This window comes from Impatiens glandulifera, chromosome 8, assembly GCF_907164915.1.
Source record: "Impatiens glandulifera chromosome 8, dImpGla2.1, whole genome shotgun sequence".
Lineage (NCBI taxonomy): Eukaryota > Viridiplantae > Streptophyta > Magnoliopsida > Ericales > Balsaminaceae > Impatiens > Impatiens glandulifera.
The window spans coordinates 4,566,469-4,700,935 of NC_061869.1; the positions used below are offsets into that span (position 1 = coordinate 4,566,469).

General features: G+C 31.3%; 22 protein-coding genes and 4 non-coding genes across 29 annotated transcripts; 10 read left to right on the plus strand and 16 right to left on the minus strand.

Moving 5' to 3' along the window:
• The first annotated feature begins 2,067 nt into the window (after window positions 1-2,067).
• LOC124912731 (agamous-like MADS-box protein AGL62) lies at window positions 2,068-2,613 on the plus strand. Its single transcript, XM_047453381.1, has one exon. The coding sequence runs from the start codon at window positions 2,068-2,070 to the stop codon at window positions 2,611-2,613; it is 546 nt and encodes a 181-aa protein (XP_047309337.1).
• Window positions 2,614-7,390: 4,777 nt separating this feature from the next.
• On the plus strand, window positions 7,391-7,936 carry LOC124912732 (agamous-like MADS-box protein AGL62). The gene has a single exon (XM_047453382.1). It carries the CDS (start codon window positions 7,391-7,393, stop codon window positions 7,934-7,936), a length of 546 nt encoding a protein of 181 aa, XP_047309338.1.
• A 4,458-nt stretch (window positions 7,937-12,394) lies between these two features.
• LOC124912619 (casein kinase 1-like protein HD16) lies at window positions 12,395-16,837 on the plus strand. Its single transcript, XM_047453261.1, has 16 exons — window positions 12,395-12,890; window positions 13,196-13,306; window positions 13,467-13,540; window positions 13,635-13,704; window positions 13,776-13,831; window positions 14,130-14,201; window positions 14,339-14,433; window positions 14,528-14,594; window positions 14,681-14,810; window positions 14,889-15,107; window positions 15,194-15,330; window positions 15,404-15,578; window positions 15,694-15,784; window positions 15,989-16,146; window positions 16,223-16,411; window positions 16,494-16,837. Exons 1-16 carry the CDS (start codon window positions 12,516-12,518, stop codon window positions 16,551-16,553), a joined length of 2,079 nt encoding a protein of 692 aa, XP_047309217.1. The 5' UTR covers window positions 12,395-12,515; the 3' UTR covers window positions 16,554-16,837.
• Window positions 16,727-18,793, minus strand: LOC124912620 (putative E3 ubiquitin-protein ligase SINAT1). Its single transcript, XM_047453262.1, has 4 exons — window positions 18,512-18,793; window positions 17,916-18,172; window positions 17,463-17,852; window positions 16,727-17,129 (listed from the first exon to the last, which is right to left on the minus strand). Exons 2-4 carry the CDS (start codon window positions 18,132-18,134, stop codon window positions 16,806-16,808), a joined length of 933 nt encoding a protein of 310 aa, XP_047309218.1. The 5' UTR covers window positions 18,135-18,172; window positions 18,512-18,793; the 3' UTR covers window positions 16,727-16,805.
• Window positions 18,794-20,694: 1,901 nt separating this feature from the next.
• LOC124912231 (non-structural maintenance of chromosomes element 1 homolog) lies at window positions 20,695-22,652 on the minus strand. The gene is made up of 6 exons (XM_047452797.1): window positions 22,487-22,652; window positions 22,095-22,291; window positions 21,597-21,677; window positions 21,315-21,524; window positions 21,109-21,186; window positions 20,695-21,005 (listed from the first exon to the last, which is right to left on the minus strand). Exons 1-6 carry the CDS (start codon window positions 22,596-22,598, stop codon window positions 20,757-20,759), a joined length of 927 nt encoding a protein of 308 aa, XP_047308753.1. The 5' UTR covers window positions 22,599-22,652; the 3' UTR covers window positions 20,695-20,756.
• Window positions 22,653-22,775: 123 nt separating this feature from the next.
• On the plus strand, window positions 22,776-22,848 carry TRNAA-AGC. The gene has a single exon. It is a non-coding gene; the product is annotated as a tRNA-Ala (tRNA).
• Window positions 22,849-24,729: 1,881 nt separating this feature from the next.
• Window positions 24,730-24,801, minus strand: TRNAD-GUC. Its single transcript has one exon. It is a non-coding gene; the product is annotated as a tRNA-Asp (tRNA).
• An 851-nt stretch (window positions 24,802-25,652) lies between these two features.
• On the plus strand, window positions 25,653-25,725 carry TRNAA-AGC. Its single transcript has one exon. It is a non-coding gene; the product is annotated as a tRNA-Ala (tRNA).
• A 154-nt stretch (window positions 25,726-25,879) lies between these two features.
• LOC124912368 (peroxidase 15-like) lies at window positions 25,880-27,285 on the minus strand. The gene is made up of 4 exons (XM_047452979.1): window positions 27,052-27,285; window positions 26,756-26,944; window positions 26,505-26,667; window positions 25,880-26,385 (listed from the first exon to the last, which is right to left on the minus strand). Exons 1-4 carry the CDS (start codon window positions 27,259-27,261, stop codon window positions 25,976-25,978), a joined length of 972 nt encoding a protein of 323 aa, XP_047308935.1. The 5' UTR covers window positions 27,262-27,285; the 3' UTR covers window positions 25,880-25,975.
• A 7,308-nt stretch (window positions 27,286-34,593) lies between these two features.
• Window positions 34,594-35,771, minus strand: LOC124912733 (peroxidase 15-like). Its single transcript, XM_047453383.1, has 3 exons — window positions 35,349-35,771; window positions 35,109-35,271; window positions 34,594-35,006 (listed from the first exon to the last, which is right to left on the minus strand). Exons 1-3 carry the CDS (start codon window positions 35,769-35,771, stop codon window positions 34,594-34,596), a joined length of 999 nt encoding a protein of 332 aa, XP_047309339.1.
• A 2,681-nt stretch (window positions 35,772-38,452) lies between these two features.
• Window positions 38,453-40,100, minus strand: LOC124912735 (peroxidase 59-like). The gene is made up of 4 exons (XM_047453384.1): window positions 39,873-40,100; window positions 39,602-39,784; window positions 39,084-39,249; window positions 38,453-38,992 (listed from the first exon to the last, which is right to left on the minus strand). Exons 1-4 carry the CDS (start codon window positions 40,098-40,100, stop codon window positions 38,571-38,573), a joined length of 999 nt encoding a protein of 332 aa, XP_047309340.1. The 3' UTR covers window positions 38,453-38,570.
• A 3,807-nt stretch (window positions 40,101-43,907) lies between these two features.
• LOC124911557 lies at window positions 43,908-45,735 on the minus strand. 2 transcript variants are annotated; one of them, XM_047452059.1, is made up of 3 exons: window positions 45,593-45,735; window positions 45,345-45,445; window positions 43,908-45,270 (listed from the first exon to the last, which is right to left on the minus strand). In XM_047452059.1, the coding sequence occupies exons 2-3, from the start codon at window positions 45,420-45,422 to the stop codon at window positions 44,107-44,109; spliced, it is 1,242 nt and encodes a 413-aa protein (XP_047308015.1). In that variant the 5' UTR covers window positions 45,423-45,445; window positions 45,593-45,735; the 3' UTR covers window positions 43,908-44,106. The 2 variants fall into 2 exon arrangements, with proteins under 2 accessions (XP_047308015.1, XP_047308016.1); XM_047452060.1 differs by having other exon boundaries at window positions 45,656-45,682.
• A 4,210-nt stretch (window positions 45,736-49,945) lies between these two features.
• TRNAA-UGC lies at window positions 49,946-50,017 on the minus strand. Its single transcript has one exon. It is a non-coding gene; the product is annotated as a tRNA-Ala (tRNA).
• A 205-nt stretch (window positions 50,018-50,222) lies between these two features.
• On the minus strand, window positions 50,223-50,921 carry LOC124912402 (histone H3.2). The gene has a single exon (XM_047453016.1). The coding sequence runs from the start codon at window positions 50,859-50,861 to the stop codon at window positions 50,451-50,453; it is 411 nt and encodes a 136-aa protein (XP_047308972.1). The 5' UTR covers window positions 50,862-50,921; the 3' UTR covers window positions 50,223-50,450.
• A 1,084-nt stretch (window positions 50,922-52,005) lies between these two features.
• LOC124911952 (60S ribosomal protein L31) lies at window positions 52,006-53,740 on the minus strand. Its single transcript, XM_047452496.1, has 2 exons — window positions 53,596-53,740; window positions 52,006-52,403 (listed from the first exon to the last, which is right to left on the minus strand). The coding sequence occupies exons 1-2, from the start codon at window positions 53,679-53,681 to the stop codon at window positions 52,121-52,123; spliced, it is 369 nt and encodes a 122-aa protein (XP_047308452.1). The 5' UTR covers window positions 53,682-53,740; the 3' UTR covers window positions 52,006-52,120.
• A 3,907-nt stretch (window positions 53,741-57,647) lies between these two features.
• On the plus strand, window positions 57,648-66,354 carry LOC124912138 (E3 ubiquitin-protein ligase BIG BROTHER-like). Of its 2 annotated transcripts, none has more exons than XM_047452702.1 (10): window positions 57,648-57,868; window positions 58,002-58,047; window positions 58,611-58,695; window positions 58,788-58,960; window positions 59,262-59,496; window positions 60,785-60,819; window positions 61,456-61,500; window positions 64,888-65,015; window positions 65,730-65,838; window positions 65,924-66,354. In XM_047452702.1, exons 4-10 carry the CDS (start codon window positions 58,820-58,822, stop codon window positions 65,972-65,974), a joined length of 744 nt encoding a protein of 247 aa, XP_047308658.1. In that variant the 5' UTR covers window positions 57,648-57,868; window positions 58,002-58,047; window positions 58,611-58,695; window positions 58,788-58,819; the 3' UTR covers window positions 65,975-66,354. The 2 variants fall into 2 exon arrangements, with proteins under 2 accessions (XP_047308658.1, XP_047308656.1); XM_047452700.1 differs by having other exon boundaries at window positions 57,648-57,864.
• Window positions 66,355-66,715: 361 nt separating this feature from the next.
• LOC124912217 (extensin-2-like) lies at window positions 66,716-68,988 on the minus strand. The gene has a single exon (XM_047452784.1). It carries the CDS (start codon window positions 68,661-68,663, stop codon window positions 66,846-66,848), a length of 1,818 nt encoding a protein of 605 aa, XP_047308740.1. The 5' UTR covers window positions 68,664-68,988; the 3' UTR covers window positions 66,716-66,845.
• Window positions 68,989-71,560: 2,572 nt separating this feature from the next.
• LOC124912216 (extensin-2-like) lies at window positions 71,561-73,516 on the minus strand. Its single transcript, XM_047452783.1, has one exon. The coding sequence runs from the start codon at window positions 73,447-73,449 to the stop codon at window positions 71,569-71,571; it is 1,881 nt and encodes a 626-aa protein (XP_047308739.1). The 5' UTR covers window positions 73,450-73,516; the 3' UTR covers window positions 71,561-71,568.
• A 4,139-nt stretch (window positions 73,517-77,655) lies between these two features.
• On the plus strand, window positions 77,656-78,169 carry LOC124912736. Its single transcript, XM_047453385.1, has 2 exons — window positions 77,656-77,800; window positions 77,922-78,169. Exons 1-2 carry the CDS (start codon window positions 77,656-77,658, stop codon window positions 78,167-78,169), a joined length of 393 nt encoding a protein of 130 aa, XP_047309341.1.
• Window positions 78,170-99,514: 21,345 nt separating this feature from the next.
• LOC124911492 (tubulin-folding cofactor C) lies at window positions 99,515-100,877 on the plus strand. Its single transcript, XM_047451988.1, has one exon. It carries the CDS (start codon window positions 99,533-99,535, stop codon window positions 100,541-100,543), a length of 1,011 nt encoding a protein of 336 aa, XP_047307944.1. The 5' UTR covers window positions 99,515-99,532; the 3' UTR covers window positions 100,544-100,877.
• Window positions 100,878-103,351: 2,474 nt separating this feature from the next.
• On the plus strand, window positions 103,352-106,327 carry LOC124911899 (protein DETOXIFICATION 42-like). Of its 2 annotated transcripts, XM_047452429.1 has the most exons (13): window positions 103,352-103,782; window positions 103,872-103,993; window positions 104,086-104,280; window positions 104,355-104,512; window positions 104,612-104,747; window positions 104,822-104,918; window positions 104,994-105,094; window positions 105,175-105,338; window positions 105,427-105,498; window positions 105,561-105,677; window positions 105,746-105,841; window positions 105,918-106,039; window positions 106,129-106,327. In XM_047452429.1, the coding sequence occupies exons 1-13, from the start codon at window positions 103,691-103,693 to the stop codon at window positions 106,169-106,171; spliced, it is 1,515 nt and encodes a 504-aa protein (XP_047308385.1). In that variant the 5' UTR covers window positions 103,352-103,690; the 3' UTR covers window positions 106,172-106,327. The 2 variants fall into 2 exon arrangements, 1 of the variants encoding a protein (XP_047308385.1); XR_007096627.1 differs by lacking the exons at window positions 105,918-106,039; window positions 106,129-106,327 and having other exon boundaries at window positions 105,565-105,677.
• On the minus strand, window positions 106,217-107,588 carry LOC124911900 (chaperonin-like RbcX protein 2, chloroplastic). Its single transcript, XM_047452431.1, has 5 exons — window positions 107,166-107,588; window positions 106,878-106,969; window positions 106,744-106,801; window positions 106,607-106,672; window positions 106,217-106,526 (listed from the first exon to the last, which is right to left on the minus strand). Exons 1-5 carry the CDS (start codon window positions 107,442-107,444, stop codon window positions 106,404-106,406), a joined length of 618 nt encoding a protein of 205 aa, XP_047308387.1. The 5' UTR covers window positions 107,445-107,588; the 3' UTR covers window positions 106,217-106,403.
• A 1,322-nt stretch (window positions 107,589-108,910) lies between these two features.
• On the plus strand, window positions 108,911-112,977 carry LOC124912651 (nuclear transcription factor Y subunit A-1). Its single transcript, XM_047453298.1, has 6 exons — window positions 108,911-109,058; window positions 109,421-109,694; window positions 111,221-111,327; window positions 111,845-111,928; window positions 112,038-112,208; window positions 112,469-112,977. Exons 2-6 carry the CDS (start codon window positions 109,448-109,450, stop codon window positions 112,688-112,690), a joined length of 831 nt encoding a protein of 276 aa, XP_047309254.1. The 5' UTR covers window positions 108,911-109,058; window positions 109,421-109,447; the 3' UTR covers window positions 112,691-112,977.
• Window positions 112,978-114,791: 1,814 nt separating this feature from the next.
• LOC124912737 (putative expansin-B2) lies at window positions 114,792-116,029 on the minus strand. Its single transcript, XM_047453386.1, has 4 exons — window positions 115,855-116,029; window positions 115,655-115,767; window positions 115,326-115,513; window positions 114,792-115,119 (listed from the first exon to the last, which is right to left on the minus strand). The coding sequence occupies exons 1-4, from the start codon at window positions 116,027-116,029 to the stop codon at window positions 114,792-114,794; spliced, it is 804 nt and encodes a 267-aa protein (XP_047309342.1).
• A 3,391-nt stretch (window positions 116,030-119,420) lies between these two features.
• LOC124912738 (expansin-B18-like) lies at window positions 119,421-120,703 on the minus strand. Its single transcript, XM_047453387.1, has 4 exons — window positions 120,559-120,703; window positions 120,350-120,462; window positions 119,986-120,173; window positions 119,421-119,748 (listed from the first exon to the last, which is right to left on the minus strand). Exons 1-4 carry the CDS (start codon window positions 120,701-120,703, stop codon window positions 119,421-119,423), a joined length of 774 nt encoding a protein of 257 aa, XP_047309343.1.
• Window positions 120,704-124,300: 3,597 nt separating this feature from the next.
• LOC124912739 (putative expansin-B2) lies at window positions 124,301-125,431 on the minus strand. Its single transcript, XM_047453388.1, has 4 exons — window positions 125,293-125,431; window positions 125,087-125,199; window positions 124,818-125,005; window positions 124,301-124,628 (listed from the first exon to the last, which is right to left on the minus strand). Exons 1-4 carry the CDS (start codon window positions 125,429-125,431, stop codon window positions 124,301-124,303), a joined length of 768 nt encoding a protein of 255 aa, XP_047309344.1.
• Between the last annotated feature and the right edge of the window lie 9,036 nt (window positions 125,432-134,467).

A 134,467-nucleotide genomic window follows, 5' to 3' on the forward strand; every position in this document is an offset into this window, starting at 1 on the left:
CATGATTGTCCATGATTGTAAATTCTTTTCAGGCATATGATGGAAAACTTTCAGAGCATTCTTAATGTTTCCACTCTTTGCATATATCTCGAAAATTACAGTACCAAGGGAAACGTATATCTTGATATCATTAACGATTATGTAAGAATGAATTGATTTTCCATTTAAACACCTCAAAAATCTTTGTCAAAGTTTCCTTCCTAGCCGACTAAGAAACAGCAACAAAGCTTCTTAGTGGTAGATTCGTAAATAAAATGATTTATTTTATCGGTAAGAATATTGGACTAAAACAGAGGTCGTGACATTATCTATTTTACATATAAATAATCAATATAATATATTGAAAATATAATATAAAGATAATATATCTATAAGATATAATATCGATATTATATTATATTAGTTTCCTTATAAGTTTAATTTAATGTATATATAAGAGACATGCACTGTAATTGAAAGATCTTATTGAATGATCTTTTAATTACATATTAAATGTCTCTTATGTAGACAATAAATTAAACTTACAAGGAAACTAATATAATATAATATCGATATTATATCTTACAGATATATTATCTTTATATTATATTTTCAATATATTATATTGATTATATTTATTATACCCCCGCAATCGAAATAGGTAAACGATGTATGCTGAGATTGGATCGAAACTTTTCAAAAAGAACCCGAAGAAACTCCAAACAATGATGGTGTAGCAGCCAAAGGCGAAGAAGATGTTCTAATCAAAGTAGCAGCAGGTGAAGATCCAAACGCCACTGAGGTCACAAATGATCCGAAAGTAGATGCACCAAAAGGAGACTACGATGCACTAGTTGCCATCCCAAATGGAGGATATGGCAAAGAACTAGCGACGGTTGATCCAAATCCTAATGAAGAAGTGGAGGCTGTGGAAGTCGTTGTTTTGGTTAATCTAGATCTGAAGGAGCAGAAGCTCCAGTTGCGCCAAATCCAAAGGAATGTGTGGAAGCGGCTGAAGCCGAGACACTAGATGTTCCAAAGGAAGGTGTGGAAACGGCTAAAGCCGATGCACCAGTTATTCCGAATCTGGAGGCAGGGGCACCACTTGCTCAAAACCAAAGGAACTAGGGGAAGCGAATAAAACTAAAAAAAATAAAATAAAAAAAACATAATGAGGTAATAGAGTTTTATTTGAACCCTCCATCAATGACTTAAAATAGCCATTAATGGAGGCAGCGGAAGACTATATTTTGTGCTCGAGGACAAAATTTTTGCTCTGATACGATGTAAGAATATAGAAAGAGATTTTATTGAATTATCTTTCAATTACATAGTGCATGTAGTCTCTTATATAGACATTAAATTAAACTTATAAGGAAATTAATATAATATCGATATTATATCTTACAATTTTATTATCTTTATATTATATTTTCAATATATTATATTGATTATAGAAATTAATATAATATAATATAATATAATATAATATAATATAATATAATATAATATAATATAATATCGATATTATATCTTTATATTATATTTTCAATATATTATATTGATTATATTTATTAATAAATAATATTATATAATTTTTGTTTAATTAAGTAGAATTAGATAAATAATATAAAGAAAGAACATTGTTGTGATGTTTATGTTGGATGTGTGAGTAAATGAAAATATTATATGTAATTCATATCTATATTACAACAATAACATAGTAATATTGAAAATATATATATATTAGTCAAAGTAAAACTAATACAAATAATTTATGTGGTCAATATACTCACAAAAGGAAAACATTGAATATTAAGCAAAGATGGTGAAAAAGTTTAATATTGACCGGATAATAAATTATTTTGAATCGGTCAATTTGGTTGAAATCATACAATAGAGTGTTACCAAATTTTTAATTTTCTATATTTGAAGATTGCCTAATCAAATCAAATTAGATTGCGATTGATAACTATCATATTTTTGTGCAATTTTTTTTCCAATTTTAGTGCACTTTTATCTATAAATAAAATTCTTATTGAGTGAAGTGGAGACACATAGCAAACTTCTTCGAATTTTGAGAGTGTAATGGAAAACGTCCCTAACAACTCTAGAGCAAACAAGCGTTCAAAAGGCCGTCAGAGAATTCCCATGGACCGACGTCGGGAGAAGGAAGAAGATCGACAAGTCACTTTTTCCAAACGTCGTAGTGGATTGTACAAAAAGATCAGTGAATTGAGTATCGTTTGTGCTATTGATTTTATTATCATGATCTTATGTCCATCAGGGAAGCTCTTCTCTTTTGCTTCTCCCAACATGGAATTGATTGCAATGAAACTACTCAATAACAAGAAACTAGAGAATAACATGGTAACCAATTGTCCTATTGAGGCGTCATTAAGAGAAAATGTGGCTAGACTAACAAGCCAACTTGTTGAGGTAGAGAATCTTTTAGATCGGGAGAAAAAAAGAGAACAAGAAATAGATAAAATGGTTAGATCACGTAAAATGAAATTAATTATTGATACTCCTGTTTCAGATCTTAACGAGGGTGATGCTCAAATATTAGAAGATTGGCTTAAGAAAATTCAAAGTGTTTTGCATGCAAGGATGAACCAACTTAACAGAAACTAAGTTAACGTTGTCCGGAAGATGTTTAGTTTTTTTTTAGAAAGAAAGAGATATCCGAATGAAATGAATGTCACATATATTTAATTGACATCTAGTTATATTTTCTTGGTACTAGTACTTATAATGCATTTTTCTATAAATTGTTTTATTGCAAATAACCTATCTTGAAATGTTAATATTAATTAGTGTTTAAATAACATTATTTTTTTTTCATGCTTAAATTGACATTTTTACTAGTATAAAAATTAATATATCATAAGTTCATATTTATATTTAACAATAATATACATAAAAACTATTTTCAATATATAATTTACTAGGTTAGTTTAATTGTCAAAATTATAACTATAAACTTTAAGTTAAAGCAGAGGCAATGGCTAATAAATGTGTGTGCCGTGTTAACTTTCAAAAATACAAAATTAAAAAAAAAAATATTTTTAATATAATATTATTATTAAATTTTTGACACTAAACTTGCAATTTTTCACTTTTAATTAAATATATTTTATTTAAATATTTAATGGAGTTTGATAAGTTGTAAGTAAATAATAAATCATAACTTTTATTTTTCTTATATGAATTTAGAAATATAGTAATATATAGGAGGGCTTAAAAAAGATAAGTCCAAAATATGCTTAAAAAAAATACTATTATTAATGCACAGTATATGCGGCTAATAAAGAATTTAAATTTCAATAAATTAAATTATTTGAACTTGGAAAATAAATTGTTCAGCTTAAATAATTATTTGAGTATATCTCAATAAATATAATTAAATTCTAATTATTTGAATATTTTTTTATTTTTTATTTATTATTTATTTTTAAATGATTAATGTATATTAAAAATAATGAGAATTATTTTTTAAGTCTAATAACAAATAATAACATGAGAAAATATGTGATATAAAAACAAATGTTATATAACAATAAAAAAAAAATCTTTATTTCTTAGACTAAGTAAGAGTTATCTATCTAGTGGGATAATATTTGATAACTTATGTACTCTAAATTAAGTAATTATAATGAGTGATATAAAAATTAAAACAATAAACAAAATTGAAAAGTTAAATTCTAACAGAGAGGATTTAATTTGAGAACAGAACATAAAATGTATTTGATTTTTCATTTAACGAAACATGAGGATAAATAAATAGAGTTAGAGGACATTGCACCACATGAGATTTTATTTAACATAACAGAAACAATTAAATAGGGTTAAGGGATTGTGCGCTTAAGGATGGGCCGAAAAAAAGCTAATGCGCACATTTAGAAGGAAACGCTAACCCTCTCGATCAATAAATATATATTTAAATTAAAAAGTATCATCATAAAATTATAGAAAAAAAAAGTTAACTTAGACGTATGAACTAATAAAAAATCATTTAAACATATGTAATATCAAAAATTGATTCATTTATTCTCTTTTTAGTAATTATAGTTAATTTTTATTTTTAAATTTATATATTTATTAATTAAATATTAATATATTTTTTCACTCATTCTTTTTCATTAATTAAATCAAGTAATTTATTTTATTATTAAATTTATTTATTATTTTTATATTAGTTTCTCTTTATTATTCCATCTTCTTTTATCTATTCGTTTTTATTTCTCATAATTTTTAAATTCTCATTTTTGAAAAAAATTTAACAATTTATCTTTGAATTTTATATTTTAGTATAATATTTTTTGAAGAATTTCTTTCTTATTTATTTTAATATGAACAAAAATGAAATTAATGACTTTTAATTAATTTTTATTCATTACTTAGTAGTAAGAATATTGTTTTGTATAATTTACTCTTTTGGTGTTTGATGAATGACTTGCTAGTATTATTCAATTCTTGATTATTAATTTATTTATTTTTGTGTTGAAGGATTTTTATTGTTGAAATGATAAGTCATTGTTATATTCCATCATTGAGATCAAACAATTTTAAAATAATTAATAATCAATTTTAATATAAGAAAAAATATAAAAAAAAAGAAATATAAAATTAAAATAATTAATAATAAATGCTCATATATATAAAATAAAATTAAAATAATCAATAATAAATACTCATATATAAATAATAAAAAATTTAAGAAAAAAAAATATAGAGTTCATTTATTAATGAAAAAAAATGAGAGAAAAAATATATTAATATTTAATTAATAAATATATAAATTAAAAATAAAAGTTAACTATAGTTTATTAAAAGAGACTAAATGAGCCAAATTTTGATAATACGTATGTTTAAATCATCTTTTATTAGTATATACGTTTAAATGAGTTAATTGTACAAGTACATACGTCTAAATAAATTTTTTTCCTAAAATTATTATTAAGAATAATCTATCATGATTCAATAAATCATCCATACACTCAAATATTGAATTGATGTAGATTAGTACACAAAAATTTACCCAACAATATACCGGAACAAATCTATAAGAAAACAAATTTAACAATCCAGTAGGTACAAAATAAATATTTCATTCCATATTAAATTGAATTACATTTGATCCAGAACAAAAATTTCATGTTAATGATAAATTAAGAAAAAAAAATTGTAAGAGCGTGAGTAATTCACAAATTTTATATAAAAATAAATATTTTTTCTTTGAAAACATATAAAATAATCAAACATTTAGTTTGGACTAAGTACAAGTTATATACCAATTTGTGGTATTAATTATGTATTCTAACAAGTAGTCAATGGACTATATAAAAATTAAAACAATAACAGGATGGAAATTCATAAGTTGAATTATAATAAGGAGACGATAACCGTTTACCTAACATAAAACGTATTAGATTTTCGTTTAAAAAACATGAAGATAAATGAATAAGGTTTAAAAGATCTTGCATCGCATTCTATTTTGTTAAACAAAAAGGAAGACAAAGAAATAAGGTAAATGCGATTGTGCGCCTAAGGTTGGGCCAACAAGGCCCATGCGCATACTCCGAAGGAAACCCTAACACTCTCAATCTATAAATATATGTTTAACCAGCTTATGCTAAACACAATTAAACATCTCTATCCGCATTCCTTTCAAGATGCTTCATCTTCTTTATCTAAAAACACTCATTCTCTAGATTGCATTTTATGTCATTTCCTTTTTTTGCTTTTATTTTCTTTTCTCTCACCTACACAAGTAGCAAGCCACGTAAAATTCGTGGTCTTACTTTCGTTAGAATTTTGTTGCCCCTATCATTTCTCTTTTTTAAATTACCTAACAATGTTGCATCATTTGTATCAAGAATTCGATCTGAATTTTGGGCACATTATATATTTCATCGGAGGTTGATTCATTCTTATTTATATTATATTTGGTTGGACCATCACTCATTTATTCTAGGGGTTAAAGTTGGTGCCACCAACTTCGCATGGATAGGTTTTGGTACTTGATTTAAGTCGTGCTCTGTTAGTCAACTATCCAGATCTATATTATTTTCTTGAGAAGACATTGAAATCTAGGAGTTCATATTTGAGACTACATAAAAAAAAGTTATTGCACATTTGTATCATATGAATAAATGTTTAAATGATGAAACAAAAAAAAGTTTAAATGGCTAGGGAATTTCAAGTCTTAGTTTATACATTATTTTTCAATTTAACTTCATTGGTTGGATTCAAAATCACAACAGGTTAATACTTACCGAAGTGAAAATATGGAGTGTAATCGATATAGTATTGAGTCGGCTCAAGAAAGATGTATACGCTTGAGATAACATTGAAAGATCAACAAATGTACGACGAGTCATGGACATGAGAATAAAAAAGATTGGTGAGTTGGATGATGCCTATTTTTAGTAAGTTCTCTCATTAGCATGCATAGATTGTTTTGTGCGGGATCTTTAATTTTTTCTAAATGAGAACTTAACAAACCAAAAACATTCCTGTGTAATTTAAGTTAAAATAAAGATGTGACAACTTATATTTTTTATATTATATAAATATATTTTGTTTTTCTTTAATTTCTATATACGAGAAGTTTCCAATCTTCATATCTATGGTGTTCTTTAATACAACAAACATCAGATGTGGTGCTAACATTTTTTAAGATTACATTTTAAATTCAATTGTGGGAAGGCGTCCTAAAACAAATTTCTATCGCATTATTTTTTAGACCAAGTTTTTTTGTTAGAAGAGGTTAACGGAACATTATTCTATCATGGTAGCTCAAATTAAGAGAATCATACTTTCGAAAATAAAAGTCACATATATCTTTCCCTCGTAAATATGTCCCAAATGGCTACAAGCACTCAGACAGCAAATGACTGGCTATCCATTTTTCGCCATTCGGTTAAACAGAGAAATAGAACTAGATAAATAATGCAAATAAAGAAAATTGTTATGATGTTTATATTGGATGTGTGAGTAAATGAAAATGTTATATGTAAGTCATATCTATATTACAACAATAACATAGTAAGATTGAAAAACAAATATATTAGTCAAAGTAAAACCAATGCAAATAATTTATGTGGTCAATATACTCACAAGGAATAATGAAACATTAAATATCAAGCAAAAATTGTGAAAAATATGACCGAATAATAAATTATTTTGAATTGGTCAATTTAGTTGAAATTGTTACAATAGAGTGTTACCAAATTTCTAATTTTCTATATTTGAAGATTGCCTAATCAAATCAAATTTGATTGCAATTGATGACTATGATATTTCTGTGCAAATTTTTATCCAATTTAGTGCACTCTTATCTATAAATACAATTCTTATTTAGTGAAGTGGAGACAAATAGAAAAATTCTTTGAATTTTGAGAGTGTAATGGAAAACGTCCCTAGCAACTCTAGAGCAAACAAGCGTTCAAAAGGCCGTCAAAGAATTCCCACGGACCGACGTCGGGAAAGGGAAGAAGATCGACAAGTCACTTTTTCCAAACGCCGTAGTGGATTGTACAAAAAGATCAGTGAATTGAGTATCGTTTGTGCTATCGATTTTATTGTCATGATCTTATCTCCATCCGGGAAGCTTTTCTCTTTTTCTTCTCCGAACATGGAATTGATTGCAATGAAACTACTCAATAACAAGAAACTCAATAGTAACATGGATACCAATTGTCTTATGGAGGCGTCCTTTAGAGAAAATTTGGCTAGACTAACAAGCCAACTTGTTGAGGTAGAGAATCTTTTGGATCAGGAGAAAGAAAGAGAGAAAAAAATAGAAAAAATGGTTAAAGCACGTAAAATGAAATCGATTATTGATACTCCTGTTTCGGATCTCAGCGAGGGTGATGCTCAAATGTTAGAGGATTGGCTTAAGAAAATTCAAAATGATTTGCATGCAAGGATGAACCAACTTAATGGAAACTAAGTTGATGTTGTCATGGAAGGTGTTTGATTTTGTTTAGAGAGAAAGAGATTCGATTAAAACGTGTTAAGAATGAAATTGCGTCAGAATGAAACATATATTTGATGACATTTAGTTTTTTTTTTTTTACTGGTACTTATAATTGGTACTTATAATACATTTTTCTATGAATTTTTTATTACAAACAACTTATCTTGAAATGTTAATATTAATTAGCGTTCAAGTAAAAAGTTTATTTGTTTTTTTTCGTGCTTAAATTGACGTTTTTACAAGTATGAAAATTAATATATCACAAATTTATATTCATATTTAACATTAATATAAATAAAAACTATTTTCAATATATAACTTATTAGGTTAGTTTGGTAATGACTAATAACTGTGTGCGGTCTTGTTAACTTTTAAATATAAAAAAAAAAAAAAAATTATTTTTAATATAATATTATTATTATTTGTTTTTTCACTAAATTACTTACTATTTTTTACTTTTAATTCAATATATTTTCTTTAAATATTGAATGTCTTTTATTCTATTTTAAAGGAATTTTGTAAGCTTAAAACTTTATAACTTTATAAATAGTAACTAAATAATAAATCCTAATTATTATTTTTTTTGGTATGAATTTACTCAATTCTGACTTGTTAGAAAATATAGTAATACATGGTGAGCTTTAAGATGATAGGTTCAAAACATGCTTAAAAAATATTATTAATGGATCATATACTAGCCAAAAAGTAGCAAAATAAGATGGGTAAACAAATTATTTATTGATTTTTTAAAGAATTCAAATTTCAATAAATGTAATTATTTGAATTTGGAAAATAAATTATTCAGCTTAAATAATTATTTGAACTTATCCCAATAAATATAATTAAATTCTAATTATTTGAACATTTTCTTTGTACAAGAGTTAATTTGACTACCCTAACTATGTTATTTATACCAAACTTCTAACCTAAGCACACAATCAATAGTAAAATTAAAATGACAAGGAAAAATAATTGAACCCTAACATAGATCCGCTCTTAGAACCGACATAACCATAAATTAACCCTACCAACAAATTTTTATAAAGTTTTACACGATTCCTCAAAGTTGGAATATGCAAAAATTGGTTTATATTAAAGTTGTTAGTATGTTTTTACTATATTTCTTCTGAATAAAAAAAAAAAAAAAAAAAAAAAAAAAAAAAAAAAAAAAAAAAAAAAGGAAGAAAAGGGTAATAATTATACAAAAAGTGAAAATTTATTTATTTATTTATTTAACTCGAGAAATGAGGAAGAAAAGGAAAATGAGCAAGACGGCAACGCCCCATGGGGATGTTCCGGCCCGGTGAAAAGAATCGGGTTCGGATCCGGGTAAAGGAATATGAAAATCTGCAGAGGAATAATTAGATAGTAATGGAATAAGTATGAGAAATAGTAAAGGGAAAACCATTAACATCCTTTGAAGAAGATCAGCCGCCGCCATCATGAATGATTCAAAGAGAATATAGGCGGAGATTGCTCCGATGATTGTTAACGCCGCCGTCACGAACCACCGTTCTGTTAGTATGCTCGCCGGCGCCGCCCCTGTTAGTGTCTCCGACTCCATAGAAAGCTAGTTAGAAAGAGAAACTGTATTATTAATGGAAGATTTTTGTATGAAGATGATGATGTATCAACGGATATATATTAACTTGTTTTAAGACCTTGTTTGATTTTTAATAAATTGTTCTTAAGACAATATTATGTTCCAGAGCCTTTCTTACATTAAAACAAAAAATGATTAGAGAGGGAATGACGTGGTGCAATCTAATTTTTTTGTTTGAAAAAATAAAAAAATATATATTTTGTCTCTCCTCACCCTTTTAAGTTTTATCTTTTATCCTTTAATGATGTGGTGACACGTCATTCCTTCCCTCATTCCCTATCCCAAATTTCTTCTCCCTATCACTAATCTTACTAATCTTAGATGATATTTTATTCGGTCTAAAAATATGAAATTACCTGATACAGAGTTTGTTTTTCATATTTTCAATATAACGAGTTATATAGAGGTTACTTATATGTATCATCACGTGAATCATACGGGTTTTTCATTATTAATTATATATTATTTGACAAAATATTTTACTTCGGTTTAGTATAGTTTAACTACCGTTCAAAATATTTGGTAGAGATTTTTTCGATACCATTTTTTAATCCGTTTAGTTTGCTCTACTTTATTATTCATCGTTTATGAATTTAAATGTGTTCGTCGTTTGAGTGACCTTCAATAAATTGAATGATTGTTAGATCTTTTCTATTGAAATTTTTAATTTTATAAATTATTCATACATTGTTTGAATTAATTTTATAAGTATTATTTTATTTTATATTATTTATTAATTAATTGTATTAAATGAAAAATCATTTTTATTTTAAAAAATAGAGTCCACAATTTAGTTAACTTTTTCAAACAAATATGTATATAACTTAATTTAAAATAAAGTTTGAAATTAAAATTGTACTTATAATTTATATAATCATTTTATTGAGCATATATATTGTTGTTATTTTATAAATATCAAAATATTAACCATTCATTGAACTAGTAGAACACTTGTATTTTCTAATATCAAACAAAGCTATACATGCTTTTATCAAAAAAAAAATAATAATAATAATAAAATTTAATTTAGTCATAAAAATCAAATATGATTCCTTCAATGAGAATTAAACTTTTTAATTTTCCTCTTAATCATGTTAATAGTATTTACTGTCATAATATTTCACTATTTTTTTTTATTAGGGTATATTCTGAGTAATAACACCATTTCACAATTATAACTCTTTTTAATAATAACTTTCTGAGTGAACTATAAAAATGTAGAGTAATTATGAATAGATATGTGAATTATTGACTATATATGAGTCTTCATTTTCAGACTTTCAAAATTTTATAAACCATTCATAAGTAACTTCTAATTCAATTTTAAATAATTCTATGAATGAAACATTAAACACACACTATATGTTTCACAATTTCAACCAAAAGCAAATGATGAATTCACGATTTTATAAGTGTTTGCTCGCGAAAAGCGATGATCAAATATTCTCGTCTATTACATTGCGTGAATGAGATCGATCTATGGATTGCTATATTTTTGGCAAACAAACACACCATAAGCAATTAGAGTTGCACAGTAATATTGGGCAAGAAGTTTCATGGGAAATTTCCAATGGGTTCATACACAAGTACTATTTTATCAACAATTTTGGTCTTTATTTCATTAGCATGTGATGGATTGTGACAGCATGAAATCTGGAATAAATTATTCAAGACCTTATTATATGGTTTTAGAGATTTTGGTAATCCCTATTTGATAAATATTTAAGTGAGATTTTTTATATAAATTAATTCTGGTATATTTTAAATTCTTTGGGTCATAAATCAGAATACAAATTGTTCAAATAAAAAATAAGAATTGGGCTTTTTAATGGCTGGGCCTCTGGACATACTACAAAGGAGGCCAATTCAACAACCACATCTTAGAGAAGTTACTTGATATTCAAGTTTTTAACTTTTTATATTTGGAATATTATAAATAAAATTATTATATTTCCTAAAAAAATATAAAAAAATATATATTTAATAAGCAAGTATTAGAATTTGGCTCCCTCTCATTCAATAAAAGTGAGAAATATACTAATATCATGTACAACATGTCAATATAATTATATTTAAGTAATAATTAATTTATTAAAGGAGGGTATTAAGATAAATACTTTCAAAATTTTATTATGGTTATATTCTATATTTTATGATTCTTAAGTTTTTTTTAACGTCAACTCATCTTTTTGACATGTTTAGATCAAATAACAAAATTAAACACTTTGTTTATAATTATAATAATAGTATTTCACGCAAAACATTGTTAGAATAGTTTTGAAACTTCTGAGATTGGTGTAGGGAGTTATGGCTCCGGATATATTCGTTCTTTTATTTGTGCATCTTTCTCCCATGTTTTTCGTTAACTTTCAACCACTAACTTTTTATATTTTTTTACAACTCGTATTGGAGGAGGGAGTTCATACTACCCTCGGTATCTTATAACACCGTATCTAATCATTAATGAAAAATCTTATAAAACTTTAAAATAAAATAAAAAATACTTAAAAATGAATAAAAGATTTGGTTCCCAACATGGTATAAAAAACTAAGAAAAAATAGAAAAAATTAAGAGGTTAAGATGTCTTTTAATTAAAAATGTAATATTAAACATAGAGATGCTAGGATTAAACATGAAAATTTCTTAATTAATTAAAAAAAAGGGTTAGTTTATGATATATTATACTTATAATATTTAAATAAATGAAAACAATTTTTATTTGAAAATTTTGAGTTAAAATATTTTAAATTTATTTGGTTATAAAAAAATCTAAAAAAAAAGAAAAAAAGTGAAAGGGGTAGTATGCAGTTGTAGTATTTTGGTTAAGGAAGATTGTTGCCGTCGGTTCATAATGTCTAGGGTTTCAGAAATTTGGTGAAGGGGGAAAGAAATATAATGGTTCATTCACAAATAGATTATTATTATTCAATATATTTTATGGCAAAACAATGCTCCCTGACCGTGCTTCCTTAGATCCGCGACGTCGCAAGAAATCGGAGCCCTTGGTTGTTGGCAATTACGTCAAGACTCGGGCGGCGGTAGCTAGGGCGGCTGCCGAAGCTAAGGCCGAGGCGGATGCGGTTGCGGTTGCGGTTGTGCACGGAGTGAAGCGACGTCAAGTTGGGAGGTTACCTGCGACTAAGAAGCCCAAGGAGCCAGAGGTGATCGTGATCTCGGAAAATAATCGATTCGAACAGGGAGGAGCAAAAGAAGAAGATAAAGCGGTAAAGCCCGAGACCATGGGAGACGAGAGTGGTGGTTTGAGTGCTAATAAGGCAACTGGGAAGGAAGAAGAGGGCAATACCACGCCTTTCCCTGATCGGGTAAGAATCTTTGTTTTTCAGGTTTGCTTTTTAGGCGATTAAGGATTTAAGATATTCAATGGGTTGTTGTTTATTCTTGCATCCAATTTTACTTAAAGACTCGTTCTTTGATCATATGGATGGTTCATGATTACATGCTAAGTATATATTTTATAGGGTTTCTGTAGTAATCCCACCTAGGATCCACAGGCTTTATAAGAATTTATGTTCCTTCTATATAATGAATTCCTTGCATTGCTCAATTTTGTTTATGTTCCCCCAGAAATAATTTTTGTATACTTATTCTGCAATGGGTTATTTTGCAGGTTCAAGTAGGAGGTTCACCGATATATAAGGTTGAGAGGAAATTGGGGAAAGGTGGTTTCGGTCAGGTATTTGTTGGTCGTCGTATGTCTGCAGGTTCAGGACCGGTTGAGGTAATATTCATTTGAATTAATGTCTTATATCTTTTTGTTTTGTTTAAAATCGTGCAAGTTTAATGATTGTTGTTTAGTTTTCCTTGTCGTATCTACTTACTGATGTTCCACCGTAATAATGGAAGTACGCCTGATGTCATTTTGAGCTGTGTTATCTTAGGTGGCATTGAAATTTGAGCATAGAAATAGCAAGGGCTGTAGTTATGGCCCTCCATACGAGTGGCAAGTGTACAAGTAAGGGTCTAAGTTTAATTTTTTATTTATTAATTACCTATGTGGTTATTATTTGTAACGTGTTTCATTGTTTTCACTTTTTTTTTGTGTTCAGCACTCTTGGAGGTAGTCATGGAGTTCCTAGAGTACATTTTAAAGGGAAGCAAGGGGACTATTATGTGATGGTATGCTAATGTGTTTATGTTTCTTTTCATGATTATTGTTATAGATTAGACCACTAAACGCATACCTGTAGGTTATGGACATTCTCGGCCCTAGCTTGTGGGATGTATGGAATACTTCAGGACAAGCGTGAGTATCTCATCCGTTCATTTTTGTTCATGTTTTGAAGGATAGAATGTAGCAGTTTTTTTGTTTGAATCTCCTGCACACATGTGGAGGTTCCAAAAGATAGCCAGTTGATCACCAATTGTTTTTGGTTAAATTCCTCAGAATAAGTTTGTTTGGATGGTTTTGGAATGTTTCATTGCTGGGATAAGTTTTATGATTTCCAGTTATTCAGACATACAAATTGTTCTTGACGTGGCTTTGGTTGTCAATTTTGTACCCTTTCGATTGGCTGAGTTGAGATATCTCTTTTGAATGGCAGGATGTCAACAGAAATGGTTGCATGTATTGCAGTTGAGTCATTATCCATCCTAGAGAAGATACATGCAAAAGGGTAGGTTTCTATCACTTATTGAATTCTTACATCTGGGATTTACTTCTGTTTATGTATCTTGCATAAAGAACAGTATGAAATTATCTTAATGCTTTATTATTAACATGACTTGTTTAATTTATCCGTCTTCACATTAGTTATGTGCACGGAGATGTAAAGCCAGAGAATTTCTTGCTTGGCCAGCCATCAACCGCCCAAGAGAAGAAGTTGTTTCTTGTTGATCTTGGATTAGGTGCTAGTTTCCACACACTTGCATATTAGCTCCATTTTATTTGTTTTTTTTTTTATAAATTTCTAAGTTTCCTATCCAACTTCTGATTTTTCAGCAACTAAGTGGAGAGACAGCACTAGTGGGAATCATGTTAGCTACGACCAACGTCCTGATCTGTTTAGGTGCATTATATATTTTTATTATAGCCTTAATTTACAAAATTTCACTTCCCATGTATTATGCTTGAAATACGTCGTTAATGGTTCAGGGGAACTGTTCGGTATGCTAGTGCACATGCTCATTTGGGAAGAACAGCCAGCAGGCGAGATGACCTAGAATCACTTGCATATACACTTATTTTTCTTCACAGAGGCAGGTTGCCATGGCAAGGATTTCAGGTAATACTGACATAAACATCATGGCAAGGGTGAAAACTCAGAAACTTACTTGGGAAAATCGTTTTGGTTTTACTATAGGGTGATAACAAGTCATTTCTAGTGTGCAAGAAAAAGATGGCCACATCTCCTGAAATGATGTGCTGCTTCTGCCCTGCGCCAATTAGGCATCTTCTTGAGTATGTGGTGAACATGAAATTCGACGAAGAGCCCAACTACTCTGTGATGATCGGAATGTTTCATTCTCTAATTGCACCAAATCCTGCTGTACGACCTATCAACACTGATGGTGCACAAAAGGTGTGTTAGCCTAGCCTAGCCTAGCCATCCATTGTTTAGTTTTTGTGATTATGGTTTTTACATCCTCAAAAACCATCTCTATATAGGTTATCGCTCATGTTGGTCAAAAACGAAGTAGAATCATTGAACCAGAAGATGATTCTGCTAGGAAGAGGGTTCGCTTGGGGGTACCTGCTACCCAGTGGATATCAGTTTATAATGCCAGACCACCTATGAAACAGAGGTGACAATCAATCTTCTCTTCTTTTTTTCTTCAAATTTTCTATATATAATTATTTTCTCGTTGTAATAAGTAGGTATCACTACAATGTGGCTGATGAAAGATTAGCCCAGCATGTGGAAAAAGGAAACACAGATGGTCTACTCATTAGCTGTGTGGCATCTTGTTCCAGTCTGTGGGCTCTTATTATGGACGCTGGAACTGGTTTTAGGTCCCAGGTGTATCAGCTCTCACGTTTCTTTTTGCAGAAGGTGTCTTATGTCTTTTTCTTCTTCTTCTTCTTCTTCTTCTTCTTTATAATCATATATATATATATATATATTGAATTTTCCAAGTAGTAACTTTTGTTGTCTTACATGTCTTTAGGAATGGATCATGGAACAATGGGAGAAGAATTTTTACATTAGTTCCATTGCAGGTTCCACTAGTGGAGGCTCCCTTGTGGTTATGTCTAAAGGTAGACTTTTCATGCTCTCTTAGGCCTTGTTTGATTGAACCCTTATTTTATATTTTTCTAATAACTCTTCCTATATTAATTACAATGAATATTGTTTTTGATAATAGTCTGTCTGAGGTTAGATTGATACACTTGGCTCCTAAGTCCTGATAAGTTGTATATTTGGATTCTACCCGATATAACTTCTGCAATAATTATGCTCAGGCACTCCATATTCTCAACAGTCCTACAAAGTAGGCGACTCCTTTCCATTCAAGTGGATAAGCAAGAAATGGAAAGAAGGTTTTCATGTCACCTCCATGGCAACTGCTGATAGTAAGTGGGCTGTTGTTATGTCTCGAAATGCAGGCTTCAGTAGTCAGGTTTGTCTTTCTGGTCTCTTATTTGTGTGTAGGGGGTAGATTTTTAGTCTCATACTAACACCTAATTTGATGACAGGTGGTTGAACTGGATTTTCTATATCCAAGTGAGGGCATCCACAAAAGATGGGATAACGGTTTTAGAATTACATCAGCAGCCGCCACATCTGATCAAACTGCTCTTATACTGAGTGTTCCCAGACGCAGGCCCTCCGATGAAACTCAGGAGACTCTCCGAACAACTCAGTTCCCAAGCACACATGTAAAGGTAAAAATCAAAATTGACACCATTTTAGACCTTGTTTGGTGGCGAATCATGTTTTAACATTTCATCAATAATAATTGTGCAGGAGAAATGGGAGAAGAATCTTTATCTGTCATGCATTTGCTATGGAAGGACCGTCTCTTAACTAATTGTCCTCCTATTTATCCTCTCCGAACATTTTACATGTTACCCCTTTTGTGTCGTATACATTTGCAAAAAGGAAGAATGGTTTATCTGACTTCCAGTTGCATTCTATCTTAAGTTTCTGGCAATAATGAAAGTGTAGAGGAAAATTACTATTTAAGTTTTAAAACAAACTGCCTGCCAAAACAATGTAACTTTATGTTTTCAAGATCTTCCCAAGTTTTTGGATTTTGTGAACACTTGTACTACATTATTATAAATGTTCTTTCCATATTCTTCCAGCAACTTTAAGCTTTAACTCTTGACCATCACCTCCAGAGAAGAAAAGTGCTAAACTTCTCTGTATAATCAGACCGTCTAGGCTGTCTCGAACTGTCTTGTGGCTGTCGCGAATGCTTCGTGGCACTCCTTGCCATGTTAACTTACGCCCGTTTGCTCCAACTTCCAAGCTGTAGCTGAATTTTTTAGCATCTTGATCGTCGCCCATGAATCGCAAGAATGCCATGTAAACAGGTGCCATTCCTAGGTTGAATGCTTCAAAGTGCAAGCAGAACTGATGCCCAAAACAGTTGAAAACCTAGATAATTGAAAAGGATGAGTATTAGGAGTCTTTTTTCTTCTTCTACAACCGAGGTTTATTCGAATTTGAAACTTTAGGTTGAAAGACAAGTATATTATGATATTAGTTAGAACGCCTTCACATAGTCATGACCCACTTCAATCTGGTTTAAAAAGAACAGGATTTATTTCTTGGAAGAAACTAATACAACTTCTCAAGTCATAACCCCTATTTCAATAAAGGAATTCTCAATGTAAATCAATGAAAGGAGTTCTGACATGACCTCTCTTAGGAATGACTTTTCAAATTGAGCTGATTTAATGAATTATAATATTTGATTTAAATACTTACAGTTAACATCCAGGTAGCGTTTTCAACTTCGTGTGGATTGGATTTGACATAACGGTGATTGAAGGTAGACCAGCCGTCATGCATGTCAACTTTGTGATGCTCTTTGAGATGGGAAACGAGAAAAGGGATGTCTCCATTGACCGAGCATTCAGCTCCGGCATAAGGGCAATTAAACGGTCTGAACCTGCAACTATGTTCGTGTCTCGACCTATTTTGGTACGAAAATATGTCTTGACAACCCATGAACTGATATCGGCATGGTAATTCTAGCAATTCCGCTACTTTCTCAAGAGCAACACATCTTATGTTTCCAAGCTCCTGTCTACAAATTGGACAACAGTTTTCTACTTTTGCCTTGCATTGGAAACATATGGTGTGACCATTCGGACACTGCAAATCACAATCAAAATCAAAACCAAAACAATTTTTTAGGAACTCTAAACCATAGGATACCTGATGAATTGGAGGATACATGATGTTCAAGCAAACAGGGCATTCAAGAAGCTCGTTTACTGCATTACTACTTGATTCCATCCCATGTTTCCCATTATTAATGGAAGAAAGAATGGTTTTCCGAAATGGAGAGTTTCTTATTCCTCCTGAATCTGAAGAAGGTGCTGATATACCATAATCAGCATATGTTGATGTACTGCGAGACGTCTCTGGAGCCATGATCGCAATCTTCCCAATTCAATTCAATTCAATCCGATCTATGAATGGAAAAAAAAATGAAATTTAGTATAGTTAAACAAGCTCAGGCTGCATCTTCTTCACTCAACTAAGATTAAAGATAATGAAACAGTACTTTACAATCACACAGAAACCAACTACTTTCAGCCCAACCATAAATCGAACAGACTTTGTAGTGAAGATCATTAGACAGACAGACAGACAGACAAAACAGACCATCATTTGAAACCTAAATGCAGGTGTCTAGGTTTTCTCAAACATAGAGAATATACAAGGAAATCGATTGAGGCAGTAAAACAGTGCATATTGAACCCAAAACAAAACAGCAATAAATGAAATTTCATGAAAACGAAGATTACCCAGATGGAGATTCTTCCAAAGAAGCAAAATCAAGCAAGAAGAAAGTAGACCAGAGAGTATGAATCGCACAAGAAGAAGAAAACCCAGATGAGATTCCAATCCAATTCAACCCTATATTGCTTAATCAAACCCAATTGGACGCTCCATGATTACTTTGTGATTGGGTCTGCAAATCACACTAACAAACAATAATAAGTATAATAAATAATATTGAGTAAATCACAAGAGACAGATAGAGAAAGAGAGAGTCTTTATTAAATAAAACAACAACAAAGTAAGTGCTGAGAAATCCGTGAAAGCTTCTCATTTCTTGAGATTTGGAGCGGGCGGGTAAACCCATCCAAATTCAGAAAAAAAAAAAAAAAAAAAAAAAACATATCTTTAATGTGGACTCTCACTTACCACTAGTAAATGTTACTTGCTCTTTCTATTTATATTTCCTCTTTAGTAATTTCTTATCATTTTCTTATTTAGATTTTCATGAATCATATGATAATTAAAGATTCTTTTTTGAATAGTTACAATTATTTCAAAATTAAGAGTTATGAATTTTATGAGATCAAATCTTCTCATATGGATTGTGGTATAGTGATTGGCGGTTAACCCGATAAGGAAAACAAATCTAATTTGTGGGTCCAAATGCATTTTGAAAATGAGTTCATCAAATTTGATTTCAAGATTCAATTTTTAAGTATGAAATGATAATTAATGATTTCTCAATTTTGAATTGGGAGTGGGTCCCAGTTCTTGTCTATAATGATGAATCATAGTGTTAGCTTTTATTGAGGTATCGTCCACTTGTACGTAATAACTTCCCACGAAAATGCTGGGTCCCGTTTGTTTTCCCGATAATATATGACCAAATTGACCACACACTATACCCTTCATTTGAATTTGAAAAAGACCTTTTTATGTTATATAATTTTAAAAAAAATTAAGGAATAATACCCATTACAAGTTTAAAATAATATATAGATTAATAATAACTTCTCTTTTTAATTGAATAGAGGTTATTTAAATAATTATATTCTACTTTAAATTATAAAAATATAAATTATTAGATAAAAAAAAGACATTAGTATATATTCATTAAGTAGTTCAAGTAGAGTGGATTGAATAAAAGTTATGATTAAAGGTAGGGGTGGAAACGAGTTAAGTTATTTGTGAGTAATTCCGTCAAAGTTCGACACAATCTCAATTTGACCGAGCTCGAGTCATGATTTAGTAGTACGATTTTGTAATTGAGTTTGAACTTTATATTCTAAGTAGTTCACTAACTCTTTTTTATAAATATTATAAAAATTTATATTTTTTTATAATGGTGTGATTATATAAATGAAGTTTTATGATTAATAATATTTTATTACAAAATTGTGAAACATAAAATATATTAAGTTTAGATATTTTTTAAATTACTGAAATTTATAATTTTAATTAATAAAATTTAATTTTAAAATTGTAATTTTGAATATATACAATGCAAATCAAGTGAAGCTCATTCGTTATGAGTTTTTATAAAACCCATACAAAATCAAATATTATGTCATTCTCTTTTTATCTATCACATCACTCAAATCATTAACCAAAATATTAAAATATTCTCTAATTTAAATTATTATTTTATATTTTATTTATATATATCAATACTCTTAAGTTTTTTTATCAAAAATAATCATTATCTCCTCAAAATCACCATCCATCATTCAATTTTTCTCTCTCTTGATTTTTAAAAAAAACTCATAACCAAACAAGGCCCAAGTTTAAATATTATTATACTACTAACTCAACTTATTTAAAAAATAACAATAAAAATATTTTAATTAATAATTTAATTAATGGCTATTCAAATCAAAGCTAACCTAGACTTTCAAACATTAATAAAAACAAATAAATATATAATATTATAAATATTTTAGTTATCCTTTATAAAAATTATAATTATTATTTTTTTAATAATATAAAATTTCAATATATTATACTATATAAAAAAAAAATTATCTTAATTTTTTTATTTAATATTTTTTACAATTTAAACCGTTTCCCAACTCCCATTACCTAGAAAATTAAGATAAACCTCAATCCATGTGTTTTAGTGAGAATTGCTGTAATAATGAATCTAAGCACAATATTGTTGAGAACCCAGGAAAAACTTCTACAAAAAAAGAGTTTGTTTTTAATTTCTTTTAAGGCTACCGCATAAGTTTTATACAATGAAGAGAAGAAATATGGTGAAAAAGTCTACTACTATTTCAACCTTGATGTTTTCCTTGTCACCCTCCTAACAACTTCATTACCACCTGAAATTGGTGAGGAACTTGATCCAACTTGATCTGGATCAGTAGCCCGACTCGACATTCGCCTCTTTCTTGTTAAAGGGGGTACATTATTCTGAGACGGTTCATTCAAGTGATCATCTTCCTCCGCCTTCACAGCTTCTAATGTATTGACCTCACACGGCCATGGAGTCTTGCAACTGGAACAAACTTTTTCAACCTGCAGTCAAATAGTCATAATTATTACAAGTCTGTTTTCTCGAACTAATTCATTCATGGTATGCTGGTGCATGAGAAGGTTTTGAATTATATACTGTATATACCTTTCTTTGGGAAAATTTCATACTTAGACAGTATTTGTGGATTCGAACATTGCAGCTTTCATTTGGGCAAGACTCCGCCTATTGAAGATAGGAAGAAAAATAAAACCCAAAACTCAAGGATACATATTCTTTAGAAAGGTTAAAACTTTTCAAAAAAATATAAAAAACTGTGAGATGTTTTCATTATTAATGGAGAAAGCAAGCACCTTGACTAAAGCTTCACTGCAAACTTCACAGGTAGGGATATCATTGTTATGAAACCAGCTGCGCAAGTCCAGAAATGATCGTGGACCTAATCCAATGTTACCATCAACTGTCGAGCAGAGCCATTGGTCTCGGACTAGTTCTTCAAGAGTTTTTTCCTTCTGAGAGAACGAAAAGGTTTTCACAGCAGTAGGAACTTGACTTGGTCCAGCCTGTGATTTTGGCATACATATTTAATTCTTCATCATAAGATTTATAGAATTAAATGGATTAAGTCAACTAACCTGACTCTCTAATCGGACATTGAGAGCATCAATGTTGGATATGCTACCTTGAGCTGTTGCATCCTGGATAATCGCCTCAATCTAGACATTTAAGTAAAAGAGTTATCTTCAATGTTCAGTCATTCTGTTTATGTATCCGAATCCATATCCAAATGAGAAAAAACCAATAAAATCTGAATTTGTGTCTTGCTAAGTTAATATTTAAACATAATCTCATCCAGGTATGTTTCTTGATTCAAAAGATGCAGTTTTCAACAGTAAATTCTCCCCAATTATGTCAAACTTCTCTAGTGATTGAAAGAATTTGTTATTCAGGCAATAGGAAGTTCCACTTAAAGCATCACTAAAATACATATCAACTCAACTATTAGTAGTAATTTCATATCTGTCCAACACAATGATAAAAAAAACAGTGAAAACAGTAGGAAAAGAGAACTATTTGAAAGATTTGATATATAAATCGAAACACAATCTACACTAAAAGTGATGGGTGCTTACAATTCCTTTATAGAAAGTAATCTGAGGAACTGTGTATTGGGTTCCAAGCTTGGACTGTTCATCAGCCACATTGTTAACCATTCCATAATAAACATTACCATCATATTGATTCCTGCAAGCCCGTAACTCAAACTGGGCAAAAGCAAGTTCTTTGTTTATCTTCAGAAGATAATCATTGAATAACCTTCTATTGCTACCTGTAAAATCAATATACAACTCCTGTCAAAATTCCAAGAAAATGTCCAAATGATCTACAAGTAATCCAGTTTTTCAGATCAAGGAATTGAATTCTTACAGTAAACCCTTAAGCAATTGAGAATCTCACAGGACGAGAAGATGGGTTACAAAAATGAAGTAACTTTACAGGAAGAAATGAAAAGAAAAGGAAATACTTAGTCTTTCTCCTGAAACGCCGGCAAAGATTGAACGGAACTGGTCTTCGATAAGGGGACCGCGACATAGAAGGGCCTGGATAAGTGTGTGGTGTCTCCAGGACAAGGCCATTTATATATATATATATAGAGAGAGAGAGAAAGCCCTAGCTCCGGCGAGGGAAGAAACAAAGATACAAAACCCTAGAAGAGGAAGATGAATAAGTATGGCGGGAAAGTGGGATGGTTATATATTTGCAGGTTACGTAAAGATAGTTTAGATATATATGAATTGTTAATTTAAACAAAAGGGGATGTAGCTCAGATGGTAGAGCGCTCGCTTAGCATGCGAGAGGTACGGGGATCGATACCCCGCATTTCCATTTTTATTTTATTTTTATAATTTCTTCATTTTATGCATCTGATTTGTTCATACTGCTTTTAATGTAATACTTAGAAAGATACAGTCATATTGTTTTTGTGGTGATCTATTGATGCTAATAATAATATAGTATAAATCATTTAACAAGAAGAATGAATGAGTGAAATTGAACACTTAGTTTTACTTTGATGTCTCCTTTTGTTTTACCATCCTAAGAAACTATAGTGCATAAAGAAGAAGGTTTACTAATTGCTGAAATATGTGGTGGCTTTACTTCTTTTAGGTTCAGTAAGAAAAAGAAGGTTAATCACTATATATGCAAGGGCGAATCCAGGATTTTTGTTTTCACTGGGCTGAAAATATTATTAATATCTATATATATATATACAATGATACTTAATTTTAAAGTGTCCGGATTACCGGGTCGAGAGTTGTGGTTAATTTGGATACTTGGGTCGGATTGTGGGTTGACCCGCCCATAAACTTAAAACGGTTAAAAATAAAATTAAAAATGCTAGAGGTATGTTTCGAACTTGCAACCTAACAAACACAAGTACAATCTTTTAACCAACTAGGTTATTAAGACTTTATAAGTAAATGAATACTTAGGTCGGATTGTGGGTTGACCCACCCATAAACTTAAAACAGTTAAAAATAAAATTAAAAATGTTATCCGTAATTTTTTTTTATAATTTCTTATATTATTATTCGTGCAATAAATAAAAACATTAATCAAATCGTTACATTAATATCCTTACTAAAATAAAATAAATATATAAAATCTAATCAAAGATAAGAATATTTCATTTAAAAAAGAAATTTATAAATTTAAAACTATATACTTGAAGAAAAATTAAGCTTAAAAATATAAAAAGTTAAATTAATTAAATTTTAAATAAAAAATTAACTATATAGAAAATATGAAAGTATAATAAGTGAAGCTAATTAGATGAGAAAGTAGGAAAAAATAAAATATGAAAATAATAATAAAAATATATTATTAAGTGAATAAACATTTAGAAAAAAAATTATAAATCATTAATGCATATAAATTATTTTAGAAAACTAAATAATATATTAATTTATATAATTTTTTAAATGTATAATTGTAATAATTAATAAAAAAAAATGAGGGAGAGGCCAGGATTTGATCACCTGACCTCCCCATTATAATTTCAATTCAATGCCAAGTGAACTACAGATCATATTTGTTAATTAAATACATATACATATATTTTGTTTTATAATTCTACCCTGGGCTAGAGCCCACCGCAGCCCGCCACTTCGCTCCGCCCTTGTATATATGGCTTTACCTTATGCCTTATGGCAAGATTTTCCTGATTGAATAGATTTTGTTGGTACGAGGAAGTAAGTTTGGGCTTCATTCATGAAAATGGGACACAAATGGTGGTTGCTGCCTCTGATTCTTAGACATATATGCTTTTGCATTGCCTTGTGTTGGGAGCTGTAAATTTATTTGATCATAGTACCTTCCTGGTCACACTCAAGAACAATGGGTATGTATTTTAATTAGCTAATAATGATTTTAACTATTTGTTTGACATCTTTAAGTAGGCCCAATGCAGTGATAGTTAGATGAGATTTCAGTTTGAATTTGGAGTGGTTCTTAAAATACAGAAACTGGGAATCTAGTTTGAGTCACAGAATATGGCTCTGCCTTATACTCTGTTATTCATTTTCCATCCTTAATCAATAAAGGAATGTCTTTCTTGAGTCAAAGACATTTAATATTAACTCTGAATGGATTATATACATAAACAAAATATTTTGACAAGTCTATTCTTGCTAAGTTCCTCCTATAGTAAAAAATATCAAATCACTATCTTAAGTATGGAACTTGAACCAAAGTTAAAAAATAAATCGCCGTTGCCAGGGATCGAACCCGGGTCACCCGCGTGACAGGCGGGAATACTTACCACTATACTACAACGACTTGGTGTTTTAGTTTTAAAACAGTCATTATTAATATGAAACTAACAGTTTAATTATTTTTTTTGTTTTTCTAAAACATATTATACAAGTTTCACAAGATATATATATATATATATATATATATATATATATATATATATATGACCATAAATAAGTTCTAATAATGATAAATCATGGAGAGACTAACTAGGGGCCGGTATTCATTTAGACATGAGTAACAAATGTATAGTTGAATTATAGTTGGAATTTGAAAAACAAAATGGATTAACTTTTTTTATTATTTTTAGAAAACGACTTATCGTCCTTACACTAAAAAAAATCCAAAAAAAATCTACATAAGTTCATGAATTAAAGCAAAAACAAATATTTGCTCTAATTTTAAAAGGAAAACGACATACAACACAAAATAATTAAACCACACAACAAACTTGAAGTAATCTAGCGCGCCTTAAACATTGAAACTTTTGTGTCTTCCTCATAGTTGATGGACCCATTTTGACATAACTCTTAATTTTCTGAATTCACACATATTCTCCTCCATGTATGAATAAGGACATAACTATCGATGTTAGTTTCTCTAAAAAAAAAAAACCCTTACATTTCTTTCCATCCACACTTCATACACAATATCACCAAAATAACCTCATAATATTAACAAAGAATAAGTTGCTTTTGACCTTTCTAAAGCATCACTTCTTTGATGTGAATCCAATCAATAAGAAAATTATGCAATAATTTGACAAAGTAATTAACCTATTATTCACCTAAATAAGTTAACTATTTTTATAAAAGATCAATCTAAGTTTTTTTATACTAGGAATATTTCATAAAATCTTTAAAACTTATTCAAACGGGGATGTAGCTCAGATGGTAGAGCGCTCGCTTAGCATGCGAGAGGTACGGGGATCGATACCCTGCATCTCCATTTTTTATTTTGTTTTCTTAAAGAAAGTTTATTTTGGAGCATGTATTTGTATTATATGGAAGGTGCATTTAGAGCTTGTATTTGTATTATATGGAATGTAACGTTATAATAATATCATAATTAGAGAAAACATAATCTTAAAGTTGGCTTAATTTATTCCATCTGAGGATGAACTTAAAATAGATTTGTTACACTTGGTCACAAATTTCAAAATCCACAGGCTTACTTCAATAGGATCCATGCATAAATCTTAATTAGGGTTTCTGCAATTAGTCCTAATCTCCCCGTTTGTTCCGGTTAAAGTGCTTATTGCTCCCATCTTGATCATAGACTTGCCAAACGCATCAAAGAATGCAGTTTGACTACCACCAAATCGACTTACGATGTTCACAGTGTCTCCACCAGACGTGGAGAACAAAACTTGGTCACTTGTGAGGAGCCCTTTGTTCGTTTGGAGGTTTGTGAAATAACTATTGTCAAAAGTGTCCGGTGTGTCTTGATCAAGATTCTCAATCGCATTTGCGTTCCCACCTTGAGGGCATGTCTGACGAAGTGTCTGGAGATATGTTGTGTCAATGGTCGGATCAGGGTTGCCGTTGGTGAAGTTGTAGAGCCTACCCACGAATGTGGCACACCGGGCTCGTCCAAAAGAGTGTGCCCCTAATAAATGACATAAATCATGAATATAAGGTAACATTGATAACATGTTATTCTATAGCCTACTCTAAAAAAGAACTAATTAAATAGGATACATAATGATGTTTTGATACGATATATACCAGATAATGCGACTAGGTCAGTGGAATCAAGTCCAACGTTGGTGAATTTATTCTCCAAATCGTTGAGCAATTCAAAAGGGCTTGGAATTGCACTTGTTCCAGCTTGGTTTGCTGTCCGACTATCTCGTCTTCCTAATTCGACTGCCCAAGTTGGTCCACCAGCCTATGCATTCATGTAATTCGGGTTACTTTTGTACAAAAACCTTAAATAAATAGTTATGAAAAAAATATATATGTGAATGTTGACATACCAAACCAACTCCGATCTGAGAAGCTATAGCGAGAATATCAGCACATGATACGACATTAGGGCACACATTTTCCAATGCAGTTTTAATATCATCGATTACATTAAAGCCGGTGATTGATTGATTAGGAACTGCATCTTTCTCGCTTTGTATTCCGTTACCATTGTCCAACAACAACGAGCCATCACAACCCTATACATATATTATTTTTGAAAGGACAAATATTATAAGTTGAAAGTTTATTATAATAATTAATATATAGATTAAGTTGTTTAAAATTTGAGAAAAAGATATATTACATTGACCATGCAGTCGTGGAAGTGCATGCGTATGATTTTAGCGCTGATTCGAACGTCACTACGAAAGGCGGGCTGGAGGACTCCTTGAACTACGCTCGATATGTTTGGGCACGTGGTTGAGTAGAAGGTGGAGCTCAATTGAGCCTCACATGAACCAACCATCAATATTATAGCCGACAAAAACAACGCGATTGTCATTAGTTTTGTCATCGTTAATGTTGATGGATATGTTGAAGATAGATGACTAAATAGGGATGTTGTGATGTGGGGAGAATGGGATGAAGATGTGATGTTCATATATAGTGGAAATTAAGGAGTAGAAAATAATGGACTTAGGCAATGCATAGACAGCTTTGTCTTGATTTTGATAGGAAGAAGAAATTATGAAAAGAATATTTTAATGATAGTTGTCAAAATATGAAAGCAATGTCCCCATTTTCTCCATGCAGAAAAGATAACTTGCAAAACTCCAAAGTCTAAAATGATAATAATTATAATTATTGTCTAGTGGTGTGTTTAATAATATTTTTTTTTAAAAAAAAAGGTTCAATACAGACCCAATGAATCCCACAAATATTCGAAACGAGTCGTGTTGGCAACTTCGGAAAAGAAAAGTGGTGCAGCTGATTAGTTCTTTATACGATAACAATTAGTCAAAATAACTATGGATGACAATTCAGGTTGATGAGTTCAGGTTAGCAGATTAGCATGTTCAACGATATTAACTTGAATATAACATGTTTATTAATTTGGGTCAAAAATTCTACTATGAATCAAACGTGTTTATTTGTAATTGACTCGAACCCGACCTGATTGCTTAACTCGATTAACCCGATGTAATTAATATCACATCTCTATTTCATATTAAAATAACATTAACACAAGAGAACAATAAAGTTAAATAAAAAATCTGTTTAAAAATCTCTACAAAATTATTTTTATTCCATTTATATTTAATGTCAAACTAATTAATAATTTAAAAATAAATGTTGACAAATTAAATAAAAACATCAAAAGATTTATAAAGTCAAAAATAATTTTTGTTTTACATGTTGATTTATTGTGCATACTTTTTAGTCACTACATGATTTATGTTTGAAATAAGCTTATAATTATATAGTAATTAATTTCATGTGACAATTAGTCTTGTTATTTTATAGAAGCTTTTGTCTTTTCTTTCTTTTAATTTCTTTAAAAGGTATGAAGATTCAACTAATTAACACTAAACTTGTATAGTTAAAGATAGAATAAGATATTCCATTTTGAAAAGACAATATGAACACTTATACAATAGATCATGTAAGTTAAATATGTTAATAATAATAATCTAAATTTGAAAAATCGTTAGATTTAGAAAGAGTAATGAAATGTGAAGTCAAATTAGGAGGCTTATCATAAGATATATAATTAGTAGTCCAATAATTCAACATATATGATTGGTTTGATCATGTCTATTATTGGTAGACTGAGTATTTTCTTAAATATTATTTGGACTTAAAAGTGCTAGGATGAAGCCTGATTAGACATAATGTAAATGAAACATCTAGAATCACCAATCAAAATTGGTGACTAATCCTCGTTCAATATAGATTTATTTGAAAATTAAAAAAAATAAAATGAGAACAGGATTTTTTTTTTTTTTTTTTTTATAGAATTTAGTATATAATAATAAAAATAAAAATAAAAATAAATATTTTAGTTAATGAATTAATTGATATGATTTATGAAAAATTGAATAAAATAATGTTTGATTATATATATATAATTTTTTTTTTATAAAAAGTTTGTAACTAATTAGAGTCTAAAACAACCATGTGATATTTTTTTTAGTAAGCCACACAACCCTACTCAACAATCATGTCCCAATTTTTTTTAGGACGTTTTTTTTGTTTTTTTTTATACTGAAATCGAATTCAAGAATTTTGACTTTTTAGATAAAATTCTTTATTATTAGGGCTATGGAAAAACCCAAAAATCAATAAATAAATCAGTAACTTACTAGTTTATCGGTTAACTGTTTTTAGCGGTCCTTGTAAACTCAATTTTTATTGGTTAAACGATTCGGTCTGAACTATTTTTATACCGATAATAATTTAATTATATATTCACATAGTTTAATATATAATGATAAAAAAATTAAAAAATATTTTAATATTTTGATTAATTATTTTAATTAACGAACGAAGTGATATATATATATAAATTAAATTATGTATTATATATAAATATATTTAAATTTGTAACCGATCAGAGCCTAAAATACTGGGTGTGATTTTTTTTAAGTAAACGACCACCCAACAATCATGTCTCAGTTTTAACCATATTTTAGTGGAAATCGAATCAGAGAATTTCGACTGATTAGATAAAATTTCTTACTAGAACTGTTAAAATAAACTAGAAAATTGATAACTGATAGTTTATCGGTTTATCGATTTATCGGTTAACCGGTTCTACCAGCTCTTAAACGGTTCGTTTTCGGTTAAACTATTTTTCTACCGATAATAATTTAATTATATATTTTATAATTTATATTAATTATTTTTTGTAAATATTTGATATATTATAATATTTAATAATTTATATATATTAGTAATTTTTAATTTTTAAATTATAATTTATAAAGAATTATTTAAAAAAATAAATTATAAATTATATAAAATTATAAAATAAATAAATTAAAAACAACTGAAATAAATTAATATTTAATTTAAAATTTTGAATTTCTGATTCTAATTAATAGATCAAACCTGGTAAAACTTATATAAATACTAGTAAGGATATATTATTGGTTAATCGATCGGTTGAAACTCTTCTCCTTGTACTTGAACATCCCAATAAACTATACATATATTATTTTTTTCTTTACAAATGTTACTTTATTTTATATATAAACAAAATGGTATTTATTTGTAGCGTAAAGAATATACTTTGACACATAATCCAAATTAATTAATTACACTATCTTTACCGATAGAAGTTAATGGTCCCGAAATTAATAAATCTTTCGTTATTAAAAATAAATTTCGAGAAGTGTATAAAACCTTCGGTGCTATAAGTTTTCACGGAAAGTTTTTCAAAACACTCTCGAAATCCTCCAAAAAAACTGAAAATAATTCTAAGTGTTTGAAAAGAGTAATTATGAAGGTTTTAAAAAAGGATAATTGCGAAGGTTTTCCAAAAAACCCTCGATTTTGACTCTTTCCAAAAAATTGAAAATAATTCTAAATGTTAGGAAATGGATAATTGCGAAGGTTTTTATAAAAACCCTCGGTTTGACTCTTCCTAAAAAAATTGAAAATAATTCTAAGTGTTGAGAAAGGGTAATTGCGAAGGTTTTCAAAAAACCCTCGATTTTGACTTTTCCCAAAAAAACTAAAAATAATTTTAAGTGTTAGGAAATGGGTAATTGCGAAGGTTTTTCAAAAAAACCCTCAGTTTTACTCTTTCAAAAAAACTAAAAATAATTCTATAAGTGTTGGAAATGGGTAATTGCGAAGGTTTTTTAAAAAAACCCTCGGTTTTGACTCTTCCCAAAAAAACTGAAAATAATTCTAAGTGTTGGGAAAGGGTAATTGCGAAGTTTTTTCAAAAAACTCTCGGTTTTGACTCTTCCCAAAAAAACTGAAAAGAATTCTAAATGTTGGGAAGGGGGTAATTGCGAAGGTTTTTTAAATAAACCCTCGGTTTTGACTCTTCTCAAAAAAACTGAAAATATATCTAAGTGTTGGGAAATGGGTAATTGCAAAGGTTTTTCAAAAAAACCCTCAGTTTGACTCTTCCCAAAATAATTCTAAGTATTGAGAATGGGGTAATTGCGAAAGTTTTTCAAAAAACCCACGATTTTGACTCTTCCCAAAATAATTGAAAATAATTCCAAGAGTTGGGAAGGGGGTAATTGCGAAGGTTTTTCAAAAAATCCTCGGTTTGACTCTCCCAAAAAAACTGAAAATAATTCCAAGTGTTGGGAAGAGGGTAATTGCGAAGGTTTTTCAAAAAACCATCGGTTTTGACTCTTCCCAAAAAAACTGAAAATAATTCTAAGTGTTGGGAAATGGGTAATTGCGAAGGCTTTTCAAAAAAATCCTCAGTTTGACTCTTCCCAAAAAACTAAAAATAATTCTAAGTGTTGGGAAGGGGGTAATTGCAAAGGTTTTTCAAACATTCCTTGGTTTTGACTCTTTTCAAAAACCTAAAAATAATTCTAAGTGTTAGGAAGAGGGTAATTGCAAAGGTTTTTCAAAAAACCCTCGGTTTTGACTCTTCCCAAAAAACTGAAAATAATTTTAAGTGTTGAGAATGGAGTAATTGCGAAGGCTTTTCAAAAAACTATCGGTTTTGACTCTTCCCCAAAAAAATAAAAATAATTCTAAGTGTTGGGATGGGGGTAATTGCGAAGGTTTTTCAAAAAACCCTCGGTTTTGACTCTTTTCAAAAAAACTGAAAAATAATTCTAAGTGTTGGGAATATGAAAAGGTCAAAACCGAGAGTTATACCTAAAACTCTCGGAAATATGAAAGGGTCAAAACCGAGAGTTATACCTAAAACTCTCGATAAAACCCCTTTTAATTAAAAAAACCTCTTTTCCTTTCTAGATCACCATCGACCGCTTCTTCCCTCTCCCCTTCTCCCGATCGATAGTCGCGCTCACCTGAAAGACGATCCACACCGATAACGACAAACGCCGCCCACGCCCAACGCCGCCCACGTCCACGTCATTGATTGATCCTTTCGCCGCCTGTAGCTCGTCGTGTATCTACCTGTCGCCGCATCTCTAGCTCGTCGTCGATCTGCCTGCCGCCGTGCTTTTCTCTTCAACTTCTAGGTTAGTTTAATTATGTTTATATTATATGGTTAGATTTATGTTTGATGTTGGTTAGTTTTAGGTTTGATTTAGGTTACAGTTTTTTGGATTTAAGTTTGATTTATGTTTGAATGATGTTAGTTTTATGTTTGATTTAAGTTAAATTTTGTTAGATTTAAGTTTGATTGATGTTAGTTTTATGTTTGATTTATGCTAGATTTAAGTTAGATTTAGGTTAGATTTTGTTAGATTTATAATTTATATTAGATTTAGTATTGAATGATGTTAGTTTTATGTTTGATTTGTTATATTTTATTGGATTTAAGTTTGATTTAAGTTTGTGAATGAATTGATTAATATTGATGTTAGTTTTAAGTTTGATTATTATTAATGTAAGATTTATGTTTGATTTAAGTTTGTGAATAAATTGATTATTATTGATGTTAGTTTTATGTTTGATTATTATTGATGTTAGTTTTAGGTTTGATTTAAGTTTGTGAATGAATTGATTATTATTGATATTAATTTTAGGTTTGATTATTATTGATGTTAGTTTTAGGTTTGATTTAAGTTTGTGAATGAATTGATTATCAATGATGTTACTAATTTCATAAATCATTTATTTCAAAAGGTGGGTGAAATAAGATGGACCCCCTCTATCGTTGAGTTTTCAAGAGGACCCGTACCCCAAAAACTACAAAAGAAAACCCCAACCCGATCCCGGACGAACGAGCGCAAGAGAAGATTATAAGTTAATTGACTTTAATAAAATTATATATAGCTTATTTATATAAATGAAAATTAATTTCAAATGTGCAGGCAGAGATGGAGTAAGTAAGAAGCAATGAACCAAATATCTCTGACTTCGACTTGACGAAGAAAGTGTTCAGCGCCAAATGCATGAGACAGTGATCGGTATGGGATCCGACGTCCGACCCACATAAGAGAATCATCGGAGTGACAACAATTCTCAATGATCTACTGATCGGTTGTTGGAGGAGAATGAATAGCTAAAGGCGGATGTGAGACACATGACGTTGACAATGGAAGAAATTCAAAGGAGTGATATAGAAAGAGTAGAAATGACTAGTGAAATGGAAAAAAGGGATAGAGAAAGATCGCAAAGGGAGGGTCAAATGAAATCGGAGAGGATGCAAATGACGCAAAGAATGGAGAAATATGAACAACAAATTGAATTCTTAATGACAACCCCCTCCCCCCAGCTAGTTAGTACATTATAATTTTTGAACAATTGTAAACTTTGGTTCGACTGATGATAGGTTGTTTGGATGATTGAGTTTGGTTTAGAATTTTAGAATTATAATGATCTTTTGGTTTATGAATATTATTGTATATGTATTGGTTTGGCTGAACAAGTTTTAGTTGCGCACAAAACGATCAGGCTGTTTGAGACATTTATAGAGGCAATACCGAGAATTATTTGTAAAACTCTCGGTTTTTCCCTTACAAGGAAACCCGAGAGTTATTTGAAAAACTCTCGGTTTTTCCTTAAAAGAAAATACGAGAGGTATTCGAAAAACTCTCAATTTTTCCCTTAAAATAAAACCCGAGAGTTATTTGAAATACTCTCGATTTTTCTTGCAAGGAAAAAACCGAGAGTTTTTCAAATAACTCTCGGTTTTTCTTATAAGGGAAAAATCGAGAGTTTTCTAAATAACTCTCGGGTTTTCTTGTAAGGAAAAATCGAGAGTTATTCAAATAACTCTCGGTTTTTCTTGCGAGGGAAAATTCGAGAGTTTTTCAAATAACTCTCGGGTTTTTCTTGTAAGGAAAAACCGAGAGTTTTTTTAAATAACTCTCGTTTTTTCTCTTTGGTATCTAAACCGAGAAATTTATGAAATCTCTCGGTAAATACCCAATTAGATTTACCGAAAATGGCAATACCGACGAATGTCGAGAGCTACCCAAACTCTCGGTATTATATCTATACCGACAAATATAGAGCCATTGCCGAGAGTTTATACTCTCGGTAATGACCCTTTTTTCACCGGTGATTGATTTCAGCTCTTACTATTTGTCTTAACTTTTCCTGGTATTTTTGAAATTTTGATGTTGTACTTTTCTTGTTTGATTGCATTTTTGCTTAAATAATGACAATTTATGTAATTTAGAGAATATATATATATATATATATACATCATATACTCATTCAAACTCAGATATGATTGTTTGCTTGCTTAAATTTTCTACTAGACTAAGTCTATTATTAATTTATTAGTAGGGACTATAACCAACACTAGGGGTTTTCTGTTTGGACTAAGTATGCTCTTATACATGGTTTATGATGGAATATTGAATATGAGTTTGGATTAGTTGTTGCAGTTAGGTGGTTTTGGTCAATAATTTGTTTTTCATCTGAATCGATCGAGTGTAATCCACTACAAGAAAATGGACTGATGGTCGTGCATATCTTCAACCTTTTCGTCTCCTCAAACCATTTGACTCAAACGAGATGTTCTAATTAACTTTCATCCCATGACTTCCACGAGCCCCTTAAGCTAGACATGCACCGAGCCATGTTTATATAAGATAAAATTACAAACAAATTTAAAAGATAAAAAAAAAAAACTTAATGATTTTATTCCATTGGAGAACTAAAACAAAATGGATTTCTTTCACATGGTCACAAATTAAAAAATCCACAGGTTTATTAAAGGGAAGAAAACAATGTAAATAATTAAATAGGATATCCATACATATATATATATATTTCATAAATGTTAATTAGGGACTCTGCAATTAGTCCTAATCTCCCCGTTGGTTCCAGTTAAAGGGCTTATAGCTCCCATCTTGATCATAGACTTGCCAAAAGCATCAAAGAATGCAGCCTGGCTACCGCCAAATTGATTGACGATGTCCACAGTGTCTTCATCGGGGGTGGAGAAAAGAACTTGGTCACTTGTGAGGAGCCCCTTGTTCGTTTGGAGGTTTGTGAAATATCGATTGTCAAAGGTGTTTGGTGTGTCTTGGTCGAGATTCTCGACCACATTTGCGTTTCCACCTTGTGGGCATGTCTGACGAAGTGTCGCAAGGTATGTTGTGTCTATGGTTGGATCAGGGTTACCAGTATTGTTGAAGTTGTAGAGCCTGCCAACGAATGTGGCACACCTAGCTCGACCAAAAGAGTGCGCCCCTAATCAATGACATACATAACATAACAGTCAGAAGGAAAACAAAACCTAGTATATATATAAAAAGTAAAATGAAATAGGTTTATCATGTTCTTAAAAGATACCAGATAAGGCGACTAGGTCAATGGAATCAAGTCCAACATCATCGAACTTATCCTCCAAATCATCGAGCAAGTCAAAAGGGCTTGGAATCGCACTTGTTCCGGCTTGGTTTGCAGTACGACTATCTCTTCTTCCTAACTCAACTGCCCATGTTGGTCCACCAGCCTGCCCATTCATTTTTGTGTTAATTTTGAGATAAATATATGTATAGAGAGACTAAGGATAAGTAATTGTTGACATACCAAAACAACTCCGATCTGAGAAGCTATAGCGAGAATATCTGCACACGAGACGACATTAGGGCACACACTTTCCAAGGCAGTTTTAATATCATCGATTACATTGAAGCCAGTGATTGATTGATTTGGGACTGCATCTTTCTCGCTTTGTATTCCATTACCATTGTCCAACAACAACGAGCCATCACAACCGTTGACCATGCAGTCGTGAAAGTGCATGCGAATGATTCTCGCGTTGATTCGAATGTCACTACGTAAGGCGGGCTCGAGGACTCCTCTTACTACGCTGGATATGTTAGGGCACGTGGTTGAGTAGAAGGAGGAGCTCAACTGAGCCTCACAACCACCGCCAAGCAATATTATACACACCAAAAACAACATGGATGCGATTAGTTTTGTCATCGTCGATTGATTGGTCTTAGCCATCTTATATGAATACGATATGATATTAATGAAGAGATGCCGAAATGGTGAGGTTGAGTTGTGAGGGTGAGAAAGGATTGAAGATGTGGTTTTCATATATATAGGGGAAATTAAGGAGTAGAAAATTAATAGACTTAGACAATGCAAAGACTTTGTCTTGATTTTGATAGCTTGAAGAAATGAATATATTACCTATTGTATTTTTTTTATGTTAGTTATCAAAATGAAAGCAAATTCATCACTGTCAAAATATGAACAAAGGCTTTGTGTTTGGTTGCAATTCTATTTTCAATTATTTTCTTCAAAACTCACATGGTAATTTATTTTGTTAAAATTTTGATTAATTGTTTTGAGCCAATTAGTCTTGATGATTAATTATTTTTGGGATTCATTTCCATTGATTTATTGTGTTTTTTTAGTCAATCATGTTATTTTATATAAATATTTAACATACTTAAAAAAAAAACAAAACAAATGAAGTTCCAACAATCTTTGAACTTATAGTTAAAGATGTTGTAATTCCATTTTGATAAGACTTATGAACCCTCAATTTATAAGCCTCGTTTAAAAATTCCATTTGGAGAATTTAAATATTCAAATATTTTATCAGAATATTAATTTATATAAAATAATAATTTGAAATATAATTTAATTATATATATATATTAATAAATTTAATAACGCTTTTCATTCAAACTCACTCTATTATAATTTTGATCTATTATATTAAATATCTTACATATCTAAATTTGAAGTCATTATATTTAAAAATGTCTATTAAAATGTGTTTGAAGTCAAATTAGGAGGCTCTAACATAAGATAAGAGTAAGTCTCATAAATCAACATGATTATTTTATCATATCTCTAGGTTGTATTGGTAGACAAAATATATAAAATAACTAGGAAGCTTATAAAGAAATACTAGTCATACAATTATAATTAAATAAAATATAATTAGTGATATCATTATATATAAAACACCCATTGTGATTCTTATAATATTTTTAGTAAGAAAATTTCATGTTTTCCTTTAGAATTTTTAATCATTTCGTGAGGTGTTTTAAAATTGAAAGTCACCTCTGATCAATATAACTTGTGAACGTAATTGATTTGATCAAATCTACAAACATACGTCATAGTTTCATTATAATAAACACTCTTATTCAACTAATATGTTGAGATAAATTTATTTAGTAGAGAAATTATTGATATAATACTTATTCAAACACTGAGATTACTTGCTTGCTTCAATTTTTTCACTAGACCAAGTCTATTATTAATTTATTAGTAATTAACACGTTATTTTTATCGGACTGAGTATGCTCTTAATTAGTGTTTAAAAAATAAGTAATGAATTGTTGTTTTTTATTTGAATGAATTATATCTTAAATGTGGAGTGGACGATACAGATTGAATTGAATGTTATAATGATGTGCTTTTGAACAATAAATCTATATCGATTGTGAATATAGCTAGAATCGTTGAGAGCAAGACTTGTCATACTAATTTAGTATTAATCTAATTTACTCATATATTTTTCGTAGATATTCATTTTGAATAACCGGTATCTTTTGTTATGAGAATTTATGAGTTTTCTTGATAATATATCTAGACAAATTATGTTATTATTTGTTTTGTTAATGGGTAATAATGATTTTTGCGTCTTCACTAAACAAATTGCATGTTATATTTTTATGTGGCTAGAGTCTTACTAATAAAGACATAGTATTTGATTAAAAAAAATAGAAAAGTATATATACTATTCAACTAAAATAAAATAGATGATATTGATATTGAGCCTATATAATAAAAATTATTGCTTTTTCAATTGTGATCAAAATTATAATATCTTAATTTTATTTGGTAAAAATATTAATTTTTTTATAAAAAGAGTGAATGAAATGAAAACAACAAAACAAATATAACATACACAATGTCATTAACTAAGTCAAAATAGAACAAAAAGGCTCAAGACATATAAAGATGTCAATAACCACCAAATTTAATATCTTTATCCGATATTGGTGAACCACCACCAAATTTAGCACCCTTCATGTTATTGTCGTTATTGATCAAAACAATATATGTATTTTCTTTATCTAGTCGTAAATAATGCTATTTTCTTTATTTTTCTAACATCAAATAAAAATATCTTTACATGTTCTTGAATCGAGTACTTGACTTATTAATTAGTTTGTACAAATATATATTTTTATTTGACCGCCACATTAAACAATCAAACGTGTCTTTGTTCCATGATAGACTAAATCATTTGAGAATAATTTTTCTATAATTACATAAAATAGATTGTAAAATAGAATAAATAAGTAAAATAGTAAAATTATAATTAAGTTTTATCTATTTAATTAAAAAAATTTAAGACTGAATAATATAAAATGCACTCATTTCCAATGTGTTGACAAGATCTATACTAAAGTTTTTTTTTTTATCTATTAGAGGAACATAGATTAGACTAATAACTTCATTAACAAAAAAATACATTTAATTATTCAAATAAACCAATTTGGACTTGATCAAGCAAACACCAAAAGGGAGGACCTTCATGACTTGGAATAATTATAAAACATGTATTATTAACCCATAGATCTTGGATGTCACACAAATTTGTAAAAGTTGTACCATAAATTCTTAAAACAAGCACACTATATTTTTAGGTTTTTTTTTGTCCCTATTACATAATACATATTTCACTTTCACTAATTTTATTTATTAATTAAAAGTATCCCCCATATCAAACTAGTACCCATACTAGGGACTTATTAATTAACAATGAAAATCTAATTAAGAATTAACCACCCTACAATTATTCCTTATCTCCCCATTTGATCCGGTTAAAAGGTTGATATTCCCCATCTTAATCATCCCATTAACAAAGTCACTAAAGAAAAGGTTTAAACTATTGCTATAACCTTCAACCAAGCTCTTAGTCTCTTCTAGGGCTTCACTACTCGAAAACAATATTTGATCGGATCGGAGGACTCCTTTTCCCGCAATGAGGTTATCGAAGTAATGGTTATCAAATAGATCTGTTGAGTTTTGATCGAGTTCAGTGTTAGCATTGTCATCTCCGTTTAATGGGCAAAGCGTTTGAAGGTCGGAGAGTAAGGATGACTCCAAAGTGTCATCGGGGACTCCAGTGCCGGATAAGTTGAACAATCTAAATCTAAACGTTGCACATTTCGCGAAACCGATTGTATGCCCACCTAAGAGTGATTCAAGTCGATCGGTCAGACGTGAGTTAGTACATTCAAACACTGAGTTATGAGTCTCCAACGTTAATAGTAATATATATACCTGAAAGAGAGACGACGTCGGTTAGGTTTAGGCCAACCGCAATGAACTTTGAAATGATGGCATCAAGGGTTTCAAATGGAGAAGGAAGTAAAGTATTTGCTCCTGTCTGATTAGCCACTAATCCGTCTCTTCTACCTAACAATACCTTCCAAGAGGGTCCTCCACTCTACAATAATAATTAGATATTAATTTATAATAATATATAATAGAATGGATTAGCTAAATCATTAATTAAGTATATATATGTATGTATTACTCATCTTCCATATATAAAACCCTTCAAATTATTTAATCCACCTTGTTGTTAATTAATTAATTTCTAGTTCCATTTGATTATATTGTTATATAATGTGTTATTATCTTTTTCATCATTAACATTAAACTCTTATAAATGTGAGATGATGAAAGTCTACAAATCGAACAAACAAGTAATTAGTAAGTTGGTTTAATGAGATCGAATCAAATTAATTAACTAGCTAGGTCAAAATTAGTGAAAAAATAAAAGAAACAAAAATTACCAATAGAACCGAATCTCGAGCAGCGATGGCAAGTATGTCCGCACACGAGACAACTCCCGGACATGCGTTCTCCACAGCCGTCTTGATCGAATCAACGACTTCATAACCTCGGGCTGAGTTTAAATTTGGGAGAGCAAACTTCTCACCGTCACTTCCATCTAGTAATATTGAGGCATCACAACCCTATATTGGAAAAAAAACGGAATAGTTACTAATTGAGATTGTAAAAAGAAAAAAAAAATGTTAGTTAGGTCAATTCATCGAAACTCACGTTTACAAAACAGTCGTGGAAATGAAGTCGTAGCAAAGAAGCAGCCATTCTCATCTCCGATTTTAGGGCATTTACCACCTGCCTCCGAACAATTTTAAGAAGAGTGGGACACGTGGTTGAGTAGAAACTCGTGTTCAATTGAGACTTCACTTGCAACGCGGTGCATGATATCGTGATAAACAAAGCAAAAAGCACGAAAGAAACATTAGAATTGCTCGATCTCGACATGGCTAGCTTTCGTGTTCTTTTCGACCTTAATCTTAATTAAGTTGTAATGAACACATGAATAATGCTAAGCTTCAATTTATAATCTAAGGTTGAGGATAATTAATTAAATCAGGTATACATTATAATCATTCTTAATTACTTGTGGTGCACGTTCGAATTAAGTTGTTAGTGCAATTCTACGTAGGGCGGCTGCATGCAGCCATTTTAAGACATCCATTAAAGAGATAATTAATTTACAGATGGATTAGGTTATACTTGATTATGCTTAAAGTGAAGATATTGCAATTTTGCATGTCATAAGAATAAGATAACAAGTGTGCTTAATCACTAATCAAAGATATCATTGGATGAATTCATGCTTGTCAGATCTCATTAAATAGTAATGCCGGCTACTTAAGAATTTTATGGATAAACGTGTCGAAATTACGTTTTAAATTTGTAGTCTAATGTAATAGTTTAAATTTGCGTGGCTATCGTTCCCTTTACATACCAATTCTTTAAAGTTTAAATTTGTAGCCAACGCATTTATGTCGAGAGTTAAGGTGTGATTGTCTATATTCTAATTGTCGTCACTGCGACTTTGAATCTCTTTATCGTTAAGCCGACCAAAGTTGTCATAAGAATGAGCATTCATTGAGTCACCTTAAACGATTCAATAGAATATGTCACAAGTATAGAAGGTAAGGGGAGCTTATCCAAACCGAATGAGATAGGATAATTATCTTCTATATAGTCATTTTTTTGCCAAAGTTTTTTCATATGACAAGTTTAGGTCTAATGGAGAAATATTTGAATATAAAAATTATGAATTAAAAAGCATGTGAATGAAATTATGTTTATAAACTAAATTTAAAATTATGTTAGTTTTTCATCTAAATTGTATACAAATGAAACTATTACCTATATATTAATATCCAATTTTATATAGAGCAATTACAAAATGCATGAACTTGATATCATTAATGGTGTCAGAAATAATGTGACAACACGTGATTATACTTGAAGAATGAAATTTTTCTCTCTTATTAAATTTAAGTTCAATCACGTGTTGTTACATTATTTCTAACCATTTTCGACACTCAATTCTTGTTCTATATCATTATTCTTTTATATATTATTATCCCACCAACTAATTAAAAAGAAAACAAAAATTCAATTTGGCACCGTAACTTAATTAATATACTCAAAACAGTCCTTATATATATATTGCTTAAAATATAGTTTAGGGAAACATATGGAGTCCCTTTGAAAAATTAAGGGGTCCGATTCAAATATTTGAGTGAGGCTTAGAGGTCAATTTATATTTTAGAAAAAGAAAAAGTTAGTGCATTTAGTTTGTTATATATAAATGAAGATAAGATGTATAAAAAATTACATAAATAAATGAAGATAAGATAAAATAAAATAATATATAATAGTACTTTTATAGTGAGTGTCCATTTATTTTACTATATGACCTTGTTTATTCATTCACAAATAAAATTCAGATATTATTTTTATTTCATATCTAAAGCTGGTAAGATAGTTCATCTTGAATATATTAAGTTTAGTACATAAATTCTATCTAACTTTACTTATTTTTATGTTTTTTTTGTTCAATTCTTATGAATACCTACAAAGTAATTTCCTTGTTCTAAACCTTCAATATACATCGGAAGCCTATCAAATGTTTGTCTTTCATTAGTATAGCTGGAGTAATTCAAGGGTAAGGAGAAATCTTTCTTCTCTTGTTTCTACATACTTTTAGTCATCTCGACTTAGTCACATGTATATATACTCTAACTCCTTTCCATAGGGTTATTTGAACTCTCATTCATCGAGTCATTTGAACTTACACATTTTATTAAATAATCGTTGTTTGAATTTAAACCGATGATAACTCAATATATGTACTTTTAAACTATAAAATATTAAAAGAAGGTATGAAACATATTATCTATCTTAAAAACATTATAAATACTAGTTAAAATAAAAATAGCTGGAACTAGATGTCTAAACGAGTCGAGTATCATACTACGAGTCGAGTATCATACTACTCGAACTCAATTTGCATTATATATATTCCAACGTGTACAAAAATTTGTATTCAAACTTGGTTCGTTAACAATTTAAACTACTCTAACTCAAAAATCTCGAATGACTAAGAAAAAAAAAAAACAATTATGAAGAAGAAAAAAATATATAATATATAGGACTTTTTGAGCTTATTAAAATCTATTTTTCTTTAATTGTGTTTCATTTTTTTCCGGTTCTTTTTGTTTATTTTAAATGGTTCTCGCATTCATTAACAATTTTCTCTTTTAATAAAAATTTTACCCTTACTAAGAAAAAACTAATCTAAAAGAATTACAATCAAAATAAATTACTCCTAAGAACCTAACATTTTGAAGAAAAAAAAGTTTTTATAAGTTAATGCAACAATAATAATCCAAATAGCTCACAATGAACAAAACAATATTATACCAGAAATGTGGAAGATCGATCGAAAAAAGAGGGTGGAGAATTGTAAAAAAAAGAAATTAAGAAAAGAGGGTGAAAAGGATATAAAAAGTAAAAATAAATATTGAGAAGAAGAGACATGTTGAATTTATATAAACTCGAATACAAAATCAAGATACTAAACTCAAGCAAACCAAATTCAAGTTGAACTACACACGAAATTATTATTTTTTTATTACTATTATTAAATGTAATTTTCTTTCCAATAAAACATTTATTCAAATAATAATTTAGTTATTCTAAATCCAAGATGCATAATCCACTACAAATCAGTTAATTCCAATATTTGTACTTTAAAAAAAAGGTATTAAGAATAAGTTAAAATTGTATTAAGAATTTAAAATGATTGAAGGATAAAAAAATGTAATGCTTTAGTTATTGTATGTAAGCAATAAAAATAAGATAGTAAAATATAATATAATATAAAATAAAAAAAGTATAATTAAATTCAATTAATGTATTTTAAACTGCATTTGTTTAATGTAAGACTACTAAATAAAAAAGTTACCAATATTGCTTTTGGAGTTAGTAGTAATGCTATCTAAACTAACTCGAAATCGACAAAACTTAGATTGACTTTGAGTGCGATAATACGACAAAAATAAGTTTGATTTGAATGCGATAAGATAAACGACAAAACTTAGTTTGACTTTGATTGCGGTTCAATCTATTTTGTCAAATTTGGATAATTCAGATGGAATGCACATCCTCAAACCTGGGGAATCCGGTTTGAATCAAATCTAAGTCTTATCTATTTAGGTTCTTACACCAAAAGATTGTTGATAAAACATTTTAAATACAATTGGGGTTAAGTTTCACATACTCCCCCACCCCTCTTATAGCCCGATCATTTTTCGAAAACATTTTTCGAAAACATTTTTCAAAAACATTTCCAAATAGGCTGCATAATAATAGAAAACCCAACCCGAAAGAGAAGATATTTACTATAAAATCTTTGCACAAAACAAGGCATTAAGTCATGCCCAAACCTTTTACAACACAAAGGAGGCCGATAAGGTTATCATCTTTCAATCAATCGAAATCCGCAGCTGCTATACAAAAAATGAGCTTAAATGCACAAAATCAGTAGCAGTACAGTATTGACTCTGAACTAAATAGAAAATACCTCAAATGAGTCCCAAAACTGAGATTTGGCTGGCTGGCTCCATCATTGAACTGAGAAAGGAAGTAAATCTGACTCAAGACCTAGAAATAGAATGTAGAGATAATGAAAGGCATAAAACATGATCATCAAAACCTATCTTATACAATAAAGATGAATGAAACCCATATATAAGGAAGAACTAATTCAGTCAGAATCTTCAAGATGATCATAATAGTTGGGATTGGGAAGAAAAGCATGAATGAATCAGCAAAGTAAGACATGCTAAATCAGGCATGCATATAAGTAGCAATAGTAATAATAAACAGATATATCCAAACACGATACTTAGATGATGATTAACAATATAATCGCAAACATCTTCTCCTTCTCCTTCTCCGCCTCTTAGTCTTGTTCTTCGTCCACCTTCATCATATCAGCAACATCAACTTCTTTTGAACTGTTTTCGAGCCCATCTTCTTTGTTCAAACCAATTTCTACTTCTCTACTTTCTTTTTCAGGTTCATCATTCATTTCAGTTTGTTGTTTCTCAGCTAATTCTTCAGCACGAATATCCTCGTGAAACTCAACCTCCGATTTCATTCCAATCTTGTTGTCAATTTCATCTCTATCCCTATACCTATCCTCACTTTCGTTTTCCGAAACACTATCCACAACCTCCTCATTAATCTCCTCAGCCGGAGCTGTTTGTTTCCGCTTAGAACTTTCTAGACGCAGCATTCTCCTCCTCAAATCCCCCATCTCCCTTTCCATCAAAAACAGCCTCTCCTTTAAAAGGATATTCTCTTCTTCCAACTGAGCTATATGGGTATCTTGATCATCAACACGATTCTCCAACAAATTATTATTGTAATCAACTCCATAGTTTGGATATATCATCTCAAAACGACTCAAATCATGATCCAATCTCCTTTCTACTTCAAGATGCTCCTCCACATCACTCTCACTCGACCCACCGTCATCTTCTTCATCATCTTCGTTGACTAATTCAGCCTCGTGACCTGGCGATCGAAGCCTGATTAATCCCTTCATCGATCCATAACCATCAACTCCCCATTCCTCCTTCGCCATATCGCCAAGAATCTCCCTGGATGGCGAGAAATTAGGCGTGGGAAGAACTGCGGGTGTCACTGGACACGGCGAAACAAGGTCTGCGATACCGCCTGATTTCTTAGCTCGAATGATGAATGAAGTTGTGTTTCTTGGAGCGAACGGGACGTATCTGTTGTACTTCTTCTTGGGATAAAACCTACGAGCTTTCAAACGGTTTTGATTTTGTAAATCAGCCAGCGCAGGAGGCTGATATCCGGAACTGCTTCCACCGCCTCCACCGCCGCCGCCGGACATTGGTGGCATATCTTTCCTCCTGACGTCTTTTCGCTTATCGTTATTCCCTTTCTTCCCCAGCCAATTCCGAGGTTTCATAGGGTTTTGAGAAATGAATCCTTGTGTCATTGGATTTGGAAACTTCATCATATCCATAGATGTCTGAGGAGGCGGAGGCCACATACCGTAACTCCGATTCATCATCTGTGGCTGACCTATTCCCTGAACAGATTACTTTCATTCATTATACATCAACAAAACAACACTAATCTTAACAACAACAACACTAATCTTACCTGAGGTGGATTCATCATCATCTGCGGCGGCGGATTGATCATTTGAGGCTGATTCATCATCTGAGACTGATCGTTCATTGATACAACCACCAAATCAAAACCTAATTCAATAATCAAAACCCTAAGTCAAGAACAGAACAAAACAGAGCAGAAATGAAAAAGGAAAACGTATCCGTCTTCTTAACTAGCAGATTCACAAAGAAACAATAGATTTGATGAACATAAACAAGATTTGGAAGATTGATTACAACAGTAATTGAGTCAGATTATCGATTTTCTTGTTCAAATCAAAGTTGAGAAGATCTTCGTACAAACGATCTATCTGATTTTGAATTCTTAGACCCAAGAAATTAGCGAGATTCAGAGGTTTGTCGATTTCGTCGAATTCAGAAAGCTTTGTAAATGGCGTGCATAAGGGCCGTAGGGCTCTATTTATTCTAAACGAAACCGGAATTACAGGTAGCTTAATGAAATCGACGGTGTAGAATCACCGTATCCAATACATCAACGGCTGATAATTAATAAGATTCATCTAGGTTCGGAAAATAAATAATATAATATAAATATAATTATTCTATTAAGTTGATCTAGTTTCACTTTACCAACGTTCTTATTTGAATAATTAAATATAATTATTATTTGAAATGTATATAAATAATTCAATTTTGATTTAGAATTAATTTATTTTATTTTTGTTTTTGAAAGAAACAAACCTAACTCTAATCTAATTTTAGGCATATTCTTAATAGGGGTGATGCAAACTAAGCCTAGACTCACACAACCCTATGTCAAAAAAAATATTATAAAGTTTGAATCATAGTTCTAAAACTTTTTAATAAATTAGTTAATCAACCAGAATATGCTAATGCAATTTTATAAAAAAAAATTAAAAAATAAATAAAATTCAAATATATTATAAATAATAATAATCGTTTAAGGACACGAACGATAAAACATTTCATGAAAAAAAAATTAAAAAATGTTACTTAATAAATTATTGAGCTCGTAAATTCTCGAGAAAAACGATTATCACTTTAATGGACTCTACTTGCTTTCTGGAATAAATCTAAAAAAACGTCATAATAATAACATTATTAATGATACACATCGGACGACTACGATTATTGAAAGTTTGACGATTTATGTCCAACCAAATAATTCACCAAAAAATAATTGGGATCATAACTCAAATATATATGCTTTCTATCTACTACATCAATCCAAACTTTCTATCAACTACCCAGAAAACTCGGATATCACCTAATGAATATTCCACAAAATATTTCAGATACAATGCAAAAGTAAGTGAGTTGTCGATTCAACTTTCTCGTGACACAAACGACAACGACTAATCATAATACAATATTTTTTCATTCACACATCATCAGTAAGAATTCTACATTGAATAACGCTCCATCCAAATAACGAGACCTTAAATGGAATTTTTTATTCCAAAATTTCTCCCAATAAAATTATATGGAATCATCTTAACAAATAACTTGTAGGAATGCCCCACGTAGAAACTATTCAAGATTTGTTAATACATAATGTCTTGTTCAGACGGGAACACTTATTTAGGTCATATTAAAAATAAACTCTATTATGGGACGAACTCTCACTAATTTTAATCTTCTATATCTAATTGGGCTAGCGAAATCACTAGACCAGTGATCAAAAATATCATTAACTATGGTATTTCTACATACAGCAAAAGCAAATTCATGATACGTAGTAGCTAGATTTCTAACACTACATCAAATGTCGTCCTAAAAACTTATTGAAGAATCATTACCCATAATAAATCTAGAGTGCTCACGAAATTTTTTCCACATATAATAAATTATCTTCCAAATGCTACACATCGTTAGATAATTAGATATTTTGGTGAATCAGTCAGACCAATAATGACCATATTTACATTTGATTATCGAGTCTCAAAAACTATTCAACTCTATTGCAAATCTACTACACCATTTTGATAGAAAAATCATATTAAAGAAAAAAAGATCACAAATATCCAGACTTTCTTGATGTTTAGAACATTTAACATTATCTCAACTTTATAGATGACAAAACGATGAGTTAGAATATTTTCATAGGAATTTGCACTATTCTCTTCATTTTCACTGTCACACCTTTAGGGAGGATGAATAATGACATAATATATATATACATATATGACAACACACTTTTAATGAGGATTAACTAACCTCATTTCGAGATTATTTTACTTTTTCACCTAACAATTACATTCTATTTTATTGATAATCAAGTCTTAAGAGACATTGAATCATAATTTAACATCCAATAACATACCTAGATATGTTGACGGAAGACTAGCAATTTTAAATTCAACACATTTACCAACTTTATTCTTCTCTTATTCAAAACAAAATCTAAAAAAAATATGTCTAACTTATTAAAATTAACTCGAAGACCGGACCAATCACCGAAAAAACCATAAAATATACTGAAGGTGTTTAAAATTATTGTGCGTAGCATGAATCATGTAGAGAGTGTCATTAGCTAAAAATCAAATGTGATATGGTAAAATTATATCTTTGACCCACAACTCACTCCTCGGATGAGTCCCGAGTTTTTTACAAAAACCATTATTTTTAGAGCATTTTCATAACAACGACGAACAAGAAATGAGAGAGTGAATCATCATGTTTTATTCATCGGGAGCTTTCGAAAAATATCTGAGAACTCCAATTATTAATGACAGAAACTTAATCGTCGAGATATAAAATCTAATCCAACCAATTCATTTCGCACCCATTCTCATTATATCTATTATATCAAATAAAAACTCTCAATTGACATGATCATAAGTTTTTTCTATGATTAACTTGACAAAAACACATTTATCACATTTGAATAAGCTAAGTTAATGCACTCATTGACTATTAATACGACATAATAAATTTGACGACATTTCATAAACGTCATCGCATTACTAGATATGACTATCACACTCTCCACAACCTATTGTCTAGCATTTTGCGACAATCTTATATAAAAATAAAACGAGACTGATAGCCCTAAAAGTTTTTCACATCAATAGTTTTGGAGCTTTACGAATGAGATATATCAATATAGAGTTTCGACTCTTGTCAAATGATTAGAAACGATGAAAAAAATGATCAATCGTTTCCATAACTCCAGTCCTAAAGAAAAAACATGCATTTGAAAAAAATCAAAGTAAACTTGTCGCTTTCCGACGTTTTATCACTTTTGCACCTTTTAATGACCCCATAAACCTCCTCAAACGAAAAAAGAGTCTCCAATATATCTTTTTACGTTTTATTAATTGAATTAAAAATATTACCATTAAATTTAGATATGACCTTTAGTTCATTATCACGAACATCACCTCGATCAAGATTAAATTAATGATATTCTTTCTCTTTTTTTTGGAAAAAGGTTAAAATCATTTCATTAAAATCCAAAAAAATGAGAGGGTCAAAAAAACAAAGTTAGACAAATTTTAGCTATGATTAAATGATGACAATCAAACGACCCTAAAACCTGATTAGTAGCAATCAAACATACAAGAAACAGAGATTACAAACAAAGATTACAAACTGTATCAAATCCTAATTATCCCAATCAGGATTTTTATTTCCATACCAACATAATGTTTCAACATGTTGTTTTCCTCTTCCCCTTCCCCTTCCTCTTCCCCTTCCCCTTCCTTTTGCAATGAAAGATGGACGAACTGAAGAGGTTGATGAATACTACATATATTCTTATTTTGATTTATTTCCGTATATGAACCCGTTCTAATTTGATAAAAAAAAATTATTATTCAGGATTTTCGGGCTCTTCACCTTGTTGTTCTCAACTTTAATTTCGAGATCAATGTCTTTATTTCCTTCAACTTCAGTTTTGGAATTCTCAGCAACTTTGGATTTCTTTGTATCAACTTTGAAATTCTCTTCTTCCTCTTAATTAACATGAGTATTTTCCTTTTTATTTTCATAAACAACCACTTTAACTTGATTTAATTGAGAATGCTCACTATCTCTTCAACATGATTAGGTTGAGGTTCCTAACAAAATAGCATAACATTTTAACACTATAATATTGTAAATTTCAAAAAAAAATCATAAAATTATACATTTTAAAAAATAAAAAATTAATTAGAAAAGAAAACTATTTCCATTTAAGCTACCATCATAATGAGCGGCTTAGGAAAATCCACCTTGATTTTTTTTTTTTTAAATTACCGTAAAAATGTGAGATTACACATTATTTCATAAACTTTTACTCACGTTTATGTAATCATTTTATTCATAATTTTTTCTTTATTTTTTTTAACCACTTCAATCAAATTTAAACCCACTTTACCAAATAGCTTATAGTGTTCATCAAATTAAACAGTAAACTTATGCCTATACAAACTAATAATTTCTAACATATGATGTCACTAAACAAAAATCTATTTACTAAATGAATAACATAATGTCAAATGAATAAGTATATATGACTATACATACATATGTCAATACAAAATATACTATATTTCAATTAAAATGGATCATTTCTTTGTTCATTCAATGTAATTTTAAAATAAATGTCCTAAAAAAAATGAAAAATGGAGATGCGGGGGATCGAACCCGTGCCTCTCGCATGCAAAGCGAGCGCTCTACCATTTGAGCTACATCCCCAATTGAAAAATTAAAATATTTGCAGAATGAAATTAAACAGAAACAATCATACTGTATATATTTTTTGACAATTATATATTCATAAGCTCAAATGAATCAAGAACATATCAATTGAGAACTTCTACACATTACCATAATCTCAAAAGAAGCAAATTCTACATTTTACATAATCTCAAATGAATCAAACATATTTATGTACCAATAGTATTCTGAATTCTGAAATATATAAAATTGCAATATCACATGATTCAATTCTAAATTACAACATAAGCAATTGAACATGTAAGCAAATTAAGAAGAAACAATGAACACTGATTTGAACGAAAATCAAATAGATCAAGTCAACATTAAATCATCAATATCAAATAACAACCTAAAGGAGATATCGATCTAAAGTAGACATTTGAAGTACAGATAAACTACTACAAGATCTCTAAGCTCTCTCACCACGAATACGTCTAGCAAGTTGAATATCTTTAGGCATAATAGTAACACGTTTAGCATGGATAGCGCAAAGATTAGTATCTTCAAATAAACCAACAAGATAAGCCTCAGCTGCTTCCTGAAGAGCAGCTACAGCGGAACTCTGAAATCTCAGATCTGTTTTGAAATCTTGTGCAATCTCGCGAACAAGTCTTTGAAATGGAAGTTTACGGATCAAAAGCTCTGTACTCTTCTGATACTTACGGATCTCTCTTAAAGCAACAGTTCCTGGTCTAAATCTGTGAGGCTTCTTCACACCTCCGGTAGCCGGAGCAGATTTTCTTGCAGCTTTCGTTGCTAGTTGCTTCCTCGGCGCCTTGCCTCCGGTAGATTTCCTGGCGGTTTGCTTTGTACGAGCCATGGGAGATTGATAGATCGTGATATTAGGGTTTTAGAGAGAGGGGGAAATTGATGTTGATGATGATGAATTTGGGCCGCGGGTATGAACTTAAATAGGATGAAAATAAAAGCGCGGGATTTTTTGAAAATTTTGAAAATTTAGATGCCAGCGTGGCGATCCGCGTCTTGTATCAACCAATAAAAAGATTGAATGAACGTTTTGTTTTAACTAGTAATGGTTGCCGTTGATTTATTACATCTGAACGGTGATTATATATTCTCCAAAGATAAAAAGAAAAAGAAATAGTGAGTTTTTCTTTTTCAAAATAAAAAGCAAAGTATAATATTTTTATTAATTTTTTCTTTTCTAATAAATACTTGTTTTTAAATTATTAATTTAGAATAATAATATTGTGTAAATCAAATATGACTTTCACAAATTTCATATTTATCTCTTTGATACATTTTATAATAATTTTTTACTGTTAATGTGATTTTATTTTATTTTAAAATAATTTCTTTAGATTTAAACTAGTAATGAAAAAAATTGTAGAAAATTTTGGTAGGTTCGAATTTAAAAACATGTTGACATCATTTTTTATTTATTTACATTGACAATAAATATATTTTTTTATATAAAATATTTTACAGAGTTATTTTAAATCTTTATTGATTGTACACTCATCAAAAAATAAAAATTGAAAAATTAATTTTAAAAAAATATTTGTTATATATTATTATTTTATTATATATATAATTAAATATAAAAATATTTAAGAAATAATATAATTACAAAATAATGATATGAAACTTACAATATACAGTGAAAATTATAATATAATTTATTTATTTAAAATAGTAATAACTTTTGTTTGAATTTCTAAATACAAATCTGTTTTATTTTTATAGAAACAAAGTAATTTATACACTCAAAATTTTAATATCATAAATGTAAAATAACAAAAATTTAACAAGTAACTTTTTATTAACTAAATATTAATATAATTTAAAATCTTGACTTTTAAGAACCATACATTTTTAACGAACTAAAATATTAAAAAGTAGACAAGGGTCTAAAAATGTTGTAATAATATTTTAATGATTTCCTTTAATAAATTTAAAAGAAATAATAAACCTCAACAAAAGAAGCAAAATGAGCATATGAATGTTATGAAGTGCAAATCAATAATATTAAGAACCAAAAACAAAATCTAAAATGATGGTCAGTGCCAATATTACTCACTCATAAAACATAAATTAATTGAGCTAAACAAAAATCATTCATTCATCATCATCTTCAATGATCTTAGTTCCCAATCCCTTGATTCCCTCAGCTGGTAGCTCAGCAACGGTAACAAGCGAATAAAGCTCTTCCTTAGCATCTTCCTCATCGTTCCTCTTGCGGGCAACCCTAACCCTAATTCTCCTTGGAACACTTCGAATACCACGGCTCCAAATAACCTTGTTAAGCTTAACATCCACTCTTACATCAGTGGTACCCATGGCCTTCTGAGCAAACTTCCTGATCTCCTTTATTGCTGTAGGAGCCTTCTTCTTGAAAGTGCTAAACAAAGATAACATAAACAGATCAGATATGAATATTGTCTTTTCATAACAAAAACAGCTAAAAATGTCTCTCTGATTTACAGAAACAGAAAAGGATGCAATTGATCAAATTGAAGTATAATAATAAGAATCTCTAATATTGAAGATGTAATTCAACAAAACATGGGTTGACTTATAAGTTATAGCACAAATCTATAACTAGGGTTCAAGATTATAGCAAAATCCCTTTCATAATCAAAATTGGATATCAGACGTTGGAAGTTTGAAAACTAAACTTAAGTTTTCAAATTAGGGTCAATTGATTCTTACATGAGTTTGATATGAAACATAACAAACACCATTTCTACAATGAATCTCTTCTGTAATGCATACTAACTTACCCTCATTTCAAAATTAGCAGAAAATAATCTTGAAATTCAACAAAACTAGGGTTAGCACAATGCTATAGCAACTAGGGTTCATCAAGATTATAGCAAATTCTCTTTCATAATCAAAATTGGATATCAGACATTGGAAGTTTGAAATCTAAACTTAAGTTTTCAAATTGGGGTCAATTGATTCTTACACGAGTTTGATATGAAACCTAGCAAATACCATTTCTACAATGAAAATCTTCAGTAATGCATACTCATGCTAAATTACCCTTATTTCCAAATTAGCAGACAAGAATCTTTAAATTCAACAAAATTAGGGTTACACAATGCTAAAGCAACTAGGGTTCAAGACTATAGAAAAATCTCTTCCAAAATCAAAACTGATATCAGACATTGGAAATTTGTAATCAAAACTTTTGATTTCCAATTAGGGTCAATTGATTCTTACACGGATTTGATATGAAACCTAACAAAAACCATTCGTACAATGAATCTCTTTAGCAATCATCCTAAGAAGTTCAAACCCATCATGCTAACTAACCCTCATTCCCAAATTATCAGACAATATTATTAAAATTGATTTAAAAAACAAGCAAATCAGTTTAAGATTATGTTTTTAACTATCATATTCAATCCAATTAGTCAAAGGTCGCAGCAATGAAAGCATTAAGGGAGGAAAATGATTGATCAGATCAAACGAGAAAAGCGAAACAATCTGAACATCAAAGCAAGTAAGAAAGATATCAAAGAAGAAATTCATCTTCATTTGAATGTATGAAAGTAAAGTATACTAGCAGTAAGAATGTTAATAGGTACCATCCATGGAGGCGTTTGTGGAGGTTGATGGTGTACTCCCTTGTTACTACCTCTTCCTTCCTTCCTTTGCTTCCCTTTTCCACCATTTTTGTCGCCGCTTCTCTCTCTCTCTCTCACTTTCTCTGTATAAATCTCTAAAGAAGGTGTTATTTAAACCCTAATTGATACATAAAGGATTGCCCTAGGATATAATTGGGCCGGTGGGCTTTTCATGAAGAGGAATTTAACCCTAAGCCCACTTCAATTATGGTTTTTAAAGAGTTCACATAAAATTTCATACAAAATAAATAAAATATTTTTTTTATTTCCTAACAAATTTAGAGTGAACTAATAACTTCTATTTTTATTTTTTTTAAACTATAATTTTTTAGCAGATTTTGTAATGCAAATTGCAATATGTAGAAATCAATACTTATTTATTTATTTTTAATTTGGGAGATACTAGCTTGATCTTTTAGCATAATTCTTATTAAAATTATAACTGAAGTGTAATTTTCTAATTTAAACTCGTATATAATCTGTGTTTGTGTGTGTTAATGTATAAAGATAAAAATAATTATCATAATTAATATATTTATATTAATAAAAAGGTTTCAACAATATTAGTGTATACCTTTAGATAATTATTTTGTTAAGAGAGAGTTTGGAATTTTTTTTTTGTAACTAATTATTTTATATAAAAAAAATATTATGAGTCAATTGTCCTCATTTAATTATTGATTAATATTAAAAAATTATTACTAGTGTTTACAATAATTATTTTTTTTGTATGTATTAATTTAAAAATAATATTTAAAAAGAATATTTCATAATTTAAAGTAGAGAAAACGATTAAAAAATTAAAGTGGCTTTAATATTGTGGTTTAAAAAAAAGAAAAAGTGTGAGTAGAGAGAATCATCTTCTTTCACATTTCTTTGTTCCAAAATTTCTCAAAATTATCTTTTCTTTTAAAGTATAGTTTAAATTTTATATTATTTTAAAAAAGTTGTGAGAGAGCCCGCAAAAAATTAACAAACAACTTGTTTATTCAAACAAAAGATTATGCATAGGATATGATGACCAAATTATTTGAAAAAACTGATATATATATATATATATATATATATATATATATATATATATATATATATATATATATATATATATATATATATATATATATATATATATATATATATATATATATATAATATATATATATATATATATATATATATATAATTTGAAACGATTTAATTTATTATAAACTATATTAGTGTTTGAAAAATGTGATCTACCAAACAAATCAACTAAAAAGAGAAATTTCGAAAATACTGACAAATATTCAAAAATAAATGGATGGTGGTGACGTTACTACTAAAGATCAAACCACTCGTAGGGCATTAAAATGATCCTTTATAAATAAATAAAAAAAACTATTTCTTTAAAATAATTTGAATGACCAATCAAATAAATTCAAAGTTCAAACAACACAACTATTTTGATCTCATTAAAATCCAAAATATTAAATTCACGAATGTATGGGAAATTTGACGAAATGGTCAGGATAATGGGTAAAAATGATCCACGCTTCATAAAACCTTGCAAAAATAGATTTTCGTCTTACGAAATGTCCGTCTTGCCCCTCTCGCGTTCATTTATCGCTCATTAACGCGTATTATCACATTTGCGTTTCATATAAAACGCGTAAGTTATTATACACGTATTACATGAAACGCGGATATTGTAAAATGCGTATTTTCATTATAAGATCTAATTAAAGGTGATGAGGTGAGTAATTTGTCTTCTCTTCCTCATATGAGTATTTTGATAACTTCAATCTCTTCATGTTTTCTCCTTCTCATGGACGAATCTATGTAGGGGCTCGGGTGGGCTGAAGCCCATCTCGAAAAAAAAATTAAAAAAAAATTAACGGTAAAAATATGACATTACCCTTAATTTCTTAAAAAAAATCAATATAATTCATTGTTTTTTATCTAATTATTAAAAAAATGATAAAATTTTACTTTTATATACTTGTATTTTTTCAAAATTTTCTCGTTATTATTTTAAGCCCACCCTAATTTTTTTTCAAGCCCATCCCAGTTCGAAATCCTGGGTCCGTCCCTTGCTCCTTCTAGAATCAAGTTCAAATAAATAATTATACAAATTATCTCACATAACTTCAAACTCCTCCCCACCATATAAGATCTTCTCCTATTCAGACACTTTCATCTTTTTGACAATCTTGCCTTGCAGGGCAGTGAAAAGATCAAAGTCGATGCTCTTCCTGCTGAATTTGTACATAGTGATCCTTGGGCAGACAGACTTATGTGCTAGCAGCATCCTCTGGGCAAGTTTGGGGACAAACGTTTTGATATCTCATAGATCCACACTTAAAAGGTTAGTGCGAACCCAAATACGGTATAAAAACATCGACCTTCTTGTATTTCTTCTTCTTCCCTATGGCTTCTTCTTGTCCAGATATATCGACTTGAAGTGTTTCAGGTCCCTATTCAAACCCTTCAAGTTGTTTTGAAAGACAACTTTCCCCATGGAAATTGGAGAAAGTGTCGATGTCATCGACCATGCGGATGAGTTTGATATTTATTATCCTCCTTAGGTCAAAGACGAAGAGATAATTTCAAACTAGGAATACCAGCCCCAACTTCCATGCATCTTTCTTATCAGAGCAGGACGCAAATCTTGAGTGAAGATCTCATGTTCTAACTATCATATTACTTTTAAAATTTTTACAACCAAATGTGGACATTTTTCAACTTGATTGAAAATGGTTTCCACCGCAAAGATTCTCCCAAATTTGAGGTTGTGACCAAGGCGTACTTTTTCATCCCGAATCACATCTTCTCTTCATACACGAGGAACTTCATTTGCATAGAATTTTAGCTGATATTCCTGATGAGCATTTAATGGATTATCGTTTCTAAAAACCGCAATGACGTGACTCCTTTGAATAAAAATGGGGATTGAGTTTGCTCTAGCTTTTCCATTAGATTCATTGCAACAAACTTGGTGACAATGTTTGACAGATTGGTTTGGATGAGACCTTAACAACAAACTCAGGAATTATTGTTGAACAAACTCAGGAATTATTGTTGACGTCATTTACAAAAAAGGAAGAAAAAGTAAGTAAGAAACAAACAACAGTGAAGTAAACATAACAACTCAAGTAAGCAACATCAGACAATACATGGTAATTGGATAAACCATAACAAACAATTCAAATCAAGTTGTAATACGCGGACATTTCAATATACACATACGTACAATGCTCGTGAAGTAGTAATACACGAATATTATAAACCCTAAACCATGCATGCATGCATAATAAGAACATTACAATACGCTGATGTAGATGTAATACACGGATATTGATGGAAATCGGATAAGCAACATCATATACACACCTAAATCCTAAAACTACATAAACCTTAAAAGCTAATGATTATCCATCAATATATATACACATAAACGCTAGAATAATAAGAACATTACATATAAACCCTAAATTTACCTGAATATAGGAACAAAGAGACGAACGACGAACAATGATGAGAGTTGATCGATAATGATGTTGAACTGATGTTGAAGAGTTGGATAATAGAGTCGTGGGTTAGAGAGAGAGAGTTATGAATTAAAATATTTTTTTAAAAATGAAGGCAAATTAAGTTTATATACTATGAAATACACGTTTTACCACATCCGCGTTAATGAGCTGTAAGTGGACGCGAGAAGGGTAAAACGGACATTTTGTAGGGCGCGAATTTCATTTTTGCAAAGTTTATGAAGCGTGAATAATTTTTCGAATTAGACCCGTTATTATGGTCTTTTCGTCAAATTTCCTAAATATATAACAAAATATAATAAAATCGAATTTATTAAAATTGAATATACTATATTTAAATAATTGAATTAATTAAATTTACACTTCAATTATATTTACAATATAACAACTCAAAATATTTAAGTTGTTTTTTTAATTAATATTTACTAATTAAATACACATAGATTCAAATTCTTTAGTGATGATCCTCCCATCTCACGTGGTGTGTAACGTGATGTAGCGAATAACTTCTCTTCCAACAGAAATGGCGTGTCTACGAGCCTGCAGAATCCTGCATAGGCGCCACCTCCACAGTTCACAGAGTGGGGAAAGAGAAAGGGAGAACGGACTTTGAAGAAAGAAAGAGAGATAGATAGATTCCGTCCAGTCCATAGAGTTATTCGCTTCGTCAGCTAAAGGCACTTCCGTTCAAAAAACGATCAATGTCGGTTCGTTTATCTCTTTATACATCTCAACAATCACTCTTTGTGTTTATTTTCATTTCACGCCAATGTTGATGAATCGTTTTGATTGATTTCATCTTTGTTTTTCTTCCTGTGCGATAAAATCCTTTGAAATCAGTACTAGTAGAGGATTGCGTACAGGATAACACGGGAATGTGATGCAGGTATTGAATTTGATCTCATTATATGGTTTTCGTTTCCATTTTTGATATTTAATACTTGTAAGTGCACTGATAATGCGGTTAGGAACCATAGAAAACGTCTAAATTGAACTCATCGAAAAAAATCACTAGAAATCAAGTTGAAATATGCTTGTGCTGTTGTTGATTGGTTGCAGGATTTATAATTCTATGAATTTATACAGATTCATATTAAATGAAAGAAAGTAAAATATTTTTGATTCCTTTTAATTGGATCTAGCTGTGGAAATATTTTAATACTTGTAAGTGCACTGATAATGCAATTAGGAACCATAGAAAACATCTAAAAGGAACTCATCGAAAAAAATCACTAGAAATCAAGTTGAAATTGGCTTGTGCTGTTGTTGATTGATTGCAGGATTTATAACTCTATGAATTTATACAGATTCATATTAAATGAAAGAAAGTAAAATATTTTTGATTCCTTTTAATTGGATCTAGCTGTGGAAATTTCCATTTAAAACCCTACTGTTTATGATTTTTCATTATCAAGACATTCACTCTGGTTATAATGTCGAGATGTGCAGAGCCTGTAACATATAGATGGTGACTAATTCCTTTTAAATCTTTATTGGATGGAATAAGCTGACTTTTTGGCACATCAATTATCAGGTTTGTTTATGTTTTTCCTTCAATTTGTTTTACTGTAGCTTGTTACAGCATTTTGTAACATCTAATTCTGAAATTTATACCTTGGTTTCCAGTGTTAGATTGTATGAAAGAAAACTGGTAGAAGATGAGCTGGAACCCGCAAATGGAAGTTCACTATGTAAATGGCTGCTTTCCATATAACTCAGCTGGAAGTTCGGTAAATTTGTTTGAAGGTCTAGCCTATGAGCATGTGAACTTGATTTTTGCGGATTCTGTACACTCTCAGGTACCATTACTGAATAAATGATTCTTGTGAAGTTCAACAAGCTGTAATACTTCTTGTTTCCGCTGACAATTGACATCATATCACCTATATGAGTGAAAATCTCTATATTTTGGATTCCAATAATCTCTTGCCTTGGAATAAATAAATCCATGTATTAAACTTTTTTGGGAACTTGGTATGTATGTCCTTTGCACAATGATGTGTAAAAGATCCTTTTTGCGACAAACATTTTGCATGGAAAAGAGGAGTCAATCATACCGGACCTTTGTTTCTCATGACAGATTTTCTCTGGCTATTGCAGGAGACCGTGTACCCTCCAATGCAAACTAGTTTCTACAAATTTGGCTTATCTGAACCAGGAAATTTTTCATACTATGATTGTTACAATGGCCAGATACACAATGATGATGCATCCACAGTTCATGAATACCATAGGCACTTCGAGAACTCTCAAACAATCCTCAATGAACACACAGATGCAGCGACTACACAATGGAATGAAAATGCTGGTGCAAACACGCCTGTCCATGTAGAATGTAAGTCGAATACTATTTAGATTATGAACTTCACAAATATATGTTTATTTTTCAATATTGCGCTCACTCATGATGAAATCAAACATTGAATGAAATGAGGTATCAATCTGTTTTCCAGAATAGCAAGTCCATTGGTATTTCTTTCGCACTCTTTTATTATATCATCTGGTTGGTATTCCCATGCGATACTGGACATGGATATCCAAAACGTTCATAGTTGCAGCAATTGTACTGTATTAATATGGGTTTAGGCATTACCAATGAGAAAAATACTGTCTTCCAAACAACAAGCTATACCAGCCCTTCCGATTGAGCCTATATCATCCGATAAGGTCTAGTCATAGAAATTCTTTATATCATTTCCTAAAGATGTAACTGTACTATTTTACTTAGTTTTGGGGGATGGTGAGAACATTGAATTTGAATCTCTTAACTTCATGGGATAAAATAATCGTACATGGGTTAAAACAATCGTAGCAGCTTTAGGTTTTTTACAATTTTTACTTTTCTCATGAATATGGAATAATCCCATTGTATTCACTATCAGTGGCTATCTTAATAAATATCTTTATGCTGGCCTTCTGTTTTTTACAGTTTTTTTACTTCTTTCCCATTTTGTCCAATACTGCTTCTTGCACGGGTAGTTAAGAAAGATTTTGTATGGTGAACCTGCTGCAACACCAGAAAGATGTTTGGGAGTTCTAAACCTAGTTGCAGTTATTCTTTCTCTTCCTGTTTCTTTTAGAGCTAACCAAAATAACTAGTAAATGCAACAGTCATGTTACTTATACATATATTGATAGGCTGACTTAGTTTGTTATGGTTTGCTTTTTACCATGACAGACATGACTTTTGCATTTATCATGGATTTATGGAAAAGAGACTCACATTTACAAAAAAGTACATATCTAACAACACTTTTTTTTTTTGTATGTAAATATTTAATGCATTAATGTTAGCACTTGGTTCATGTTTCCTAGTGCAAATCCAATAATGCATGTGTGTAATATCTTGCAAAGGATACTGTATCAAATTTATGATGGAATTTGCATAATGTGTGAACAGGAAAGATATTTCATGATTCATCTATGACTACTAATGTGTTTCACCTACATTTTAGATACCAATCTACATGGCAAGGGCATCCATTCTTGATAGATTTGCATTTATTATTTGCTCATGTTTTTAAGTTACTGTGCTTTTATGATACCTTTTGTTCATTTAATAACCAGTAGACTTTTGAATGTATGAGGTTTACTTTACAAATGCTTTGTTTGTGACTTTTCAGGTCCTCGGGATCAGCCAAGTTCAATTGATAGTGAGGTGAAAATGCTCTCTGTTTACTTTGTGGAAGCAAACTCACTCGAAGACTGTAACATGGCCTGAAATCATGCACTTGTGAAAAGTTGACAACTTGCTGCATATGTTTACATATATATATATATATATATATATTTAATAATATTTTTCTTTTTGTATCTTGTTGATTGATCTGCAAACAAAAGAAGTTGTTGGTGAGTGATTCATGTGTACCTGTGGACCATGGCTGGATTTTTTTTCCTTTTGACATTTCACATGGAGCTATCTTGTGCTAGTGCATGCACATCTTCTGTGTGATTCTAATACATACTATCATGTTTGGGAATATACCATGTCTCATAGTTTCTTCTTTTTTACTTTTGGCAGTGTGGCAGTACTTGTTTATTGTTCTTAAGATAAATGTAAACACCTTCCACTACATCCTTTTAAGCACACTGAGAACCCAATATTGCATGTTGATTGATTTTTTTGAAAAGTGAGAATCTTTTTTATTAATCAACGGGGTCACATTTATCGTGGGGAAGCACGTTAATTGTTTTAATTTCCTCCATTTTATCTTTTCTTCTTGAACTGATTGTGGTCAGTTTTACAAAGAGAAATGGGTTTGTATTTGATCTTTATCCTCCATGTAATTTGCAGGTCATTTGGCAAGACAATGTTGATCCTGACAATATGACTTATGAGGTTTGTCCTAAGATTTTTTTTCAAGGAATTTTATTGCTTTTATCATTCTCCACTTGTGATCTACGTAATATGTCTCACACAAATTGCTTCGATGTTCTTTTCATATGGAACAAAACCAGATAATTGTCTATCCAATCTAGCAAAATGCCTGACAAAAAAACGGACTAACCCAAAATTCTTCCAAACCGCAACCTGTTTTTTCTAGGTAGTTTATGTTTTATGGGTTCATGGGCGTCAAAGTTGGATAGTCTTGGTTTCTAAAATTTGGGTCAGAATTTAGGGTTTTCAAATAATAAAATGTCCAAGCCTGACAAAGAATATGGTTCTAAGAAGTCCACAGTGGAAGAAGTGTGTTACGAGGGATTATTAGGGTTAGGGTTCTTAACCCTAAATAAGTTGATGGGTAGATGTAACCCTTATTAACAAGGCAGTAAGACAAAATATGGAATATTAATTGATTTAGAATTAATAATTATTTATATGGAAATAAATAATTATTAATAAGGTAGTAATTAAAAATGTGAGATTGACGGGCAACTGATTATGGCAGCTGGAGAGTATATAAGGAAAATAATATAATCTACACAATATTCGGCTGAGGATTGATTATGGTAGGTGGAGGCTATATAAAGAAGAGATCGGGGGTCTATAGAAAACATATTAGACATTATTCAAGAATTCTCTCAAGATCAACTTCTCTCTATCTTCTTATTCTCCCCCATTGTATTCACCCTATTAGGGTTCTATCTCTCTTCTATCAATTCAAGTATTATCTTATATTCTCTTCGTTCTTTATTCTATTTCTATTATTTATGTCATTTCAATATATATATACCTAATTCGAGATTAAGGTGTATCATTGGTATCAGAGCAACGTTCTTGGAAATATTGTGGAAACACGCATCGACGGGTAGTTGAATGAAAGCTGTAAACATAGTCAGACGCATGAATGAATAAAGTGTGGTGAGTTGTTAAAATGAATTTTCCAAAATTCTTTGGAGAAGATGTCGAAAAATGGATTTATGAGGCAGAAAGATATTTTCGGGTTAACGACACGCTTGAAGAAGATGAGGTTAATCTTGCGGCAAGTCACATGAGGGAAAAGGCACTACGATGGCTTAGGGAACACGTGGTCATGAAAACTCTCAGCAGAGGATTGACGTGGAGAGAGCTAAAACAACTAGTGCGACGTGAGTTTGGGTCGTGTGTAAGGGACGATCCACGACATATACAAAAGAAAGTGCAGCCAGAACCGTGGAAGGTAATCGCGGAACAGTGTCAACAAATAACCGACTTGTTAAAATCATGGAGGATCGCTGATGAAATTAAAAGACAGAAACAAAAGGCCGATGAAGAAATAACAAGGCAAAAGTGGGAAAACGATCGTCAAAAATTGATAGTCGAATCCGATGAGTTACTGGAAGATGACAAGCAACCTGTAGAAGATGTTGGACAATCGACACATTCCACATTGACACATTCACAATCGATGCCTTCCCCATTGACATATTCGGCTCTAAACAAAGACGAAACCTCTTTTAATGATGTTTGTTCTAAAGTGGAAGACGCACCTCCTGTTGAAGACTTTTGTTATGGAAAAGAAATAGAGACTTCAAATACTCATGATATCAAACACGACAATCTCAGTCTCGATGAAGAAATCTTCGATAATTCAAGTTCTTCGATTATTTATTTGCAAGTCTCACAAGTGTACGATGACAAAGAGAATGCGAAGACAACCTACGTTGGAAAAGAAGATCATTATCGGGTTGACTTGGGAGAAGTAAAATTTAAAGAAATATTTGAAGATGTTTTGGGCCTTGAAGATAAGATGTTGTCGTTTGATCCCATTTCTCAAGCATACTTAGCGCCAAGTCCAAATTGCGTCCAGATTTTGTGGTTCGAGAAATCTCAAGATGTTGGATCTTGCTTTCAGAAAATTTTATGGCATAAAACATTGATGCGATGCAAATACTTATTATGGTTGGAAGAACCACCGGATGCAGAGTTTTGCAATTGTTCTTATGCCTTACAATTGGGAGATATTTTGAAGCAATTTGTGTGGTTTGAAGAGCCACCAGATACTTGGGAGTGTCAGTTAAACCTTCGTTTATTATTTACAGGGAGAATGAATCTTGGTTGGAACATGAATTTCCAAAACTTGGGTTTGTTGGAAATAAGTTGGTTTCTTTTTTTAATTGTGTTGTTCGTGGTCGAACAAATGTTGAAGGAGAGGCTAATGTTACGAGGGATTATTAGGGTTAGGGTTCTTAACCCTAAATAAGTTGATGGGTAGATGTAACCCTTATTAATAAGGCAGTAAGACAAAATATGGAATATTAATTGATTTAGAATTAATAATTATTTATATGGAAATAAATAATTATTAATAAGGTAGTAATTAAAAATGTGAGATTGACGGGCAACTGATTATGGCAGCTGGAGAGTATATAAGGAAAATAATATAATCTACACAATATTCGGCTGAGGATTGATTATGGTAGGTGGAGGCTATATAAAGAAGAGATCGGGGGTCTATAGAAAACATATTAGACATTATTCAAGAATTCTCTCAAGATCAACTTCTCTCTATCTTCTTATTCTCCCCCATTGTATTCACCCTATTAGGGTTCTATCTCTCTTCTATCAATTCAAGTATTATCTTATATTCTCTTCGTTCTTTATTCTATTTCTATTATTTATGTCATTTCAATATATATATACCTAATTCGAGATTAAGGTGTATCAAAGTGCTCTCTCCATCTATTATTTATGTTTTGTACACAGCCGACTAGATATTGTTGATTCTTTAAACTTGAGAGAGAGGAGGAGAAAGAAGAGAGAGGGTCCAGCTGTTAACCCATAAGGTTGAGATTTCCTCAGTTCTCAACTACTCCCGTTCTGTTCTCTGTGCTCTATTAATTTTTTTTCTTGTTTTTTGTGCTTAGCTATATATATTTTTCTGCTTTGTGTAATATTTTTTAAGTGCAGTGACATGGGTGATAGAGTATTGAGGGAGAGAATGAGAAGAGGGACATCTTATTAGGTAATTCATTGAGATGTCAAACGAGAGAGTACATAGAGAGAGGCTTTTTAAATATTTGTCAAAAACACATATAACTAGCTCTCTTCTGGATTTAACAGTCACATGCACGCTACTAATTCTTGAAACCTTTTATATCCCAATTTATTTGGGAAAGGTGAACTTTGTTTGGGTAATATGGACTGGGTTCAAAGGCAACCCATCTTTCATCCCCTCTTATATATGTACATGTCTCCTTTCACCATGTGGATTTGGGATGCAAATGAAAGGAAGTTGTCCTAGTGTTTGTTGTTGAATGATGTGTTCTAGTTCCAAGACACTAACTACCCAGCATTCATGTATAGGAACTTCTTGAACTAGGTGAAGTAGTTGGAACTGAGAGCCGGGGGTTAGCTCCAGATTTGATATCTTTACTTCCAGTCCGGAAATTTAAGAGAGGGTTCTTCTCCAGAAAGAACTCAAAAATTGAGAGGTAACATGCTGGCTTGGTCTATTTGTTTACTATTACAGGCTTTACAGCCATATAATGGAGTAAGAAATCTTTACTATATTTTATTTTATTTTTGAAAATCGATTTCTGTTCTTTTACATGAACCAATTGGACTTGTGATCTTCAAAATACATAGCTCTTTAATTAAACTTGGAGATCTTAACCAATCAGATTGGATACATGTACTTTTTATCTTTTATTAACATCCTAGCTTGCCATATGCATGCAATTTGTCAGATGGCTTTTGAAGTGTATCACTCTTGCTTCTGACATCAGTTTGATGTGGGGTTAGTTGGGTTTTATTCATGATCAAAATCGTGTTTAGTGAAAAAGTGGGTTTTTGGATTAAATCACTAAAATGTCCTCATCTATTTAAAATTTAAATTTTATTAAAAAAAAGTAAAGGTATTTTGGTATTTTAGTAGATGAATTAAGTAATTTGATGGTTGAAATGATAGGTGATGTGATACATGTTTTATTTATTAGAAAACCCTAATTAACCCAAGATCAAACAAGGATGTAAATGCATTCTAACTGATACCGATGACCTTAATTTCCAAGGCAATACTTCTAGAAACTCATGTAGTATATTGATCCATTCTCTGTCATGTCAAGCAAAATCAGGGCATATTCCCGGTTTCCTTGTTTTTCCTCAACCAAGAATGATCTCATCGGACATTATCTCATTGTAAACAGGTGCGTAATATGTCAGATGGAATACAAAAGAGGTGATAAACAGATTACCCTTCCCTGCAAACACGTCTACCATGTCTGTTGTGGAACTAAGTGGCTTGGCATCAACAAGGTGAGCTCCGTATCACATGTTTTCCTTAGAAATGATTTCAACTGGTTTTATTCATTGGCGAAATGTTCACCTTGTTTCTTCTCAGGCATGCCCCATATGTTACACCGAGGTGTTTGGAGATGAATCAAAACACTAGGATACTACTGGTCATTTCCTTCTCCCTATCTCTGTTCTAGAGTCAGCTTCAATTTCTTGGTTTTACCTGATATATAGGCTTATATGTTGATTTTTTCAACAACTCGAATGACATTGGATGAATGTTTTAAAACCTGGAGGATTTCCATAATTTTCTACATGAACCAACCATTTAGCTCAGTTTGTCATTTTGTTAGATATAGTGACAACCAAAAGGCAGAGGGTTTGAGCGTTTTAAACAGAAAGAGGGTATAGGGTTTGTTTGTTCTGGTGATTCAGTAGTTGTATCGGTTGAATAGTGACAATTAATGGGTTTTAGTAACACATTTTTTAATCTACAATCCACGTTACACTATTTGAATGCATATTCCTTTTCATGTTTCTACTTTGCCTTTTAATTATATTTACATGCATCAATATTTATATTAAACTGAATCATTTGTTTCTAAGCAATTACTATTAAGGCTTAGTGAAGATGTGATAAGATGGCTCCTCATAAATTTTCCACATATATTTCATCAAATTAAATATATTGAGAACATTATAAGAAGTTTAACAAAAGAATATTAGAAAGCATAACAGACATTTATTCTCTTATTGGCTGCTTTGTTTGAGTTTTGATGATGAGTATTCCTTCCCCAATGATATAAGCATCTTCATTCTTGCAGCAATTATTCTCTCTTCAAATTCAAATTATAGCCTGCAAAATAAAAGGAATTGAGTTACATTGAAAAATGCTTTAAAGATTTTAATCATATATTGGTATCTCTAATAGGATGGTAAAAGTTAAGATAGCTTATGTAGATACATCATAATACTTACATAAACCCAAGTGTAGCATCAATTTCTTAGTAAAGGATGTGAGGAATAGATCACTTGTAATAGAATGGAGGAGGTGGTGACTTATAAATGTAAGAAGGAGGCGGTGGAGACTTATAAATATATGAAGGTGGCGGTGGAGACTTATAAATGTAAGGGGGTGGTGGTGGAGATGAGTACACATAGGGAGGAGGTGGTGGAGACTTGTAAACATATGGTGGTGGTGGAGGAGATGTGTACTTATAAGGAGGCGGTGGGGGAGACTTGTATACATATGATGGAGGTGGGGGAGACTTGTATACATATGATGGAGGTGGGGGAGACTTGTATACATATGATGGAGGTGGGGGAGACTTGTATACATATGATGGAGGTGGGGGAGACTTGTATACATATGATGGAGGTGGTGGAGAAGAGTATTTGTATGGAGGAGGTGGCGGAGACTTGTAAACATAGGGAGGAGGTGGTGGAGACTTGTAAACATATGGTGGCGGTGGTGGAGACGAGTAGACATATGGTGGCGATGGTGGAGACTTGTAGACATATGGTGGTGGTGGTGGAGATGAGTACACATATGGAGGTGGTGGGGGAGATTTGTAAACATATGGTGGTGGTGGTGGTGGAGACGAGTACTTATAAGGAGGCGGTGGGGGAGACTTATAAACGTAAGGTGGTGGCGGCGGAGATGAGTAGACATATGGAGGAGGAGGTGGAGACTTGTAGACATATGGTGGTGGTGGTGGGGATGAATACACATATGGAGGAGGCGGGGGAGACGAGTACTTATAAGGAGGTGGTGGGGGAGACGAGTACTTATAAGGAGGCGGTGGGGGAGACTTGTAAACATAAGGTGGTGGTGGCGGAGATGAGTAGACATATGGAGGAGGAGGTGGAGACTTGTAGACATATGGTGGTGGTGGTGGGGATGAATACACATATGGAGGAGGTGGGGGAGATTTGTAAACGTAGGGTGGTGGTGGCGGAGATGAGTACACATATGGAGGAGGAGGTGGAGACTTGTAGACATATGGTGGTGGTGGCGGAGATGAGTACACATATGGAGGAGGAGGTGGAGACTTGTAGACATATGGTGGTGGTGGTGGAGATGAATACACATATGGAGGTGGTGGTGGAGATGAATATTTATAAGGAGGTGGGGGTGGAGATGAATATTTATAAGGAGGTGGTGGGGGAGACTTGTAAACGTATGGTGGCGGTGGTGGAGATGTATACTTATAAGGCGGCGGTGGGGGAGACTTGTAAACGTATGGCGGCGGTGGGGGAGACTTGTAAACATATGGCGGCGATGGAGGACACTTGTAAACATATGGCGGTGGTGGGGGAGATTTGTAAACGTAGGGTGGTGGCGGTGGAGATGAGTATACATATGGAGGAGGTGGCGGAGACTTGTAGATATATGGTGGTGGTGGTGGAGATGAATATTTATAAGGAGGTGGTTGGGGAGATTTGTAAACATATGGTGGCGGTGGTGGAGATGTATACTTATAAGGAGGGGGTGGGGGAGACTTGTAAACGTATGGTGGAGGCGGTGGAGATGTATACTTATAAGGTGGCGGCGGTGGAGATGTATACTTATAAGGTGGCGGAGGTGGTGATGTATACTTATAAGGTGGCGGAGGTGGTGATGTATACTTATAAGGTGGTGGAGGGGGAGATGTATATTTGTAAGGAGGCGGCGGGGGAGATGAATACTTATAAGGAGGCGGTGGTGGAGATTTGTAAATGTATGGTGGCGGAGATGAGTATACATATGGAGGCGGCGGAGATGAATACTCGTACTCCGCCGAAACACTAACTGCCATCAAACATATAGCCAAGGCACAAAGTGCCCAAGGCCGATAATTAGCCATTTAATTTTTATTATTGAATTCAATGGAAGTAGTGAAGGATGAATGCATTTACAATGGAACATGAACCCTTTATATAGTCATTTCACCACCCCTCAATCATTAATCCCCTTTTGTTTACTAAGTAATTAAACCCTTTGAAACTTCCAACTTATATTATTTTTATTATCCCTCGGTTGACAATGAATAGTGTCATATCATGGTTGTTAGATGCATCGTGACAAGTCCATCACATTACATTTATTAATTAAGCAAGATATTGTAACATATACAAATATGAAAAAAAAATGAATTAAATTAAGAAATACCGACATCCCATTTCCCAACCGGTTCTTCTTGTTTACAATTATTTTCCTTGATCAAAATCCTCTTAATTTATTATATATATATAAAAAGGATATTCTTAGAGAAAAAAACAACTTTAATTGAACTTGTATTAATGATTAAATCAATAACTTGTATCCAACAATGTATTTAGTCCACATACATACATAGTAGTTGAAGTTTACAAGGATTACACTTATAAATTGTCAACCCTATTTTCCCTTTCTAATTAATTCTGATTTTAGAAATGAATCAATATATGATATTACAATTCAATAATTGATCTCAATGAGACAATGTTTAGCAACCAAATATTTTCCATTCTTTCCAGTTTAAATATCAAACATAACTATGAAATAGAATGTAATAACTCTACTTTCTTGTAATACATATAACATCTATATATAACAGTTTATTAATACAAATAATAAAATACCTTTATATTCTGAAATATTTTAAAGTTTTAATAAAATCAAAATGAAAACATAAAAAAAAAATTGGGTTGCAATGATTATAAACTTTTGACATAAAATTATAAGAAAAATCACTATATCATGGAACCTCTAATTCTATTAAGTTATTTTTCTTTTAAATCGAGACGGCTTGTTTAGGAAACACTTGTTTACTTTGTTTGTTGCCCGATTCCAGCTCCAATTTCTATATTAATTTTAGGTTCCGTTTGATTTTGTTTTATCTAATTGATCTTATAACTTTTTAAAATTGTTATGCATTTTTTGAGATTTTTGTCAAAGTAAATTTTATTATAATATAAAAATATTATTTTAGTCATAATTTAAATATTACAATGTCATTTAATATAAATAAAAAGTATAATTATCCTAACTTATAAATATATAATTTATTTTAATATGAACTATTTATATATTTTGATAACTAAATTTTAAACTTTTTTTTACATTTTATTTGTCTTGATTTTAACTTAATTTACTCTTTTTTTTAGTTTCATACTATTTAATATAATTAATTTTAATTTTTAATTTTATTTATTAAAGATGAAATATATTTAAAATTATTTTTTGTCCTGTTTGGTAAAATAAGACGAAGATAAAATATTCATGATAATGAGAAAAATAAATAAATTTATTTAGAGAATTTTACCGTTCAAATTGTGGTGACAAAAAAAATAAAGACATAATATTATGATTCTCATACTATTAAGAGTCTCTAATATAATATAAAATTATTTAAAATAAATAAATTATTTGTATTGTATCATTTAATTATAATTAAATTAATAAACATATATTTTTAAAATATAAATAATATAATAAATATAAATATCAATCAAAATTAAATTGAAAATAAAGTTTATAAATTAAATTCAGTTTTTAATTACATTGGCTCCTACCACAATAAAATGTAACAAAAAAAATATGTATGATAATCAAACAGATCCAACTCATAAACACAAAAACGTTTTCATCGTAAAATGTTTGAAAACACCTAAAACTAGAGTATTGAAGCTGAACACAAACAAATTTTATTAAATATATTAATATATATATATATATATATATAATTAAAGTATATAATCAAGAACATTATTTTATTTAAATTAATATTTTAATAATATATTTAAAACCAATATTTTTCAAATATTTTTTTCTCAAACATACCCATCTCCGAATTTGAGTGTTTCTAAAAGTTAACTTTTTTTTTTTTTGAAAGTGATGGTCCAAAATTTAAACTCTTCATTTATTATATTAAATTGTGTACCCCGGATTGTACACTAAGAAATTGTTGTGTAATAATATCTAAATTTGAATATAATATGATATTTGGTGTTATTACCGTAGCTTCTTTTGAGTGCTTGATACGGCGGTTTATTTTTATTTTTTTTCGAATTTTCACCAATTTAAAATGTATTTTGGTAAGGATTATAACATCGTTTTTTTTTTGTCTATTTCTTTTATAGTATATACAGAATGAACAAAACTTCAACATATCAAAACAAAACCCCTTTTCAACAAAATTAATGTTAATCCATGTGAAGAACGAACCCAAATAGGGGTTTTGGTTAAGATCAGTTTGATTTAGTTAGACTATTTGAAAGCATATTTATTTTCATTTTATTTACATACATCAATATTTATAGTAAATGGATTTTTAATTTTATTATCAATATCATATGTTTCTAAACAATTTCCAATAAGGCTTAATTAATAAAGATATGAATAAGATGTCTCCTCATAAATTTCCAAATATATTTCAGCAAATTAAATATATTGATATGTATTATAAGACTTTATAAGAGAAGTTTAACAAAAGAATATTTAAAATAATAACAAGCATTTATATTGGCTGCATTGTTGAGTTAGGATGATGCATATATAGTGTCTCCTTCCCAAAGATATAAGCATCCCCGGCCCATTATAGCAGCAATTATTCTCTTTTAAATTAGAACCTGCAAAATATACATGAAGAGAATTTCATTAATTATATTTCAAATTTCAATCTTCTTGTTATCTTTAATTTATAAGAAGGTAAAAATAAGATAGAATGGGATATACATCATAATACTTACATATTGTATATAAATTTCTTAATCAAGGTAAGGAATATATCACTTGTAATAAAGTGGAGGAGGTGACTTATAGAGGTAAGAAGGTGGTGGTGGAGATGAGTAAACATAGGGATGTGGTGGTGGAGATGAGTAAAAATAGGTTGGTGGTGGCGGGGAGGAGTACTTGTAAGAAGGTGGTGGTGGAGACTTGTATATATATGGAGGGGGTGGTGGAGATGAGTATACGTAAGGAGGGGGTGGCGGAGACTTGTAAATGTAAGTTGGTGGTGGCGGAGAGGAGTACTTGTAAGGAGGTGGTGGTGGAGACTTGTATACATATGGTGAAGGTGGTGGAGATGAGTATTTATATGGAGGAGGTGGTGGAGACTTGTAAACATATGATGGTGGTGGTGGAGAAGAGTACACATAGGAAGGAGGTGGTGGAGACTTGTAAACATATGATGGTGGTGGTGGAGATGAATACTTATAAGAAGGAGGTGGTGGAGACTTATAAACATATGGTGGTGGTGGGGGAGATGAGTACACATATGGAGGAGGCGGGGGAGATGAGTACACATATGGCGGTGGTGGTGGAGACTTATAAATATATGGTGGTGGTGGGGGAGATGAGTACACATATGGAGGAGGCGGGGGAGACTTGTAAACATATGGCGGTGGTGGTGGAGATGAGTACACATATGGAGGAGGTGGGGGAGACTTATAAATGTAGGGTGGTGGTGGCAGAGATGAGTACACATATGGAGGAGGTGGGGGAGACTTGTAAACATATGGCGGTGGTGGTGGAGATGAGTACACATATGGAGGAGGTGGGGGAGACTTATAGATGTAGGGTGGTGGTGGCGGAGATGAGTACACATATGGAGGAGGTGGGGGAGACTTGTAAACATATGGTGGTGGTGGTGGAGATGAGTAGACATATGGAGGAGGTGGGGGAGACTTATAATTGTAGGGTGGTGGTGGCGGAGACGAGTACACATATGGAGGTGGTGGTGGAGACTTGTAGACATATGGAGGAGGTGGTGGAGACTTGTAAACATATGGTGGTGGTGGTGGAGATGAGTACACATATGGAGGAGATGGGGGAGACTTATAAATGTAGGGTGGTGGTGGGGGAGATGAGTACACATATGGAGGAGGTGGGGGAGACTTGTAAACATATGGTGGTGGTGGTGGAGATGAGTACACATATGGAGGAGGTGGTGGAGACTTGTAAACATATGAAAGTGGTGGTGGAGATGAATATTTATAAGGAGGTGGTGGGGGAGACTTGTAAACGTATGATGGTGGTGGTGGAGACTTATAAATATATGCCGACGGTGGTGGAGATGAGTACACATATGATGGTGGTGGTGGAGAAGTATATTTATAAGAAGGCGGTGGGGGAGATTTGTAAATGTATGACGGCGGGGGTGGAGATGTATACTTATAAGGAGGCGGTGGGGGAGATTTGTAAATGTATGGCGGTGGAGGTGGAGATGTATACTTATAAGGAGGTGGTGGGGGAGACTTGTAAACGTATGGCGGCGGTGGTGGAGATGTGTACTTATATGGCGGCGGTGGTGGAGATGTATACTTATAAGGTGGCGGTGGTGGAGATGTATATTTATAAGGTGGCGGTGGTGGAGAAGTATATTTATAAGTTGGCGGTGGTGGAGAAGTATACTTATAAGGAGGCGGTGGTGGAGAAGTATACTTATAAGGAGGCGGTGGTGGAGATGTATACTTATAAGGATGCGGTGAGGGAGATTTGTAAATATATAATGGCGGCGGCGGAGATGTATACTTATAAGGAGGTGGTGGAGACGAGTACACATATGGAGGTGGCGGAGACGAGTATACATATTTCTTTTCGGCTGCAACACTAGCCGCCATCAAACATACAGCCAAGGCACAAAGTGCCCAAGGCCTATAAGTAACCATTTTTTTTATATTTTTTTTTGGGTGAATTCAATGGAAATAGTGAAGGATGAATGCATTTACAATGGAATGTGAAGCCTTTTATATAGTCATGTTAGCACTCTCAACCATTTTATCCCAATAATAAATGAACCCTTTGAAGCATCCCAACTTATTATTTTTATTAACCCCTCCGTTGACAATGAAGTGGGTCATGTCAGGTTGTTAGATACAACGTGACAAGTTAGTCATATTACATTATATTTATTAATTAACCATATATATTATCTCAATGTTCTTAATATCTTACTATTTTTAACATAAAAAAAATAATAAATTAATAATTATATGAATGTGGTGCATATACCCTAAAGAGAGCAACACTTATAACTTATCTTTGTGTAAAAACAAATTGAAAAAATATTAATAAACAAGAGCAATCTGATAATTGGTATTTAATCTACTATAAAATAATAATTTATGTGGTAGGAGTGATTCTTAATATAACACAAATATTTGTTAATGCCATATACCAATAATTAAATAACTTAAATTGTAAAATTTTCACTAACTTCTCAAACTAGCTCTCCTCTTATTTGTTCTTATTTAATTAGTTATTTACAAATTATGTACAACTAATTGCAACTTACATGTGATTTTATAAATATTTCAAAATATATTGCGTTAAAGATAAATTTAGTTGTAATATTAATTTAAAATGGAGTTTATATTATATTTTGGGTGATTTTTTTTTAGTTAAGGAGACTAGTATAACACATTATAACAATGACTAGTATTCAAATCGTTTTATGTAGAAATCGAACCGTAATCTTTTGATCTCTTAGATCCCAATTATTTTCATTCCGATAAAGTTTATAATTTGGGTAATTCTAAAAACCTAGACTTTTGATTGTGAATTTCTGCGCTAAATTCATTAAAAGTATTGTTTCCAAGTGTTTTTCATACAATTTTACACCATACATGAGCATGTTCAAATCTTTGTTGCAATATTAGAATACTTATGAAAAAAAGTTGCAGATTAAGTCAAAATTTGTAATTATTTGTTATTTGTTTAGTTATACTATAAACTAATTTGAAATGAATTTGAAACTTAGTGATCTTAGTATGTGTTTTATTTTTATTTTTTCAAAATTCAAAATAAATTTTATTTGACAAAAAAATCTAATTAGTTTGTGTGTGTATGTGACATGATCTAAAGATTTATGGAAAATCACCTTTTCATCCACTTTTCACTTAAAATAATTTTATTTAATTCAATCAAATCTTTTATATTAAATAAAAATAAAATCAATTTCACTTTTACAATTTTTAATATATATATATATATATATATATATATATATATATATATATATATATATATATATATATAATTTCACTTTTTACTTTTGACAATTTTAAAGTAATTGTGATAGAGATGGTTAAAAGACTATTCTAAAACATGCTCAAGATATCAAACTAATAGAGGTTCAAATTATATATATATATATATATATATATATATATTCTTTTTGCCAAATGACAGTTTTTAGTGATATTTTAACATGAGTTCTCTTGTGATGAAGGATATATATCTTTGGTAAAATAAATACTATTTTTTTAATAAATTGATTTTGATTTTTATATTAATTTTAATAAAAAGTTTACAACTTCTTAAAGATTAAATTTACAAAGTTAATCAATATTGAACTCTTAATTTAAAAAATATTATATTAAACTCACTAAGATTAAATAGTTAAAAATATTTTTTAAGAAATCGAAAATGAGTTCGATTCTACCTTAAACTTTTTAAGTTGAAATAGAGATCGTGTAAACTTTCAACCATACAAAAAAAATGGTAGAAAGTGTTTTATACCTATTAAATATAGAATGAAATAAATATTTTATTTCTTATCCCAAGAAAAATTAATTACTTAATTAGAGTTTTGCTTCACAATATTTATATAAAAATAATTATTTAGGAAATAATCAAACATTTCATAAATTAAGAATTTAAGTGCAATATATATAGATAGATAATTAAGTAGTTAAAATTAGTGATATAAAATTCACACACTAAATAGAATTAAAACTAAAGAGTTTAACTCTATCAGAGAAATTTTTTTCAACCATAAAAAAAAAACATGATAATAAGTGTTTACAAAATGACAAAACCTATTGAACATAAAACACTACGAAGTGTAAGAATAAAGGATTAGGGTTAAGGGGATCTTGCGCCGCATAAGGTTGGGCCGACAAGGCCCATGAGTATACTCGGAAGGAAACCCTAATCCTATATATATATATATGTTTAGGTAGCTAACACATTCAAGCATCTCTAGCCGCACTCCTTTCAAGGTGTTACATCTCTTTATCTAAAAACATCACTTCTCTATATTGCATTAACGATTGTTGTTTAACCACACACGAGGCTGACTTGTTTCCATCGTAAAGGGCACTGTATTTCATTCAAGGTTATTCCTTCTTTTTCATAGTACATTCGATTTATCATCGCTCGTTTATTCAAGGTGTTAAATTGGTATTGCAGGGTTTCGCATGGATATCGTTAGAGAAATCATGATTTCAGTCCTTGATCTAAGACGTGGTCTATCTGTGAGTTATCCAGATTATGAGTACTTATCGAGACTAAATCAAATGATAGAGGTATTACAATTCTTGGATTCTCCTCAATTAATGTTTAATTGATGATTCAACAAAGGTTGAAATGACTATGTAATTTGAAGTTTAAATTTCAATATTATTTTTTAATTTCATTTCATTTGTTGGATTCAAATTGATGACAGGATAACAGCGGCTCAAAGAGGAAGATCCTAATATGTTGGTCAGATAATGTCCCCGTGCATCAATCTCATACAATATACTAAGTTCTCTTCATAAACTTGTATGAAATTATTTTTGTGCGACCTTTTAATTTAAAAAAAATGAGAACATACTAAATAAAAATCAATTAAGAAATGCATGGTAATTTAAGATAAATAAAAATGTGGCAACTTATGTTATTTTCGTATTGTATAAATATATATATATATATATATATATATATATATATATATATATATATATATATTTTTGTAACTCCTTCACTATTAATATTAATGATGATCCGGTTCTGATTGATGGACAAAACTCGCCCCAATGAATTAAAAACATGTTTGTTGTCTATTTTATGTTATTCAAACTTTGTTAAAAAAAATTATTTAATAAAAATATCATCAATTATAAATTTAGTCACCAAAATTATTTGTAACATGAGATTACACATTATCTATTTTACATGTATTTTGTCTTTCAAAGACCTTAAATACCACTACAATTAATTGTTATTTGAATATAAACTAAATTTACTCATCATGGGTAACTTTGACTATAATAGGCTTAGCTTAGATTAAAAGTTTTAACATCATCTGATTTTGATTAAAAACAAATTATATTTAATTTAACTAAATTTAGTTTAGATAATCATTTCAAAAGATAATTTTATGGCTCTTTAATCTGGCCCAAAATGAAAAACGGTTATTGTGCAAAATATGAACACATCTTATTTTATCAAAACATATATGAATAAAATGAGATTTTTTCTTCTTCTTTTAAAACATAGAAATTGAAGAATGTTATAAGGAAATCATTAAATTTTGTTTCCACAAATACATCTATAACACATTATTTTCTAAATTAATACATTAGATTTTATATTATTTATATTAGCTTTTATTAATTTTACTTTTTCAAGTAATAAAATAAAATATATATATAGATATATAGATATTTAATTAAATTTGAATTAATTAAAGAAAAAGTAAAAACAAATAAAGGGATACATTTAGTTATCTTTATCTATAGGGTCATACATTAGTTACATTTAATAATGATTTCTTTGGATTTCAACTTTAAAATTATTCAATAGTCAAAACTTTCTTTAAAACCCCTTTTTTTTTTAATTTGTGGCATGGGTAGAGGAAAATCTTTTGACCTACTAATTTACTTATTTATAACCCATCTATCTTGCTCATGTGAAGAGATAAAGATAGAGAAGGTTTTTTCATTTTTACCAAAGATAAAATCTCAAAATTTATTTACTCCTTGTTTCAAATTTGTAATTTTCGATCTCATTCCTTATATTTTAATTTTACATGAAAATTTTAATTTACGTGTTTTCGAGATCTTGACAAATTGATAAACTCATGAACATACGAATACCTAGGTGAAAAGATGACGAATAATACCCCTGAGCTCACCATTGAAGGCCCTACAAACTTAGGACCACCCATTGGCTTTGGAATGTATAATGTTGGGCAAACTAGTGAGGTCTATTTGCTCCAAGTTGCTCTACCAGGGATCGGGCTCGTCGAATCTAGTAAGCTTTATTCATAAACTTGCTTAAAATCTATTTTGTGGGGACTTTTAATTTTGTCGAATCTATAGAAACTATAAATGAATTCATTTTCATAAGTAGATTTCCCCGATTTATTTTTCAGGCGAGCTCTCGGTCACCATTTATAAATATGGAGGGGTTGTGATAGAAGGAAAGATCCCGGAAGCGAGGATCTTTAGGGAAGCACCCACTCCCCTTCGGATGTTACACCAAACATTTCCGAGGTCAAGGACATTCCGTCTTGAGTGCTTCCTGCCCGGGCCAGTCGACCCTCGGGTGTCTATACTCAAATTTGGAGATGATGGGCTTCTCAATATTGGGGTGAAGAAAGACTTGTATGGTGAATTTTAATAATCATAGTAAGAATTAAAGACATGTCTATTTTTCAGTTGTTTTAAACTTTAGAATGAATTGATGAAGGATTGTGATTGTGACATGTTTTAAATACATTATGTTTGATAATAATAATTTATTTTGTAAGTTTAAATTTGTATCGTTTGAGTATTTATGCGCTCTTTTCATGTTTATATTTATGATTTACGGTTGATTTTAATTTTACTTACTAGTGTTTTTTCATATACATTACATTTTTTTTGTAAATGATTCAACTTGTACATAACAAATTAAAAATAAAGATATTTGGCAGTAGATTCACTTTTATTAATTATTTTTGGATGACTTATCATTTGGTCGGTCTGTTCTAGATTATGAGCTCGCTGAACTTACTCTAGCCTTGCCCTCATTTCTATAATGTAAAACATGGGATGTCGTGGCTAATTGAGTTTTCGGGATTTTTTTTATATTATTGTATGTATTGTTTTTGTTGCGACTAATTTTTGTACTTGTAATCGACAACCAAATATTAAACTAAGAAACATGACATCAAATCAGTTATTCTTCATATTTTTCTTATATAATCCTTTCTTTTTTATGGAGATGATTTTCTTCTAATAAATTTTTAAATAAATAAATCATTGAATCAAACAAAAACATATATTAAACTTGACCACTTTTCATTTTGATGAGACTCTTTCAATATATAATCATCTTATAGTAAAGTTTATGAATTTAGTGAAATATTTTTTTTTCCTTTTTTTTTTTTTTTTGTGTACTTTTAAAAATAATTGTATAACTAATATATATATATATAAAATGATGCTTAATAAATAAAATGTAAGGTGATATTCACGCTCTCACCTAGAGATGACAACGGGTACCCTACTCGACGGGTAGATAAGTACTCATTCCCGAATCCGATTTTTATTTCACTACCCAACTTCGACCTCGAACCCGACGGGTATCTCTATTTTTATCCCCATCTCCGATTTGTCGGGTACCTCATTACCCGATTAAAGATTATAAATATAGGAGAGAAAGAAACAAAATTTTAATAAATAATTTTAAAATTAGTAATATAGAAATGTTAAAAGTACAAATAAAAATATTACTTACTAATATACTTATTTTTGTAGATCTTCAAAAAGATATGGAGAGAAATGAGAATGAAAATTGAAAAAAAATTAGAGAGTGAACATGAAGAGCATGAGAGAGAAGTAATATTTTGTTATTAAAACAAAAGTTGAAGACTAATATAAAGAAATATTTTATTTTTGAGAATATAAGAAATTTAAAGTTGGAGTTTAAAAATGTGGATAAGATCAAATTAAATGATATATTTATGATATAATTGTAATGATGAAGCATTTAAAAAGTCACACATAATTAAATTTTAATAAAAAAATAATTTTAATATTAATATAATTGGGTATCAGGTTTGGGTTTAGCACACTCCCCATCCCTGACCCCGTACCCGAACGGGTATCTTCTCCCTCTCCCCATGCCCGACCCCGATTTAAAATACCCAAACCCGACTATCGGGTACCCATGAGTATCGGGCATACGGGTACCCATTGCCATCTCTACTCTCACCACATCTCGTATACTTATTATATTTTATAACAGTTTATCTCTCTTGTCATAATTACTTATTCTTAATTACTAATTTATCTCATGTACCATAATTATTAATTTATTTTTTCTAATTTATTTTTATTTTATTTTACTAAATTTTCTTTCATAATTATATATTATTTTTCTTCATTAATTTTATATAAACTTATATTTAATTTTATATATATATATATAAATATATATATATATATATATAAAGATAATAACGTTTAAATAATTTATTAAACTTAAAATAAAATTACAAATTTCTCTTTTATATTATTTCTATCTTATATTTATAATATATCTTTCCTAATTAATTTCGGTTTTGTAACACTAATAATTAATTTATTTTTTATTTTCTTTTTTCTCATTTATATATATATATATTTCATATTTTCTTACACATAATTTTTATAATTTTTAATAAAATAAAAATTATAAATATTTTAATTTATTTAAAAATTAATATTAAGCGTTTTTTCACTACGAAAATCTATATATAATATATTTTATCATTAATTTTATATAAATATATATTTTTTTCATATTATCCTTCTATGCATATTTATTATTTATATAATTAATTAATTAATTTTCTTTTATTCATTATATATTTTATCTATTATTAATTAACAAGGATTATACATACATAAAATTTTAAATTAAATTCAAAAAACACAAGTGGTCTAATGGTTAAAGTGTTCACATTTCATATTAGAGACCAAAGATGTAATTGTGCACGTGGGTATGAGTGGGTGAATTTGTGGTCGATGTGGTGGGTGAATTTGTGTGAATTTATAAATATATATGTGATTGTGCATGTGGGTATGAGTGGGTGAATTTGTACGAATTTATACATATGTGATTGTGTATGTGGGTATGCGAGTCCTTACATTAATGCGCCAAAAGTAAAAGTAAGGTATAGTTAATTAGGGTGATATCTACCAAATTACATAGATAATATATATAATGATGTTTAAAACTAAAAATTTAGGGTGATATCTACCAAATTTTTACACATTTTATATGAATTTCTCATCAAATTCTCGCGGTACAATCGTCTCTATTTTCTCTTTAGGTATAGTTAACACGAGAATAGGAGGTGGACGTTGACAACGGAAGAGAGACCAGAGGAAAATATTCGATTTTGATTTAAAGAAAAATGGGAAGCGAATGAATACGAGGATTCAAAATTAAAAGGAAGCCGATAATTCTCTACCTCCGTGGATTTTGAAAAGTTTTTTTTAAAATTTAAAATTAATTAATTTTTTATTTTTACACATTTTATATGAATTTCTAATCAAATTCTCGCGTTACATTCGTCTCTCCTTTCTCCTTAAGTTTAGGTCTTTCTTAAATCGACACTCCTTTCTCTTTAGGTATAGGTAGCACAAGAAGAGGAGGAGGGCAACACCGACATGACGAAGAAGGGCGACGACGACTTAAGAGAGACATAGAGGAAAATATTTTATCTTGATTTAAAAAAAAATGGAAAGTGAATGAAGACGATGATTCAAAATCAAGAGGAAGACGAGTATTCTCTGTCTCCGTAGATTTAAAAAAGAATTTTTTATTATTATTTTTACACATTTTATATGAATTTCTCATCAAATTCGTCTCTCCTTTCTCCTTAGGTCCAGGTCTTTCTTAAATTGACTCTCATTTCTCCTTAGGTATAAGTAACACTTAGGTATAAGTAGCACAAGAAGAGGAGGTGGGTGACGACGACGCGACGAAGGAGGATGACGACGACGTAAGAGAGACATAGAGGAAAAAATTTGATCTTGATTTAAAAAAAAATGGGAAGCAAAAGAAGACGAGGATTTGAAATCAAGAAAAACCCGATAATTCTTTGCCTCCAAGGATTTAGAATTTTTTAAATTTTTTTTTATTATTATTAATTTTTTTATAACAAAACCTAATGAGATAATAAAACTATAAATAAAATTATATTTTAATGAATAATATTAATATTTTAATTATTTATATATATAATATAAAAATATAATAAATAGATTATATATATATATATAAATAATACAAAATATAGTTAATACAAAATATATTTAACTATGTTTTGGTATGTTTTAAATGATTGATAAATATTTATTAATTTAATTTATAATATTATTATAAATATATATATGTTATACAAAATATTATAAAATTGAATTATTATTTTTTTAATAAAAATAATAATTAATGTTATTGTTTAACCAAAATAAAATTATATATATATATATATATATATATATATATATATATATATATATATATATATATATATATATATATATATATATATATTTTAATAGACATTTCACATATAATTTAATTAATATTTTGACTTTTAATGTATAATAAACTGTTTTTGAAATTTTTGAGAGTATATAATAGAAGCTGAAATAATTATGTACAAAAGAGAAAAAAAAATAAAAACATATTTTTTTTAAATATTATTTTCACCAATTTAAGATAGTTTGATAATTCACGTTAAAAAAAGAAAATTTTAAATTAAATTAATAGAACGAAAAACTGAAATTTTGAATAAATGACCATATTTGTATTATTTTATTTTAGTTATATTTAAAAAATATTTCTAAAGAAAAATTATAATAAAAATTATATATTTAATATATATATTGTCTAACAATTATGATACTATAAAATTAATATCAAATACAATTTAATGATAAAATTTATATAATAAAATTTAAATAATTATTAATTTTTTATAATTCACGTATAAAGATATAAATAAAAAAATAAATTTAAATTTGTCAATTTTTATATAATAAAATTTAATTAAAGTGAAAATTTATGTTTATTGTATTTGATTAAAATAGCAATCGTTAATATATTATATAGTGTGATTCATTTTTTTTTATATAGAAATTTTAATTTTCTTATATATTTGTCCGTTTATATCGCACAGAAATCATGTTAGTCTAATTAAAGCTTATATTAAAAAATTAATTAGAATAAACATTTTTTATTAAATTCAAACTATAAAATTAAAGAAAGTCAAGAACAATAAAATATTCTGAATCGGTTGTTACAATAGATAGTATTCACACACTTCATTCGAAAATCACATAGCTAATAATTATGCATATATTAAAATATTACCACACACCACATGTTTGGTAATTAAATTTATTCATAGTTAATTATATTTTATCTTATAATTTTTAATTTTTTAATCAATTTTATGTTAACATGTTTTTGTTTAACTAGTTGGAATCATGGACATAAATAAGACATAAATATGTCTTAAGATTATTAGTTTTTTTAGTGACAGTCTATATTCGAAAATTGACTAAACAAAATAACTATTTTCAATCAAATTTCAAATTATATAATAAAGGAATAAGAGCACAATTGGAATATACCGGATTCTCCACCTACTAAATAGAATTGATAGTATTATAAACCTGTTTTTAGACTTTACAAAATGATAAACACTAACTATTCAGATTAATTGGAAAGTCGTTTTTACCTTCCTCCAAGATTTCGAAATCGAGTTTGTATCGTTCAAGAGACGACGTCCCTAACTCAAAGTATTTACGGGCTTCTTCTCTTAAAGCCCACAACATAAAGTCCTTGAAATCTCGAGACCCTCCTCGAGCCGAATCGACATCCCTTATAAAACCATTTTGGCATATTTTGTCCACCAATGAAGTATATATTGAGAGAGAATCTCGTTAATATACAAAATCGAAAATATCTTTAAAGCGTGTGTACATAACACACCTTTAAGTTGAAACATTTTACATGTGCATAAAACGTGGTGGTTCAAATCATAAAATGTGACTCCATACCTCTCGATATTTCCATTCTCAAATGACTTATACACTAAATATTTATCAAGATGTGTAATCGCGTTTAGCTATGTAGCACGAATACTCCAAAAAAAATTTATTTGGAGTATCAGATACGGATACGACACGGATACGGATACGATACGACAAAAGAAGTGTCGTTGACTTTTTATGGAGTTGACCAATCCGATACGGTTTGGATACGACTTGAATACGTTTTGGGTAATTTTTAAAAAGTAAAAATTTTAGGAGGACTGGAATGTTTAAAACAAAACTAACCCTAAACTAACATTTCCTCCTCTTGACTCAAGCTTCCCTTATCTTACTCTATTTTCTTAGATAAACTTAAAATTACATCAAGTTATTAACTAACTATTAATATTTTTTAATTTTTTAATTATTATTATATATATATATATATATTTTAATAATTCTTAACAATATGCGTATCATAAACGTATCGTATCCTATATTTTCAAAATTTGTCGTATCGCCGTATCCGTATCGTATTTGATACGATACCCGTATCCGTATCGTATTTGATACGATACCCGTATCCGTATCCGTATTCGTGCAACATAGGCGTTTAGGTTTAACTTTATCCATTTATACTCCGAGCATTCTGATATCTCTTTTTGAAAGTCTTTGAATATCGCGTTTGTGTAAAGTTGTCTACATTGTTTCTCAATAGGATGGATTGTGAATAACTCAATTTGAGAATTTTATATAATTTTTTTTTTCATATTATCCTTCTATGCATATTTATTATTTATATAATTAATTAATTAATTTTCTTTTATTCATTATATATTTTATCTATTATTAATTAACAAGGATTATACATACATAAAATTTTAAATTAAATTCAAAAAACACAAGTGGTCTAATGGTTAAAGTGTTCACATTTCATATTAGAGACCAAAGATGTAATTGTGCACGTGGGTATGAGTGGGTGAATTTGTGGTCGATGTGGTGGGTGAATTTGTGTGAATTTATAAATATATATGTGATTGTGCATGTGGGTATGAGTGGGTGAATTTGTACGAATTTATACATATGTGATTGTGCATGTGGGTATGCGAGTCCTTACATTAATACGCCAAAAGTAAAAGTAAGGTATAGTTAATTAGGGTGATATCTACCAAATTACGGAGATAATTTATATAATGATGTTTAAAACAAAAAATTTAGGGTGATATCTACCAAATTTTTACACATTTTATATGAATTTCTCATCAAATTCTCGCGGTACAATCGTCTCTATTTTCTCTTTAGGTATAGTTAACACGAGAATAGGAGGTGGGCGTTGACAACGGAAGAGAGACCAGAGGAAAATATTCGATTTTGATTTAAAGAAAAATGGGAAGCGAATGAATACGAGGATTCAAAATTAAAAGGAAGCCGATAATTCTCTACCTCCGTGGATTTTGAAAAGTTTTTTTTAAAATTTAAAATTAATTAATTTTTTATTTTTACACATTTTATATGAATTTCTAATCAAATTCTCACGGTTTATCAAATTATCGCGTTACATTCGTCTCTCATTTCTCCTTAGGTTTAGGTCTTTCTTAAATCGACACTCCTTTCTCTTTAGGTATAGGTAGCACAAGAAGAGGAGGAGGGCAACGCCGACGTGACGAAGAAGGGCGACGATGACGCATCGGAGGAGGGCGACGACGACGCAAGAGAGACATAGAGGAAAATATTTTATATTGATTTGAAAAAAATGGGAAGCGAATGAAGACGATGATTCAAAATCAAGAGGAAGACGAGTATTCTCTGTCTCCGTAGATTTAGAAAAAAATATTTTATTATTATTTTTACACATTTTATATGAATTTCTCATCAAATTCGTCTCTCCTTTCTCCTTAGGTCCAGTTATTTCTTAAATTGACTCTCATTTCTCCTTAGGTATAAGTAGCACTTAGGTATAAGTAGCACGAGAAGAGGAGGTGGGTGACGACGACGCGACGAAGGAGGAAGACGACGACATAAGAGAGACCTAGAGGAAAAAATTCGATCTTGATTTGAAAAAAATGGGAAGCAAAAGAAGACGAGGATTTGAAATCAAGAGAAACCCGATAATTCTTTGCCTCCAAGGATTTAGAATTTTTTTTAAATTTTTTTATTATTATTAATTTTTTTATAACAAAACCTAATAAGATATTTTATAATAAAACTATAAATAAAATTGTATTTTAATGAATAGTATTAATATTTTAATTATTTATATATATAATATAAAAATATAATAAATAGATTATATATATATAAATAATACAAAATATATTTAACTAGGTATGTTTTAAATGATTGATAAATATTTAATAATTTAATTTATAATATTATTATAAATATCTATTTTTTATACAAAATATTATAAAATTGAATTATTATTTTTTAATAAAAATAATAATTAATGTTATTGTTTAACCAAAATAAAATTATATATATAATAACACTTAAATATAAATATAAATATAAATATAAATATAAATATAAATATAAATATAAATATAAATATAAATATAAATATAAATATAAATATATATATATATATATATATATATATATATATAGTTTTGAAACAAGCATTTTATGGTGTCAATATTATTTTTTAATAGACATTTCACATATAATTTAATAAATATTTTGACTTTTAATGTATAATAAATTATTTTCGAAATTTTTGAGAGTATATAGTAGAAGCTGAAATAATTATGTACAAAAGAGAAAAAAAAATAAAAAACATATTTTTTTCAAATATTATTTTCACCAATTTATGGAGTTGACCTATCTGATACGGTTTGGATACGACTTGAATACGTTTTTGGATACGTTTTGGGTAATTTTTAAAAAGTAAAAATTTTAGGAGGACTGAAATGTTTAAAACAAAACTAACCATCAACTAACATTTCCTCCTCTTGACTCAAGATTCCCTTATCTTACTCTGTTTTTTTAGATAAACTTAAAATTCACATCAAGTTATTAACTAACTAATACTATTTTTTATTTTTTTTAATTATTATTATATATATATTTTAATAATTCTTAACAATATGCATATCATAAACGTATCGTATCCTATATTTTCAAAATTTTCCGTATCGCCGTATCTGTATCGTATTTGATACGATACCCGTATCCGTATCCGTGCAACATAGGCGTTTAGTTTTAGCTTTATCCATTTATACTCCGAGCATTCTGATATCTCTTTTTGAAAGTCTTTGAATATCTCGTTTGTGTAAAGTTGTCTACATTGTTTCTCAATAGGATGGATTATGAGTAACTAAATTTGAGAATTGAACGAGTTTAAATCGTCCTCCTTTTCCTCCTCTCGGCGTTGCTTGAGAACATTTTTGTAACGTGTTAAGAATTCTCCCATCGGTGATTGCTCGCTCATGAACATAGTATTTCCGAAGAATGACATGTTTTCGTCGTTGTCCATCGAAATGCCCACGGAAAATGTACTCTTGAAGTTGTACGGAACCCAACTTTTACACATTCGATATATTTCATGCAAACAATGATTTTCCTTCAAACTGTACTTTTCCAAAAGTAGGTTCCACTCGGAATCGAATTCGTTCGGTTTTTGAATCCGAGAAACGTAAGTTGTGTATTAGCGTTTGAACTCGTCGTCCATAGATTGAAACAAACGTTGTTCATTTTCCTTGATTTGCCACGTAGAGAATCACTGATGCGTCGCTAGAAAAACCCTGGGGATAGAGTTCTTGCGTTTGACGATCATTTGATATGTGATGGTGATAGTGTTCAATGTTGAAATCAACAATAGACCATTTTTCAGAATTCATTAATTTAACTCTCATGAACGCTCCACAATCATATTCCTTACAACCGTATCTTCGATAAGTAATTGAACTGTTTGTTCTTGAACGATTAGGTCTACGAGGAACAGTTTGGAATCCAATCTTTTCTGCTTATGTAACATATAAATCATATGCAGCTTCTAGTGAATCGAAATCGCGTAAAACATTCCTTAGATTGATCGTACAAAATCAAAGCGGATTCTAGGAGAACTGATTTCTTATGGTGGTTAAGGCCGACAAATGAAGCAAATCGCACCAAATCGCTATTTCTCATAATACAATAGGATGTATCAAAAACAATCACATCATTGAACTGGGTGCGAGAGAATCTAGACCGCCCATCTGTTCAAAAAACGCTGCCGCATTTTCCTAATTCATCGACTTGAAAGGCGTAAAAGAAACTTGTATCCTTTGCTTGACGAAACTGAAAATACAAATGAAGCGACTTGTACCAATCGTTTCTAAAACTTCGGCGATAGAGTTCTTGCGTTTGGCGATCATTTGATATGTGAGGGTGATAGTGTTCAATGTTGAAATCAACAATAGACCATTTTTCAGAATTCATTAATTTAACTCTCATGAACGCTCCACAATCACATTCCTTACAACCGTATCTTTGAGAAGTAATTGAACTGTATGTTCTTGAACGATTAGGTCTACGAGGAACAATTTGGAATCCATTATGTTCTGCGTATGTAACATATAAGCATATGCAACTTCTAGTGAATCGAACTCACGTAAAACATTTCTCAGATTGATCGTTCAAAATCAAAGCAGATTCTAAGAGAACCGGTTTCTTATGTTGGTTAAGGCCGACAAATCGCACCAAATCGCTATTTCTCATACTTTGATAGGATGTATCGAAAACGATCAAGTCACCGAACTGGGTGTGAGAGAATCTAGAACGCCCATCTGCCCAGAAAACGCTGTCGTGTTTTCCTATCTCATCGACTTGAAAGACGTAAAAGAAACTCGTATCCTCTGCTTGAAGAAACTAAAAATACAAATGAAGCGACTTGTACCAATCGTTTCTAAAACTTCGGCGATGGAGTTCTTGCGTTTGACGATCATTTGATTTGTGAGGGTGATAGTGTTCAATGTTGAAATCAGCGATAGACCATTTTCCAGAATTCATTAATTTAACTCTCATGAACGCTCCACAATCACATTCTTTACAACCGTATCTTCGAAAAATAATTTAACCTTCTGTTCTTGAACGATTAGGTCTACGAGGAACAGTTTGGAATTCATTTTGTTCTGCATATGTAACATATAAATCATATGCAGCTTCTAGTGAATCGAACTCTAATCCTTATTTCAGTTCAATCTTCAATTCGTCCATTTCAAACCCTTCTATGTGTATGTGTATAAAGAATATGAATTAACATTGAAAGTAGTTTAAATCTAAAAATAAAAATAAGAATGTCTAGCAAAATTAATCATTTGAAAAATAATAATAATATAATTAAAACTGTTAGGATCTAGATCGCCGCTGGTGGACCGGGGGTTGGACCGGTTAGCGGTTCACACTCGTAGGGTGGTGGTTAATCCTGTTAGAGATTAACACCGGGGTTTCAATACTACACAACCTGTCACAAACCCTTGAACTAGGTTCAAGCGCGGAAGAGGTTTGCTTTCAGGTTGAAGCAGCACGCTTATATGATAGGCACGGTCGGTTTCGGATGATGGAGATTTGGGAATGGTGGGTCGGTTTCGGTAATCTAGATATTCGGTATGATTAGTATAAAGTCGGTTTGGTTAAGTCAGTCGGTTATGTAATGAAGCCGGCAGAAAGTAAATAACACAACAGATTTTATGGATGTTCGGAGATAAAACTCCTACGTCACCCCTTCCTCTCGAAACCGCGAGAAGGATATTCACTAAGGAATACAAGTACAATCCGATCGAGACTTATTTCCTGCTCGATAATACTCTTACAATTTGCACCGAAATTGTAACACACACTTTAACTTTCAGTACTTAGACTTTCTAGAACAACACACTCTTATCACTTGTAGAATAAATGCTCTTAGAACTTGTTTTCTAAATCTCTCGAATATGTTGCTTTTACTCTTTTGTTGCTGCTGTTTCTACTTACTGCTTGAGTCACTACATTTACTCTTCTTCAGCTACCTCCTTTTATAGGTGAAATATGTCAACGGTCATATTTCACTGCCTTGAATCTGATTGGCTGATCAGAGGTGCAGTGATTCAGTGTCTCAGAGGTTCAGACCTGCGGTCGTTTCCTCAGACCTGACGGTCAACCTCGGACCTGGTGCTTTGTCTCAGACCTGGCGGTCTGTTCTTCCGGTGTGTACGACAAACCTGCCGGGTTTGTCTTTTACTTGATGTAGGCACTGTCTGTTGGACAGTTGTCTGTACTTGGAAGGTTTCCTTTCTGCCTTATCCCGAAGTGGAATGATCCGGTAGTACTGTCTTCTGCAGCCTACAGTCTTTCCTCAGACTTGCATGGATATGGAAGTATTCAGTCTGTTCCTTTGGTATCGTTCTCAATAGATACCCGAAGTGTCTTCTTGTACTGGCCGGTCATTTGTCTTGGCCGAATGTCTTTCTGTATGATGTAACCGGACTTCTTCCGGTTATTTCTCTTATAGAAGATCGGCTGTTTGATGAATCTGGTTTTAAGCTTTGGCCGATCCTTTGTGCGGTCACGTTCAGAATGCTCTTGATCGGTATGGTGACTTGACCGGTTAGGTACCTTTAATTGGTTCTCTTGTTCATCCGGTCCGGTTCCTTGTTCCTTTAATTGGTTCTCTTGTTCATCCGGTCCGGTTCCTTGTTCCTGCATGGGAAGTTTGTTTAAGTTAGGTTTATTTGAACCGGTATGAATTTATCTAACAAAAACATATGATTTTTACCATTTTTAAGTACTCATATAAATATGTTTTAAGATTATTAGTTTTCTTAGTGACCGTCTATATTCGAAAATTAACTAAACAAAATAACTATTTTCAATCAAATTTCAAATTATATAATAAAGGAATAAGAGAACAATTGGAATATACCGGATTCTCCACCTACTAATTACAATTGATAGTATTATAAACTTGTTTTTAGACTTTCAAAAATGATAAACACTAACTATTCGAATGAATTGGAAAGTCGTTTTTGACCTTCCTCCAAGATTTCGAAAGAAAACTTGTATCGTTCAAGAGACGACGTCCCTAACTCAAAGTATTTACGGGCTTCTTCTCTTAAAGCCCACAATATACAGTCCTTGAAATCTCGAGACCCTCCTCGAGCCGAATCGACATCCTTTATAAAACCAGTTTTGGCAGTTTTCGTCCACCGATGAAGTATATATTGAGAGGGAATCTCGTTAATATACAAAATCTGAAATATTTCAAAGCGTGTGTGCATAACACACCTTTTAATTGAAACATTTTACATGTGCATAAAACGTGATGGTTTAAATCATCAAATGTGACTCCATACCTCTCGATATTTCCATTCTCAAATGACTTATACACCAAATATTCATCAAGATGTGTATTCGCGTTTAGGTTTAGCTTTATCCATTTTTCTCCGAGCATTCCGATATCTCCTTTTTGAAAGTCTTTGAATATCGTGTTTGTGTAAAGTTGTCTACATTGTTCCTCAATGGGATGGATTGTGAGTAACTCAATTTGAGAATTGAACGAGTTTAAATCGTTCTCCTTTTCCAACTCTCGGCGTTGCTTGAGAAATTTTTTGTAACGTGTTAAGAACTCGCCCACCGGTGATTGCTCGCTCATGAACATAGTATTACCAAAGAATGACGTGTTTTCGTCGTTGTCCATAGAAATGCCCACGGAAAATGTACTCTTGAAGTTGTACGAAACCCAACTTTTACACATTTGATATATTTCATGAAAACAATGATTCTCCTTCAAACTATACTTTTCCAAAAGTAGGTTCCACTCGGAATCGAATTCGTTCGGTTTTTGAATCCGAGAAACGCAAGTTGTGTATTCTCTTTTGAACTCGTCGTCCATAGATTGAAACAAAAGTTGTTTATTTTCCTTGATTTGCCACATAGAGAATCGCTGATGCGTCCCTAGAAAAACCCTAGTGATCGATTTTTGAATGGCCTCGTCGTGACCAGCTATAATAGAATACGGACACGTACCCGGGATTGTTTTAACCCATGCCCAAAAAACCCACGTAAAACATTCCTTAGATTGATCGTCCAAAATCAAAGCAGATCCTAGGAGAACCGGTTTCTTATGGTGGTTAAGGCCGACAAACGAAGCAAATCGCACAAAATCGTTATTTCTCATACTACGATAGGATGTATCGAAAACGATCACATCACCGAACTGGGTGCGAGAGAATCTAGACCGCACATCTTCCCAGAAAACGCTGTCGCATTTTCTTAACTCATCGACTTGAAATGCGTAAAAGAAACTTGTATCCTTTGCTTGACGAAACTGAAAATACAAATGAAGCGACTTGTACCAATCGTTTCTAAAACTACGGCGATAGAGTTTTGCGTTTCGCGATCATTTGATTTGTGAGGGTGATAGTGTTCAATGTTGAAATCAGCGATAGACCATTTTCCATAATTCATTAATTTAACTCTCATGAACGCTCCACAATCATATTCCTTACAACCGTATCTTCGAGAAGTAATTGAACCGTCTGTTCTTGAACGATTAGGTCTACGAGAAACAGTTTGGAATCCATTCTGTTCTGCGTATGTAACATATAAATCATATGCAGCTTCTAGTGAATCGAACTCTAATCCTTGTTTCAGTTCAATCTTCAATTCGTCCATTTCAAACCCTTCTATGTGTATGTGTATAAAGAATATGAATTAACATTGAAAGTAGTTTAAATCTAAAAATAAAATAAAAATAAGAATGTCTAGCAAAATTAATCATTTGAAAAATAATAATAATAATATAAGTAAAACATATGGTTTTTACCATTTTTAAGTACTCATATATATATGTCTTAAGATTATTAATTTTCTTAGTGACCGTCTATATTCGAAAATTGACTAAACAAAATAACTATTTTCAATCAAATTTTCAAATTATATAATAAAGAAATAAGAGAACAATTGTGTTAGGATCTAGATCGCCGCTGGTGGACCGGGGGTTGGACCGGTTAGCGGTTCACACTCGTAGGGTGGTGGTTAATCCTGTTAGAGATTAACACCGGGGTTTCAATACTACACAACCTGTCACAAACCCTTGAACTAGGTTCAAGCGCGGAAGAGGTTTGCTTTCAGGTTGAAGCAGCACGCTTATATGATAGGCACGGTCGGTTTCGGATGATGGAGATTTGGGAATGGTGGGTCGGTTTCGGTAATCTGGATATTCGGTATGATTAGTATAAAGTCGGTTTGGTTAAGTCAGTCGGTTATGTAATGAAGCCGGCAGAAAGTAAATAACACAACAGATTTTATGGATGTTCGGAGATAAAACTCCTACGTCACCCCTTCCTCTCGAAACCGCGAGAAGGATATTCACTAAGGAATACAAGTACAATCCGATCGAGACTTATTTCCTGCTCGATAATACTCTTACAATTTGCACCGAAATTGTAACACACACTTTAACTTTCAGTACTTAGACTTTCTAGAACAGCACACTCTTATCACTTGTAGAATAAATGCTCTTAGAACTTGTTTTCTAAATCTCTCGAATATGTTGCTTTTACTCTTTTGTTGCTGCTGTTTCTACTTACTGCTTGAGTCACTGCATTTACTCTTCTTCAGCTACCTCATTTTATAGGTGAAATATGCCAACGGTCATATTTCACTGCCTTGAATCTGATTGGCTGATCAGAGGTGTAGTGATTCAGTGTCTCAGAGGTTCAGACCTGCGGTCGTTTCCTCAGACCTGACGGTCAACCTCGGACCTGGTGCTTTGTCTCAGACCTGGCGGTCTGTTCTTCCGGTGTGTACGACAAACCTGCCGGGTTTGTCTTTTACTTGATGTAGGCACTGTCTGTTGGACAGTTGTCTGTACTTGGAAGGTTTCCTTTCTGCCTTATCCCGAAGTAGTACTGTCTTCTGCAGCCTACAGTCTTTCCTCAGACTTGCATGGATATGGAAGTATTCAGTCTGTTCCTTTGGTATCGTTCTCAACAGATACCCGAAGTGTCTTCTTGTACTGGCCGGTCATTTGTCTTGGCCGAATGTCTTTCTGTATGATGTAACCGGACTTCTTCCGGTTATTTCTCTTATAGAAGATCAGCTGTTTGATGAATCTGGTTTTAAGCTTTGGCCGATCCTTTGTGCGGTCACGTTCAGAATGCTCTTGATCGGTATGGTGACTTGACCGGTTAGGTACCTTTAATTGGTTCTCTTGTTCATCCGGTCCGGTTCCTTGTTCCTTTAATTGGTTCTCTTGTTCATCCGGTCCGGTTCCTTGTTCCTACATGGGAAGTTTGTTTAAGTTAGGTTTATTTGAACCGGTATGAATTTATCTAACAATTTCTCCCTTTTTGATTATTTTATTTAAAATTATCAAAACTATGTAAGTTTGCAACCGTAGGCCGGTTGTTTTGTTTGTCCGATTTTTGAAAAAGACTTAGATAATTTTTCGAAAAATTTGAGAGAAAAGTTTTGGAAGAGTCTTTATCTTTTATCTAACAATTTCTCCCTTTTTGATTATTTTATTTAAAATTATCAAAACTAAGTAGAAATGCAAAATAAGGCCGGTATTCAAAAATAACTTTATATATTTATATATATAGATAACCGGAAAAGACAGAATGTATAGAAGTACGAAGGCTAAAAAGAAAGATAGTCCCTATTCAGAGTCCGTGAAGTCATAGGCGCTCTTCTTTTTCTTCGGTTGCTGCTGACCGGTCGGTTCGGAGTATCGTTGCCTTCTAGAACGGGACCGTAGGTATTCTTCGATTTCGTCCTCGACTTGGTCGGCTTCCTGCGATGTACCCGTGATGACCGGTTCAGAGACCCTGTTGAGCATCTCTACTATCCGAACTCTCTTAGGAACCTCCCTCTTTCTCTTCTTCGGTGTTGAAACGGAGGCGGCCGCTTTCTTCTTCTTCTCGTTTTCCCTTGCATAGCCTGCCAGCCTTCGTGCTTCCCTTTCTAGCCGTGCGGCATCATCCGCAGCCTGACTGGCCACTTTCTCAGCATACCCTGGATATAAGGCTTCTGCTCTTCTTATTCTTTCGGCCTCCACTTCCGCTTCGGTCAATTGAGACGATCGCGGTACCTCTTTATTTTTGCTAGCTTCGGCGTCCAGCGCATCCTGGACCCATTTAGCCACTAGAGCATCAACCTCTATAGCTGCGGCATCCGCGTTCTCCTTGGCTTTTAGAATTTCGGCCATCTGTTCGGTAAGTGCCTTTACTTCGGCCACGAGACTCTCGTTTGTCTTTTCCAGCACTGAGACCCGGTCGATTGTCGTGTCGACCCGTTCGAAATCCTTCTTTAAGTTGGAAGTCACATCCTCCAGAGTTGCGGTTCGCTGAGCACATTTTTCGCGCTCACCGGCCTCTTCCCACAGTCCGATGCCGAGTTCTGAGAGACGTGCTTGATGTTGATCCAGCAGCTGCTTTGTCACGTCGGTGAACTTCATGGCCGAATCAATTATGTTGTTGCATCTATCCTTGAATGGTTGAAGCTTGGACACGTCGTGCTCTTGTACGCGGTCATCAATCTGCTCCGATATAGACACTTCAAACTTCTGAAGTCGGTCATCAATCCGCTCCGAAACTGATGCTTCAAACTTTTGAAGTCGGTCATCAATCCATTCTTTAGGAGGGACTGAAACGGTGACTTCCGGTGGTGGAGGAGGAGTTGATTGCTCGGTGGGATCTGGATCGGCTCTCTCACTGGAGTCTATCGGTGCAGCATTCTCATTTGGAAGTTCTAATGTTGCCGCATCCTCCGAGGTCGTTACCGCATTTTCCAAAATCGGTACCTCGACATCTAATATTGGTGCCTCAACATCCTCTGGTATCGGTGCCTCAATATCTTCTAGAGGTGTTGGACAGTTAACTGGAAACCTGTCGATTACCGGAGCAGTGTAAACCGGTACTTGCATTCCGCTGCATATCGTTTCCAGCCGCTCGATTTCTTGAAGTAATTCTATTTTGACTTTTGCAAGCCTTGTCAATACCCGCGGCGCTACGGTATCCACCGATCCCGTCTCGTAGAATTCTTTCTTAATTTTCCAGATGCGCTTTCTTAGGTTCCGAAGTGTGAACCTCGGTAACAAGAGACAAGTTCGGCTTTGTACCTCTTGAATTGTGTTGGATTTTGTGAGGTTCAACATCAGGACCTCCACTTCCACCAATCTGTCGTAGCATTCCTTTTCCGAGAAGTCCGGTAGGGTTTCTTTATATGTTGTATTGAACCGGTGCTCATGCCACTCCAAGTATAGCTATTCGACGTCTTCGGCTCGCTGGATAATGCCCTGAATAATTTTCTGGGCTAATCTATCGGCCTCTGCTTCCTCGGCCTCCTCCTTCTCCGTGTTGTAGCCTTCATCATCGGCTTCTTTATCAATCCCTTCTTCACCTTCGGTGGTCTCAGGATTGTTGATTGGTTCGGCATCCTCTGGGCCCCAAACCGACTGATCATCGTCGTTGACCGTTCTATTATCGGTCCTCTCCGTTTCGGTATGCTCAGAGGCCCATTCCTCTTCTTCTGTTTGTTGCGGTGGGTCTGAGAATATTATCTTTTCTTTCCCCTTTCCTCCGGTCTTTGCTTTGGTCGGGGCATCTTTCTTCGCAACTTTCTTCTTTCGGCCACCTGTGGCACTAGAGGCCGGCTGCGTTCTTTCAAGGAACTGCCTTGATCTAATGAGGCATCGTTTTGCGAGAACGGTGCCGGGACCGAGATTAATTTTTAAGTGGAGGAATATCTTACCGAGCGGCACGGCGTATCCCCACGACCGGGTTGAGTCCGGTTTCACCATGTCCATGAGGTTGCTGAACACTAATCTTGCCCAGTTGACCTCTTTTCCTTCCATTAGACCGATCAACATCTTGATTTTGTCTTTGGTAAGGTTGCTGAAGTTTCCTCCCCTTGCCAGTATCGCCCTGGCGAAAATGTCACATGCCGGGATTAACTCCGGCCTCAGCGTTTGTTTACTCCCGGATGTTGCGATCGGTTCTTTAGATGCTGACAGAACGTGGCAAGCTGCCTCAAAGATTTCCGGGTCTATTTCTGCCGTTGCGTCCTGACCGGTTCTTGGAAGGCGTAGGCTTTCGGCCACCAAATCTTCGGTGATCTCGATTTGGGAACCGCAAACCGTCGCGATGATCCTGTCGTATGCGATGTTTGCGGTGTTGAAGAATTCTTCGACCGCATCTTTATAAATTACGTGAGGACCGTCTAGGAAATATCCCAGACCGGTTTTAACCAGTCGGTCAATAACTTTCTGCGCCTCGGTTGTCCCATTTAGCCGGATTTCCTCGAAATCCACTTGAGAGTAGAGTTTGAACAATGCCGAATCACGACCCATGTTAAAGAGTTTGAGAAAGAGAGAGAGATAGCCGCTTCAGATGACCGCTTCAAAAGGATTAGACAACTTAGAGAGAGAAAGTGAATTCGCGTGAGAATGAAAGAAAATGACTAAGGATTCCTTTTATAGACATGGTTTGGAAGCCCAACCGTCCCATCATGAATGGGCGGGAATTTTCCCTCCAAAATGAAAGGGCGCCAAACTATGGGCGGTAAAGTACGAAAAGGTGGGCGGCAACTTTGAGCGGGAGATTTCCCTCCAAAAACCTATGCTTATGTCATGGACGACGCGGTCTTTTCTTTGAAGCCGAAAAATTGAGCGGTTTCGAAGTCTAACCAGACATTTTGATTGATTAGAGTGTTAACAGTTTTAAGCAGATTTTATACGCCCGGATAAGAGCGAGGTTATTTGAAGATGTAAACCGGTTACTTAGATAGATGTTTAAAGAATTAAGAGGTACGGTTATTGAAACTAAAATGATATTTTATTCAAAAGGCAATACAGAGAGGGAACCGAAAGAGTGATACGAAAAATAGGCACTTAAGAAGTAAACACCATTCTGGAGAACTTCTCTTCCACCGCATTTGCATCAAGAACGTTTGAGGGGGATGCCGGTGTACCCGGTCCAAACTCTGGCCGGTACTTGAGAATCAACTTGCTGATGTGAGGTGCATAACCGAGACCTTTCTTGGTCAGCACCATGTTCTTCAAGTTTTGAAAGAGGACCGCTGACCAATTGATGGTCGTTTTGTGGAAGATGTGGGTCATGATGTTGTAGGTGTTTTTTGAATACCGCTGATTTGGGGATTGACACAGAATGGACCGAGTGACGATCTCAAGAAGGAGCTGAGCACTACGACAGAGGCGGGTTTTTAACCCATAGGTTTCCACCGGATCAAGGGTTGCAGAGCAGAGTAATCCATAGTAGAATGCATCAAGTCCCTCCATAGTCGGGAAATCAGAGAACCCTTCTTTGGGCAGATTGAGAAGGATGGCAAATTCGGCTTCATCAAGCCGGAAGGTGTGGTCCCTTACCGTAGAGACAATGCAGTCGCCCCTGATGCAGGCACTTCTGATACCAATTGTTAGGATCTAGATCGCCGCTGGTGGACCGGGGGTTGGACCGGTTAGCGGTTCACACTCGTAAGGTGGTGGTTAATCCTGTTAGAGATTAACACCGGGGTTTCAATACTACACAACCTGTCACAAACCCTTGAACTAGGTTCAAGCGCGGAAGAGGTTTGCTTTCAGGTTGAAGCAGCACGCTTATATGATAGGCACGGTCGGTTTCGGATGATGGAGATTTGGGAATGGTGGGTCGGTTTCGGTAATCTGGAAAATGACGTGTTTTCGTCGTTGTCCATCGAAATGCCCATGGAAAATGTACTCTTGAAGTTGTACGGAACCCAACTTTTACACATTTGATATATTTCATGAAAACAATGATTCTCCTTTAAACTATACTTTTCCAAAAGTAGGTTCCACTCGAAATCGAATTCGTTCGGTTTTTGAATCCGAGAAACGCAAGTTGTGTATTCTCTTTTGAACTCGTCGTCCATAGATTGAAACAAAAGTTATTCATTTTCCTTGATTTGCCACGTAGAGAATCACTGATGCGTCCCTAGAAAAACCCTAGTGAATGACCTCGTCGTGACCAGCTATAATAGAATACGGACATGAACCCGACATTGCTCTAACCCATGCCCGAAAAACCCACGTAAAACATTTCTCAGATTGATCGTCCAAAATCAAAACAGATCCTAGGAACATTTAACCAACTAGGCTAATAATATTTTATATTTTAAATTTAAACCAAATTTGATGAACGCGAGACATTTTAACAATATAAGTTCAACTTTTTAACTAACTAATCTATATATATATATAATGATGCTTAATTTTTAAAGTGTGTGGAGTGTCAGGTCGAGAACTGTAGTTAATTTGGATATATATGTGAGAGTAAATGGATACTTGGGTCGGATTGTAGGTTGAGCCGCCATAAACTTAAAACGGTTAAAAATAAAATTAAAAATGCTATAGGTATGGTTCAAACTTGCAACCTAACAAAACAAGACAACCCTTTAACCAACTAGACTAATAAAATTATATATTTTAAATTCAACACCAAATTTGATAAACGCGGTGGTTCATCAATAGTTTTTATCTCGCCTTTAAATCGTAGTACGAGGAAGAAGTGGACTCTAGAGGACAAACTAAATGAGTTGAGAAATCAAACGGTATCAATTGTTTTAGAGATCGTTCTGCAATGTGAGTGTAAATGAATTTTTGAGTCGGATTGTGGGTTGACCCGTTCATAAACTTAAAATGGTTAAAAATAAAATTAAAAATATTATCACATTTTTACCATAATATTTTTTTTACAGTTTTTTATTTTATTACCTGTGCGAGAAACATGATAGTTACATTTTAATTAATTTTAATCTACATGTTAAAAAAAAAAAAGCATATTTTTCAATATTAGTAACTAAAAGGCCCAAAAAGTTCTAGCCCAGTTGTGGTGCCGTTTAATTATTGACTGTCCGATTTTATTATTTACTGAAGGAACTAGATTGCGCCACGTCTTCAATTTCTGTCCCTTGGATCTAACTATTAAACCGATAACTATCATCATCAACATTCTCGCTACTCTATCAGATCATGGCGGAAGAAGAGTCTACAACTCTCACGGCGGCGCCGGCGACGGCGGCGAACGCGAAGAAACATGCTGCGATGCTCGAACGATTATCCAACCGTAAGCAATCTATCTCACGAAGTTCAGATTCCTTCGAATCCACTCAATCCTTCCTTAACCGTTTTTCCGAATCCAAGCTCTCTATTGATTCTGAAATCGTCAAACTTCATACAATCGCGGAATCAAATCTCAGATCCGATCTCAAATCCGACATTGAACGTGTTTCCATCTCAATCTCAAATCTCGAGAAGCTCGTCGCTGAGAATTCCTATTTCTTACCGTCATACGAGGTTCGTAACAGCCTAAAACTCATCTCAGATCTCAAACAAACACTAGAACAAGTCAGTTCTCATGTCGCCCCTAAGAAACGGTTCGCGTTCAAGAACAAAAAAGCCTCAACAGGTCCATCTATCGAGATCGGATCTGAATCCGAATCCGAATCCGCATCTGGAACTTCCTCCATAGTTACAGTTCGCGATTCACCGGCATTCAGGAATGAGGAGAATCAGATTCTAGTCAAGGATTTCACAGATTCGGATATAGGCGAGTTCTCAATTGAGGATTTGAAGTTCTGTGAAGTTCATTTGACTGGTTGCTGTAGGGCGTTATTTATTCATAGATTGTACAATTGTAAAGTTTACGTCGGACCTGTATCAGGTTCGATTCTGATCGATGAAGCTGAGGATTGCGTGTTTGTGTTGGCGTCACATCAGATCAGGATTCATCATACTAAAAAGAGTGATTTCTTTCTTAGAGTTCGTAGTCGGCCGATAATTGAAGACAGCACTGGATTAAGATTTGCGCCATACTGTTTGATTTACAATGGAATTGAGAAAGATCTTAAAGATTCAAATCTGGATGAAGAAACTGGTAATTGGACAAATGTGGATGATTTTCGATGGTTGCGAGCTGTTCAATCTCCTAATTGGTCCATTTTGCCTGAGAATGAACGATTGAACACCATTACAATCTCTTGAAGAAACTTGTGAGGTTCGTTTCTTTCATCATAGTTTATCATCTTTTTCGAGTTTGGGTTCTCATATTAATCATAGAAAGATTATGGTGTTCATGTTATTCATGTTTATGCAATTTGAAGATGATGAATAACCAACAGCATGTACAATTTATGGTCTTTTGAAGAAATTTGTTGAATTATGTAGGAAAGAAGTGAAACTAAGAACTATTTCTCACAATCACTATCTATTACCAAACTATCTTTTAAAGTAGATTTACATTACCCTTTATTACTATACCGGTATGAAAGCTTGTTATGGAGTATCAAAGAAGGTGTATTTGGGTGTTTTGCTTGGCCAAAATGATTTTCAATTTGGTTATTCGATGTTCTAAAAGACCTTAAATTGAAATAATCAAAATAATCAAGACGGATATACTTTATGGATTATAGCCCGATTTTGTTTGTTTACTTAATATTATAGTGTGAAAAACGAGATAGATTATAAATCCTATCTCACTTATAATTGGGGTGAGTGAGCATTTGTTGAATTAATTCCAAATCTAATCCTATTCGAATTCGAAATATTAATTTTGATGGAATATTTCGAATTGGATTATATCGAATTTCGGATTGGATTAAGGGATTAAGGATTGGATTAAGATTATTCAAATTATCCCATTAATCTATTTTTCTTTAAATTACATTACTTATATATATATATATATATATATATATATATATATATATATATATATATATATTTTACTTATTTCTTTAGTCTACAATATTTTAATAAAATATTAATAAAATAAAAAATAATATTAATAAACAAAATTAATTATAACATTAAAGATTTAATAAAAAAAAATGTATAATTAAACATATTAAATAATAAAATAAATGAAAAATTAAGTAATTAGATAAGAAAATATTAAATTGAATTATCTTACAAAATTGTATTAACTATTTTGATTTGAATTAAATTTGGAATAGGTTTAATTTGGATTGAATTTGATAAACTTATATATATAATATATTTAATTCAATTTTTTTAAAAATGAAAAATTAAATTAATTAAAAATAAAATATTATTGAATATTTTTAAGTTGACACTTTATATAAATATAAATATGTTTTAGTTTGAACCAATTCGATCCGTACTAATTACTAAAATAGTTTAATTTAGTTTGAATTTAATACAAATTCAACAAAAACGAATCGATTTTACACGTTTGTTCATCCTACTTATAATATTATATCTAGCCTTCCATCTTTGATAAAGGGTAAAATATTAAATTAATGTAGTTTTCAAAATTGTTCTACTTTGATTTTTAAGAATATCAAAAAGATTTCATGACAGCTATATTCATATTAAGGAAATAAATGTGCAAGTGTAAGATTGATTTTGCCTTTTACATTAACGAAAATAAAAACAGAATATGTACGTCATTCAACAAATAAAAACAAGATATGGTAGGAGAAAGTAGAAATAAGTTGAGAGTTTATTTATTAATTATAATTTCTATGATATTAATTAATGTGTTATGTGATGTTTGTATCTTATTTGATTGCACTTATTTTGATAAAAAAAAAATTAAAATATAAATTATTTTAATATTTTAGTTAATTAATTAAGTCATGTGATTAGGGATAAGTGGACCATAAGTTTATTAACATCAAGTCTCATTCTACTTTAAAGATTTTTTTTTACTATCATTCCGACTCTTATGTTTTGGAGAATTAATGCAAGACACTTTTTATATTTTATATCGCAATAATTAAGAATATGATTTTTTTATGATAAAATTATGTATTTATAGAATAATATATTAAAAAATAATATTATTATAAAATTAAATTTAAAACTCTCATACAAATAAATAAATAAATTATATTGGGTGTGAAACAGGTTAAGTCAATTCAAATTGGAAAAATGCTACAAAATGAATTATAAAAGTCATATTATCTTTAAATATGTGTGATAAAAAAAAGTTATATTAAGATTTAATTTATTAGTAAAAATCATCTTGTTTTTAAATGTGGATAAAAATAATGTTATATTAATATAGAATTTTTCCTAATTTAACTTTTCTTTAAAAAAATATTGAAATATTCTTAACTTATTTTTAAATTCATTTTATTTTAGGTAAACCATATAAGACGTTAAACAATAATTTATATTAAAAAAGTAATTTATTTTAAAATACTCAAATAAATCAGGGCCCTAGAAGATGTAGTCTAGTCTAGTGTTGAAATTTCGTGCATGCTTCTCTATCCTCATATATTCATAGGTTACAAATAAATGTGACCCCATTTAGAAATTTAATAAATTTAACAATTAAAATTCATTATTCAAAATTAATAAAAATAAAATAAAAATAATCCTAACTGAGGAAACCTGTCACTCTCCTGACTTTGTTTGGCGCATTTTCCTTCCCTGTTGTATGTCTTACAATTTAAATAAATGATAAAATATTGTATTATTATAATATTTAATGTTTTTAATAATTATATATAGAATAAACATAATAATATGTTTTTAATTTGTAATCCTTGATTATATATAAAAAATTGTGATTTACTCTATATTAATTATTATTATTTTGTTTTGAACGAAATAAAACTAACATGACACTCCCAACAAATAACCAACCAGTTTATACTCAAAACCGTTTTTAGATAAAATTAAAGCCGTCTCCAAAATCGACCTTAAAACATAAGTTTTATTAGATTATTTATTATATATTAATTATATAAATTTTGTATATTAATTTAAAAAACAAAATTGAATTTCTCTTAGTAATAATACTGAATTTTGGCAAATCATTATCATCATCTCTTCCAAAGAGAATCGCAGAATAGCATTAAAGAATCAATAATGGCGTATAAAGCTAATTTCTGTATAGGAATCATATATGTGGGAATGAATTAAAGACCCACATCTTCATCTTCTTCTTCATCAATGAAAACTATATTTACAGTAGATTCTGAGTTCTTCAATACATAAACAAGCACCGTTTGTTGTCTCATACACCGACTTCACATCATCATCATCATCTGCTAGACTGAACCGCCATTTGCAGACCTGCAAAACCCTTTTCACTTCTTCTTCTTCTTCTTCTTCTTCTTCTTAAGCTACTTTGATTTCCAGAAGTTACAAATCACAGTTATGTCAGAGAAAGATGATGGTTCGGTTTCATCAGAAAAGGGGATTATTAGTATATGGAATCTTCCACTCTTCTTATTATTCAAGGACATCAGGTACCCAATTGAATTTATTTTAATAATCATGATATAGAACAACAAGCAATGTAAATTGAAGAAGATGATGATGATGAATGAATGAACAGGATGGCTTTCAAAATGGATGAACTGGGTTTAGAAATCACTCGAATTGCAATCCCTGCAGCAATGGCTCTAGCTGCTGATCCTATTGCGTCTCTTATTGACACCGCTTTCATCGGCCAAATTGGTAAGCTTTAAGTTTAGAGTGAACAGTAGTAGAATTAGAAGAAATTTCTGAATTCTGATCATGGGTTTTCCTTCTTTTTTGTTCATTTATAGGTCCAATGGAGCTAGCTGCTGTTGGGGTTTCTATTGCAGTATTCAATCAAGTCTCGAGAATCGCCATATTTCCTCTCGTTAGCGTCACGACTTCCTTCGTCGCAGAAGAAGACACAGTGGCTGCAAATATTCCAGAAGCTGGTGAAAACGAAAACCTAGAACTGGGTGAAGAGAAGAAGCTAATATCTGAAACGGGTATTGTATGAATTGAAGGTTTTCTAATCTATTTGCTGTATTTTTGTAGCTGAAAAAACTCACATTGTTTATAGATTTTGACAAAGCTAAGGTTGAATCTAATAATAATAAGAAGAGACATATCCCATCGGCTTCATCAGCATTGATAATTGGCGCCATTCTTGGAATTGTTCAAGCAATTCTATTGATTTGTGCTGCAAAACCTGCATTAATCGTCATGGGAGTTAAATCTGTATGGAATTTTTTTTCTCTCTTGAAATTAACATGTCAGTTTGATCGTTGGGGGACTATTTTAAGAAACAATACTAGGTAAAATGATTCCTACATGCAGGATTCTCTTATTTTAAAACCTGCAATTCAATACTTGAGATTGAGGTCCATTGGTGCTCCTGCGGTTCTTCTATCCTTAGCTATGCAAGGGGTCTTTCGGGGATTCAAGGACACAAAAACTCCTCTTTATGCAACCGGTATGAATATACTTGTGTGAAGAAAAATAAAAACAAAAAGGTAAATGTGTTCAAGTTTCGATGTCTATTTGCAGTTGCAGGAGACGTAGCCAACATAATTCTTGACCCGATATTTATGTTTGTTCTTCGAATGGGTATAAGGGGTGCAGCCATTGCTCATGTTCTATCTCAGTAAGTTATGACGAGATTTTAGTTTTAATTCATTTTCTTTACAGAAGAAATTACTCAAAATGTTGCTCTTTTTAGGTACTTAATTTCAGTGATACTCTTAAGGAGTCTACTGCAGAAAGTTGATATTTTACCACCTAGGTTGAAGTACATGCAATTCGGTCGATTTCTCAGAAATGGTGAGGCAAAAATCAATGGATTTCTTGGGTTTTGATTGTTTGGATTCTCATGAGACTTGATTGTTTTTGCATGAATGCAGGATTCTTGTTGTTGATGAGAGTCATTGCGGTGACCTTTTGTGTGACACTTGCAGCTTCAATGGCAGCTCGACGAGGACCAACAGATATGGCAGCTTTTCAAGTCTGCTTGCAGGTCTGGCTAACCACCTCCCTTTTAGCTGATGGTTTGGCTGTTGCAGGACAGGTACTTAAATTTGTGATGTTAACTCTTGTTCATCTTTCTCGAGGTTTTTGTTTTGGTTGATTCCCAGTTTTCCGAGCTTGTTTTGTAGGCAATACTAGCAAGTGCATTTGCTAGACGAGACTATGACCTAGCAACTACGGCTGCCACTCGAGTACTTCAGGTGCAACCGAAACAAATTGTTTTCTTTTCGATGAACACCAAATAATTATTTGTTTTCTTCAGTTAGGCTTGGTTCTTGGGTTAATTCTCACTGCCTTAATTGGAGTTGGACTTCAATTTGGAGCGAAAGTTTTCACGCAAGACGTAAATGTTCTCCGCCTCATCCACATTGGTGTCCCAGTAAGTATGCCTTTTATTTTTTTTAAATGAAACAGTTTGTGTAGACTGAAGCTGTCGGTTTCTGTCAGTTTGTAGCCGCTACACAACCATTAAATTCATTAGCCTTTGTTTTTGATGGGATCAATTTCGGGGCGTCTGATTTCGCCTATTCCGCGTACTCAATGGTATATTATCAAATCTTTACGCATTGATAGAACACAATAATCAATCAGTTATTGAGAATTTTTGGATTTTCTTCAGGTCTTTGTAGCCATAATCAGCATTCTTTGCTTATTCTTCCTGTCGAGTTCTCACGGATTCATTGGCATTTGGATCGCTCTCACAATATATATGAGTCTTAGAGCATTGGTCGGCTTCGGGAGGTACTTTTATCGAACTTCATCGCAATGGAATTTGATTTTATTTTTTTAAGTATATTTTGAATCTTAATTGTATTTTGTTTGTCAAACAGGCTAGGGACTGCAACAGGGCCTTGGAGTTTCCTAAAGAGTTAAACCAGAATTCAAACTGATGTCCAAACTTTGTGGGTGTCCTTTAGCTTATAAACTATATTCAAATTGACCATCAACTGCCATTAAGTTCTTTTTCTGGGACAATAAATCAGCAATGTAGCATATCAATTACCATGTATTCTCTACACCCCTAGTTGGGCAATGATACAATTAGGTTTAAACCCTAAACAATAATACAATACTATCTTATGCTGAGTTCGGTTTTAAATTCGAATCATCCGATCTTCTCAGTGTTTGTGTCATCGGATGGCCATATTACAGTCTCAAGGAGCCGTTCTCGCATCAACTCCAGATTCTCGTCTGAGATCATCTGATACATTTGGGCGTGATCACATTTCTACATAAAAAGAAAAAACTTTAAAAGCCGAGAAAATAAAAGAAAATGATCTTGCTCTTTTGGGAATTGGGATTCAATACCTTGACCCACTTCCCGTATAAGTGAAGTCGCGTTACCATTACCCTTTCGGCTAGGTCTTGCTTCTCCTGAGGACAAGGCAAAAAGAAGAAGATGTAGTGTTTAATCATAATAGATGAAAAGCATGTAAAAATCATACCTTTACAAGTCTGCGTATAAAGCGTTTGCCATCACCCGGTTTGTTTGAAGCAACAAAACTGAAAAGAAACCAAACAACAAACCTTAGAATCACAAAACAATCAATTAAACCGACAACATCAATTCACCACTTACTCATAGAACCATCGATATTGCGTTGGATTCATCTCGTAAAGCTGTGTTAGGACTGTCCTCACTGCCTTATATGTGAAATAATTAAGAAGTTGCTGCAAACAAAGAAGATGAACACCTATAACTTATTCAACATTTGATCCTAATTCCTAAACATGTTTCTATGACTTTCAGCTAAAACCCATTTCATAATCAGAACCTATGATTCCAAATAGAAACAACAATCAAACAAACACACAATTCAACTAGAACCTTAAAAAAATTGCAGGTTTAATTCAAGAAATTGCTTACTGTCTTAACATCCTCAAAGGTATCATCATACTGCCCACCCAATTCACTAACAATTTTAAAGAAAGAATCTTTGTTTTGCTTTCTCCTTCTCCTAGCAGCAGTCATTTGAAGCCATCCATGACGCGAATCCACAAATGAGCTGCTTAATTCTACCGACCATGGCCGATACTGAAGATGCTTTCTCAAATTGGATGAATACATAGAATCTAAGCACAAACATGGAGGAGACGAATGGGAATCCATAATGGATGAACCCACCATCGAGAAACCACCCACCATTTCTGGAATTCACACAGAAATTATCTAGATTTGCAGAACTGACGAGAGATTGAAGAAGAAAGGAAAGTGGGTTTTTAGAAAAAGTGAAAAATTGACAAATACAGTCAAAGAATCATGAACATAGACGGAAAGAGTATAAAGAGAAAAGAAGAACAATCATTTTTTTTTTATAATATTAAAAATATTTTAATCTTAGTTTTTTCTTGTATAATACTTTAATATTATATAATTAATCACTTCAAAATATTTCTTGATACTTTAAAAATAATAAATATATATTTATATTTATATTTATATTTATATTTAAATATTAATTTAATTTGTTTGTTAGCTAAATTAAATATCACAATATTAAATTGAGGTCCAAAATGTTCCAAGGAGATACCCTTATGACAATATAAAGGAATCTTCCAAATTTTATATTTAATAAAAAATATTGTACTTTAACAAATTTTCAATTATTGTGCTGGTCTATATATATATAATTTTTTTTTTATTACTTTCATGTTGGTGCCAGTTTTGAGTGTCAAAACAAAAAAAAATGGTTATTTTTAACTTATTATATTTTATATTAAATTAAATAATATTAATAATTTTATATTATATTTATTAGAAATAAACTAGTTTAATTAGTTAAATATTATAATAATTTTTATTAATTATTTTTAAGGGTATGGGATGAGATGGCCCTAAGTCTGACCTCATGTAGTGCTGACTATATATATATATATATTTTTATATATTTAAGATAAAATTAACTAGAATGTAAATATGTATTTTATATTTTGATAGATTGTTTTGTTATTAACACACATTTTAAATATAATTAAAATAAATATTAAATAAATTCATAATAAGTATATAAATAAAATATGATATAATTTTGAATTTTAAAACAAAATCCTAATTAAACTATAATATAAAATATATTAATACAAAACATAAGTTTATGTAATAAAAACTTAAAAAATTTGTTTAAATGTTGTACATAGATAAATATCATAATTTATTTTTATTTAAAAAATATTTAATTAAGATTATATTCTAAATCTTAAACATATGAAAGTATTTGAAAATATAATATTTCCATTTAATATACTTTAATAAAAAAATTGAAAAAGTTAAGATAATGATTTATTTATTATTAATATATGAATAACAAGTATCTAGAAATAAAATATTGAATTAAATAAATATTTCACAAAATCTAATTAAATTTAAATAAAAATATATCTTTGTCAATTTTAGGGGCCAACCTAAAATATAGTAAAAAAATATTAATTGAATAATCTGATGCTGCTGATGCATGAGAAGAGTTTTATATACTCACCATTTAAATATCAGGATGTAAATACGTGTCAATTTATTAGCCTCGTTATCTTATTCTCTTCTTTTTTTTTTTTTTTTTTTCTGAATCCATAAATTTTTTTTCCAAAAAAAAAAAACTTGTTCTTCTTCTTCGTCAATTTTTTTTTGCCCTAAATACCAGTAGAGATCATGCAAATAGTCGATATTTTGGTGCTATAAATCATATGATAATATAGAGAGAGGAAAATATTCAGGAAGTATCATCGTCGATTCGATTCTTAGCTGAATTCTCTCTCTCTTTAGCAGGCAAGTTCTAGGGTTTTATCTCAATTACTTATCGATTTTCATCGTTAATCATAAGTTTTGCAGAATTTTGGTCCGTTTTATTACTTTTGATTCTTGTTAGAGGTTTAATTGAATATATCTGTGTATAAAGTCATCGAAATATGTGTATAGGGTTTGCGTTTGTTTGAAATGTATTGGACTTGTATTGACTTAAAAGCTTGATTAGATTCTGTTTCATCTTTTGATGTTTGATGCGAATTCTGAAATTATGTAAAGATGGAACCAATTGAAATAGAAAATATGTTAAGATGATTAGGTCAAATCGAATGATTTGTAAAGTAATAGTTAATCCTGATATGAGTTTTGCTTTCTATTATTTTCAGGAAATTCAGATTCATAAGGATTTTAGGATGCCGCGAAAATCGGAAGGGCCAAATAGGATAGAAGCTAATCCTTATAACTTTACTCAGTCGATATCATGTCCAGAGCCTTGGTGGCGGAGTACTGGCTATAACTCTAGTTCCCCTGCAGTGATGGGAACGGTTTCTAATTCATCTTCATTGGATCAATCTAAAGATGACAACTCAGAGTCTGATGATGGGGTAGATGAAGAAGTTGAAGCTGTTAATGATTCACAAATTGTTTTGACTCATCCAGGTACTTCATCTGATAGGATTTGTAAGTGAAAGAATAAATGAACAATCAAGTGCTCTGGTCTATTGTCTTGACATTGATTAGCATTTCTCTGATAATTGTCTCACTTTTATGTCACTCAAATGCTATTGATATTTTTCTATTGTTTTGTCGTTTACATTGCTTTGCCAAGATGTTAACGAGCTTACAAGAATTGTTTTGGGAAACTGTTGACATGGGCAAATATGTTTTTCATCAATCTATCATTTATTTGGATTATTTGATAATGTTTGTCTATTTATGTTTTTTTCTTGTAACTGTGGCTTGTTTATATTCTTATTAAGGTCTTTTTACTTATTTGATGCGCTGTAAATAGAGTTGGATGTTTCAAGCTAGCTCTATAACCTAAGTGGCTTAGAGCCAAAATAATTGTCTCACTTTTATGTCACTCAAATGCTATTGATATTTTTCTATTGTTTTGTCGTTTACATTGCTTTGCCAAGATGTTAACGAGCTTACAAGAATTGTTTTGGGAAACTGTTGACATGGGCAAATATGTTTTTCATCAATCTATCATTTATTTGGATTATTTGATAATGTTTGTCTATTTATGTTTTTTTCTTGTAACTGTGGCTTGTTTATATACTTATTAAGGTCTTTTTACTTATTTGATGCGCTGTAAATAGAGTTGGATGTTTCAAGCTAGCTCTATAACCTAAGTGGCTTAGAGCCAAAATAATTGCCTCTACCTTATGTCAAAAAAGAGTGTTTATTTCAGTGTATTAGAAGAGAATGAAAAAGGTGGGGACAAACTCTCTGAATTATTTTTTAACTAATAATGCTGAATTTTTTATATGTGAATTATGGATTGAAGAGTCCATTGCATTCACTGATTTTATAACTTTGATATGAGAAATGACAGTTCTTAGAAGCTTTTAACAATTTAAATCGCCCTTGGGTGGAGTTGAGCATGATGCATTTTTAAGTGAGGCCCCATGATGATTGATGTTGAAGGATTTTTTCAGATTTGGTGTTTGAGGATATCTATGGATGTTTTAGTATGATTGAATTTAATGCGATTCATGTGATAATATCTACCTTTTGTCACAATTTTGATTGTAATCATTTGATGAGGTTCCTTGTTAGTGGAGTGATTTTTGACATAATTTCCAACATTGATGAAGGCAGTTGTGCTCATGGGGTTAAGTATTTCTTATTTGACATGTTTTTTCCTTTTATATACTTTTGTTTGTTTTCTTTTGATTCAAATTATTCACATAGCTATTTGTTTGTACTTTGCAATTGCAGTGTTAGCTATCCTCTTTAATAATCAACCATTTCCAAATAAAAGTTATGGTTTAGAAAATCTTATTGATATCCAATCACTACTAGTCTAAGATCCTTCGTATCCGTGTGTATCTCTTACAACTTTTTTCCTATTTAGTTTGTGGCGCGAGTTGGCCATCATCTACAGAATGATCATATCTAGCTTTGCATTACTATGATGTCAATGTTCTATCAATCTCTCACTCACTCACTTTTAATGATAGATGAAAATGGAGAAGAACACCATAATTTTCAGAATGGAACGCCAACAGTACCCACAAGGAATGAAGGAAGCCTCATCCAGCCTCCACAACTTGTAGGCCACTCTATTGTAAGCATATCCCCAACTTGTGTAAAGTCCAAAAACACTTCTTAATTATGCATTTATCTACCCATCTAGGGTAACTCAGTGACAAAAAGCTTGGACTAAGGGTTCCGATTTCTCATTGAAAATACCAAATTTAAGTGAGAAGTTGTTGTGCTAGATTAGTGGAGGTTCTCGGAAGCTGGCCCGAACACTCTAGTTAAAAAGAGATATTAAAAAATGCATTTATTTCTTTGATGAGTTTATTTTGCTATGAAAAGACGTACCAAAGATAAAGTTACTACAAGAAACACAACACGGCTGGATATCAGTAGTAGTGATATCACCAAAAACCTGGTTATTTTTAGCCCATTGACACAAACGGTGGGCAGGTTTAACAAAGTCACGAGAAATGAAAGAAGTTAAAAATGGAATTATGAAAAACTGGTTGCTGTAGATCTTTGGCATGATATTTGATAGGGTGTAATATGCAAGAACGAGACCATTATAAGGGCTTTAAAGGAGTCTCATTGGAACATTGCAGGCTTGTGCATCAAATCCATATCCATACCCATATGTAGATCCATATTATGGGGGAATGATGGCAGCTTATGGTACTCAACCTCTGGTAATATTTAACATGCTTATATCACCATTATTTATGTTCAGTTTCCTTTTCATTTTTTACATTTGAAAGGAAGGAGAGAATTTATGCTATATTATGACGAACTTATTAGGTACCACCACCGCCTCATTTTGTTGATATGCACCACAATAGAATGGTTTTGCCACTTGAGGTGACACAAGAGCCAGTTTTTGTAAACGCAAAACAATACCATGGAATCTTGAGGCGGAGACAATCACGTGCAAAATTGGAGCTTGAAAGGAAATTGATAAAGAACAGAAAGGTATGGAAACTAGTATTTTCTTATATCATGATTAGATTAGTGTAATTTTGTTGCTTCACTTGGTATACAAATTATTTTCTTTTATCATTATCCAAATTATAATGGTTTTCTTGATCACGATAACAAATGTAATCTTTTTTTCATGATTAACATCATGAAAATGAAAAAATATATAAAATGACTTGGGTAACAAAACAACCCCAAGTTTTCATGTTCTTAGCTTGAATCTTATATAATATATCGGTATCCTTCTCTTTCAGACGTATTTACATGAATCAAGACACCAGCATGCATTGAGACGGAATAGGAGTTCAGGTGGTCGATTTGCGAAGAAATCTGGCACTGATTCTTCTCAGGTTGCTGCTGAAGAAATCAGACCCAGCTTAGGAGGATCATCTGTAGTGCAGTCAAACTCTGCCAATTCATCTGGTTCCATTGACCCTCGATTCAACAGTTCTCAAGGAGGAGGCGATGAATCCTAGTCTTGGTGTCCGTGAAAAACGGGGTAATATGTGGTTGTGTAGTAAAATGGCAATTCATTCTTGGCTAATTTTATGATGATGGAGGTGTAAATGCCAAGTTAAGCTGATTTGGGTTTTTTTTCTTAGATTTTGTTTCATGATAATAGGATTAGAGGATATACTTGTGGCTGTTAGGTTGGTCAGTTCTTATACTTTTTTTAAAGAGTTTTTTTAGGTAACTTTTAGGGTTGGAAATGATTACATTTGGTGTATGTTTGATTTCAAACTTGTGATTTCCTTCACTTTGATATGGTCACTCCGTCTCTAAGCTTCCCCTTAGTGCCTGATGAGACTTATTTCCTCTCTACTAAGAATGGAAGTTTCATTTTAGAACTGAAAAACGCATAAATCTCTGGATTTTCGTAAAAGAGAAGAGTGGTAGCAGCCTACAAGTGAAGTAAGTTTTTTACATCTATAGGGAGTGATTGACGATCCCGAACCTTCCAAAAGTGTTTCTTTTTTTACTTTAGAATTAGTATTTTGTCTTATAACATCACTAATAGGCTTAAAATTTGTTTTGTTTTGTATTACTAATAGGCTTAAAATTTGTTTTGTTTTGTACTTGGTACAAACTAAAATTAAAGTAATTTTATTTTGTATGATTTATAGTCCATTTTAAAGGTGGTATTATTATTTTGGGTAATATGTCCTTATACATTTAATTAAGTTTTAAATATATTTTTATATATTATTTTGTTTGAAATTGCTCTTTATTTATTAGTTTTGTTTGAAATCATTCTTTTAATTTTGTATTACAATATCATATTTAGAGTTACTCTTTTGAGTCTATTTACACTATCATATTTTATATTTTGTAATCTCTATTATATTATTTATATTTTAATATAAAATTATCAGATATTTTTTTTTCCTTCAACATCATTATTTTTTTTTGTATTATTTTGAGATGATTTTGGGAGCATAATAAACATACAATGTATAAATATGCATGGATGAGACAAATAAGTAACAACATTGTCGTTTCCTTAGTCTTGTAACAATTTTTTTTATCGTCGTTTAAGAATTAAGTTGTAAAAGTCATCTCAAAACGAATGTGAAAATTTGAAAATGGAACAGAATAAATGCATTGTCGTTTAAGAGTTGTAAAAGTCATTTCAAAACGAATTGAAAATTTTGCCTGTAATAGGACTTAGAAAAAAAAAGAATATACTACATAGGATTTTGTACTAATTTCAGCACAAATTAACGATTTTATAACATTTCAAATGAATTTAGATATTTTTAGTATAAATTCAAACAAAAATGAGAAATAATTTCAAATAAGATCACATACATATAGCTATTTTAAACTTAGTTAAATGTATAGGGAGAATATTTCAAACTTAATTAAATATATAGGGAGAATATTTCAAACTTAATTAAATATACAGAGAGTATTATACCGATTACCATATTATTTTGATTTAGGAAGTTAATACCAATTTGTCTTACTCTGAATTTAAACGAGAATTAAAAAAAAAAAAGTTATTCTAAATTGAATAAAGAGATCATATCTGATCATTAATGAAAATTGGATTGATTCACAGTAATTCAATAATATTTTGACTCACTTATGTATGAACTAAGATTATTCCTTAGTTTGGTTGATCTCTTTGCAAAATTTATGAGTTATTATGCTTTTATTGTTTTTTTTTAATTGTGGTACTTAATTTTATATTTTCATACATTATGTTATGTTCTTTCCTAAAATTTGAGCAATTTGGAAAGATGGGTAGCTTTTTATTCCTCCAAATTGTGTTCTTATTAATTTGTAAATCTCTCCTTATTTGCAAAAATAAATAATTTAATGGTAAGTCAATATTTGAAATGTTCCAAGTGAGAAGTCATCAATATTTTGCTTATTAAAATATAACACCAATTACATTTATCCCAAATGAAGAGAATTGAAACCCCAACCACCACCTTTCAACTTCTTCAAAATGAAAGTGCATGATAATATGATAATAGCACTTTACTTATTATATATATACCTTATTATGAGTACTTAATTATGAGCATATTTTTCTTTAGATATAATATTTAAAATATTAAAAGCAATATGTTAAACGAAGTTGACCATGGCACGATATGTCATCCCCGGTTTCCATCCAACGGGGATAACATTTCTAGCGACAATCGTTTGGCCAGAACTTGACCTCAACTTTAAGGACAATGGAGCCATTAACGGAGATCCCGAGTCCACCTTCCAAACCGCTCCCCATGATTGTTGCATTGGTTTCCATGACACGGAATCTAATGCCTCCTTGACTTCGACGCTTAAAAGATTACCTTCCCCGTTCTCATACTCTATCAATGTCGAAAAAAAGTTTTGGTTTGAACCAGCATCCACTCGAAATGTTAGAGTTTTTCCTGGAAAATTGCATGGTACCCTAAAAAGGTATTGAAAATGTATGAGGCTTATATGTATTACATGCATATTTATAATATATATACAAAATTAAAACAAAGACCGTGCTAACCACTAAGACTTCTTAGTTTTTATTTAGAAGAGAATTAATAATGCAACATATCACTGTGTTACTTCCTCGTTTCAAGAAAATTATTTTTTAATTGAAATGCGATAAAGACTATTTACCTATCATAATGAATATTAAATGTTCCAGCATTACGCAATTGTTGTCCCATGCCGGATTTTGCCATAGCACCAAAAGCAGTGCCACTTAGGTCAAATTGAGTCGAGTCACAACTAGGGCACTCATCGGTTATTACAACCGTCACCGGATTACCCGAGCAAGCTGAGTTCTGATCACTAGTGCATTTCACCTTCCAATTATATATTTAATTCATTTTACTTGTTCAAACATTGACATGAAAATAATATAACAATTTGTTTTTCTTCTATTTTTTTAAGAAAAATGTCAACAAAATCAATAAATGTTCCTATAAGCAAACAATTATTATTACTTGATAACACCCTCCACACCCTTTGCCGGAAACATACAATGAAGGGCCACCGGCCGAGACCATTGAAGAGAATGGAGGCATGTCGACTGCATTTTGGTAACCACACGCCCCACCTTTCAAATGTATAATTTTTTTTATTATAATATACGAGTTTTTATTATATACTTGGTAGCGAGAGATAATACAAAAGTGTTATATACCGTCGGATCCAGCGCCATCAGGACTTCCGTACCAAGTTGCCCTAGCCATGGACCATTGGGAATCATCGAGTCTTGACGTGACATTAAGAAACCTCGGATTGAAGGCATACACGGAGTTCCCTAAAAAGATGAGAAATAAAAAAGGTAGAAATGAAGAATAATGGTAATTGGCCATTCGATGAAAAATGTTGAACATCTATGAAGAAGTACACACTTTTAAGCCTTAAAAATGAAGGCATCCATGGTTTGGTATTTATAATGGGGGAAGTCATAGAGATATTAAACATATTTCATTATTTTAAAAAGGGTAACAAAATTCCACAAAGTTGAAAATGTAAGGATCATTTTTAATTATATACACATAATCTACTAATTAAATTACTCCATGATTTTCTGATGTAATTCAGATATGTCATGTTATTAATTTATAGAATATTATATACTTGATGTTGTTTAAGCAAAACGAAAAAGCATATAAAAATAAAAAATAAGAAAAAAAATATTTAAAAAGTTATCGAGCTCGTAAATTTTCAAGAATAACGAATAACTCTACGACAGCCTCTAATGATTTTTCTGAACGAATCTCAGAAAACATAATAATAATAGTAGTATGAATGATACACATCAAACGACTACAATCATTGAAAATGATACGCATCAAACAACTACAATCATTGAAAGTTCGACGATTTCTCTCAAACCAGATAGTCTATCAATGAATAATTGAGATGGTAACCCAATTATATAGGCTTGTCATATCAGACGCATCAATCCAAACTTTCTAACAATTACCTAAAGACTCGGGCATTACCCAATGAATTCTAGTAATACTCCACAAAAAACTCTAAATACTAGGTCACCCCTCCCTCGACAATGCAAAATCAAGTGAGATGTTGATTCAACATCTTCTTGACACATACGACTAGTCATAACATTATGAAACTTCGTCCCATAATAGAGTTTTACTTTTGGTAAGACGCAAACAAGTGTCACTGTCCGAACAAAACATTATGCGTTGATAAGATATAGATAGTTTTCATGTGACATTGCTATAAGTTGTTCGCTAAAATAATTCCATATAATTTTATTAGGAAAAACTTTATGAGTCAAAAATTTTATCCAAAATCTCGTTCTTTCGATGGAGCATTAGTTGATGTTATACTAATATATAATCCTAACACAAAAGTTGCTTCTTTATGTGTGAACAATATCAAGTTACAAAAGTTAAGTATTATAAATAATTAAAATAATACACGCGTATTAATCGGATGATAAAAAATTAACGAGAACAATAAATAATTGTTGAGAATCATTTATATTGTTTTAAAATAAAAAATTATGTCAATCCTTACCTATTATGTTTTTTTAAAGTTATATATTTAATTTTGTATAAGTATAAAATTAATAAAAATATATAAATAATTGATTTATAAATAAAATATGAATATACTTTTATTTATATATATTTAAAATATGTAAGTGTCTAGTACACATATATATATATAAAAAATTAACAAATTATAAAATAATATATCAATATGACTAATTTTGAAAAATTGTAAATTTTTTCTTTATTCATCGTCAAATTGTAATCAACAAATTGTAAGATTGTGGAGTATCACTAAATTCAATTTTCTTGAGAAATTTGGATTAATATAGTTAATATGTCACTTAAATAATTGAGTTATCATTCCAATTATTTTTTTGGTAGACTATATGGTTAGAGAGAAACCGTTGAACTTTTATTGATATAGTCGTCTGATTCGTATCATTCATAAAGCTATTATTATGATGTTTTTTTTTATATTTATTCTGAAAAACTGGTAGAGTCCGTCGATAAGTTAATCGTTCTTCTCAAGTACTTACGAGCTCGATAACTTATTGACTAACATTTTTTTTAGTTTTTATTTATTTTATTTATTTATTTTCACTTTATGTCATGTTTTTCTCTTCGCGCACAAATGATTTTCATTATTTTTAATATATATATATTTTTTAAAATTAACTAACAAAAATATTGAAAATATGTTAAATAATATACTACCCCAAATTCATGAATTCATAGTTTAAATCTTCACACAAAAATCATTTAAAAAAATACAATCTTCTTAAAAAAAATAATAAATAAATAAATATCACCTCTCTTTCTCACATGTCTCACCCATTTTTTCTGCTAATTAAAAAACATTTATCTATTCTATTGCATCAGTACATCATTCTATTGACTTAGTGAAAATGTACTATACTATTATTATTATTGATTTATTTTGCTCAATTTATGGAATTAAACATATATTAAGAACATTGACTTCAACTACTAACTATTATTAATTAGTCTTTATAAGATATACTCTACTAATATTTGAAAACAACAATTTCACTCATTCTCATCTATCACACACAAATATTTTATTTTTTATTCTTGTTAATTGTTCAGTGTTATTTTGAATTAATTATTCTTTTTTTATGGATCACAATTCTTTATGAAAGTTTTACTCAATTGTAAATTCAGTTCAGTATTTACGTTTGAGACAAATTTTATGGAATTCTTTAATTATAAATAAATAAGTAGTTGTGTAACATAGAAAATGTGTTACTAACAATAATATTAATGCTTTACATAAACAAATTTTACAACATATTTTTGCAATTATTTACTTGAGTTTCTTAATTTGTTGTTTTTACCAACAATTTTTTTTAAAACATGTAATATTTGCTAAATCTATGTCAAATTGTCATGAATTTTGTAAGGATTTTTTCATTTTATTTTATCAGTTCTCTTTTAAAAAAGGTGCTTAATTAAATATACGAAAAATAAAAAAATGCAATACTATTTTTAATCTAACTAACAAGCATGTTCTTTTGTGTTAATACATTTATAGATACAAGTGAATGATTAAACGACATATAAAAAAAAAAATCTTTAAAAATTCTCTGAAATTTTAAATTTTACATATAAATTCATCCAAGACGTAACAAAATATTGATAATTATGACTAATATATACACAAACTAAGAAAATTCTATAATGAATGATACAATAACAAAATTTTATTTTATATTTTTTTTACACATTAATATTAATAGAAATGAGATAACTAAATTGAAAAGAACTTACTTGACACAATGATTCAAGTTTTTTTTATTTGATGTACATATGTTTCATTTTGAGAGTAGTATTTTAAGTGATTGCTGATATTGTGAAATAAATTAGAAAATTTAAAGACTCATTATGTGGTATGATCATATAAATAAATAATTATTAAAAATTTAAAATATGAAAACTTAATATATTATAATGTTAAATATTTATTCCTTTTTGTTTACTCGATCTCTCCTTTAACCAAATTTGATAATTTCTTAGTGAGAAAACACCTTCTTTTTATTTGTTTAATTAACTCCAATTACATTTATTCCATAGGAAGAGAATTGAAACCATAAACCACCTTTTTTTTAAAAAAAAAAATGAAGGGACATGAGAATGATACTTGCCTTATAACTACCATATGATCGAGCACTTGTTTTATTTAGCTATTATATTTAAAATATTAAAAGCAATATATATGTTAATTATGGAAGTTTACAATGGATCGATAAGTCTTTCCAGGCTTCCATCCAGCCGGGATAACTTTGTTAGCAACAATCTTTTGGCCAAACTCGGATGTCAACTTTAAGGACAACGGGGCCCTTAATGGAGATCCCGAGTTCACCTTCCAAATCGCTCCCCACGATTGTTGCATTGGTTTCCACAACATGGAATTCGACTCCTTGAGTTCGACTTTTGAAAGACTTCCATCTCCGTTCTCATATTTAATCAACACTGAAAAGTAATGCGGGTTTGCCCCGGAATCCACCTGGAATGTCAGTGTATTTCGACGATAGTTGCATGATACCCTAAAAAAGTATTGAAAATATGTTACACTTTTTGAACATTTATAATATATATGTATACAATTAAAATTAAATTAATGTGCTACCAAAAAATAGTGATCAAGACTACTCTTTTTTTCCAACTCTCTTATGAGACCAGGACATTTTTTTTTAAGTAAATTAACGAAACATTAGATTGTGACATTTTCATTTCAATTAGAACGTTTTTAGTGAGAATCGAAATTTAATCTATATAAGTACCTTCTATATTGAATATTAAAGGTTCCAGCATTACGTAATTGTTGTCCCTTATTAAATTTTGCCATAGCGCCAAAAGCAGTGCCACTTAGGTCAAAGTGAGTCGACTCACAACCGGGGCACTGGTCGGTTATCACTACTGTCACAGGCTTACCAGAGCAAGCCGCGTTCTGATTCCTAGTGCACATCACCTGCAATAGTGTATTAATTCATTTTAATTGTTCAAATATTGTCATAAAAAAAAGATAACAAGTACTTTTATTTTTTTTGAAAAAACAAATATCAACATAAATTAATAAAGAGTGGGTTAAACATACAACTTATAAAACAACCAAATTAGCATTAGAAATAAAAAATTATATATTACTTGATAACAAGCTCCACATCCTTTTCCTGAAGCAAACAATGAATTGCTACCCGCAGATACCATTTTAGAAAATGGAGCCTGATTAACTGCAGTTTGGTATCCACACGCACCACCTATGAAATTTTGTAATTTTATATTATAATTTACGAGTTTTACATTAATAGTTGTTAACGAAAAATAATACAAAATTATTATAAATATATATATACCGTCACTTCCAGCGCCGCTAGGGCTTCCATACCAAGTTGCCTTAGCTATGGACCAACGGGAACTACGTATTCTTGACGTGACATTATGAGCATTCCGAACTTTCCGATGGAAGGCATAGACAGGCCTCGTTACTCCTATTACCATTGTGAGATATAAAAATGATAGAAACAAAGAATAATGGTAATTAGCCATTAGATGAAACTAAATGTTGAGTATATATGAAGAAGAATGAGAAAGCTATATAATACATACTTCTTAAGCATATTTCATTATATAAGACATTTTGTAAAAAAAAAAAAGGTGAAATAAATGATAACAAAATTCCACAAAGTTGAAAATGTAAGGATAATTTTATAATTTTATATACATATATAATCTACTAATTAAATTACTTAATTACTCCATGATTTTCTGATGTAATTCATATAGTTAGTGAAAATGTACTAGCTATATACTATATATTTCTGGGAAAGACTCAGCACTCGTGAACGTATCAGCAAGTATATGAACATCTCGGACGCGAGCTGTCTTCTATGTAGAGGAAATAAAGAAACCATAGATCACTTATTCGGGAGCTGTTGTATTGTTTTGGAGCTTTGGGACAGATTTTATAAAAGTCTGGAGCTGATCAGTTTCCCGAGTTAATGGAATAAATAAAAAATGCAGCATTACTCAAAGCCAAGGGAAATAAATTTGCAACAAGCGTGTTCAAGTACGGTTTTGGAATAGTGGTGTATAACATTTGGCAAGAACGGAATGAAAGAGTATATGGCAGAACCCACATGAGCGTTGAAGAGTTATGGAAAGATATTGTATCGGATTGCAGCGCCCTCGCGGGAACGTGGACAAGAATTCCAAGCACGAAGCAGAACTGAAATATCTGTAGAAACTGAAATTTACCGTTTTTTAAACTCACTAGAATTGAAAGCATTGTAATCAGATAATTCATTTACGTTTTTAGCTTTTTAGTTTTTATTTAGAATGTTACGATTTCAAAATCATTCTAGGCCTGTCTAGAATAATCTCTTAAACTCGTGATTTTTTTCCCATTTTTGGAAAATTTTTAATGAAATGACGTTAGGTAGTTTTTCCAATATATATATATATATATATATATATATATATAATTGATTTTTTTTTCTCAATTTATGGAATTAAACATATATTAAGAACGTTGACTGCACTAACTATTATTTTTTTTTTCTCAATTTATGGAATCAAACATATATTAAGAACGTTGACTGCACTAACTATTATTAATTAGTCTTTGTAAGATTTAGTAACATTTGAAAGCAACAATTTCACTCATTCTCATCTATATATATATTACACAAAACATTTTATTTTTATGCTGGTTATTTTGAATTAATTGTTATCTTTTTTTGCAATCTAGTTTTATGGATCTCAATTATTTATGAATGTTTTACTCAATTATGAATTCAGCTTAGTATTTGCGTTTGAGACAAATTTTATGGAATTCTTCAGTTATAAATAAATATGTCTAGCGCTTTAAGTTTAAACGGATTGTCATGTTTGTGGGATGTCACGCTAGTTCGATCTCATTTAATTAAACAAAAAAATCTAGTTGCAACAGAGAATATATGTTACTAACATTAATGTTATTGTTTTAGTTTGACATAAACAACCTAACATATTGTTGTAATCGTTTACTTGATGAATTCATTCCAAAATTATGCTCACAAAGTAACTAAGATTTTGCAACTATTTTTGAAAACATGTAATATTTGCTAAATTCATGTTAAATTGTCATTGATTTTGTAAAAGATCTTTTTGTTTCATTTTTTTTATCCGGGTTTATTTTTAGGGTGGCTTTCACAACCCCGTTTAATTATATTGTTTTTAGTGACGATCGAACCTAAAATATATGAATTTTAGGTAAGATTTTTTGCCACTTGAACTACACTCATAGGATGGTACAATACTATTTTTAATCTAGCTAGACATGTTCTTGTGCATTTCATGTGTATAGATACAAACGAATGATCAAACCATGTATACAAAAAAAAAATGATCATTAAAATCTAAAAAAAAAAAAAAAAACTATGTTTTACATGTAAATTCATTCAGACTTAAAGAAATAATATTGATAATCATGACCAATATATGCACAATCTATGAAAGTTCAAGCACATTAGATTTCTAATTAGACTATAATAAATGATAAAAGAACACAATTTTATTTTATATTTTTTGACACATTGATGTGCAGTAAGAAATTGTAGACTATTCCAAATTATGTTAGTGTCCCAAAATATTTTAAATTGGCATTGATAACGTGGATGCAATGACGTTTATCAATTCACGATGAACAATTATAAAAAAATAAATAAAAAATTAAGTCCACCCTAAACAAAATACATAACATAAAGAAAAATAAGGTTATTGTAAATGTGTATTAAAAAATGAATGAAAGAATTAATTTGTGCAAAGATATATTAAATGAATACAGTTATAATAACATGATAATATAGGATTGTCTGTAAGTAAATGTGTATTAAAAAGATGAATGAAAACACAATTTTTGCAAGAAATATTAAATTAATACATTTTGAACAGACCAAATGAGATAATTAAATTGAAAAGAACTTAATTACTTGACTGATTCAATTTTTTTTCATCAAGTACATATGATTCATTTTGAGAGTAGTATACATCTAGTGGTTGATATTGTAAATTAAATTTGAAAATTTAAAGACTCGTATATGTGATATAAATAAATAAAAAATATAAAAAAATTCAAAAATTAAAGTTTGTGAGTATTGTGAAATAAATATGAAAACTTATTATAATTTATTATATATATATATATATATATATATTATAATGTTAAATTATTTGTAATCCAATCATACATTTTCATTTGGATTTTAATTTGTAAGGTTAACAATTTAAAATCACGGTAACCGAATCGAATCATCATGTTTGGGACGATTTTTCCTTAAAACCAAACGGGATAGGAGAGGGATATTGGTATTTGTGTCCTCACCCGATCCGCATCAATCTCACTCCGAACATTATAAACACTTTTAAATATATAAAATTATCAATATATTAATTTATTCATTATACTTTATAAAAATCGTAAATTTATTTCTTTATAATAATATAAAATTTCAATATATTACAATATATATTGTATTAAAAAATCCGTTTATATAATTTTTTTAAAAATATTTTATAAACGGTGTCCCGCGGGGATTTTCCGAAACCGAATAGGGCGAGGATAGTATTAAAAAATCTCCGAAATAAAAACGAGATAGGGATAATATGTTCCGCCCCGAACCGTCCGAATGTCATCCATGTTAAATATAATAACATGTGAGTCATATGCTTGTTCCATTTTTAACCTAGACTAGGTTTTCACAACAATTTGAAAATATTGCTCTCTTTCTTGTTCCTTCTTAAATGTAAATCTTTTTTTTAACATAAGAAAAATAAGGGTTTTGTGCTCTTATTTGAAAAAAAAAAAAAGGAAAAAAAAAATACAAGTAGGCCAAGTTTGAAAAGTTCTAAGTGAGAAGACACCAAACTTCTTTTTATTTGTTTAATAATATAACTCCAATTACATCTATCCCAAAGGAAGAGAATTGAAACCCTAAACCACCTTTCTTTTTCTTATAAATGAAGGTGCATGATAATGACACAATTACCTTATAACTACCATATGAGCACTTGTTTTCTTTAGCTATATATTTAAAAATACTAAAAGCAATTAATATGTTAATGGAAGTTGACAATGGAACGGTAAGTCATCCCAGGCTCCCATCCAGCCGGAATAACATTGTTAGCAACAATAGTTTGGCCAGACTCGGACGTCAACTTTAAGGATAATGGAGCCATTAATGGAGATCCCGAGTTCACTTTCCAAACCGCTCCCCACGATTGTTGCATTGGTTTCCACGACATAGAATCCAATGCCTCCTTGAGTTCGACGGTTGAAAGACTACCATCTCCGTCCTCATATTCAATCAACGCTGAAAAGTAATAGGGGTTCGCTCCGGAATCCACGTGGAATGTCAATGTTTTTCCAGGATAGTTGCATGATACCCTAGAAAAGTATTGGAAATATGTTACACTTATAAAAATACATATATGCATATTTAAAATATATGTATTATGTATACGTATAAAACAAAATCATGTTAACCAAAGAAAGTGATTAACACAATATTCGACTATCATTAACATCTTCATTTAATTGAAACATTTTTAATGTGAATATAATTGATCTATGTACCTTCTATATTGAATATTAAAGGTACCGGCATCGCGCAATTGTTGTCCCTTGCGGGAACTTGCCATAGCACCAAAAGCAGTACCACTTAGGTCAAAGTGAGTCGAGTCACAACCGGGGCACTCGTCGGTTATCACTACTGTCACAGGCTTACCAGAGCAAGCCGAGTTTTGATTTTTAGTGCATCTCACCTACCAAATAATATATTTGTTCATTTTAATTATATTCAAATATTGTCGTGAAAATAAGATAGAATATAATATATTAATTACTTGATAACACGCTCCACATCCTTTGCCCGAAGCAAACAATAAAGGGCCACCTGCGGAGATCATTGAAGAAAATGGAGGCAGGTCGACTGCATTTTGGTATCCACATGCCCCACCTTTAAAAATATGTAATTTTATATTATAATTTACAAATTTTTATACTAACACTTGTTAACGAGATAATACAAAGTGATTATATATAAATATACCGTCACTTCCAGCGCCACTAGGGTTTCCGTACCAAGTTGCCCTAGCTATGGACCATTGGGAAGTTCTTTGTAGTCTTGAGGTGACATTATGAACTTTCGAATTGAAGGTGTAAACTGGCCTTATTACTCCAATTACCATTATGAGATATAAAAAGGGTAGAAATTGAGAATAATGGTAATTTGCCATTGAATTAGATGAAATTAAATGTTTGAGTATCTTAAGCCTTAAAAATGAAGTCATTGATGGGTTGGTATTTATAGGGGAGAAGTCATAGATATTAAACATATTTCATATAGAGATTGACATTTTGTCAAAAAGGGCATGAAATAAATTAAATGGTAACAAAATTCCACAAAGTTGAAAATGTGAGGATGATTTTAAATTTTATATACATATATAATCTACTAAATAAATTAGCATGTATCATGTGCATTTGCACGAGTAATAATATAAAAAACCGTGAAAAAAATATTACGGTAAAATTTTATGGGCGGGTCAACCCACAATCCGACCCAAGTATCCATTTACTCTCACATATCCAGTTCTCGACCCGGCAATCCGGACACTTTAAAAATTAAGCATCATTATATATATATATATATATATTAGTTAGTTAAAAAGTTGAACTTATATTGTTAAAATGTCACGCGTTTATCAAATTTTGGGTTGAATTTAAAATATTAATTGTTATTAGCCTAGTTGGTTAAAAGGTTGTACTTGTTTTTGTTAGGTTGCAAGTTTGAACCATACCTATAACATTTTTTTAATTTTATTTTTAACCGTTTTAAGTTTATGGGCGGGTCAACCCACAATCCGACCCAAATATCCATTTACTCTCACATATATCCAAATTAACCACAACTCTCGACCCGACAATCCGAACACTTTAAAAATTAAGCATCATTATATATATATATATATAGATTACTCATTGATTTTCTGATGTAATTCATATATATATGTCATTGTTATAATTAGTATATAATACTAACACAATTTCTTGCTCAATTTATGGAATGAAACATGTATTAAGAATTATTTAAGATAGTTGACTTACACCACTAACTAATAGTAATTTATCATTCGTAAGAATTGTTCATGTAACATTTGAAAGCAAGAATTTCAATTATTCTCTCTTTGTGACAATACAAAAAAAATGTATTTATGGAGTTGATCAAGTTGTAAGAATTTTGTCTAATAGATTTCGAGTTTGATTCGGAATAAAAACACTTTAATTTGAAAGGGTTATAAGTACATAAACCGTATCTTTTTCAAATATTTATTGAAATAGTTAGAGACTAAAGCACCAAGAAAATAATCTAAAAAATAGAATTATTGATGAGTCGTTGCCCGTTAAAACGGTTAAATTCAACCCGGTGGGATCCACTTTGTGAAGTCAGCCCAGATATGTTTGAAATAAAAGATTTTGGTTGTTATTGAAAAGCAAAGGATAAATCTTCTTACACTATCTCCGCCGCCTACATAGCCGTTATTAATGGAGATTTTGGTCCAATTATTTTACTTGCAAATCCATCACTTCCATTCTTTCTCTTTATATATATATTTTTTAACATTTGGTTCTAGATTTACCTAACGATCCAGCAGCCTATCGACCCGGTACTCTTTAACGAAGTACGAGATTGTTGGACGAATAAACAACAATCTTGTACTTCGTTAAAGAGTACCGGGTCAGGTGATAGCCTGCCGGATCCGACCAGATTAAGTAAGATTGTTGTTTATTCGTCTCATACAAAAATAAATATATATATATATATAAAATGATGCTTAATTTTGAAAGTGTCTACATTATCGGGTCGAGAGCTGTAGTTAATTTGGATATATATGTGAGAGTAAATGAATACTTAGGTCGAATTGTGGGTTGATCCGCCCATAAACTTAAACGGTTAAAAATAAAATTATAAATGCTATCAAATTTTTACCCTAATTTTTTTTTCTCGGTTTTTTTTACTCGTGCAAATTCAAGGGCTACATGCTAGTTTATACAATATGTATTTGTGTTTTCGTCTCAAAATCATATCTAAGCAATCAAAAATATTAAAATTGAAAAAAAGAATGTCCAATAGGAATATTGTTAAAATTTAATTGATGATAGAGATTACAAATATAAAATAAGATTTTGTAAAAAAAGAATGTCCAATAGGAATATTGTTAAAATGTAATTGATGATAGAGATTACAAATATAAAATAAGATATTGTAATACAAAACACGTAATATTTTTTTATTCGGCCGTCGATATATGACTTACACTAAAAGGGCGAATATCCTTTTATTGAGAATGATTTGAGACTAATCATTATTATTGTAATTTGATTTGTAAACGAAATGAATAGGTTAGTCGAAACAAGCTCTAACTGAATTATTAGGTCGGTCAATGATTTTTAAATTAAGTATGAGTTTAAATTTCGATCATGTTGTTCATATTTAAAATTATGTTTTTTTTACCGCTTGAAAAACCTAACTATTTAAAACAAAAATAAATGTATAAAAATAATTTTAAAAAAATTAAATATATATGAGTAACCATTTTAAATAAAATTATGTATAGAAAAACATTTGTAAATGAATCATTATTACTTCTTATCCCATAATCTTTTGTGAATATTCTTTGTAATTCTGGTTCATGTGTATTCAAAAATAAGTGTTGGGTCATAGATTTAGTTTTAAATGAACGGCCCACAGTACGATTTGGGCTTTAAATGGAAATTTCCCGTTTTAAGTAAGCCCAAAATAAATCTTTTTCTTAATAAAATGTGGTAGACGGGGAAGGGACCACGATCCACGAGGACCACGTGGCTTTGCGATAATAAACTAAGAACCCAATTGTATTAATAATTATATATATATAAAAATTAAAATATTGATATATATAAATAAAATAAAAAAATAAAAAATATTTAAATATTTTAGTTAATAAATTAAGTAACGAATATATATAAAAATAAGTGAAGTGAGATAACGTGGAGTGATTTCACATTTATATAATTAATTCATATTTTTTTTTTTAAATTAAGTTATTTTTAAATTAAATTTATATATTCTTTACACTTTAATTATTTTAATTATTTATATTATTATTTATTTTAATAATTTATCATAACATTATTTCTACATTTCTTTAGAATAAAACCACCCAAAGTTCAAGGACCAATTTGAATATCTTTCATAAATATTGATGTTGTTGGCAAAAATATCTTTTCACACATAATCATACATGGATCTCAATTTTAATAAGACAATTATAAACATAATAAAAATAGAGAAATGATACAGACACCTGCTGGGAGAGCGATTCTCCCCGCGACTGTCTACGTGGCCAGGCCCAATAAAAAAAAAAATCTAAAACCCAAAAGCCTAGAAGCCCGCCCTTTCATCTTCCATTTGCCATTTTCATCTTCCCAAACATTTTAGGTTTTCTCTCTCTCTCTCAAGTTCATCTGCAATTCTAGCGATTTACAAACGCAATTGATTAACTCAACCATCTTCAACATCTTCCAAGACATTCACATATTTCTCTCTTTTTCTCAAATCCATCTGTTTTCGAATCCTAGCAATTTTCATCGTCTGCTCGCGTTCTTCAGAGAAAACTCTAACATTAATCATCAGAGAAAATTCATCGTCTGCTCGCGTTCTTCGTTCAACACAAAATGGTAACTTCTTCATCATTTTTTACTTTAGTACATTCGGTTATATAATCTAACTTGCGACATTTTTGTAATGTTTAGGAATCAAATAAACAAGTGGTTATATATGATGCTTCTAAGAAGAATGAAGCAAAAAAGACGAATACAATGATTGAGATGAAAACAGTGAAGAGAAATTGGATTCGGCTCCTTACTCTCTTTGGGAATATCTAGATGCAACTTCAAATTATCCCGTTACTTGGTGAAGAATTTCAATGTTAGAAGAAGTGCTGTTCTCCTCAACAATGGGGAGCTATTAAAAATTGATGAAGAAGATGTCCAATGCATTCTGGACCTTCCAAGAGGTGATATTGAAGTGACTGAATCTACTAGGAAGAAATCGGATGGAGCCCAATACATATCCATGCTGCAGGATTGGAGGAGGAGGTGGGGTGAAAATGAAAATAAAGGAGCTCCTAACACTCTCTCAATGACCGACAAAATTTTATCAAACACCAATGCAGATGACAATTTCAAGCGTGACTTTGTCATCTATGTCGTCTCGAGCTTCTTATGGACAACACAAAATCCACAGTACAGGTAAACAACAATCTTATACTTAAGAAAATGTTATGTATTGCATTGTTATTAATTTTGCTTATATTTTGAAAATTGCAGGTTCAAAATTTTAAAATCTTTGACGGATGTTAACAAGATAAAACAAATGAATTGGTGTAAATTCGCGCTGAATGAATTACTCGAGAGTGTCGAGAAATGGCAGTTAAACGAAAAATCATATTTCCACGGACCACTAAGTTTTCTAATGGTAATTTATTTCTAACTTTCATTTTGGACTCCTTCTATCATTTCTGGAATGACACGTTTCATGAACTATAATGTCACGTTTCATTTCTGCAAGGTCATGTTAAATGAACTACAATGTCATGTTATATGAACTACAATGTCATGTTACACGAACTACAATGTCATGTTAAATGAACTATAATGTTATGTTACTTTTCTACAATGTCATAACATATTAACTGCATTGTTGTGTCTTTGTTTCAGTTGTACTACCTGGACAGGGTATTAGATTATAGTACAAGAAGTAAATTCAAGAGACAGTTCCCTATCTTGTCATGTTGGGATGACAAGATGGTATCTGAAAGAGTACAAAAAGAAGAGGAACATGGGGGATTCGGCCAAGGGAGGGTTGTTGATAGGATTCAGTTACCTACAGTGGAGAATGTGCATGATGTGGAGAATGAAGCTGATTCGGAGAATGTGGAGAATTCAAGTGTTGATGCTTGGAAGAATGTGCATGATACAATTGAGAACTTAACAAAGATCTCAACATGCAATTCTTCAAATGTTCAATTCATACATTCAATACTTCAAATATTGAATGCATACATACAAAATCCAAGCGCTCACAATGATGGTGGAAGTGACAAGCCTGAGCATGAGCCTGAGCCTGAGCTTGAGGCTGAACATGATCCTGAGCATGAGCCTGAACCCCCATCCACTGCATTATCAATCCCCATGGAAATAATACAAGCTATACCGTTGAAGAAGAGAACCCCCATCCACTGCCGTCTAAGGAGGAAACCTTTGAAGTTGAGAACTCCAGTGGCGAATGATATTGTTAAGAAGGTGGCGAAAGATGTTCTTAAGCCGGCGGCGAAAGATTTTGTTAAGACTGTGGCAAAAAATGTTGTTAAACCGGTGGATGAGATCCTATACTCAAGCAATTATATAAGCCTACCACGTAGTGTTTTGCAGTCGATGAAGAATGGCCACTGGCTTGACACAAATATCATCGACGTTTGGGCCATGGAAATGAATACCGTTGCACAATACGAAGCCTTAACTAACAATATCAAAAGAAGAAGGATATTCTTCTCAACTGTACATTATGGAGTGTATGAATTTGGAGACATTTTATATAATGATTCACTGAACCTGGAAGTGAAGTCATTCGGCATAACAGTACAAGCACTCGATGAAGCAGACCTAGTAAGTTCTCATGTTATTTTTAACATAAATTTTTCTTTCATTTCTTTCAACACTTCAGCCAAAACAGAAGTATTATCTTCAGACATTGATGCAAGTTGTTGAACCTCTTGAATCATTGGAGCTAGATAGTTATAACGATTTCTTTGACTATCACACACATCTGAATCATAAATGTTGGTGATGCTTTGATAACCTTGTTTCAAATCTTTGCGCCAACGATCCAATATATAATTCACCGGCATCTGATTCACTTTCATTCTTCTCAAAACTACCAAAATATGCCTACACAAAATCCCTCTATACTCAAACATTAGACATTGACAGTTTACAAAACTCTCCACAGGGGTGTAGTGTACCTTGAATGAAACATCCCTCAAATGTTCTCCATTAGTACCCAAAATTGACTCCACTACTCCAAATATAGTAGTTCTCCCATCGTCTTCAATTATGGATGTGTCACAAAACATCAATCCTGTCACTTCATTCTGAAACAACTTAAAAATGTCGTTAGTATATACACTTTGAAATTGTCTTTCCAAAGAATAACCACTAACAATTGGAATGGTGGAATTAAAAGACTGAAAATCCAGTTTCTTTTCCTTCTCTATATTTTTCTTCAGTGCCCTATCATATTGTTCAACAAACTGTTTTAAGGATGTTTTTGAATGACTAATGTTTGTGAGCCCGGGAAAGTCTAGACATATTAGATCTCATAAAGTTCTAGATTCAATTGCGAAGAGAAGATTGGAAGTAAACGACGTAGCTAGAATACCTTTGTCAAAAACATTTCAATCTATTGTGGTTGAAGTTGGAGGATTTGAGAATTTGAACTTTGATGAGAGAAGTTGTAGAAATTTTATTTCGAAAGCTAGAAGGTTGAGGTTAGGAAATGGTGATGCCGAAACTCTTTGTCAATATTTCAACCGAATGCAAAGTAGATGTTTAAATTTTTATTATCTTTATGATCTAGACGAGGAATCCCGGATAAAGAATGTATTTTGGGCTGATGGTAGATGTAGGGCTGCTTATGAGTATTTTTCGGATGTCATAACTTTTGACACAACATATTTGACAAACCGCTATGACATGCCTTTTGCTCCCTTTGTCGGGGTTAATCATCATGGACAATCTATTTTGCTCGGATGTGGCTTACTATCTAGTGAGGATTCTGAGTCATTTATTTGGCTTTTCAAAGCCTGGTTGTCATGTATGCACGGACGTGCTCCAAAGGCAATAATCACTGACCAATATCGATCAATGGCCATTGCTATTGAAAAAGTATTTCCAAACACCCATCATCGTTTTTGTCTTTGGCATATCATGAAGAAACTCCCTACAAAGTTGGTTGCTCACGCTCAGTATAAAAGTATAAAAAAAACATTAAAGAACATTGTCTATAACTCAATCACAATTGAGCAGTGTGAAAGGAATTGGATGAAAATGATAGAGGAGTTTGAATTGGAGGATAATGATTGGTTGAACTCTTTGCACGTACAACGATCTAAATGGATTCCTGTGTATGTTAAATGTCACTTTTGGGCAGGCGTGTCAACATCGCAAAGAAGTGAAAGTATGAATACATTTTTTGATGACTTTGTTCATTCGAAAACATCCTTAAAACAGTTTGTTGAACAATATGATAGGGCACTGAAGAAAAATATAGAGAAGGAAAAGAAACTGGATTTTCAGTCTTTTAATTCTACCATTCCAATTGTTAGTGGTTATTCTTTGGAAAGACAATTTCAAAGTGTATATACTAACGACATTTTTAAGTTGTTTCAGAATGAAGTGACAGGATTGATGTTTTGTGACACATCCATAATTGAAGACGATGGGAGAACTACTATATTTGGAGTAGTGGAGTCAATTTTGGGTACTAATGGAGAACATTTGAGGGATGTTTCATTCAAGGTACACTACACCCCTGTGGAGAGTTTTGTAAACTGTCAATGTCTAATGTTTGAGTATAGAGGGATTTTGTGTAGGCATATTTTGGCAGTTTTGAGAAGAATGAAAGTGAATCAGATGCCGGTGAATTATATATTGGATCGTTGGCGCAAAGATTTGAAACGAGGTTATCAAAGCATCACCAACATTTATGATTCAGATGTGTGTGATAGTCAAAGAAATCGTTATAACTATCTAGCTCCAATGATTCAAGAGGTTCAACAACTTGCATCAATGTCTGGAGATAATACTTCTGTTTTGGCTGAAGTGTTGAAAGAAATGAAAGAAAAATTTATGTTAAGAATAACATGAGAACTTACTAGGTCTGCTTCATCGAGTGCTTGTACTGTTATGCCGAATGACTTCACTTCCAGGTTCAGTGAATCATTATATAAACTGTCTCCAAATTCATACACTCCACAATGTACAGTTGAGAAGAATATCCTTCTTCTTTTGATATTGTTAGTTAAGGCTTCGTATTGTGCAACGATATTCATTTTCATTGCCCAAATGTCGATGATATTTGTGTCAAGCCAGTGGCCATTCTTCATCGACTGCAAAACACTACGTGGTAGGCTTATATAATTGCTTGAGTATAGGATCTCATCCCCCGGTTTAACAACATTTTTTGCCACAGTCTTAACAAAATCTTTCGCCGTCGGCTTAAGAACATCTTTCGCCACCTTCTTAACAACATCATTCGCCACTGGAGTTCTCAACTTCAAAGGTTTCCTCCTTAGACGGCAGTGGATGAAGGTTCTCTTCTTCAACGGTATAGCTTGTATTATTTCCATGGGGATTGATAATGCAGTGGATGGGGGTTCAGGCTCATGCTCAGGCTCATGTTCAGCCTCAAGCTTAGGCTCAGGCTCATGCTCAGGCTCATGTTCAGCCTCAAGCTTAGGCTCAGGCTCATGCTCAGGCTTATCACTTCCACCATCATTGTGAGCGCTTGGATTTTGTATGTATGCATTCAATATTTGAAGTATTGAATGTATGGATTGAACATTTGAAGAATTGCATGTTGAGATCTTTGTTAAGTTCTCAATTGTATCATGCACATTCTTCCAAGCATCAACACTTGAATTCTCCACATTCTCCGAATCAGCTTCATTCTCCACATCATGCACATTCTCCATTGTAGGTAACTAAATCCTATCAACAACCCTCCCTTGGCCGAATCCCCCATGTTCCTCTTCTTTTTGTACTCTTTCAGATACCATCTTGTCATCCCAACATGACAAGATAGGGAACTGTCTCTTGAATTTACTTCTTGTACTATAATCTAATACCCTGTCCAGGTAGTACAACTGAAACAAAGACACGACAATGCAGTTAATATGTTATGACATTGTAGAAAAGTAACATGACATTATAGTTCATTTAACATGACATTGTAGTTCGTGTAACATGACATTGTAGTTCATATAACATGACATTGTAGTTCATTTAACATGACCTTGCAGAAATGAAACGTGACATTATAGTTCATGAAACGTGTCATTCCAGAAATGATAGAAGGAGTCCAAAATGAAAGTTAGAAATAAATTACCATTAGAAAACTTAGT

Coding starts and splice junctions, on each gene's coding strand:
- LOC124912738 (XM_047453387.1), bottom strand. CDS start 120,703: ATGGTAATAGGAGTAACGAGGCCTGTCTATGCCTTCCATCGGAAAGTT. Junction 120,463..120,558: donor TAGCGGCGCTGGAAGTGACG/GTATATATATAT, acceptor AAAATTTCATAG/GTGGTGCGTGTGGATACCAA. Junction 119,749..119,985: donor TTTAATATTCAATATAGAAG/GTACTTATATAG, acceptor ATACTTTTTTAG/GGTATCATGCAACTATCGTC.
- LOC124912231 (XM_047452797.1), bottom strand. CDS start 22,598: ATGGCCTTGTCCTGGAGACACCACACACTTATCCAGGCCCTTCTATGT. Junction 22,292..22,486: donor CGTTTCAGGAGAAAGACTAA/GTATTTCCTTTT, acceptor TTGATTTTACAG/GTAGCAATAGAAGGTTATTC. Junction 21,525..21,596: donor ATGTCCGATTAGAGAGTCAG/GTTAGTTGACTT, acceptor CCAAAATCACAG/GCTGGACCAAGTCAAGTTCC.
- LOC124912216 (XM_047452783.1), bottom strand. CDS start 73,449: ATGGTTACTTATAGGCCTTGGGCACTTTGTGCCTTGGCTGTATGTTTG.
- LOC124912731 (XM_047453381.1), top strand. CDS start 2,068: ATGGAAAACGTCCCTAACAACTCTAGAGCAAACAAGCGTTCAAAAGGC.
- LOC124911899 (XM_047452429.1), top strand. CDS start 103,691: ATGTCAGAGAAAGATGATGGTTCGGTTTCATCAGAAAAGGGGATTATT. Junction 104,281..104,354: donor GAAGCTAATATCTGAAACGG/GTATTGTATGAA, acceptor CATTGTTTATAG/ATTTTGACAAAGCTAAGGTT. Junction 105,499..105,560: donor CTGCCACTCGAGTACTTCAG/GTGCAACCGAAA, acceptor TGTTTTCTTCAG/TTAGGCTTGGTTCTTGGGTT.
- LOC124912620 (XM_047453262.1), bottom strand. CDS start 18,134: ATGGCTCCAGAGACGTCTCGCAGTACATCAACATATGCTGATTATGGT. Junction 17,853..17,915: donor TGTATCCTCCAATTCATCAG/GTATCCTATGGT, acceptor TGTGATTTGCAG/TGTCCGAATGGTCACACCAT. Junction 17,130..17,462: donor ACGCTACCTGGATGTTAACT/GTAAGTATTTAA, acceptor TCAATTATCTAG/GTTTTCAACTGTTTTGGGCA.
- LOC124911557 (XM_047452059.1), bottom strand. CDS start 45,422: ATGAACGATCAGTCTCAGATGATGAATCAGCCTCAAATGATCAATCCG. Junction 45,271..45,344: donor TGATGATGAATCCACCTCAG/GTAAGATTAGTG, acceptor TAATCTGTTCAG/GGAATAGGTCAGCCACAGAT.
- LOC124911492 (XM_047451988.1), top strand. CDS start 99,533: ATGGCGGAAGAAGAGTCTACAACTCTCACGGCGGCGCCGGCGACGGCG.
- LOC124912217 (XM_047452784.1), bottom strand. CDS start 68,663: ATGGCTAATTATCGGCCTTGGGCACTTTGTGCCTTGGCTATATGTTTG.
- LOC124912651 (XM_047453298.1), top strand. CDS start 109,448: ATGCCGCGAAAATCGGAAGGGCCAAATAGGATAGAAGCTAATCCTTAT. Junction 109,695..111,220: donor AATTGTTTTGACTCATCCAG/GTACTTCATCTG, acceptor TTTTAATGATAG/ATGAAAATGGAGAAGAACAC. Junction 112,209..112,468: donor AATTGATAAAGAACAGAAAG/GTATGGAAACTA, acceptor CTTCTCTTTCAG/ACGTATTTACATGAATCAAG.
- LOC124912735 (XM_047453384.1), bottom strand. CDS start 40,100: ATGTCGAGATCGAGCAATTCTAATGTTTCTTTCGTGCTTTTTGCTTTG. Junction 39,785..39,872: donor TCCACGACTGTTTTGTAAAC/GTGAGTTTCGAT, acceptor TTTCCAATATAG/GGTTGTGATGCCTCAATATT. Junction 38,993..39,083: donor CGACGTCGTCTCTCTTTCAG/GTATATATATTA, acceptor AATCACTCTTAG/GTGGGCATACAATCGGTTTC.
- LOC124912737 (XM_047453386.1), bottom strand. CDS start 116,029: ATGGCCAATTACCATTATTCTTCATTTCTACCTTTTTTATTTCTCATC. Junction 115,514..115,654: donor GGTGTGGAGGGTGTTATCAA/GTAATAATAATT, acceptor TATAATTGGAAG/GTGAAATGCACTAGTGATCA. Junction 115,120..115,325: donor TTTAATATTCATTATGATAG/GTAAATAGTCTT, acceptor ATACCTTTTTAG/GGTACCATGCAATTTTCCAG.
- LOC124912739 (XM_047453388.1), bottom strand. CDS start 125,431: ATGGTAATTGGAGTAATAAGGCCAGTTTACACCTTCAATTCGAAAGTT. Junction 125,200..125,292: donor TAGTGGCGCTGGAAGTGACG/GTATATTTATAT, acceptor ATATTTTTAAAG/GTGGGGCATGTGGATACCAA. Junction 124,629..124,817: donor TTTAATATTCAATATAGAAG/GTACATAGATCA, acceptor ATACTTTTCTAG/GGTATCATGCAACTATCCTG.
- LOC124911952 (XM_047452496.1), bottom strand. CDS start 53,681: ATGGTGGAAAAGGGAAGCAAAGGAAGGAAGGAAGAGGTAGTAACAAGG. Junction 52,404..53,595: donor CACAAACGCCTCCATGGATG/GTACCTATTAAC, acceptor ATCTTTGTTTAG/CACTTTCAAGAAGAAGGCTC.
- LOC124912402 (XM_047453016.1), bottom strand. CDS start 50,861: ATGGCTCGTACAAAGCAAACCGCCAGGAAATCTACCGGAGGCAAGGCG.
- LOC124912736 (XM_047453385.1), top strand. CDS start 77,656: ATGACGAATAATACCCCTGAGCTCACCATTGAAGGCCCTACAAACTTA. Junction 77,801..77,921: donor GATCGGGCTCGTCGAATCTA/GTAAGCTTTATT, acceptor TTTATTTTTCAG/GCGAGCTCTCGGTCACCATT.
- LOC124912138 (XM_047452702.1), top strand. CDS start 58,820: ATGAGCTGGAACCCGCAAATGGAAGTTCACTATGTAAATGGCTGCTTT. Junction 59,497..60,784: donor CACGCCTGTCCATGTAGAAT/GTAAGTCGAATA, acceptor GTGACTTTTCAG/GTCCTCGGGATCAGCCAAGT. Junction 65,016..65,729: donor AAGAACTCAAAAATTGAGAG/GTAACATGCTGG, acceptor CATTGTAAACAG/GTGCGTAATATGTCAGATGG.
- LOC124911900 (XM_047452431.1), bottom strand. CDS start 107,444: ATGGTGGGTGGTTTCTCGATGGTGGGTTCATCCATTATGGATTCCCAT. Junction 106,970..107,165: donor CCTTTGAGGATGTTAAGACA/GTAAGCAATTTC, acceptor CTTTGTTTGCAG/CAACTTCTTAATTATTTCAC. Junction 106,802..106,877: donor CAATATCGATGGTTCTATGA/GTAAGTGGTGAA, acceptor GTTTCTTTTCAG/TTTTGTTGCTTCAAACAAAC.
- LOC124912619 (XM_047453261.1), top strand. CDS start 12,516: ATGCTCCCTGACCGTGCTTCCTTAGATCCGCGACGTCGCAAGAAATCG. Junction 13,307..13,466: donor CAGGTTCAGGACCGGTTGAG/GTAATATTCATT, acceptor GTGTTATCTTAG/GTGGCATTGAAATTTGAGCA. Junction 15,579..15,693: donor CACGTTTCTTTTTGCAGAAG/GTGTCTTATGTC, acceptor ACATGTCTTTAG/GAATGGATCATGGAACAATG.
- LOC124912368 (XM_047452979.1), bottom strand. CDS start 27,261: ATGACAAAACTAATGACAATCGCGTTGTTTTTGTCGGCTATAATATTG. Junction 26,945..27,051: donor TCCACGACTGCATGGTCAAT/GTAATATATCTT, acceptor ATATATGTATAG/GGTTGTGATGGCTCGTTGTT. Junction 26,386..26,504: donor TGACCTAGTCGCATTATCTG/GTATATATCGTA, acceptor GTCATTTATTAG/GGGCACACTCTTTTGGACGA.
- LOC124912732 (XM_047453382.1), top strand. CDS start 7,391: ATGGAAAACGTCCCTAGCAACTCTAGAGCAAACAAGCGTTCAAAAGGC.
- LOC124912733 (XM_047453383.1), bottom strand. CDS start 35,771: ATGGCTAAGACCAATCAATCGACGATGACAAAACTAATCGCATCCATG. Junction 35,272..35,348: donor CTCAGATCGGAGTTGTTTTG/GTATGTCAACAA, acceptor ATGAATGGGCAG/GCTGGTGGACCAACATGGGC. Junction 35,007..35,108: donor TGACCTAGTCGCCTTATCTG/GTATCTTTTAAG, acceptor GTCATTGATTAG/GGGCGCACTCTTTTGGTCGA.